This window comes from Carassius carassius, chromosome 1 (genome assembly GCF_963082965.1).
Source record: "Carassius carassius chromosome 1, fCarCar2.1, whole genome shotgun sequence".
NCBI classification, from domain to species: domain Eukaryota; kingdom Metazoa; phylum Chordata; class Actinopteri; order Cypriniformes; family Cyprinidae; genus Carassius; species Carassius carassius.
Window position 1 is genome coordinate 48,440,802 of NC_081755.1, and position 129,751 is coordinate 48,570,552.

Sequence of the window (129,751 nt, forward strand, 5' to 3'; positions counted from 1 at the left end):
CAGCCTAATACCTTGCCATCACAAACTTGTCCCTCCACTCAGCCCAGGCAGCACACATGGAGAAGGCAGAAAGCTGCCCAAGAGGATGAGGAGCGAGTGGCTAGAGGTGAACCACCACGGAAACGACTAGCAAAGGATATATATCACTATATCTGCAAGCAGTGTGGGCTGGCAAAAAATAAGACAACTGGCCACACTCAGCTGAAGGGCCGGTGGTATTGTCCAGCCTCAGACCTCTCTGTTGCACAGTGGAGGGAGAATGTACAGGGAGTTCTTTGATTTTTTTTTTCATTGGTGTATATAGTAATGTATATAGTTAGGTTTTTATATAGTTGCATATGTTGTGCTGTGTGTGTGTTGTGCTGTGAACATTTTGTTTTTAGTTGCTGTTTCCAGTGTTTAATTTGCAGTGTTTGTAAAAAAAAAGGAAAGACACAACTCTTGTGGTGTAATAGTAACACATCCACCCTTTGGGTGGAAGATTCCAGGTGCAAGTCCTGGCAAGAGTTTGTGGTGTGTCTGTCAGATTATTATTATTAATTTTTTTTATTAAAAATATAGTCAAAAACCAATCAAACACTTTACTTAAATCCTTTGTGAGTGTTCATGAAGTTTGATGGATAATTTTTTTTCTTTTTCTTGCTTTCCCTCCTTTCTCCTTCTCTTTTCCCTTTCTTTCCCCCTTGTAGCAGTCCCTTTTGCCCTGTTTTTGGCCGATAAACACTAGTCCTGGACTTCATTTTGTAGTTGCAAATCTGCTAAAATCCTTAATCAAGCAATTCAGATCATATATTTATATAGAAAGACTTTAGAAATATATAGAAATTATAAACTATAAACGAAAAACTATAAACACAATTTTCTTACACTAGTAAGTAAAAATGTGAGTGGAGTGGAGTGACTTATGTGAAATATGAAACTAACATAAACTAATAATTATCATAGTACTACTTATCAAAGTATTATATATTTTGTCTCATGGAAATGCACAACTGAATGTTGTCACGGTTCACACGGACAGGAAACGAGGGGCAGAACACACTGTTCAGTTAAATACACATTAACTAATTATCCCAGCTGGAACCAATGTAACTAAATATGGACAGCAACAGGAAAAACCAAATATGGGCATAATAATAATATTATAGTAAACTGTGTTTCCCCACGGACCATTATTACTGACGCACAACCTGATAATTGGAACTGGAAAACTGGAACACGTGGGGGAGGAAAACAACATGAGAGATGAAACAGAGTATGACATTACTCCCTCTGCATCCTCGCAGTACACAATATCCAATGGGGAGGGGAGGTGGGTGGTCTGGAGGTCCCTCAGGACAGACACAGGATGGCAGGCCTCCAGAGCGGTACCCGTTCAGGGTGCCATGGCAGATCAGGGAGCTTGGGGAGACATGGCGGAGCAAGATGCTTGGGCAGCCATGGCGGATCCGGGGACTCGGGAGACCATGGCGGATCAGACAGTTCAGGGACATAAAAAATACTTGAGAAAAGTTACAGGCTCCTAGGCCTTCCATGGGTCAGACATAGGTAACGCAGCCCTTTGTGGGCTAAACACAGGAACAGGAGCCCTCCGTGGGCTAAATAATATGTATCTCTTAAATTGTGAGTGCAGTTGGATCTGATCAAATGCGCAATCTTATTCTTTAGCTTGGGTTAAACTAATTAATTTTACTTCGTTGGAACAGCAGCTATGCTAATGATGTCTCTATTTGTTTCTATGTTTTGCCATGGGATTTACACGAGCTCCAGTCTGGATCCAGAACACCTGAGAAGAGATGATGCTGACCCTCAGAGGACCCCAGATGATGCTAACCCTGAATCAACAACAGAACTAACAAATATTGCTACAAGTGTGACTGCATCATATAGTAATTGCTGTTAATAATGTTCATCATCTGGCTGACTACGTCTTGTATTAATTTTTCAGAAAAATCCTGTCATACGTGCACAAACTGACAGTCAGCTACTACTAAATATTGTAGAAACAAAATTTTCTGTAAAGTTACTTTGTAACGATTTGTATCGTAAAAAGCGCTTTTTAAATAAACTTGAAATTAAACTCTGGAACAGGAGCCCTAAATGGGCTAGACTCGGGAACAGGAGCCCTCACTGGAGTGAGCTCTTGGGCTAGAGCTGACTCTGGAGTAAGCTCTGGGGTTGGAGCTGACTTTGGAGCGAGGTTTGGGGTGGTCGGCAGGCCTGACTTCATAGCAGCCAGCAAACTTGACTCATGAGTGGCCTGCTGGCTTGTGGGAGCTGCGGCCGACGGACTTGACAATGGTGCAGCCGTTGGACTTGACAAGAGTGCAGCAAATTATTTGACTCAAGGCTTCATTTAGTCCATTTACTGTAACTACACATGGAACTGTGTTTCTGAACTGCGTTTCCCCACAGACCATTATTACTGACGCACAACCCGATAATTGGCTATAGACTGTAAAAAAAAGTAATGGACATATTTTAGACCATACATCAATATGGTGGCTAGTTATGATGTCCCCAAGTAACCTATGTTTTGTGTAAGACTAAGCGCCATTCATGTTGATTGTCTCAAGCCGCGTTTCCACCGCAGGAACTTTACCCAGGAACTAGGGACTTTGGGCTGGTACTCAGAAAGTCCCTGCTGGCGAGGTGGTACTTTTTCAAAGTTCCGGAACTTTCAGGGGTGGGACTTGAGCGCTAAACATCCTGGTTGAGTGCGGTTCACGTAGCATTAGGATTTCAACCACCATTTATTCTGATCATTTTCTAAATATTACTGTTATTGTGGCATGAAATGTAATTTTAAAAGTATTTCAGGCAAGAATGTAGTTGTTTAAAACTCAAATATGCGGTTTATTTATAAAAACAGTGCCTATTTAAAAATGTGTTTCGCCGATTTCGGAGACGGTGAGCTCCACGCGATCAGCGTATATTTAGTATTGCTCTTAAAATACTTAAAATTACTTCTTATCCAATTAGTCGATTACTCGATGTAATAATTGGTAAAATAACAATTACTAAAATAATTGATAGCTGCTGCCCTACATGGCTCCTAGCTTCCTCGTCTCCACTGAGTCCCATCAGTACACCAGCTCCACCAGACTCCCTCGTCTCTCCGTCTCTACTTTGGTCAGTCATCGACCTGCCCTTGCCTCGGGACTACTCTCCTCCGGCTTCATCTCATCCCTCTGTCCCTCTGGCTCCGTCGGGCTCCTCCCTCCCTCCAAATTCACCTTGGTCCTCTGTCGCTCTGGCTCCCCAGCTGGCCCTTGGCCACCTTGGCCCTCCAGATCTTCTGCATCACCCTGGATCCATGGCTTTCCAACTACATTCTGGGCTCCACCTCTGTCAGTCGGCCCCCTGGACTCTTCAGCACTTCCTCTACCATGGCTTCTCCCTCCATTGGCTCCACCATGGGCAGCCTTCTGGGTTGTGGCTTGGGTTCCGCTTGGTTCCTCCTGCTCCTGGCTCCTTCCTCCTTCAGCTCCTCCCTTGCTCCTTCCTTCATGAGCTCTGTCCTGGCTCCTCCCTCTATCCTTCCTCCCTGGTCATCTCCTCCACCTGCACCTCCCTGAATATTGTATGTTGTCCTCCTCAGGTTGTCCATCCATCTTCTGCAGTTTTCCACCGGGAGTGTCATCCCTTCTCAATCTCTTTTTCATCCCGTCGCCATCTCCTATCTCAGCACAATGTTGCACCATCCGGGAGGGTAACTTCTGTCACAGTTCCTGTCTTTGGACTTTTCCTTGTGTGCCGTGTCCCTTTTGTTGATTGTGTCATTCTGTTCAGGTATGTCTAGTTACAGTAATTATCCTAGTGTGGATCATGTATTTAAGTTGCTCCCTTCTGTTCATTGATGTCAGGTCTTGTAATTCAATACCTCACATGTCACCAACCTGCCCTTGTCTTGATTATTCCTGTTTGTGAATTATTAAAGCCTATATTCTCACGATCTCATCTATGTGTCCATCCCTTAACACAGAGTGTGACAAACTCATTGTTGCCTGGTCGAGATCAGTTTGTGAGTAAACACACATGCTCTGAGCTTACATGGTGCTGTCTATTAAACATTCCACAATGTGCAGTTCAAATGACTAGCACTGTTTTGTTGCATTTTCGGAGAGTTTATTATTCTGTGTTTCTCATACTCAACAGAAAACAAAGTGCATAATCAGAGTGTTAGAGAACTTTGTAATGGCACCAGTGCAACCTCTAAGAAATATTAGCTGCACCAGCCAGATGTAGCAGCAAAATGTGTCCATTTAATCGCAGCCTGGTGCCTTGTCACTGGTCTTTTTTTTTGTGTTTATTTATATAAAAATATAATTGCACTACTGTTATTTTGCATAGAATACATTGTTTAACAATACTTTTGCACACTCATCCAACTGTATTTATTACCACTTTTCTTTCGTTGCTGCTGTTCATAATGTGTATATAATTCTACATTGCTTTGTTCATAATGTACATACAATCCCTTCATCGCATTTGTGGCGAGTGGGGCGGGGCCGAGGGACATGGGAACAAGGAGTGAGGCCGGCAATGATTGGGCAAATCAGTGACACCTGCGACCCACCGCCGGTCTCGAGTCCCACGTAGGAGATGGAAGGATATAAAACTGGAGCGACGACAGTGAAGGACGAGAGAGGACCAGGCCTGGGCTTTTAGTTGTGTTTTGGTTTTTATTTGAGCGCACCAGTCGTCCGTGAGGGGCTGGTGCGCTGTTTTGTGTTTATTTTTGTAATTAAAATGTTATTTGATTGTCCGCCGGTCCCCGCCTCCTTCTTCCCGATGACTAGGAAGTTTTAATTCGTTACAGCATTCCTATTTATATTCTGTATATACTCTGCTCAATACTGTATATAGCAACTCCACTGTACATTCTGTATATCATAGCTTCACTTACTCTGCACTTTTATGTATATAAAACACTATATTCTTGAACTTCTGGTTAGATGCTAACTGCATTTCATTAGCTGTGTACTTGTACTCTCCATAATGACAATACAGTTGAATCTAATCTAATCATCACCTGTAGACTCTGGCATCGTAGTAAAATAATTTAACAGCCTTCTTAGCCTTCTCAGATGATTACAAAACCTGCTTCTTTTTTGGTTATCTAAATTGCAGAATTTCATTCATATACATTTATCACAATTTTGTTCATGTTTTATGTTGTCTTTATATTCAGATCTTTGAAGCATTTGAGTCCAGTAACACATTTACCATGAAAACTGCATTGATAAATTATGAAAAAAGGCAGTAGCTGGTTTAATTACTCACCCCATGTTTTTCTTCAGTCGCTGATGCTGTTATATTCTTCATTCTTTCTTTGATTTTGGGTTCATTTTCTTAAAGGTAGCACAAAGAAAATTTGTAATTTGAAAGAATGTCTTTAACAGCTTAGGAAATTAATATTGTAAAAAGTATGTTATGTTACATAGCTGTTTGTTTAAATTAATTGTTTTTCCAATATATTTTAGTTTAGGGGGAAATTCTCACTATTAACTAGGTAGTTATTAGCATGCATACTTTTAGCATACTGGCTGTTTATTAGTATTTAAAGCACATATTAATACCTTATTCTGCACGATCATATTTTAGATCCCTTTGAGGTGTATGTGTGGCTGTCAGTCACCGCACCGGTGTGGATATGCACTGTACTTCAGAATCACAAATTCTGCGTCTTGGAAGTATGACCCAAATAAGAATTTTCACTAGAAAATGTCATCTGAACAAGTAAATAACATGTCTGTCAATTTTGTTCTTACGAACTGAGAGAAAAAAAGCATTACAATACATTGTGCTACCAATGGTGATTAAATCTAACGATCACTTCATCTCACGCTCATATCACATTAAACAATGCAAATTATTATTATTGTTATGCTTTGTTCTCAAAACATTAACAACATCAGCACTGCATGACTTTATGACTGTGTATATATTGCGTTCCCTGTATACTACTGGTGAATCTCCAGTTGTCACTAAATATTACCATATTGTCAATGCCAGAGTCCTCTCTCCCAGCATTGCTTTTTACAGAGTGTAAATATATCAGTAAATTAGGAAGCAGTAATTTTGTGTTGAGAAATTCTTAGAAGATTTTGAATTCATAATTCAATTTAATTCAGATAAATACATTTAATAAATTATCAAAAGTCTCAATCAGTACACCAATGTGATGTAATCTTTCGTTTGAGCCTTCTCGGATTGATGGTACTTTTTCAGGATGGAGGAGAAAAGGTTAATGCTGTATAGGAGATCTCTATATAAAGGATACATTTGCATCCTTTTCACAGCTTAAAAGTAAATTTACACTCCCACAGCCTCACTTTTTCTGTTATTTGCAAATTAGAAATTATGTAAAGAAAAATATTCCACAGTTTATAAATAAACCTGAAAATCATATTATTGTTGATCTCTTATTTTCTAATCCTGAAACCAGATATTTGGTATTTAGCTTTATTCATGCTTTTGCAACATCTGTATGGACTAAGCACCCTAAGGCAGTCTGGTCTACTGAACTGAATGATGAAGTGACTGATGAGATCTGGAAAGAAGCCTTGGGGAAAATGAAGAGGTGTTCGATAAATTCACGCTTATCGTTGTGGATCTGGCTAAGGTAAGGAGATAGTTTTGTACAATGGCTGGTTATGTACTGTACTTTTATTTTGGATAATTTCTTATCAAAAAAAAAAAAGTTACGGATTGCAGCTTTAAATATAATTTTAATATTAGTATTTAGTAACTGATTATTAAAGGGATAATGAAAATTCTGATATTAATTACTCACCCTCATGTTGTTCCAAACCTGTGAGACCTTTGTTCTTCTTTGAAACACCAATTAAGATATTTTTTATGAAAACCAAGAGCCATCTGACCCTCCAAATTGAGCAATGCAGCTGAAATATTCCCAGACCCAGAAACATAGTAAGGTAAAATAGTAACAGAGTAAAATAGTCCATGTGACATCAGTGGTTCAACTGTAATTTTCCGAAGATGTGAGAATACTAAACAAGGTTTAGTGTGCGTGTTCTACTTCAGCAGCTGGAACATACATCGTTTGTGGTTCTCTCAATAATAGCTGAGGATGGTGACATGGAAGAACTCTTGAATAAAGTCTTAATTTTTGTTATCTTTGCAAACAGTATTCTAGTAGCTTTGTAAAATTACGGTTGAACCTGATGTCACATGGACTATTTTAATGATGTCCTTACTACCTTTCTGGGTCTGGGAACATTTCAGTTGGATTGCTCTCTATGGAGGGTCAGAGAGCTCTCAGATTTAACAAAAATATAGAACAAAGATGAACAAAGGTCTTATGGGTTTAGAACAACATAAGGGTGAGTAATTCATGACAGAAATCATTTTTGGGTGAACTAACCCTTTAAGTCTTCGTTGAATATTAAAGATCTCAACATATTTTTCAGTAAACTAACATATAAATGTATCAACATTAGGTGTCAGTCGCAGCTCATTAAAACTATAAAAATATATCACACTATTAATTTACTTACTGTAAGGGAAATCCAAATCTGGACTACGGTCCACTGCAAAACACAACAAAACACACACACACACACATATGAAAAAGAAGTACATGCAGTTTAAATCTATAAACTGTTGTGTGTCATTCAAATACTTACTTTTGGGGCGTCCATCCATACTCCTATTGCGTCTGTCCATAGTCTTCCTCTCACTCGCTGCAGAGAGAAAAGCATTACAACAAAGCTAATTAAATAGCCAATTATTATATAATTATTTACTGATTTTGGCTCAAAATTTTAAAAGAGCTGGAAATCTCACAGGAGTTTGGTGTGTTAGTTTTGTATATACTATTCAGTGTGTCATGGCAAGGGTACATCTTAAGAGAGAGAGAGAGAGAGAGAGAGGAGAGGTTGTGTGGAAAGGCCTTTATGAAGATTAACATACGCCATCTGTTGTAAGGTAATGTTTAATATTTAAACATTGACTACAGTCATTCAACATTACTGTATAATTGACAGCTATCAATTTGAACATTTATTAGACTTAAAAAAATATCAACTTCTAGTTTAAGTGGACTTAAATCAATCTTCACATTATTCACACTCATTATAATAAATGTCATGTTTACCAGTGCCCTTCAGCAAGTGGGGAATATACAGAAATTGAATATTAAATATTTGCTCATTAAATATTTTTCACACTGTTAAACTGGAAAAAAATGGCTTGCATTAACACCCTAATTTTGACAGCTTTACGCATGCAGAGATGAATGAGCTTAAGCATGCAGTTGACTGAGTTTTAATTTGTTGAGTGCATGCCCCCTTCTCATAGACATCGTGGGAAAGTTTCTAGTTCAGTCAGATATGTCAACACCAAAAATATCTTTGTTGTTGTTTTTCTGCAGTTTAAACACTGATTGTTCGCTGGCACGAGTGATGATTCATTTCAGTCAGTTGTTATGAATGAGATGATTACTAATTTCTGATTGGTTGCTAAATATCATAAGCACGTTTAAATAAAAACAGAGGCAACAAATGAAATATAATAATTTTGTTTACAATAAATGCTGTTGTTTAGCATATAGTGCATGGTTCAGTTATGGGGACACCCATGCAAAACCCAATCACACTCAATAAACGTATGCAATGTTAATGCTGTTAAAAAAGAAATAATTAATCTCTAAGAGTGGTTTGCACCAATAAGGATCAAATAAAGCTAAGTTTAGAGCTCATCGCAGATTTTTTGATCTGGTCAGATGCCTTTATAAACTGCCTCATAGAGAGATTGTTAGAATAAACAGCTGATTCAGCAGGCAATGATTTCATAAGCCTGAAAAAAATATATATATATATCAATTAATGGAGTAATCTGGCAATTTATGACAAAATAACATGGTGACTACCTCCGCTCTTGAAAGCACCGCCCTGTCTGTTTTATATTTTCAATTATTTTCTAAAAACTTCAATTAATTAGGATTTTTTCATTTACCCTCCATGGACACTACTGTTACTACAAAAACAATAAACCACAAAGAGTACATCTATTTCCAGCTTAATATTTTTAGAGTGTGTGTTGGAGGAGTTGCATCCCTCACTCAAAACAAAATTATGCATATTGCGATTAAAGAAGCTACATAATTTAACATTTTTCTCAATAAAATATACCAACAATAGCAACAATTTAGTCATAGGTTTACAAGCCAATAAAAGATTACCAGCAAGTTCACATTTTCCAAATATTAAGGGGTTAATTAGGAAGGATTTGTTTTTTTAGATAAAAATTGATAATAATAATAATAATAAATGCAAAAATATTGAGCAAGCACATTAAAGTATTCTGTGGACCCCTGAAGCTCACATCTACCATCTCCCCCGCTACCATACCCCTGATCATTTGGTTATAAAACACAGTTGTCACTCTCATTAATAACCATCCAGCAGTTTTTAGCTGTTTAAAATTAGACTGTTTATATTCTGATACTGAATATGGCCAAGATCACATTAAGAGGACTGATCATGAAAGTTTAACTCACATCTGCCTTCTCTGTCGGCCATTGTGTCTTCCACTGATGTTGTAAGTGTCTGTATGCAGTGCTTCAGCTCATCTGAACGTCTTTCAGGTCTGTCTCACTGTTCATCACCCTGTGGGCATTTACATGCATTCACATTCATTTCAGGTTGTTTCAATATATGTATTGATTATACAAAAAAAAATACCTTTAAAGGCAGGGTAGGTAATACATGTATAAACAACTTTCTTCCAAATTTGTTTAAACTTTCTATATATATCAATGCATAATTAAAATGTAAGTACTCTGATAAAAAGAGTATAAAAATCGAGTGACTCTAGACCGTTTAATCTGTATTAAACACAGCTCATTATTTCCATTTCGGGACGAAACATAGGATTGGCTTAGGCGACTGTCACTCTCTCGCAATCATGGAAACCACCCTTTTGCCACACATGACCTGCCCACTTGCGCGCGCACGTTTGATTTGAGGAATTCAACAGGCACGGATCCTAGGAATACCAAAACAATGGCAGAGAAACAGCAAGCAAAATTCACAGTACCAGCCTATGCAGTTATTGAAGGCAAACCAGGCAAAAAAGGAAGACAGTAACAGTACAAGAAAAGGCAATGAACAAAAAGTCTTTGGATAAACAAAGAAATAAAACGCGAGTTAATATCGGCGTGGCTTTCCAGCGATGGCGAGAACTGAGGGAACTCAAGGGGCTGAAAAGTGACTCCTTGATGGCTTTATTTCTGCTGGACAGGTAAATCTTTCTTTTTGTATTTTGATCATACATATTTTTTTCATGAAGCATGTGTCATTAGCACACGTAGCTGCGTAATATAGCTAACATAACATTACTTAGCGAGCAGTAGTAGAGGCTTTGGAAGGAGCCCAGAAGGGAGGGGGTGGAGTGAATGGAAATAATGAGCTGTCTTTAAAACAGTCGTGAGAGGTCTACAGACACTCGATTTTTATACTTTCTTTTTCAGAGTACTTACATTTTAATTATGTATTGATATATAAATAAAGTTTAAACAAATTTGGAAAAAAAGTTTTTTATACATTTTTTTACCTACCCTGCCTTTAAGAAGTGATAAAGAAAAGAGATAACTGTGTTACTAATGTTGCATACATGTTTGTTTTATGCTCTGATGAGAGGTTACAATTCACCTCTGGGTAATTTTTAGATTGTTGTCTATGAGAAGCAGCATTCCCAGGTAAAAAAGTAGTATACTTTAGTGTATTTGAAATATGAATGAAGTACATGAATTATAAAACAAGTATGCTTCTACTTGTTGTACTTTATTTAAAGAGTATTTGATTTGTACTTTTTAAAAGTATACTTCAAAAAAGATGTAGTTAAGTTCAACTTAATAGTCCAAACAGTAAGTCTACTAAATTATAAGTAATCAAATTATTTTTTAAATGTACTTTTTGAAAGTGTACTTTGTTGTTAATGTATTTTAAATTGTATTGAAGATTTTTTTTTTAAGTATATTAAATTTGACATACTTAGAGTGGCTATTCAGTGTACTTATGGGAAGTATATTTTTTGAAAATTAATTGTTAGTATACTTTTTTAAAGTGTACTATGTTCTCACTTCATTGGAAGTGTGACTTCTGTACACTTTATACAGTACACACTAAAATAAGTGTATTTCTAGTGGCATATCAGAGTACTCTCATAAAATATGTTAAAATACAAAAATGTATAGTGGTAATTTAGTGTACTTTTAGTAAGTACGTTTATTTGTAATACAAAGTATAATTTATTAAAGTGTACAATGATTTCCCTTCATCTGTAGTGTAATCTTAGTACACTGTAAACAAAGTGCACTAAAATTGTAAAGAAGACAAGTCACATGTAAAACTGGTTTAGGTGTATGGTTTCTCTTATTAAGAAACCAAAACTAGATCCTAGTGTACTGGCAAATTATAGGCCTATTTCAAATCTTCCATTTATGTCTAAAATATTAGAAAAAGTTGTGTCTGCTCAATTGAGCACTATGCTAAATAGATGCTATATTAGTCTATCCTGGTCATTACCAATACTCGCAATTCCAGCTCCCGACTCACTACAGTGATTTTGATGGTTTTATACTGCCAAGGGCGTGGTAGCTCATACCAAGGGGCGTGGTGAGTTGGAAACCGCTTACGTCACTTGCCACCGCAACATCCAATAGGAAAAATCAACTGCAGTAGCCACCGTTCAACCTGAAGAAGGCAGCACTCACACGTTTTTACCCCATATATTGTAGAACTAAAACACTTTATACTCAAATGTCAAAACAGGTACTCAAATTCAAAAAAGAGAAATGTGAGAGAAAATTAGGCCACATTCAGCATGGTTCATTAAATAATCAATTAATTATCCATCCCACTAATTCATGCTAAAAAAAGGTCTCCTCCTCTTTCCAAATTTAAATCTGACTAAATATTTTTACACATGTACTACATGTTGAGTTTGTTACAGGTAATAAAAATGTATACACTTAAATATTGAAATTGTATTTTATGTGCTCTCTTCTCACTGTTTTTACACCAGTGGGCTCAATTTTTTTTTTTATCTCGCCTAGGGCCCCACAACCCTTCGGGCCGGCACTGTGTATAAATCACTATATTGAAGTAAACCTTACTACATCTGCAATATAACAGCCTACACCATGTTTACACACTTATTTACACTGAACTAGCAGAACAGGTATTTATGCATCCGGGTGCTTTAGTTCTGTTCACACAAACTTCAGTAATTGTTAAATACATGTTTTATTCTGTGAAAGATCCAAAAACAACATAGTAATATAAGCTGAATAATAATTAAATTAAATAAAAATTTATTTAGCTTTTGTTTGGCAATTTGCACATTGTTACAACATGTCATTGGGCATAGGGTGATGTAGGACTTCAGGGAACAAACACACAAATACACTGCACAATCAGCTGATGGAATTAGAATAGTCTCCTTTCTCCCATCTGTGGTCTTAAAGCTATAAGGGTCAACAATGCTCAAACTGTCTGGACCCGTTTCCTGTCAAGGAGGAGAGTTGCTAAAAACCTAATGATGTCAGCATAACGTGATTCAAGAACAGAGAACTCTGTTCTGAAGTACCCCCGCTTATCAGAAAACCTAATCATAAATGTAATGTTGATATTTGGTTTGGTTTATTTTCAGCAGTGTTGTTATTCACTCAAAATATATTCAATTAAACTTGGAGCAAATAAAATGTCCAAATTCTGTATTGTACGACACTATGGAATTTATTAAACAAAACCCACAATGCAGGCTAACTGTCACTAATTAAAAGTATATGTTCAGCTAATTGGCAGCATCCTACACATTGTTACAGTACATAGGGACCGGCGACAGAGAATGACAGGGAATGATGTTTATTCGACACAGAGGTATAACGGTGAACAATGGTGAGTCAAACTGAAGGTGAAGAGGTGCAAAGTGAGTAATGGGTGCGGATACTGTCTTGATGTCTTGGTGGAGTGATGATCTGAGAGACAATGGAGGACGATGACACACATACACACACACACACACACACACACATAGAATAATCATGGCTGATATACGTAAGGCATGCAAACGTAAAAGAAAACCAAACTGGACACAAGCACAGCTGTTACTTCTTGCCCAGCAGGTTAATAAAAAAAGAACATAACCAAAGGAAAATTTGGAGTTGGGAAAACATATAAAACAAGGGTAACACCTTTTCAAAAGCTCATTATTTTCAAATGTTTCTAAAATGTTTATATTCTGAGGCAGATTGCCGGCAACAGCCCTTTTAGGATAGTTTTGGCTTGGTCTTAGTGACGTAGTCCTCTTCACTAGACTCCTAATGTTTCACAGATACAAATACTCTAAGAACAAAAATTTAAGAGTCCTACATTTAGGACTGACATGCCCATTATATTTAAGATTTTCTCCTAAGTTAGGAGCAACTTTAAGCCTTAAGATGTTTTTTTTTAATATGGGCTCGATCTTAGCTCTTTTTGATGATGATTCTGGCCTTACATTTTTAACACAAAACAACACTGTAAACTGTTTGAGAACGGAAATCTTATAGGTACTAAAACCAGGAAGGAGATTAAAGTTTATAGGAAGTAAATGCTGATTGATTTGAATCATTTAACGATCACGCCAAGAGCGCCAAATATGACGTCTTAGTATTTGTTTTTTTAATCATTTTATTTTTTTACATTCTCCAATTAGGTTTTTTAACATGCTCTTTTATTCTTTAAGTAAAATACAAAATCATGTTCCTGAAAATATTTTTTATTTTATTTTAACAGTTAATAGTTATATACATTTTTTTTACTACAGATAGAAATCTCACGTATATTCAATACATACATGAACATTTAATTAAGTTTAAATTACGTTCACTCAGAAATACATATTTCTGCCAGCTCCAAGCATGAAACTGGACAAATTATTCTGTTAAATGTATCTGTTATTTTTTGTATAAAAATATTAATGTTATAATACAAAAAATAATACAGATAATATGAACATCTGGCTGGCTTTAGCAGAGAGATCTACTGTAGATCTGTGTTTAATTAAGATTTAATTAAAGGTTTAATTAAGCTACAAATCCCGGTCATTGTCTTTTGGTTTTGTAAATGCATATGCACATATAAACAACATAAAAATATAAATGTGCTTGTGAAAATATGTACAAGACAGATTCATTTGATTCCAAGTTTAATCGACAAACAAAGAAATTTACAGCTGAATGTTTGCTCATCTGAATGATGTTCATTTATAAAGAAAGACTTCAGATGACTTTAGTGTGCATAGCAGGTCTCTTTCAGGTCCTGGATTCTTATTTCCAAAACTTCCATAAACTGTCTTTTAAATTTCATAACTGCCCTTATCAGAGTGGCAAAGAAAAATTATTCTGAAAAGATCCAGTTGTCTTCCAGTGACACAGCTTCAGTGTGGAAAGGTCTGAAAGAGATCAACTACGAGACTCCATCCCCCAGCACTGTGGAGAATCAACAACTAGCAGATGAATGAAAGAGTTTGATTGCGGGTTTAAAAAAGCACCATTAAAACCTGCAGAAATTAATTAAGCCCCTGTGAGTGGGGACCATCTCGTCTGGTTGACGCTACAGAGCTCTGAGCACCAGAATGGCCAGGCACAGGAACAGTTTCTTCCCTCAGGCAATCACTCTTATTAACACTTGATAATAAACCTGGAACACACAACACTATTTGCTCTGCTGTTCATACTTTAATTTCTTCCTCTGTCTCAGTGAAGCTGTACGTTGTCCTGGTGTGTCTCTTCAGGTCTTCCTCCTCCAAAGTTACGTGCTAGCATGCTAGCAGCCTGCTTGAAACTCCTGGGCTCGGTAGTGACGTCTGGTCCAATTGGACGCCTGACTGAAGCATCTCTTGTCTGAAATGTATGATCTGTCTCAAAGACAGAGCTCTGCTGTTCTTCTTCCTCAATCTCCGGATCTTGATGGCTTTTAATGAGACAGCAGGAGCTGTCAATCAACTCCAGAACCTCGCTCATGAGGGAGGGGCCAAGGTCCACCGTGAAGGACGAGAGCGAATCAGATCGCGTCATCAAGACCTCGCTGTTCTCCGGTAAAGAACTCCGTCGACTGTCTTCACTGAGCAATTCAGACGTTTCTGCAAAGCTTTGGTCAAGTCGGGATAAACGAGGCAGTGTGAGGAAACCAGAATGAAGACCTGCAGGAGAAGAGAGGAAAAATAATGTGTTTCTGAAGTCACTATAGATAAGAGTGCCGGCCAAATGCATAAATGTAATGAATGTCTGCATGTGTCTGTTTTAATTACAGGAACTACATGAGCAAAACCCGAACTGGCCATCAAAGTCACATAATCTGACACTTTTTCACATGTATCTGCTGTACTTACAGGACATTTAGATTGACTCCTGTATTGTGCTCACTGTCCAATAGGTGGCAGGATGAGACTTATGTGCAGTGTGTGCGGGTTATATTTAGTCTTTATGTCAGTCTTTCAGAGTTGGTTTGGGGTTTCTCAGAATAAGGGAAATTCCAGAATTCCAGAGTCATTAAACACACATACCACTGAAAACATCGCAGCTCTTTTCTTCTGAGCCTCCCTCATATACTCAACCGTGTGAGTCTTCTGCAGGTGTGTGTGTGTGTGTTTGTGCAGGTGTTTGTGCTCAAACTGATCAAAGGTCATTCAGTCTGTGTGTGTCTTTGGTCATTCCAGATCACTGTATCACTGCTTTCTCAGCGTCTCATTTTCAAGTGAGAAGTTTTTTTAAATACTGTGTAAAGTTAAAAATAGCTCAACTTAAGATTACATAAGCAGATCAACAACAGTTTTATAGTCTATACTTCTATATCTACATAGTTTATATTTCTATGTGTGTGTGATAGTGATAACTAAGAAGAGAATTATACAGATAACTATAATGATAATTATAACAATAACTATAAAGATATCTATGGTGATGACAATAATTATACATTTAACTTTAATGTTTATACAATAACTATAATGAAAACTATAATAGCTTTATGCATATAACTATAGCAATAATTATAAAGATAATTAGTGATTACTTAACCAAAAAATATAACAATAGCTATAACAATAACTAGAAAGACAACAAGTGATAATAACAAAATTATAATAACAGCCATAACAATAAGTATAACGATAACTATTATAAAAACGAATAAAATACCAATAATCCCATTTATAAGAATATCTACAGAAATAACTACACACTACATGTGTAAAGTGTCTCAAACTCCATCTCTGCATATTGCTGTGAGTTTGGATCAGGCGGGAAGGAAGTCGACCGGAAGTTGAAGTCAGCCGCGTGCCGCCATCTCGTAGCAGAACTTCACTTGCGTTAGCATCCCATTGACTCCCATTCATTTTGGCATCACTTTGACAGCGAATAACTTTACATCTGAGGCGTATAAAGACTCCATTTGTCCATTATTTATTTCTAAAGATACACGACAATGTATAAAGGGCTCCATTACCTTCTATGTTACATTATGGCCCCGTAGAAACAGTTTTTGTAAAAATAGGCTAACGATTGCGTCATAACCAGTGTTTGGAATAATGGCGTTTAAAAGAACGGCGTTAGGTAACGGCATTATTTTTTCAGTAACGGGGAATTCTAACTAATTACTTTTCCCGTCGTTACAACGCCGTTAACGTTACTGACCATTAAATGCGGTGCGTTACTATGCATTGATTTAATATGCAATCCGAACGCGCACCCCTGGCTCACACAGCGAGTGAGCAGGTGGGTTAATAACGAGATAAGCGATTATGATTGGCTAAGGCAGAGTCATGTGTTTCATGGTAGCCAATCAGAGCCAGTGTTTTTACACACACGTACCAGCGGCGCCAAACACACACAGTCACACACACGCAACAGCTACACAGAGATTCGCAGCAGCAGGAGAAATGGCGAGTCAGGAGCAATCCAATGAAAAGTTGGCATTTTCAAGGTCGAGACATAAGCACTACTTCAAATTCATTGTAGTCAAAGGCAAGAACGTGCATGTAATGTGTGACACACGCATCTACAAAGCTAGTGGCCAAAAACACTTTTCTTACAAAGAGTGCAGGATAAAACTCTTGCTGTCTGTTGACTTGCAATAAATCTCGAAAGTTATGTACAAACACCTGTCTGTTTAACTTATTTCAACTGACTTGTGAAAACTGCAAAAAAAAAACAAATTCTTTGACATATAGCAACTTTTTTTTTTTTTTTTTTTTTTACAGTAACGCAAATAGTTACTTTCCCTGGTAACGATTTACTTTTATTATAGAGTAATTCAGTTACTAACTCAGTTACTTTTTGGAACAAGTAGTGAGTAACTATAACTAATTACTTTTTTAAAGTAACGTTCCCAACACTGGTCATAACCAGTCGACTCTCTGTCGCACAGTAGAGAAATTACCTTACAGACAGGAGGAGAAGCTCGCAGGCAATTAACTTAATATGGCGTACTGGCGTTACATTTTAAAATACTATACAAAATAATTAATCAGAATACTTACTCCTGCTCACTCACGCCAAAGAACTCCCCGCTCAAGCTTGCTGTCTCTGCAAGATTAACGATGGCAGTTTGCACGCACAGCCACTAGAAGATTTACATCTGTCAGACAGGTTGCTGACGTCATCAAGCTTAGTTTGAGTCTGCGCGTCAGAAACGGAAGTGCTAAAATAGCTAAAAATGGTCTTCAATTGTCTCAATTGAGTTCCAATGGGGTTGCTGTGTCCATTTCTTTTACTGTCTATGGTTTGGATTTATAACGTTCATCTGGGAATGCAATGAGCGCCATCACTAGCGTATGCATACAAAAACGGCTTAACAATTAATTAGCAATTTCAAAATAAAAGCTCAAACCCTCACTCTGAGTTTACTCATTTTGATGTCTTTGATTCAAGAAATTAGAGTGGCTGTAGCAATTATGTCATAAGGAAATTGCCAAATATTAAAGATTAAGTGGAAATTAAATATTGTTTAGTCAATATTAAGGGACTACATCATGCTGAGTGTAAAAACAATCGTCAAGCCGTTGGCGCACTCTGCAGGCCTTTGATATAATGCATAATGTGTGTTAGTTCTATTGCATTTAATTAATACATTATGTATTTTTTACGATTACTCTGTAAACGGTCAGGACAATCGATTGAGTACTCGATTATTAAAATAATTGTTAGTGACAGCCCTAAATATAATAGATGTAGTAGATGGTGTCTGTGTTTGTACCGTAGGAGCAGAGCAGCTCGTCCGTTGAGCTGGTGGAGGAGGGCATCAGCGCCCTCATCAGGCCATCGTTCCTCATGTTGAGTTGAGGCAGAGAGATGGCGTTTTTAACGATGGGCGGCGGAGGGGACGAGAAGTCATGTGACCCTCCTCTGAACCGGGGCAGCGGAGTCTTTCGTATGTGCTGTAACGTTCTCGACAAAAAACGTGTCGGTTTGGAGCCAGAGAGTGAATCCGGGAACCATAGGCCATCGCTGTTACTTGATCCGCCGTAGTTGCTCAGAAACGAAGTGTCACCGAACACATCCCCACCGCGGCCTACGTGCATCGTGTGGTGGACGTCACCGAGTGGTGAACTGATCATGTCCACCGACAGGTCACTCTTAAACCGATGTTTGCCGTGAGACGTGGATCCCAGGCCTCTGATCGCTGGTAGCTTTTCCAGACTCATGACGAGAAATATCACTTAGATGATCCTTAAACCAAATCCAAAAGGTTTGTCCCTAAATATCAAGTTGATGATGTGCTCCTCAAATATAAACAGATGCCAGATGTAAATGCAACAATAAATAGTAAATTAAGGTCAAATAATCATTAAAAAGATAACAAAAAAAGTAACTGATGGAAAAATTGAGGTGTCAAAAAAGCGTAAAAAATTAAATACCCAGCTAAATAAAACACAATAAATGCCAAATAAATGTCAAAGAATCCTGAAAACAAATCCAGAGAGATGGTGGAATACCATGTCTATATTAACAATGGGAATAACAAAAATCAACTGGAATCCACTTGAATAGATGTTGTGGAAAATACCAAAAATAGTGGAGAGATGTTTCTGAATGTAAATATAAAGGCATTAATTAAACAGAACCGCACTTTTAACTAATTTCTGATAAGCTTCTGTGATCTGATCAGATTCAAACTTTAGTTTATAATTCAAAATTATAATATCCTGCAAAAATGTCACTGTTTTAAAAAGAGTGTCGTTATGACAAACTCTCAGGCGAAAGATATGAATGCCGTCAAATCTACTAATAAATACTGACTACAAGTGCACATTCGTTTTTAAATGTTCAAACGTCTGTAATATACACATATGAGCTCCTCTGGTTTGTGAGTTTCAAAATAACCTGTTAAAGAAGTCTTATAGGACTTATATATATATTACATAAAGCCTGCACGCTCTCTTCTAGTAGAAATAATATGTTTCATACGCAAAATGTCTTCAAAAAATATCTGCATGTCACCATCGTTTTAAAAGAATCACTGAATCCCACTGTTAACTTAGTGACTTCTTCGGATTTACATGATGCAGAAATTCTTCCAAACAGCCCGTCTTAAGCACATCAGATTGTGATCCGCCGTGTTTTGTGTGTGGCTCCAGAGGAGTCTGAACGGCTGGGATTGGCCTGGATTAGCTGGATTATTCGTCCTCTATCTCTCTCTCCTCTTATTCTTTCTCTCGACGGACCGTCTCAATCCATTTAGCCGCCCATCAGTCAGGATTGTCCTTTCACACCGTGACATGTGTCCTGAGAAAGAGAGAGTCAAACACCAGACTGAAGTATACCATGTAATCTTTATATATATGCATACACACATATACATGTATGTGTGGATATGGTAGGTATGCATATGGTAGTATTTCTTTTACCTATATGGTGATTTAATTTTCAAAATGATTAAGAACAACATCAAATTAAATAATATAAAATTGTATAAATATACAGAGATATTATAATAATGAGAATTCTGTGGGGAAACATGGTTAATCTTTATGAAACTACAGAATAAATTTTCTCCTCACAAACACTTTAAGACACTTCACAAACACGTATGAATGAAGCATGTCAGAATAACGTGTCAGTTTCTTTTTAACCGTTCCCTCAGTCTTCAGTTTAGCGTCAAACCTTCAGTTTGTTTACAATAACCGAATAAAATAACGAAACTTTCACATGTCTCTACTCTAAACCGTCTGATAATTTGTCCACACAAGCCAGTTTCTATTTTTCTTGGACGTTTTAAACATTTAAACTTACCTTAAACCCCGAATAATTCTAAAGATGTAGTGCGTTGATGAATAAACAGACCTCCGCTAAGCGCGCAGAGAGACGAGGACGCGCAGGTGCACGCGCACGCGCACGCACGGAATCATTAGATTCACAGGCACGCGCCTACATCTGAAAAACAGAGTTTTTGTTAACTAATGAGTCGGAGAAACATAAAAAAATACAGATGTTTTGCAGTATGTTTGTGAACATGTAAAATGATCTAACTTGAAATGTTAACACACGTTCTTGAATGTAATTCCAGGAGATTCACTCTCAAAAGTGACGAGTGTTTACAGTGACAATATATATATATATATATATATATATATATATATACAGTGTTGGGAAGGTTACTTTGGAAATGTAATAGGTTACAGATTACAAGTTACCCTGTTTAAAATGTAATAGTAGTGTAACTTTTTCAATTACTTTATTAAAGTAATGTAACTAATTACTTTTGAGTACTTTTTGATTACTTTTCTAAATTTGTGAAAATTAAAGAATAATAAATAAAAGCATATACATCAACTTAAATACAGTTATCTAATAAGCATGTGACGTATTCTGTGTAATAAACTCCTGAAACATTGGTGTTTTTTTAAACTGCTGTCTCTTTGTATATGATGATAGTTTTCTCAAAATAAGTAAAATGCACATGAAGTGACACAGAGCAGTTCTAGAAATTGTGTTTATGTGCTCGTGTACTCCTATATTGAGGCGGCAGAGGTTGAAAACACTGCAAGCTTCAGTAGGCCTATGTGTAGTAAATGAAACCATGTCTTTGCCATTAATTTACAGGAGGGGCGGACTGGGAAAAAAAAATCAGACTGGAAAATTCAAACTCATACAAACAAATTCATGGACAAAACTATTTTTTTGTATGGACCTGACATAAAAAAGGTTTAAATCTTTAATTTGGGGACATGCAAAATAATTAAAAGTTTTCTCCTTAGCACCTTCACTTCCATTTTTCTCTTCAGTCTCTTTATTTTGCTCTGTTATCCATCTCTCTCATGACTTTAATACTCAAGATTGAACAAAACTATACTTTACAATACAATACTCTACAATACTACAATACCTTTATAGAAAAATCCTAATACTGTACATGAGTCATGTTTTTCCCTTACAAAAGTTAAACATGCTTTTATTAGCCTATATAAAAGTAAAATAACCTTGTTTTTTTTTTTTTTTGCAAATGGATTTGTATTTATTTTTAAATAAATACATTTGTAAAATAATTTTACATTTTTGGTTACCACAGTTAAACAATAGTAACCATTTTCTCTGGATTTATAGTTAAATATTAAAACGTTAATTTTCGTAAGGGTTGTGTTGTTGTCTGTCGTAGCTCCCCCTAAACCTATGAAAAAATCTGATTTTTTTTCAGCTAAATTCCTACTGTAACATTACAACTGATAATAATGATGGCCTTTATATAGTATTTTGAGTGATGACTGATGAGCAACGTGCTGCTGTTTGATTAAATAAATAAAAAAACTAAGACAAAAAAGCATCTTTACAGATGAAACTGACCTGAAACCCTGAACAGTAGTTCTGCTTCTCTGCTCCAGCTGTGCGCTTCCACACTCCACTCTATTCTCTCTCTCTATTCTCTTTCTCTCGCATTGATTACTCTGAGTCTGATCCAGACTGAACCTTTTGGCGGAGGCGCGGAGAGCACGCGAGTCACGACTAACACTTCATGACTTATTAGAGATTTCATTATCAAATGGCGGATTCGCAAATGATCGCTTTAGTAGTACATTCGGCAGGCAATTATACAATAATGATATTAAATAGTGGGGCAAAATCGGCTGCCAGGCCACCGGGAATTGTCCTGGTTCTCCCGGTGTCCAGTCCGCGCCTGATTTCCACAGACAGGCAGAATGTGCAAGTCATATATTGCATTTTTGGGGCTTAATATTCACAGACACCAGTCCATGTCATGTTTTGATTCAAGTGTAGGCTACTGACCTACTTTTGATTTAGTCATCCAAAATGTGGGATATTCCGTCCGCGTTAGGCATTCCGTTTTTATGAATGACTGTTTTTCAGCATCCCGGAAATTATTAGGGCGGTATGTCTCAGAATAGTCATTGCAATTTGGGAAAGAAATCAGTTAAATCTGTATGTGGATGTGTGTAAATATTCAAATGTAATCCCCTTTGTAATCGTTAAAAATTTCATAAGTAACTGTAATTTAATTACTCATTTTTTCGTAGTAACTGTAACTAATTACAGTTACAATAATTTTGTAATTAAATTACGTAACGCCGTTACATGTAACTAGTTACTCCCCAACACTGTATATATATATATATATATATATATATATATATATATATATATTCGAGAACATTATTAGAGAACATATAAATTTACCAAAATAATGCTTGTTCATAACTTTGAGAGAACCTTGCAAGCCAAAGTTCTGAGAACGTTCCTCGTTTCCTGGGATGCACAAACCTCCACATAGGACTTTTAAAAGTAACATTTCCATAATGTTTAAAATATGCTCAAATGGAACCCTAATGTTTTTTTGTCTAATATTCACAGAAAATAAAATAATGTTTTCATAACATAAACATTAGCAAAACTTTTTATTTTTTATTTGGGAAGAATGTGTTTGTCTGAGTATTGGTAAAGGTTTATTAGGGTAACAAACTTACTCCTCAAACTCATGTCTCTTTTTTTATTCTACCCCTTTTTCCTCTTTTCCCTCTGATTCTCATTCTCATTCCATTCATCTCCAAGTAAAACATTCTCCGACTGAGGGACTGAAGTCAAAAAAGGTTTTTTGGACTTGGACGCCGGACAAATGCTCCCACTGCACGGACAAAATGACATCCTGTACCTTCTCAGTTTCTTTGATGCCTTCTGCATTTCTTTTTTCTCTTTCTCTCAAATATCACTAGACGTTTGATCTTGTTTCTGTTCCTTTGTTTTCCACCTCCAGCTCCTTCAGCTCTTTTTCTCTCCTCCAGTTGCTGTTTCTTCTCAAAGTCCATGAGCACAGACACACCCAGATCCTTGAGCCAAATGCTCTTACTGCCCACAATGGCTTCCCACAACACTTTTACAAACTTCTCACAGGGTTTATGCGACTTTTAATAGTGTCTGTGTACTGCCACTCAGGGTTTCTGAAGCCTCAAGCTCTACAGATGTTACATGAGTCCAGTTATGCTTAGAATTTTTCTGCTGTGGGTTAATGGTTTTGACGATCCCATCTTCCCATGCAACATAGACTGATAAAATATAAATCACATGTTGTGCCAGATGCATAAATGTAAATCAGGAGTCACTCAATCTTGACAGCTTTTAAAATGTGTTGATTTCTTGAATATGAAAAGTCTGTCAAATGATTAATTGTGATTAATCGCATCCAAAATGCCCCAAATTCCAAATTTTTTGTTTACACACTATATGTATGTGTGCTGTGCATATTTATTATGTATATATAAATACACACACATGAATGTTTATATTTCAGAAAAATAGCTTGTTTATTATATAAATTATAGGAATATAAATACAGACATGTATATGTAAATATTTTCAAAATATATACTGTATATATTATGCAAACAAAAACTTTTATTTTGTATCTGATTAATCATGATTAATATTTTGACAGCACTAAAAAAACAATAGGCTAATTTTAAAATAAAAAAATTAATACAAATAAAAAATAAAATGAATGCATTTTCAATTACTTTCCCCCCTAGTTTATGTATTATATTTTTGGTTTTGTTTCATAGTATTTTTTATTAAATTTGGATATTACGTTACACTGAAAATAATTAGTATACATTTAATTCAAAAATGCCTAATTTAACAAAACATTATAAAGAAACAGCAAATAACACTGTATATTACTTTTATTGTCTTAATAATTATAAAGAAGATTTAATTTTTAATTTTGTTACATTAATTATAGTATTTGGTTGGTTTACATAATATGTGTGTATATAGTGTAAAAAATATATAGAGAAATTTTTGTATAAAAAAAATCATCTTATGAACAGCTGATAATAACTGTGGGACACACTACACTATTTATATTTATATACACTACACTTTTTATCCAACACACATACTTAGCGTACACGTAAATCTTTTGCACATAATATACATGTACATACATGGAACACACTATACTACTTATATTTATATTTATATACACATACACTTATTTATCCAACACACATACTTAGCGTACAGTTAAAATTTTTCCACATAATATACATGTACATACATAAATGCTCATTTTAATATACCTGCCATACATTGTCAATTTGTATATTGTCAATCCTTACCCACCTATTTGTATTTTTTTGTATTTTTTATTCCTTATTGTGTTTTTTGTTCTGTCGCTGTTATGTTGCACTGCGGAGCTCTGTCACGAAAACAAATTCCTCGTATGTCTGAACATACCTGGCAATAAAGCTCATTCTGATTCTGATTCTGATTCTAAAATAGTGTTCCTAGCTCAAACATACAACAATATCGAAGTGTGTTTCTGATGGTTTACAAGAGATCTGTGACTGTCCAGTAGCCTACACGCTTAAGAGTCTAAAACCATTGCCACAATTACATGAAATTTTAAAGGGGTCCTATTATGCTCTTTTACAAAGTCTTGATTTTGTTTTGGGGGTGTACTAAAAACAGGATCTCATACTAGGTTGTTCGAAAAACCAATTATTTTCCACATATCTTACAGTATTACAACACCTCTCTACCCAGTCTGGTATGAACGGCTGGAATAGTTCTTGTATCAAACGAAGGCCAGTCTGTCCTGTGACTGGTTAGCTGGGCTAGTCTGTCCTGTGATTGGTTAGCTGGGCCAGTCTGTGCTGTGATTGGTTAGCTGGGCCAGTCTGTGCTGTGATTGGTTAGCTGGGCCAGTCTGTGCTGTGATTGGTTAGCTGGGCCAGTCTGAGCTGTGATTGGTTAGCTGGACCAGTGTGTGCTGTGATTTGTTAGCTGGGCCAGTATCTGCTGTGATTGGTTAGCTGGGCCAGTGTCTGCTGTGATTGGTTAGCTGGGCCAGTGTCTGCTGTGATTGGTTAGCTGGGCCAGTGTCTGCTGTGATTGGTTAGCTGGGCCAGTGTGTGCTGTGATTTGTTAGTTGGGCCAGTCTGTGCTGTGATTGGTTAGTTGGGCCAGTGTGTGCTGTGATTGGTTAGCTGGGCCAGTGTGTGCTGTGATTGGTTAGCTGGGCCAGTGTCTGCTGTGATTGGTTAGCTGGGCCAGTGTGTGTGCTGTGATTGGTTAGTTGGGCCAGTATGTGCTGTGATTGGTTAGTTGGGCCAGTGTGTGTTGTGATTGGTTAGCTGGGACAGTGTGTGTTGTGATTGGTTAGCTGGGACAGTGTGTGCTGGGCCAGTGTGTGTGCGTGATTGGTTAGCTGGGACAGTGTGTGCTGTGATTGGTTAGCTGGGCCAGTGTGTGCTGTGATTGGTTAGCTGGGACAGTGTTTGCTGTGATTGGTTAGCTGGGCCAGTGTGTGCTGTGATTGGTTAGCTGGGCCAGTGTGTGCTGTGATTGGTTAGCTGGGCCAGTCTGTGCTGTGATTGGTTAGTTGGGCCAGTGTGTGCTGTGATTGGTTAGCTGGGCCAGTGTGTGTGCGTGATTGGTTAGCTGGGACAGTGTCTGCTGTGATTGGTTAGTTGGGCCAGTCTGTGCTGTGATTGGTTAGTTGGGCCAGTGTGTGTTGTGATTGGTTAGCTGGGCCAGCGTGTGTTGTGATTGGTTAGCTGGGACAGTGTGTGCTGGGCCAGTGTGTGTGCATGATTGGTTAGCTGGGCCAGTGTGTGCTGTGATTGGTTAGCTGGGCCAGTCTGAGCTGTGATTGGTTAGCTGGACCAGTGTGTGCTGTGATTTGTTAGCTGGGCCAGTATCTGCTGTGATTGGTTAGCTGGGCCAGTGTCTGCTGTGATTGGTTAGCTGGGCCAGTGTCTGCTGTGATTGGTTAGCTGGGCCAGTGTCTGCTGTGATTGGTTAGCTGGGCCAGTGTGTGCTGTGATTTGTTAGTTGGGCCAGTCTGTGCTGTGATTGGTTAGTTGGGCCAGTGTGTGCTGTGATTGGTTAGCTGGGCCAGTGTGTGCTGTGATTGGTTAGCTGGGACAGTGTCTGCTGTGATTGGTTAGCTGGGCCAGTGTGTGTGCTGTGATTGGTTAGTTGGGCCAGTATGTGCTGTGATTGGTTAGTTGGGCCAGTGTGTGTTGTGATTGGTTAGCTGGGACAGTGTGTGTTGTGATTGGTTAGCTGGGACAGTGTGTGCTGGGCCAGTGTGTGTGCGTGATTGGTTAGCTGGGACAGTGTGTGCTGTGATTGGTTAGCTGGGCCAGTGTGTGCTGTGATTGGTTAGCTGGGACAGTGTTTGCTGTGATTGGTTAGCTGGGCCAGTGTGTGCTGTGATTGGTTAGCTGGGCCAGTGTGTGCTGTGATTGGTTAGCTGGGCCAGTGTGTGCTGTGATTGGTTAGTTGGGCCAGTGTGTGCTGTGATTGGTTAGCTGGGCCAGTGTGTGTGCGTGATTGGTTAGCTGGGACAGTGTCTGCTGTGATTGGTTAGTTGGGCCAGTCTGTGCTGTGATTGGTTAGTTGGGCCAGTGTGTGTTGTGATTGGTTAGCTGGGCCAGCGTGTGTTGTGATTGGTTAGCTGGGACAGTGTGTGCTGGGCCAGTGTGTGTGCATGATTGGTTAGCTGGGCCAGTGTGTGCTGTGATTGGTTAGCTGGGCCAGTGTGTGCTGTGATTGGTTAGCTGGGCCAGTGTGTGCTGTGATTGGTTAGCTGGGAAAGTGTGAGCTGTGAGCTCAACCAGGTCTCATCCCATTCGTCACTATTTGTGATATCACAAATCCTGGAAAATATGTGTTGTTTCCAAACGAGTCTTTCGTTGACGTTTTTGAAAATAGATTTATGTTAAATAAAATACCTCCTTTTGAAGTAGACTTTAAACTTTGTACCTTTGCAGATCTTTTTTTTATGCTCAAACAGCAACAACATAGACTAACTAAAGTAGAAAAAAGTGAAAAAGCATCTTAGGACCCCTTTAAATAAAACATTCATTATGTGCTTAAATCACTTATACATGAGGAATTTGTGTGAGAGTATTTGAAGAGTTTGATTTGTCTGCACAGGTTTCAGGTTTTCCCGCCCACTCATCCATGAAGATGAAGTCATGCAGAGATGGATAGAATGATTCTAATGACGATGATTGTGGTTTGGGGAATTTTAGTCATGGATGATTCAGGAGCAATCCCAGGATTCCCACACAAAAGTATTTTACTGGAAATTCATTTTGGATAAGTGTCTGCTAAAGGAATGCATGTTATCTGTGTAAACTCTCTTAAAAAAGCATCACATATAGACATTTGGTAGACCTTGTGTAAATCATGATAATTTGAAATTTATCTCTATGGTTCATGGTTATTTAGCTATAGTCCAGGAATCTGTTGTACCTCAGACTGACTGCAGCTGGTGTCGGGACAACCGGGGAGCTTGAGGAAGCAGTTCTCATGTTTTTGACAATCAATCACTATAGAAGGAAGCTCACGGTCAAAGCACATTTCAATATAAATGGCGCTTTATTTTAGCCTCCGCAGCAGAATTCTTCAGCTTCCTGAGCGCTGTCTGTTTAGTTTTTCAACAGTTCAGTCCTCAGCTAACACTCACTGTACAGTTTACATGTGTGCTGACTGGAAAACTGCACATATACTAGCTTAAAGGTATACTCCACCTCAAAATGAAAATGTTGTCATTAATCACTTGTCAGCATCAATCAACATGTCATTCCAAACCCGTAAAAGTCTGTGCAGCTCCGTTGCAGCAGCAGCACGTCTTTTAACGGGCACACGTAAACATGAGCACATTTCCCCTATTTTAGCTTCATTACACTGGCTGCCTATTCAATTTAGGATCCATTTTAAAATTCTGTTATTTGCTTTTAAATCACTAAATGGTCTTGCTCCGCCATACCTCTCTGAGCTTCTACACTCTTATAAACCCGTCCGCTCTCTCAGATCAGATGATCAGCTGCTCCTGACTGTGCCTAAAACTAAGCGTAAGCTCAGAGGGGACCGTAAGCTCACAGCCTTTGCTGTGTCTGCCCTTAAACTATGGAATGATCTGCCTTTGCATGTTAAGCAGGCCTCTTCTTTATCTGTTTTTAAAACCCTTCTTAAAACCCATCTTTTCTCTTTGGCTTTTGACACCTAGTAAGATGTCGACTTTATTTACTTGATTCAATTTGTTACTTTGAATGCTTTTATTGTGTGGTTATAAATGGTACATATATTTATTTTATTTTATCTGTTTTATTTTTATTTTGTTAATTTTTTTCTGTACAGCACTTTGGTCAACTTTGGTTGTTGTAAAGTGCTTAACATATAAAGTTGGTATGGTATGGTATGATATGGTATGTAGTTTCTCATGGTTTGTGTGTCTGAATCACACTAAATGTGCATCAGTCGGCCACAAAACCTCTGGAGTTTTATGCCTTTGATGTATTTATTTGTATCGTAGTTGTAGTGAAAGTATGAGGTTGATGACTGAATCAGAGATTCAAGGCTTATGTTCAGACGTGATCACCTAACACAGGTGATCATCATGTAATCTGTTTGTGAAGTTATCAACTGTTTAAGCCCCTCATCATTTTTAAATCACAGATGTCAATATGAACTCCAACATTTATCATCACATCATTTTTTAGCTCTATACTCTTACTGTATGACAACTATTGATTCATGCTTAATACAGTTTAGCAGAAACATCTGAAAAACATGCTCTTTTCTGTTTCTTCTAAACAGTGAAATGGTCATGTTCCTCTGGCCGGAGCAGCTCTGATGATGTCAGATCCTATTCAGCTGTCTATCAATGGCACAACACAGTTTAATGTGTCTGAAAGGAGTCATAAAGCACCATTCTTCTGCAGAACAAAGCTCTGATTATGTTTCAGATCAGACAGAAAGAAGCTGCTTGATGCTCGGCTGCCCTTCATTGGATTCCTCCTTCATAGAACCGCTGGATGTCTCTTGATCTTCTGCTTCTGGTGGAGCATTCGGTTTTGTGGCTTGGTGGCACAGAGAGATGACTGAGCACAAGACAGACGAAAGAACAGAAGAAGCAGGATGAGACACTATTGTGACGAGTGGGGCGGGGCCGAGGGATGTGGGAACACGAGCGAGGCCGGTGGAGTGATTGGGAAATCAGTGACACCTGCGACCCACCACCGGTCTCGAGTCCCACAGAGGAGATGGAAGGATATAAAACTTTATTTTATGTTTTGCTTTTACTTTGTGCGCATCAGTCGTCCGTGAGGGACTGATGCGCTGTTGTGTGTTTATTTTGTAATTAAAGTTTCATTTTGATTGTCCGCCGGTTCCCGCCTCCTTCTTCCCGATGATTATGGAGTTTTTATTATTACAGTGGTGCCGAAACCCGGGAGAAGGAGGGATGCGCTGCTGAAGATCCCTCGCCGCTGTGGTGAATCCGCGGTGCCATCGAGCAGGCGACGAGGGTGCCGCCATGGACGCTCGAGGCGGTGGGCTGGAGTGAGTTGCCGGGGACGGGCGAGCTCGCTGCCGGCCGCCCGCGATGTGGAGGGGCGGCTGCCGTCCGTGAGGGAGCGGAGGAGTCGGCACCGTTCGCCAGAGGGCCGGAGCCTGCTGCCGTCCGCCTGAACGGGGAGGAGCAGGGAACGGGGGACTCCTGCCGGCTGCCCAAAACCGGAGGAGCCGTCGCCGTCCACCGGGCGGCGGAGGAGTGTCGTGCCGTCTGCCGAGGGCTGTCCAGTGCCACCGCCAGGCACCGCGGAGGAGATCACCCAGTTGGTGGAGGGCCGAGCAGCAGTGCGTCTGGGAACCGGAATTTTTTTTTTTTCTCTCTCCCCTGTCTCGTCTCTGTCGCTCCTCCTTCCATCTCCTTTTCTCTTGCCTTGTCTGTCCTACCCCCAGGTTCCCGCAGGTCCCCGTGAGTGGTCCCCCACCGGAGGGAGGGGGGGGAGTAGTAGAGCGCAGTCTCGAGGGTACCCCCCGGCCTGCGAGGGGCGATGGGGGTATGTGACGAGTGGGGTGGGGCTGAGGGACGTGGGAACGATGAGTGAGGCCGGTGGAGTGATTGGAGATGAGCTACACCTGCGACCCACCACCGGTCTCGAGTCCCACGTAGGAGATGGAAGGATATAAAACTGGAGCGACCATAGTGAAGGACGAGAGAGGACCAGGCCTGGGCTTTAGTTTATGTTTGCTTTTTATTTGTGCGCATTAGTCGTCCGTGAGGGGCTGATGTGCTGTTTTGTGTTTATTTTGTTATTAAAGTCTTTATTTGATTGTCCGCCGGTTCCCGCCTCCTTCTTCCGGATGAATATGAAGGGTTTTATTATTACAACTATACACTGTCAAACACTGAGCTGAACATCTGAAACATAACAGACCTTCGACAAAGTGGCAGCGTAGTTAATATTTGTCTGGGCTGGCAGGTCCAGCTTTCTTTTCTTGTTTTCAAAATGTTTCTTTGAGGGAACTCTGTGATTTGGTCAATAAGATGAAGAAAACTGCCTCTTCACTTGATGTCATTACTTCTGAGATTATTAAGGCCTCTTTTTCTGAAATCAGGACTTCCATTCAGTCATTGATTAACTCGTCTCTAAGTGCTGGGGTAGTCCCGAAATGTTTTAAGCATGCTGTAGTTCAACCTTTGCTTTAGAAACAGGGTTTGGAGGAAAATTGCCTTGATAATTATCGGCCTGTTTCTAAGCTTTCATTTTTATCAAAACTTTTAGAAAAAGTTGTATATTCACAATTGATTTCCTTTTTAAATGCAGCTAAATTAACAGAACCTCTCCAATCTGGTTTCTCTGCCCATCATAGCACTGAGTCTGCTTTGCTTAAAGTATTCAATGACATTTTGCTTGCAGTGAATAGTGGTAAAAATTCAGTTATGCTGCTTCTTGATCTTACAGCTGCTTTTGATATAGTTGATCATGATATTCTTCTCTGCCGGTTAGAAAATTTGTTTGGTATTGGGGGTATTGCTATGCAGTGGTTTAATTCATATCTTAGAGACAGGTCTTTTTCTGTTGAGTTAGGTAAGTTTTCTTCATCTGTTGCTCCTATTATCTGTGGAGTGCCTCAAGGATCCATTTTAGGGCCACTCCTTTTTAATTTAAATATGCGACCTTTAGGAGACATTATTAGGAGACACAATGTTTCATTTCATTTATATGCTGATGATACCCAGTTGTACATACCATTGAAAGCTGGTGATACCATTCAACCCTTATTGGCCTGCCTAGGCGATATCAAGAAATGGCTTTCCAATAGCTTCCTTAGACTTAATGAAAATAAAATGGAAGTAATCGTCTTTGGCCCCCCTAAGTTGAGAAGTGGTCTCATAAATGAGCTTGGCAAGCATTTCCCCTCAGTCTCCTCCCAGGTCAGAAATCTTGGTGTCATTCTGGACTCTGAACTTTGTTTAACTAAACAAATTAATACAGTTAAGGAACAGTTTTTATCAGTTACGGATCATCTCGAGACTGAAATCATTTTTAACTTTTAATGACCTGGAGAAAGTCATTCATGCTTTTATTACCTCCCACCTTGACTACTGTAATTCATTATATTTGGGTCTTCCATTGCACGCTTGCAGATGGTACACAATGCTGCTGCAAGGCTGTTGACCGGGGCAAAGAAAACAGATCACATTACACCAGTTTTAGCCTCTCTTCATTGGCTTCCTGTCTATTTTAGACTTCAATTAAAAATTTTGTTGTTTGTTTTTAAAGCTCTTAATGGTCAAGCCCTATCTTATCTCTCAGATCATCTTACTTCTTTTTCATCCTCCAGATCTCTAAGATCTCTTGATAGAGCCCTTTTAGTTGTCCCTCGTTCACGCTTAACAATGAAGGGTGATAGGGCTTTTTCTATTGCGGCCCCTCGTCTCTGGAACCAACTTCGACTGGACATTCGCCTTGCACCTTCTATCACAACTTTTAAAATGAAGTTGAAAACATATCTTTATTCCCAGGCATTTTAAATTGGATTTTATCTATGTTCCATTGTTTTACTGTATAATCTGTTTTGCTTTGCTGTGATAAATGTGCTATATAAATAAACTTTACTTATTTACTTACTTACAATATGGCATCTACAGAAGACTTTACAGACAGTACAGTTAGCTAATATAAAATTTGTAAATTTATTTTATTGAGAATCAAGCATATTGTACAAACAAAAAGATTTAACCCAACATTCCAGGGGTATTACAGTTTTTCTCAGTCGCTTTGGTGCATTTCTCAACTCAGAAATGAAATTCTCAAAACTACTTGTACAACCTCCACATCATCTAGTCATTTATACACATCACAAAACCAGTTTCTCATTCTTTTGAACAAGTTGCGATTGCTTTTGTACATTCATGCAATTGATTACGCACATTTATCTGTGTTTTCCTACATTATCAGTTGCTAATGTCATGCTGCTCAAAATGTATTATATAGTTTTCTGTGCAATAGTCTTAAACCTCAAAACATCTAGTCTTTAGTTCATCGTATAAGTCATTCAATGCAAAATGGTTAATCCAGTTGTCATAAACTGCCAAGCACACTTTTTATTTTATTTTTGCAAATTATTATTAGACGTTTTGTCAATTTGGCATAAATTGCGCAAGTGAATCCTGACTAGTGAAGAGAATGTAGATGATAAACCAATGATTTCTCTGAAAAAGCTCAAAGGTTCATCTCATGAATCTTCAGTTGGAAAGCTTATACTGTATAGACAGAGGACAACACAAGAATTACACATTCTGACAATTTACTTATTTCCATCTTTGTGCCCATATTTCTTTTTCCTTTTCTATATCACAATGACATTGCAAAGGTTTTTTTTTATTATTATTTTTTTGGGACAGACCATTAGTAAAAGTGTAACTGGGAATTCTATCCAGTCTCTTTCAATCAATATCCCACATACAGTAATATGTAAATTTGTATTTTTGAAATGGATATATGGCATACATAAGCATATGGCATACTGTTCAATACAGTAACTGTCATCCAAAATGTTGCCATAGTTTACATCAGAACATCCCTCCAGAGTACTCTGTTATATTGACAACATGACTAAGTGATTTGACTGTCTTATCCGTAAACTCTATGACACAAAGACTTGTCATTCGATGGCACTGACATGTTCATTGACACAGATATTTATTTTTGAGAGATGAAATAAGGATTTTGAGCAGGAGACTGTCTTTTGCAGGTAATCCATGGTGATTTGCTATTTGTACGAGTTCTTTTGAGAAATGCACTTACTGTTTTGCAAATCTCAAGGATGATTCGAAAAATGTACCAAAGCGACTGAGAAAAACTGTAAAAAGGAAAAAAGACAATCAAACAGTCAATAAAATTCATTAATTATTAAACCATATGCATGTTAAATGACTTTGTTCATATTTCTTTCATGCTCTCACTTTTAGATTAGATTAGCCTACTGTTACTGATATATTAATGTCAGGTCTAAATTGTTCAAAACAAACATATTGCTCACACCTTTGCACTTCATGAATAAAACAATGTGCAAATATAAAAATCAAATAAAAAGATAAATACTAGCTATTTGTCACCATTCCATTATAAACACCTTAACTTCACATCAGCTTCTACAAAATTAATCTGTTTGTAAAATAAATGATCTCAAAAAGTACCAGCACATTTAAAAATAGACAGAGATAGATAGATAGATAGATAGATAGATAGATAGATAGATAGATAGATAGATAGATAGATAGACACACAGACAGACAGATAGACACACAGACAGACAGACAGACAGACAGATAGACGGATAGACAGATAGACGGATAGACAGATAGATAGATAGATAGATAGATAGATAGATAGATAGATAGATAGATAGATAGACAGACAGGCAGATAGATAGACAGACAGACAGACAGACAGACAGACAGATAGATGGATAGATAGTTACTCTCTGACCCGTCTGTAATGTGACTAATCGCCAAATACTAGTTACAAATTAACACGAGATTGCCACACCAAGTCCTCTATGGAACCCCGTCGTTTTTCACCGTGACTTTCATATTTTATTGCGTGACTCAGGCATTTTGTGTTTCCCCCTATTTTTTTAACACTGCCTGGACTGACTGTTATTTTTCTAAAACAATTAGGCCTACCTTAAATCGATTCGTGAAATTAAACAGTGTGGGTGTCGAGACAGAAAGGCTGACGAATGTTAACGATCATGTCAATGTAGCTTCGACTCCTGAGAGAGAGAGAGAGAGAGAGAGAGAGAGAGAGAGAGGGGGGGGGAGAGTTCGCCTCGCTCCTTCACATCTGGTTTTGTCTGTCTGAAGTGTCGCTGTTGTTTTCATTTCTCTCATCTCATTCGTTCATCAGCTGAATTATGACCGGTAAGACCTTTAACTTTTCTAAATCAACGAATGAATCAAATGTTTGATTCAGTGATACCACGGCGTTATGTGACAGTATGGGGAAAACACTTATGTTTTTCAGTGTCCTTGAAACACAGGTGGTCTCCTCATACTTGTGTTGTGTTGTTTTGTGTGTGTGTGTGTGTGTGTGTTTATAACGAAGCCTATATCAGTACATGTATGTACTGGGAAAAAAATTATGTAGGATTTAAGTTGAAACTAATTTAACTCATAAATTGGTAGTTGTTTTCACAAGCAGCCTAATTATGAAGATAAGGCACGTTACACTAAATTAAACTTGATGATTTTTCGTGCAAAATACTTTTTTTTGTACGATGTAGGCTACTTAATTTATGTTTTATTTATATCTTTGGATTAGGGTATTATTAGTTTTATGTTAGCTTTGTCTTAATATCACTGTATTATTAACAGATGTTTGTAATGCCGCCTATCATGTGTGTAGTATATGTGCTTGTGTTAGTGTACAATGATCTGTTGTCATTCCCAGAAATGGATTCCTTCACTATGAGACATTCATTGAGATTCCTGCATGTGTTTGGACCTGCCTGGCCTGAACTAAGACACACACACACACACACACACACACACACACGAACCCCTCACACACACCCCTAATCTTCAGCATCTCTCAAGAGCAAGATAGCTTGTTTGGAAACAGTATACTCAGTGTATTTGTTGTGCTTCTACACAAGAAGAATCACAAATGAGATCTTGTTTAATGCCTCAAACCGGGTTCAGGTTTGCAGTTCAGAGTTAGAGATCTCTACATGAATTATTTTATAGCCTGGCACTCTTACTGGATGATGGTTGTTTGGGTGTGTTACATTCATGCGGAGGAATTTTAGAAATACATATACAAAGGTGATGATTAAATGAATCGTAACTGATATCTACGCCAAGTCTCCCGAGAAACCATTTTGGTGTGCAGGTACACGCAGGCCTGGATGAAAACGCAGTTTTTGTTTTCCTCCAGCTGTGTTATCGGTCTGTTTCTCTGATTATCTCTCAAGTTCAGTGAGAGGTCTGCATGGTACTGTCTGCATTCCCCAGCAGTGAGATGTTGTGCTTTTCATGATTGAATTTACAATCTCATCTGTGTTTTATGATCATGTGGATTTAGGATATCACCTTCATCACATGCGTTCACCCAAAATCTCATGAGAAAACATGAGATTGGTGTGAATGCAACAAAGTTATTTTTATTTCTTATTAATTATTTTTTATGATGTGATTTTTTTTTTAAAGTAAGCATGAAGATTCACCTCTGAACATACCCATCAGTGGAGCATAAATATTATACAAAACATACAAATAGTTAATAAGATTGTACAATATACACAAGTTCACCAAAACACACTGAAAAAAAAAAGAAAGAAAGAGAAAAAAACGCAGAAATTGCTAATTTCGTAATTACAAAGAAACAGCAAGTAACACATTGTAAACTAAAGCAACTAAAAAACAGAAATCAGGCTCAGTTTCTTGGCTCCCACACCACCTGCTTGCCATTGAGGAGCAGCTGCTTCGTGTCATGATCATGAGGCTCATAAACGTCGTCTGTTGTCTCGCAGGTGAATGGCCGCTGGGAGACGAGAGCTCGCTCATGTCTCCGTCAGAGGAGGAGAAGTACGAGGAGCTGTGGGAGCGAGTGGAAGGAGTGCGACACAAACTGACCCGCATTTTAAACCCGGCGAAGCTGACGCCGTACCTGCGGCAATGCAAGGTGATCGACGAGCAGGACGAGGACGAGGTGCTGAACTCCAGTCAGTATCCACTGAGAATCAGCAGAGCCGGTGAGATGCACAACATCACACACGGAGAAGTGATGGACACAAGCCAAGGGACAATAACAAGACATATACAATAATAAAGAAAGAAAGAAAGAAAGCAAAAACCAAAAGCCAGAGAAAAAATATATACAAGGTTAAAAAAAAATTCTTCTGAAGTTTTTTTTTTATGACTATCGAAGAATGATTTTAACCCCCAAATAGTCAATTTATGTATACAAAAAAAAGAATTATAATAAATAAAATTCAGATCTGCTGAGTGTGAAAATTTGAGTCATGAATTTAATGAACCAGTGTCTAATATGGTTTTAAATAATTTTGAGTCAGCTTTGTAATTTAATGGCAAATGTGGGTATAAATGGAAAACAAATGGACTAAAGTATCCAAATCCTGCCAAAAACACACACAACACAAGCAGTAGAAATTAATGAAAGAAAACAAATTGCAGCCTACATGTACTTTTCAATCCAATTGAAGTTTATTTCTATAGTGCTTTTTACGATACAAATCATTGCAAAGCAACTTTACCGAAAATGCAGTAAGCATTGCTGTAAGTACTTCATATTTAATGATTTGTTGAATTTTTTAGCTGATGGTTTACACTTTCATAAAAATATTTTCCATTGCTTTATAAAAGTTTGCGAGTTCTTACAGCATTTTCACCATTTCCATTCGAGAATCAGAAGAAAACTATTTTGCATTTGTACACTGCATTTACTAGACTACACTTTTTGGAAAGATTTCCCGTTGGTTTGTCAAAGGTGTTTAGATTCCATTTAATAGATGAATCTTTTATTCAAACATTTGCAATTGCAAATTTATTAATATGTCCATTAAACATGTCTTTTCGACATGTTTCGGTTGAGTTCTGATTGCATTTCCACCGGTTTGACCAGCCGGCGTCGTCAGCATGTTTTCTGAGATCTTCATAAGATCTTCATTAAAATTTCTCCCATTGGTAATGGAAAGTAAATATTTCACAGCTTGTAGTAAGAAAGTACAGCCGCATTGGGAAATTCTGCCATGTCATAACATTGCGTTCAATTTCGTTCCTTGAAAAAGCTTCAGCTTCATTTCCCTTACATTTTAGTATCTGGATAAGTCAATAAGGAACCAGATAAGCTTTTCCTCATGTGTAGTGCAAAGAGTTGTAGGTAATATTTAACCCTTTTACCAATGTAATGATCTAGGACGTACTAAACTAGTATAATATTTATAGTATGTGAATCTGGATGCAAATGTTGACATTAAAAGAGAATCAGAGGAGGAATCAATGTGGAGTGGAATGTGATTAGTGGGCGGGTGTACCTCTGTCAGTGTGCAGTGATTTGATTGGCTGTTGTGCTCAGGGCGTTTATTGGATATCCTGAGGGGGCGTGGCGAGCGCGGTCTTCAGGCCTTCATGGAGTCACTGGAGTTTTACCATCCAGAGCAGTTCACTCAGCTGACCGGACAACAGCCGACACAGCGCTGCTCCATCATGCTGGGTGACTACAACCGAATTCACAATCCTACACTAGCATACTACTCATACTATTCCTTAAATGTTTGTGAAATTGCCTCATTTCACTTGTTATTACATCACTTGGAGTGAATATCGACTTATTGCTTTCTGAATTGAACACAGTAATTGTATATGAAATGGAATATATCATAAATTTCTTCTTCTTCTTTAACTTTTGTATATTTAATATGTCATCCAGGCATTATTTGCATACTATGCACTGCGTGCATTCTATATAATTCAGAGGTACAGTATGGCAGCGTAATAAATGAACAGATTAAAATTAAGCAAGTTTATGCTTAAACCAAAAACATTTCCTCAACATTAAGTGGGTTTATATTGAGTTTATGCTAGAAACAAACAAATGTTGCACAATTATGTGGATTTATGCTAGAAGAATAAGAAATGTATGAAAATGATTTAAAATTTTGCATAACACAGCAAAAATGTTTTTTTAATTCAGTAGGTTTATACGGTACGAAACCCCACACATGACATGCAAGAAAAAATAAATAAATTGTGCGCACAATTTACTAATTCGTTCCCTCAGTGTACTTAAACGTGCACACATTACTATTGCGTTCCCTCGATTGGCTAAATCGTATGCACAATTTATAAATTGAGTGAACCAAGTAGTAAATCGAGGGAACGCAATAGTAATGTGTGCACGTTTAAGTACACTGAGGGAACGAATTAGTAAATTGTGCACACAATTTATTTATTTTTTCCTGCATGTCATGTGTGGGGCTCCGCAGGTTTATGCTAAAACAATTTTCTATTTATTTATTTATTTTTTTTTTTTCATTCTTAAAACAAGAATAATGTAATCAAAATTATGGTAATCTATGCATGAAAAAGGAAAAGAATTACCAAAACGAAGTGAGTTTATGTTAAAATGAACAAATTGGATAAAAAGTGAGTTTATAAGATTTTTCTTTTTAAAAAAACACTAATTAATTAATTTTGATATATTTATTAGGAAACAAGACTTATTACTAGTTTTGCTTCTTGTGTAACTCTATTTGAGAATATTTTAAATTTGCCCAGGAAAACAAGACAAATAATGAGTATTTAAGTGAATAAAGTAAATTATTTTTTTTCAATATAGAGCCAAATAAAAAATAAAAATAACAAATGAATCATCTTGCAGCAGCTCTAGTATGGCGGTTTGCTGATGTTGTTTGTGGGATGTTGTGTGTGTGTAGATGAGGAGGGTCCCGAGGGTCTGACTCAGTTTCTGTTGCTGGAGGTTCGTAAGCTGCGAGAGCAGTTGCACAGCAGCCGTGTGTGTGAGCGGCGTCTGTCTCAGCGCTGTCGTGTGGCCGAGGACGAGCGCGGTCGAGCTGAACGCAAAGCACAGGAGCTGCGTCAGGACCGCATACAACTGGAGAGGTGAAGAAAACACACATATCCAATTCTTCTCAAACCTAGTGTATTTAAAGTGCATTTACACTTTTACACATTTCTTATTTTCACTTAAACCAAAATAGATGTACTAAAATAACTAAAATAAAAACTGTATAGACAGTTTAAAAAATGAAAAAGTATATATTTAAAATAAAATAAAATTCTAAATATTAAGAAAATACAAAATAATGGTCTATATATAGGACATATAAATGATCACGTCACACTGATTGGTTCTCTCCTGTATTGCTAGCCAATGAGCTTGCTGCTCAACATTCAATATTTGGCTACTGTTTGCTTTAGCAGTAGCAGCGCACTTTAGAAACCCTCCACCTTCCTCAGCTCCACCTGAATAGATCTGCTATGGGTGAACATGTATGCTATGGGGATGTACATACAGTATAAGTTATAAGTGAAGCAGCAGCAGTATTTCTTCCATGCTCACAGCAGCAGCAGCGTAGCAGATCTATTCCTCCAAGACTGAGCACATTAACATTGTCATGTACTTTACCAAGCCAATCCTATATATACATGAAGAGTTTGGTTCCTAAACACGATAAACTCTTTTTTTTTTGAGTTTCTGTATTGTATCTGGTCGTCAATTTTAATTCTATGCAAAATACGATATTCGCAGAGTTATAAGGTCATGTTTTCTCCCTCTTGCGACAAAGCCATTCTCCCTTTTTTGCAGAATGCGATATATTCTCTCAACCAATCACGGCACACCATTCCATGCAAACTAGACAGTAACGGCACTTTGAATACACCTGGCATCCTAGTTTTCCTCATCTACTTTGTACTTTTTGATCAACAAACAAGGGCTACACGATAAATCGCATGTGATTGTCATGCAAATCATATATATATATATAATCTGCCAAATGCATAAATGTAGATCTGTTTGGATGTGTGTGTTTATGGGTCAGGTTGAGGCAGGACTGGGAGTCTGGCAGTCGTGAGTTGGGTTTGCTGAAGGAGAGACATTTGGAACAGGCTGTGAAATACTCGCGGGCATTAGAGGAACAACGCAGAGCTACAGCGCGTGAGAGAGAACTGCTCACAGAGGTAGTCAACATTAATCAATATTTCACACTCCAGATAAACACAGTTCATGTTAGGCTCAAAGTGGGCGTGTCCATGCGGTGATGTCACTGACAGGTGGAGCAGCTCAGGAAGAGATTACAGGAGGTGGAGAAACGAGTTCACGATGGCCCCGCCCCCGTGCTGACCCATCACACAAGCAATGGGGTGTATGACGCCGCCCCCACAGTACCAGTGGAGAAGCCACCGCTCCCTGTGAGAAACAGAGAGCTTAACTCTGGAAATCAGGTCAGAGTCATGTGAGGGACCCTGCTGACACTTACCGGAGTGTGTGTCGGTCGTCTGATGTATCGTGTGTTTTAGGCTCTGTTGGACATCCTGAAGCAGGACCGGCGGGAGGCGGCGGAGCAGAGGCAGGAGCTGAGCAGCACCATCGCCCGACTGCAGGCCGAGCTGGAGAGCTCCGAGACTCAGAGAGAGAAAGTAAGAGCAAACCTCTGTGTGTCTGTGCTGTTTATAGGCTCAGTGGGAAATCACATACTAGCATCTCATCACTCATTTTTTGCATTTTTTGAAACAGATAGAATGAGAATGCCATTCTGAACTCAGCCTTTGTTTTGTGTGCGCTGTAAAGTTGGATTTAATGTGCAAATAAAGCGTAGTTGGAAAATTAACTCATTAAAGCTCATTACAAAATGATTTGTATAGTGTTTAATACAAAAGAAATGCTTCCATCAGCTTTACAGTAATAAACAGGAACAGCAATCAGTTCATTCACATCTTCAATTTCAACTATTAACCAGCTCTAAAGTAGATTATATAGTGTCATAAAGTTAAATTATATAAAACATTATAAAATTATATAATATAAAACTATAATACTATATCAGTGATACAAAAATAATAATATAAATGAACAGATTTTATGGGTGTTGGATTTAATATCTCGGAGTCTGTGAGTCATTCTTACTAATATAAACTAATTTAATAATTCTAATAAGTCTTAAACTTTTTCAGTAATACTGTATGTTTTTGTAACTTTTTGTAACTGGATAAGCTATTCTGAAAGTTGGCAGTCTATTTTCTAAATCCATGTTATTAATCATATTGTTATCAATCTATGCATGCATGTTTCTCACCTTATTTATCTATACATACATAAATGCAAGCGTACATGTATAATATGTTTGTGTAGTTGGCGTCTCAGTGTGAGCAGCTGCAGCTGCGTCTCAGGACTCTGCAGCTGGACTGGGACACGGAGCAGAGCAGGAGTGTGTCCTACTTCAACCAGATCATGGAGCTGGAGAGAGAGAGAGACCAGGTACCAAACACACACTCTCTCTCACACACACACACACACACAAACATGTGCTTAAACACTTGTGTGTGTGTGTGTGTGTGTGTGTGTGTGTTTAAGGCGCTGCGCAGTCGTGACAGTCTCCAGCTGGAGTTCACAGACTGCCTCCTGGACAAGAACCGTCTGCGCAAACGTATCGCGGAGCTGCAGACCAGCCTGGAGCAGCTGCAGAGAGAGACCGAGAGAAGCAGAGAGCTGAGAGAGCAGAGCAACACCTGCATGCACTGCGTACGTCTGCATCACTACACGCTACATACCACAGACTACACATGGCATGCTTCTGTTTCTCAATTATCTGAAAAACCTCTTCTAAACTCCCAGCATATACTATACTAAAGCATATTATATGCTATATTGAAGTATAGACTATAATTCATAGTGCATTGCACTGCAACAAACTATCTTTGTACCTTTCTATACTGAATAGAACTATACTGTAAATTATAATTTACTGTACTGTACTATACTGCACTATTTACTACACTACATTGTACCATAATGTACTATTCAATACTGAACTGTACTACACTTCACTCTACTATGCAATACTACACTGTACTACTTCGTACAATACTACACTATACTGTATTGTACTACACTGTACTGCATTGTATTGTACTAAAATGTACTATAGTAAGCTACACTGCTCTATACTATACTACACTACACTATACTGGACTGTATTATACTGTACTGTTCTACAACAATACTATACTATTTTATACTTTACTATACGTTCACGAACATGTGTGTATGTGTGTGTTTCTGTAGTCTCACCTGTCGTTGTTCAGTGAGGATCAGTGTTTCGGCCCGTGTTGTTCAGTTGATTTGAGTCCCAGTCCACTCACACTCAGAGCTCATCTGAAGGTCAGAGTTCACACACACATAAACACACAGTTGTGTTCTGAGTGCACATGTGTGTGTTGTTCTCTCATGCTGTTCCTGTGTTTTTACAGTCAACCTCTCGAGCTCAGATCTGTGAGCAGTCTGAAGGTGAGTGTTACTGTGTGAATAGTAATAGTATGTATTTAACTGACACGAATGAGAACAGAATTTGATCTGAATTGAACTGGAAAACAACATTGCTTTCTTCTGTAGAGCTGCTGTACTGCTGAGATTGATTCATAATTGAAGAATTGTACAACATTAACACTGTTATTGTGTTATTTTGGTACTGTGAAGTGGCTTTGAAACAGTCTGTATTGTGTAAAGCTTGTTAATGTTAATTTTTTGACGCTGTTATGTGTTTGTGTCACAGACTCCTGCTGCTCTAATTCAGAGGAGAATCTGTTCACGCCGGTAAAAACATATATTATTTTACCGGATGATGCAGTGATGATCACGTCCTGTGTTTGAATCTCACTGTGTGTTTTTGTGATTGTGCAGGAGTGTAACACTGAGAAGGACATCAACAGACTCTCCACATTTCCCTTTCCTCCCTGTATGAACTCCATCAACCGCAGAGCAAACGTAGAGTAAGACAAAGCAAACACTGCACACTGAGTTAAATACATGAATCTACAGCTGAAGCTTTAGTTTACAGACATCACTAAACTAGTGAAGGACGACGCCTGACTCATGATTCACTGGCGTCTCACTGTCTGTGTGTTTGCAGGTTTGATCTGAAATCCTGGGGGAGCGACGAGAACGAGCCACATACAGGTGTGTCAAACAGCTCTCTGTCTGTCTGTGCATCTCAGTCCAAACCTGTCTAACTGTTAGAGGTGTTAGAAAATCAACAGCATGATTCTCTGATGTGTCACCATTCTTTGTTCAATGATTCTGAATTGATTCTAAAGAACTGCAGAACTGATTCATTTTTGACCACATTTTATAATTGCAACTTTTTATTCTTGCTTTCGTATCTCACAATTCTAAACGTTTTTTTCTCAAGATTTAAGCTCAGAGTTATGCAAACAATGTCAAAATTGTGAGATCTAAACTGAAAAGTCAGAATTCAGATTTTCTCACAGATTTTCTCAGAGTTTATATATCGCAATTCAGTCAAAATAAGTATGAATTCTTGATTTAGCAGGTAAGCCAATGAATAGTGCATTACAGTATTCAATCCTGGAAGTGACAAATGCATGAATAAGCCTTTCAGCATCAGGTGGAGTGAGGAAAGGTCTAATTCTTGCAATGTTTATGAGGTGATGGAAAGGAGATTTGGTAATACACTTAATGTGAGAGTCTAGTGTCAGATGAGTGTCAAAAATAACTCCAAGGTTACAAGCCTGAGCAGATGGAAGTACTACAGTCATCCATAATCAAATTCAGACTGCTACCCTTGAGAATAGCCACTGGTGTGCCAATGAGTAGAACCTCTGTTTTAGAACAATTCAGTTTTAAAAAGTTATGGTGAATCCACGTTTTTATTTCCAGCACACACTCTGAAAGAACTGTTGAGGTGAAAATAGGATGAGACTTGGAGCTGATGTAATTTTGGGTGTCATCAGCATAAAAGAGATACCCCGAACCATATTTCCTAATAATTTTTCCCAAAGGAAGCATATACACACTAAACAATATAGGACCCATTACAGAACCCTGAGGAACACCATGACAGACCTGTCCAAAGTGCTATACAATAGATACATGATAAAAAAACATCACAAGATCAATAGATATTACAATACTAAATCCGCAAAAAAACAACAGACACAAAAAAGCATACACATATAAACATAAAAATTAAGAGTTTTATGTAAATGTGCTTTAGAAATAAAATTATTAATTTCATTATTATTAAAAAAGATAATAAAGTTACAAATAAGTGTTCAATAGTAGTTTTTGTGTTATCTTTGATATTAAATTGGTTTTGAGAATCATTGCAGCTGAAATGTTGTTGTCTTGTCAAAACTGACCCCTGTTTTGTATTGTAATGTAAAAATGTCAGATCTTCACCTTTAGAAGTAAATTGAATCATGGGACTGGTGAAGATTAACATCTCCACTGTTTTTCTGTCGGTGTTCAGTTTGTATTTAGATTGTTAGCAATGGTGTCTGTGTGTGTGTGTGTGTGTGTGTTGTAGAGGACTCAGACTCGTGTCTGTTGAGTTCGTGGAGCTCTCTGCCATCTCAGCTCTTTCCTCCTGACTTGATCAACATGACTCCAACTCTCCCGATCAAACCTTCATCATCCTCCCCACGGTACAAACCCTTCATCAGCATTAACATGACCTTCATCATGTTTGTTTTGTCTCATGTTCCTCTCATTTGTTTCTCAGCTTGTCTCTGGCGTTCTCCTTGCCCAAAAGCGTCAGTCTGGCCAATGACATCACTATCATTGGAGGAAACCGGACAGGTGTGTTTGTGCAGACAGTCAGGGAGGGTTCACCTGCGCAGATCTGCGGCCTGAGGGAAGGCAGTGAACTCCTGGAGGTGAGAGAGACAGAAAACTGTTTCCTGTCAGAAAGGAAGTTCCTCCTTCTCTGAAACATATTCAGATCATGTGCTCTGTTGTCAGATGAATCAGGGGTTGTTCGGCGAGGGTCATGTTCGTCTCAGTCAGTGTACGGCTGAAGTGGCTCATTTCTCACTGCAGTGGTGGACAGAACCAAACGCGCTAAAACACACACACAATCCCGACGGTGAGACGCAAACATTTGCTCCATCAGAGTTTCTAAGAACCTTCTCAAATCAAGTGTGTGTGCATAAATTGATCATTTGAAATTGTATCATGCTCAGATGAAAATCCTGAGACTGTGAATGTTTCATTGTATTTTCTATAATGATTCAGTCTTTTCCTCTCTCGTCTCAGGTTATTCTCGTTTACTCGCTGAGCTCTCTTCTCCGTCTTTCACCGGCGCCGACTCCTTCTACGTGCGCGTGAACCTTGACCTCTCTCACCATGGCGACCCACCATGTCTCCAGGTTTGCTGTGACGACGTGCTGCACGTCACTGACACGCGTTACAATGGTAAATACCAGTGGCGCTGCATCCGCGTGGACAAACACACGGGGGCGCCGCTGCAGGCCGGAGCCGTGCCCAACTACAACAGGTACATGATGCACGCAATACATGAGAAATACATGAACACTGAAATATCACCAAGTATTTAAATAGCATCCCTTTAACTCTAGTGACTAAAAATCTATGAAAATGCACATAATTGGTGCTTTTTTGTCATGCTATTCTATATCCTATCCTATATTTTGTCATATATATATATATAGATTTTAATTCTATAATTAAATGTTTGTTGTCATCATCTCTAGTCACATAGTTTGCTCTAATAAGACAACAACTGCTGACAATATTGAATGAATATTAATTATTAAATAACCACATCACAATTCAGCATACAAAAACATTGGGATGAAGAGCAATCACAAATTCATATTCAGAAGATGTGGATATTTGATGTTAACCATCTGTCTGGTGTCATATCAACACGTCAATGTTTTCTCTTCAGGGCTCAGCAGCTGCTGTTGGTGAGGCTTCGAACGATGGCGCTGGAACAGAATCACTCCAGGAGGAAGGTGTCGGTCTCTCTGTCTTTCTGTCTGTTTGTCTGTCTCTGTCTCTCTCATAGACACTAAGCTGTTTGTTTCGTGTCTGTTTGTAGTTCTTTAAGAAAACCTCTGAGCGCCTTCGGCTCATTAAAGCGGTCGCAGCGAACTATCGCAAGAGTGGCTCATCCAGTCCGCTGCTCTACACACTCAGTAACCGTAAGCCCCGCCCACTCTAACCTTCAACCAATCAGAGTGAATATTGTGAGTTCTGAGTGTGTGTGTGTGTGTAGGTCATGAGGAGCAGCTGATCCCGTTCAGTCTGGTTCAGATGGTTGGGGTCTTCAGCAAACGTCCGGTGGTTTTCTCCCCATCTATTCTGTCCCGCGGGATCATCGAGCGTCTGCTGCAGCCGGCAGAATCCGGTCTGGACTTCAACACCTGCCATCCAGGTACAGCAGCAGACTTTCACTGATGATACAAAAAATAACAGCCAGGAGTTACTTTGTCTATTTCAAAATAGTTTGTTTTTAACATGTCATTCAATTTATTTGTTAAAAATCCTGATACCTTTCAGTTCACAATTTCAGTAATTTATTATACATTTCATGGATTATTTTCCCCATTGTTATCATCGTGTACAGAGCCAGTTGAAAGTTGTGTGGATAAGAGTGTGTTCCTCATAGACTCCACAGATCAACCACTGGGAATCAAACTACAGAGTATTCAAGAGGTCATTAACCAGGTAAACATTAACAAACGCACACACACACACTCAGATTCACAGCTGTGTTAAAACTGTGTGTGTGTGTGTTCAGGACAAACACTGTCTGCTTCAGCTGGGCTTGAATCATGTGGAGAATCTCCTGAAGCACAGCATCTATCCCATCATCATCTACATCAAACCCAAAGACAAGAAGGGACGCAAGTTCAGGTTTGGATCCATATCAGTCACAAAATCAGCCCAACATTTAGCTCTTGATGTCACACAAACCTTAAACCCCGGTGAAACCTGTGTGTGTTTCAGGAAGCTGTTATCGGGCCAGCGAGAGGAGGACCTGATGGAGGCCTGTCAGATGGAGGAGCTACAGCTGGAGACTCTCCCTGTGATGTTCAGCACGGTGGAGCCGAACGCATGGAGCAGCACGGATGAGCTTCTGGCTGTCATACGCAGCAGCATCCTGAGCCAGCAGAGCGCCATGGTGTGGCTGGAGCAGGAGCGACTCCAGTAGAGACACATCCTGACATATTACACACTGTTACGGGACAGATGGTTAATGACCATACCTCTCATATAGTGGTTATATCTCATTATACTCCATAATGTGAATCAACTAACTTGAATACATTTTTTTTAATAAAATAAAAAATAATGATATATACATATAGCCTATTAGTGGTTTCAAAATTTAAATGAGTTAAATGTAGGCAATTATTTTTTTCAGTTTAATGCGTTAAAAATATTGTAGCTTGTATCCTTTCATATCAAAGCACAAAATAAACTATGTGCATGCAATGTCTTGGTCAGGTAAGTCATGAAGTTACCAAAAAGCAGATTAAAGCTGCCTTAAAACTGTGCATGCATGTCATTTATTTTATATGAGTCACATTTAAGAACATGTCTCTGAAATGTTTTTTAAAACTGTCCTGGAGCAGCCCAGCACTCTCCCTCATCTAACACACCCGATTTAACTCGTCAGCTCATTAATACAGACTTTAAGACCCGAAGTGGTCAGAAGAGGTAAAAAGAGTTGAGTGGAAATATCATTCGTCTGATCCACGTCACGTTCAGCAGCAGCAGCTCTTAAAGAAACAGCAGCCAAAACAACCTAATAACCAGCTGCTGTGATGTCTATTAATCAAAGGAAAAGGAAAAAACTTTTATAACTTTAAGCATTCATCTTTATTTAATTTAGAACTTAGTGTTTGATCATTTCAATTTCTTTATATTTCTGCTGTTTATTATAATGGGTTTACGTGAAGATTGTTTAAGGTTAACTTAAATGTTCAAATTGATAGTTCTCAATGATACTGTAATGTTGAATAGCTATAGTCAGTGGTTAAATATTGGGGGGGGGGGGGGGTACAGAAAAGTCAGTATCAGTATCATTGATACTGGCCATCAATCATTAAAGAAGTACTATTAAACAAATATATATACTGTCTTTGTTGATTGTACATTAATGTGAAATGTGAAATTATTTCAATATGAAATCATGAAAAAGCGTGTGAGATGAATACATTTTTATTGACTGCAGTAATTATATATATTTATATATATATATAAAACAACAAACAATATACAACAAACTGATGCTGGAGACTGTGTTTTCTAATGTTTTATGTACATGTTATATATTATCTTTTTACTACGCACTTTGTTAAAGTAGTTTTTCTTTTTTTTTTTTATCTGTATCTGTATTTATTATGATCTCCAACCAGGAGAACAGCATGACTACATTCATACAGTGTTTAGGATCGACTACCATCAGGTGTTGTTACCATAGAAAACATTTCTGATATTGATCAAATCTGTGAACCATCTGTTAAGTGTATATCTATCTATCTATCTGCTTGTGTTACTCTTATTCAATTCAATAATTTCCGGGGCCTATAAAATAGTTTGTGATGACTGTAAAGCAGCTCATGTTCAGATCTTCTCGCAGATATCACAGTCATTTCCAGCATCAACCAGCTCCATTCGTGGGACCTTTGCATTGGCTGAGAGGAAAAGACCATCTTTTAGATGAACACTTACATCTGAAGGAGCTTCCAGCACCTTGGGATTTTACGTCATCTTAAAACACATTCAAACTAGGGACATATCTGCTGTGAAGCCTGACCCATGAGAGGCTCCTTTGCATCTCTTGTTTTAAACAAGTCCTCTATAAAACAACCAAATAACACTTTTTACAGACTCATTCATATTTAATATTGGTATTTGATGATGTGTAAATTGTATTTTAACAATATACTTTTAATAAAACATTTGCAATTCGTTGTAAAAGCATTTTCATGTGTGTTTGGGCTGAGTTTTGTTGTACATTTAAAGTACTGTAAAATTTTGACCAGCAGTTGTCAGCGGCGCATCAATGAGTCGTTTTGCCAAGCAAAGGTTCTTATTCTCTTACACTCTTAAAAAAAATGAAGCGCAAAGCTGCTTTTCAATTTAGTTTGCAATTCCATTAACATTAAACAAACACTCACTTCAAAACCTTGCTGCCCTGATCTCTGTAGAGCAAAAATGAATAAGCTAAAAGAACCCAACCAAACACAAGTCTCCCTCAAGCGTGAAACTAAACACGAATCAGCTTCTCTCTCAGAAACCCCACACAAGATTTTTCTGATCCATCATCCAGTGCTTTATGTAAGCTTCTAGCAATCGTTATCAGAAACATTCATTTTCATGCAATGGAAACGTCTTGCGGAGGGATAGGATAAAAGATTTAAAATCATTGTTTGAAAATGTATTATTTAACAGTAGCAGTATTTAAATCCCATTAAGTGATTTTGTGCCTCTTTGCAGGGATGGACTAGGACCAAAAATTGGCCCTGGCATGTTGGCCCAGACTGGCCCACCAGCAAATCAGATCACAAAAACCACCCTTCCTTGCGCTCTCCTGCCCTGAATGTATACCAACTCCTACTCTTTAAAACTACTAATGCCATGTAATGTGTAAGCTAGAATCAGTGACAGTTGACATTAAATACTCTATTTAAAAAAAGTGACACATTTTGACACATTTGGTAGCGCCTGACTGAAGAGCTGTTTTTTTTCTCTCACGCAGCTTCTCTGCACCTCCTTTGCATTTCTTCACCATGATTACAGCAGCCACTTTACCACTGTCGGGGCCAGTGCTTTAAAAAGGTCAGGCAGGGCTAATAGCGGAGGCCAAAATAGCACTGTGTTTCCACCGTCAAACCAGAAGCTCTGCTGCTCTTCTTTTATCCTGCAAACTTGTCAATTGACTGTTAAGCTTTGAAATCTTTTCTTGGAGCTAATAGAGAGAAGGTTTGATTACTAGATCTTGACACTGAGAGCTTTTTGGGGACATGTTTTGCGTTGGAGTGGATCACGTATCCAAACAAATAGTTATTTTTTTTATTTTTTTTTTAAACAGACCTAAATTCTCTGTAATGTGTGGTCTTTTTGGTTCTTGTTCAAAGTGGTTTGTTGCTCCTTTTCCTGCTACTTTTATTTTATGAAACATTAATCTCTTTATTCATTTCATTGGATTTTTAAAAGGATTGCACACTCTGGTGGTTTGGCATACAGGGTTACTTTAAGGAAATCTCATCCTGTGCAGAATTAATTGGGCCATCTCCTGGTCGACCATCTGTTTCCTTGTGTGGTGGAATTCTCAAATCGGTTTGGAACCGGGAATTATCTGGCCTCAATTTATCCGTTGACTTGGGAGAAAGTGTGGTCTAACCACAGTTTAATGTCTAAAAACTTGGCTCGTCATCTTATATATCCTCCTAGATATCAAAAGTTATTCATAGAGCATGTATAATAACTCCTTGCAAAATATAAAAAACAAAACAAATGTAGCTACAACCATATTACAACGGCCATTTCTGTAAAACTGTGCAAGGTATTTTTCTTCATATGTTTGGGAGTGTCCCATTCTGTTAATCTATGGACATGTAAAATTTATCCTCGTTATTACACATGGATTATAAGGTTAAGCCAAGTTTGTCTCAAATGTACAGTGGCACAGATTAATGGGGCCGAGCTGGTGCTGTTGATGGTTGGTACTGTTCTTTTTCTAAAGCACTGGATTTTATAGAGGATGTCTGTTTTTGTGTTTTTAAATGAATGGAACATTGTTGCATGTATTAAAAAAAAAAAAAAAAAAAAAAAAAGCCACATACAAGCAAAGTGCATCTCAGTTTAAAAAAAACGTTAAGTAAGTAAGCCTTTAGGAAGAAATGTATAGTTACTGGTCCAAAACAAAACTGTAGTGGATACATCAAAAGAAAAAAAAAAAAAAAAAAAAAAAAAAGAAAAGTCACCAAAAAAAAAATTACATTGTACAAAAGCAGCTTTATTGGAGTCATTTTATAACTGGTACCAAGTCAAATCATGGACAGGGACTTCTGTAGGTGGTCTCAAATGAATCACCTAAAAGATGAACATAATGAGTTGGATCAGGTTCAAGAAATTCAGCCGAAGCAAGGCATGACCAGTGGCGTGTTTCCCAAAAGCATCATTAGCCAACTATGGTCCTAAGCTCAACTGCACTATTGCTAACGAATAATTATGACCATATTTGCTTTCTGGAAACACCCCAGGATGATGAATACATACTTGGCTGATAGTAGTCATAAACACTGATAACCCCTGGCTTGAGATTTTTCACTGCAAGAACCTGTTTCAGCTGCAGATTGTAACTCATGGGGAAGCATTTGGAAACCTGCAAAACAGAGGATGAACAGCAATACACACCGCACATGAGGAGATGTCAGTTTGTGAATATGTCCAGTGTACACAGTCTCACCTCTTTCAGATACACCAGGACATGATCATCTCTGGCATCAACCCGCTCCACAAGTGGGGCAAATGAATTAGGTGGAGATCCAAGCTGAGAAGAAGATAATAGTTACCTACAATATTACATAAAGCCTCAAACATCTCATGACTTTGGGAATCTTAACACATACGAACCGGCGATGTATCTGCCGTGAAACCCGACAGGAGCTTAACGTCCACTATAACCATGTTAGTGCTTGACTTTGGGCCATTGTATCTGTAGGGTGTGGAGATAAAGAGGTTTAGTCATCAAGAAAGCAGCTTCCCTTTGTAGGAGTCAAACAAGGTTTCAAGACAAAGTCAAAGCTATTCTTACTTCACCATGAAGTTCAACATAAGATTGGCTCCAATTGGTTGGCAGTCTCCAGTCATCTTTGCTTCGACACTCAATGTCCTGGCTACTTTCATGGGTGTTGGGATGTTGTAGAAACATGCAACCTATAGTATGCAGAAGGCAGAGCAAAGAGAACACAGAATTAGGCCATGCACCACAGAAGCAGAGAGGGTAAAGATACAGACCTGCACAGACACACAAGTGGATCCCGTTGCTTCAATCCTATATATGCCTGGAATGGTCTTCAGTTGTTTTTCCTGATACAGCAGCCTGTTGTCCAGAGTCACGTCAAAGTTATGAACATCTCCTCCTACCACGGAGGACTGTACAGTAACGGTGCTGGAACCATCCAAGCTGAATACTTGAGTGGCATACATCGACAGAGCCTGAAGAGCCACCACTGTGTCCTATATACAATAACGAGCACCAGAATAAAACCTCCACTCAGACATAAATGATTGTAGTCATGTTAGCTGGTCAGTCACCTGGGTGGAAGTAAAGCCTCCATAGGGATTCTGCTGGGCCACAAGCCAGTTGACAATGCGGTTAGCATATCCCAGATTAGCCGTCGTGAGAGGCTGTACAGCAAGAACCGCTAGCAGCACATATGAGCTGATCTCCACGGCCAGAGTATCACCAGATGAAGTCTGAGACCAATGGAGCTTAGGGCCTTAGTAAAAGACAAAGGAGAGAAAGTTGATGCCAAAGAGCCTCAAACAACAACAACAACAGGCTGGTGAATATTACCTTCAGAAATGGCAAGGTTGTTCAGGATGTTTAAAAGCTGTGCTCGAGTGCTGGTCTCTCCTGCCAAACTGAAGGTGTAAGTGAGGAGTGCGGTGGCATAAGTGTTTGCCAGGTCGCCAACAACAGGCCTCAAGCATGACAGAGCATTGGTAATGACAAGATCCTGGAGAGAAAAATAAATAAACACCTGTCAGACCAGGAGGATCATTTACAAGGAGCTCATACAACTACTGAAGATGTTTTTACCGTGACAGGGACACCGAGTTCAAGCAGTGATGCAGTGATGTAGGCGGTCATGGTCACATTATCATCAACTCCACCCTAAAGCACAACAGCACATGGATTAAAACCACTCTGACAGACTCTGGCAGTGAACCTCAAATCGGTCTCACGAGATCCACTCTCATGCAGAGTTAAGCTCTAACCCTAATCACACTCTGGAGTTTGCTAGTCAGTGTCTTCAGGATCAGAGAAAGGAAAAAAAAAAAAAAAAACTTCACAGGGAAGTTTGTTTGATTAAGGTTGGAGCTAAACTCCTCTGGAAAGTGGATCACAAGACAGAGTTGAAGATCACTGCTCTATGGGGTACATGCCAACATGCATACCTTCATGTCATTGTGGTACAAAGTCCCCCGTTGCATGAAACAGCCATTTGAACCTTGCTGGCTTATCAGCCAGTCCTTTGCACTCTGAAGGACATTTGGATCGATGAATACAAAGCGTTTTGCTAGACCAAAAGACCTCAGGACAAAGGCAGTCAACCTGGCCATGAAAGTTTCATGACAAACTGAATTTCGAAACAAAAGGTGACAGAGGATACTCAAAGAACAGTGTGATATTCACCATGTGTTTGATTCATCATAACCAAATGTGCTGTATGAACCATCAGGGTGCCTGTAGTTCAGTTGTCCTTGGTATCCTGTTCAGGTCAAATGTTGCATGCATGGTAGCTTATCAGAGTCTGATAGATTCAATAGTAAGTGCAGGACAGAACGTCCTTAGGATTTGGTCTCCCTAATACACAAAATGCATCTCATCCATACCGCTTTGAAGGTAACCTGTGGCAGTCTGTCGGATGGCTGCAGTGAGTTGACCTGTGACTTCCAGATACTGCAGGATGTAAATATTGGGAGCAAGAACAATCATATTTTGTTCTCCACAGCCATATGGCATCTGTAATAACCTATCCAGATTCTTCAGTGCACGGCCCATTATGTCCCCTATGAGAAGTAAAGTAAAACGGACATCAGAAATAGTTGTCCTACAAAAAAAAAAAAAAAAAAAAAAGTCAGATTCTACTGCGTGAAATTCTTTACCAAGGACTGAAACGGAGCATCTGGCTGATCCCAGGATCACATTTGTTGGAAATGTCAGAATCACATCTTCAGAAAGAACACTTTCTGTGGTCCAAACAGAATAGATTAGCTTTGAGCGCTAGGCTAGTGTTTGGGAGAAAATGTTTGGGAATCATTGAGTGCAAACAAACCCTTTGGACACAGTAACCAGCTCTGGGCATTTGTCCTCTCAACTCCTTCAGGCTAAAAAAAAATAAGCACCACATCAGAAAAGAGGCATGGGCTCAAGGATCAAACTGGTTAACACTTACTAGAACAAGTAGACTTCGAGTGACTACATCAATGCGTCCTCTCTCTGGCACAGACACAATCTCAGTGCCACATCGAGTCTGGGATTCTTCAGCCAAAGCACTGACCGTCACATTGACAGGTCCTGCAGTGACAGATAGGTAGTGAGCAACACCTCACATATTTTTATATGCTTCAAATTTTAGAAACAAATGGACCAAAACTGACCAAGAACAGAGGCTAAGAGAACCCACTTAAAGGTCTTTCTCCCATTGGCACAGAGACAGGATGAATACGGCTCTTTAAATGGTCTAAGTGTGAAGGCTGAGCATGTAGCTGGAGTTACTTTAACCTGCCAATGAAAACCAGTAACTTGGAGCAAAGACACAGGACCAACATGGACCGATCTATATCCATCTATGAAAAACATGACAGACCATGATGCAATTGGACAGATAGTTGAAGACAGTGGCCTTCAGCTCAAAATACTCTCCACGTATGATGGAATAAGGCAGGGAGAGCTCCAGGAAGAAGGGCTGGAAGACCGTCAGCTGAACAGGAGGCGCCAAACCGAAACCTTTGGAGGACAAGCAAAATGCTTCGGTCTCCCATGTCGTGATAGTGTCAGGAACCGTGAGAGGAACTTGTGTGGATCCAGTGTCTCTGAAGGTTAGCCGAAGACCGAAATAAGAGGGGACAGGAGAGAGTTAAATTATTTGGTAAATGGCATCAAGTGTCAACTACTGATTTAACGCAAGTTGTTTCACCAACCCCACTTGAGCAAGTTGCCAGATCCAAGTTTCTGGAAAGTAAGTCCTGATGGTCATGATAAAAGAGGAACCGCTCTGGTCTCCACTAACTGCTACTGCAGCAAAAGCCACTTCAGGTTTTAGAAAGGCAACAGGACGACCACCTTGTATAAAATGGAGAGATAAGCTATTAATACGAATACTGACAACCAATTGAGGTTTATCCATTTTCTATGTTGAAGAATGCCCAAAATTAGGAGGCGAATCAGTGTGCGTTCATGCAGGTGACAGTAGCGCAAACAATGGCGACTTTGAAAATTGTGCAGTGTGAAATCGACATAAGTAAATTTAGTGGTTCATGAATTGGATTCACAAATCTTGGATTATAAAAGTCCATTTAGGCATTAGTCGTGTATGCGCATACACAAATATGTATATATTAAAGGGTCACATTAAACTTCATTTTCAGTAAAGAAAAAAAAGCCTTAGATAGAAACTTACAGTACAATAAATGTATATCTCAAACCCTTGCCTTGTATAATCATGGGGATTGCTTCCTTATCTTGTAGGATTACTAAATCATATGGCTAATTTTAGCTAGCTGAAGAACCTAATGGGCATACCATAGAAGAAGTTGCGATAGTAATTCATGTCTCTGTACGTGAGGCACTGAGGGTCTCGGACGGGCAGATTTGTTGCAATCTTCAGTCCCACACTCTGTCAAAGCAACAGTTGAAACTACAAGTCACATTCAAAATAGAGTACTGACTGATATGTGCAGAACATTTTCTACCTTGAAAGCGTCGTAAGCTTGGTCTGTGGGAACAGCTCGACGGGGTCGAACATTCAGGCATTCCTGTTCATCCTCGACACCAAATGGATAATCTGATACCCCTTGCACTGGAAGTAAGCTGAACACCTGAGAACATTTTGGGGGGTGGACACGTCAACAAATCAAGTAGTTTTAAGTCATCCATCTGCAGAATTCTACCCTTTTTTCTTTAAGTTATGCATGTTAATCAAAATAACTGAATCATGGACAAATGGGCACAGGATAAGAGGAATAAAACTTAAAAACCCCACACAAACAAGACCAACTGGTACCATGTGTCGGCAATTGATTCAAATCTTCATTGTTTAGTAGGAAATCTGATCAATGGAACATGGATACCGCTTCAGCACTCAGACGTCTTCCTGGCTCCATGATCAAGACACTCCGATCAACAGCACTGAGGCCACACAGGGATCCTGGTTGAGCAGAGACCGTCATAACATTTTCCTCACCAGGAACAGCTGTAGCTGGAGAAAACTGCAGAGAAACCTGGAACAAGAACCAACACAAGCTGAAGGACAAGTCAAGGCATGCAAGGTGGGTGGGGGGGGGCTACATCATACCTGGTTTTGGAAACACTTTTCTGTGTCAAAGGATCCACTAGTAGCAACTACGTTTTCACTGGGTAGAATGCAGAAGGCCAGAATCTGCACTGCTGGAGGCATATCTACACTGACAGACAGCTGGAATGACACCGTACCACTCATGATGCCATTAGAAGCCCAGGCTTGAACCCTGTGAAATCCATGAAGGATAATAACTCCTTTGGACAAGACCTGACAAGATATGCAGAGACATGAAGTGTCAGACAAATATACTAGCATAGCAATCAAAAGGCAAGGAACACTACAAAACCAGTGTCTACTCACCATATAAATGATATCAGTGTTGAAGTCACCAGTCTCACCAACAAATGAATATTTGATGGTTACTGGATAGTTGGTGCCGCATTTCAGCGGCTGCTCAAGCTTCACTATTGTCAGTTCACTAAACGTTGGGCTGTAGGGGCTGGCAGGTTGAAAAAGCTTTACTATTCTTCTATCTGAAGAGAAGTATGGCGATCTGTAGCCATTAACAGCCTCTGTAGTCGCACTGGCCTGAGGAACAATGAATGGAATTGGTTCCTGTGACAGGTCTTCATTTAAAATAAATGAATACATAAAACTTACCAACAGACTAAGATCAGCTTTAGGGACATCAGCTGTGTTGAGGGAAAAATCGGCAAGTCCATTCTGGTTTGTCGTCAAATTCAAAAGCAGTTTGTTGGGCCATTGGCCATAATCCAGGAGATAGACTGCCTTGCTTGCAATTGGTTCCCCACTAAAATAAGATGCGGAGACCTTTTGGGGGAAAAATAAAATGTTGGGAAAAATAAAATGTTGGGAAAAAGAACCAATATGAAGGCTTCTGTAACAAGTGATGAACTTTTACTTGCCTTTCCGTTAATCAGTGATCCATGGTCAAAGAACTCTGGGAGCTCCAAAAATGTGACCTTACCAACTTCAAACGTAATGGACACGGTTGCAGATTTTGACATCAGTATATCTGGAAAAATGAAACCACAAACATGAGCACACCAAATAAACACCAACATCTTCCAAACACATGCAACTGGTTCAGATCAGCCAATAGCTCACCTGTTCCCTCCTCAGTGACGTTGGCAGTAATAAGAAACACATCTTGCAGATTATTTTCAAATCTAGTGGTGAAAAACACTGACATACTGAAGGACAGGGAGGCACAGCCAGTGTCCTTCATCTGGCAGCAGAACATATATAGTCATTCAAGTCAGCCGCATGCAGAGGGAGAGAAAAAAACCTGTATGGCATAAGTTATACCTCAGCAGTTTTATTGATGCACAGGCGAGTCACCCCAGGAACCTCAACGTATGGATATGGCTCACGGCACACTTCCACCAATGCTTGACCAGGAACAGGCTGCCCATACGTGTATCTGAGAAGTATTTTAAAGGGGGTTACAGAGACTATTTTAAAAAATTATTTGGATGTAGAACAGATTATTTCTATGTCAAATAAATTTTCCAGATTTGCATGCATTTCAGAAAGTTTTTTTTTCCTAGCATGGTTCTTCATGACAGAAGGGTGGACTCCTTATACAAGCACTTCTCCCGGAAGAGAGCGTGAGCATGGTTTTATTCAGCATCGCTGCACTGGACAAGAGCTTGTCACTCTTTAGCTTCCCCCACAGCACCCCTTCAGGAGCAAAGCGGTTTTCGGAGGGAATTGTAAAGTTGCACCTTTCTTTGAAAAATATGATATAACTAAAGACTCTTTGGAGATATGAAGGATGCAATACTACTCAATAGGTACTCAAGATTAACATAAAGGGGATATAATGCAGAGTTTCACCAAATATTAAGTAAATACATCAAGAACAGACCAACAACAAGAGTAGAAATCTGGGATCAAGTAAATAGAAGAGTTACTCACTTGCTGCAAACCTCAATTTTCAGCCACAGATCTCCAACGCTGTATATCTGTGGTGTGTTTACGGTGACATCAAACTTGGGTAAAACTAAATCAGAAACAAAAGCACTTTAAATTAAGACCTCACAACTGCTGGTGTACCGCTGCAGAATGCACATTAAAAACTTACCATATTTTTTCACCTCGAAAACCTGGGAGGTCATCCGGTCACCAATAAAAGCCCTCAGTGTGTATATCCCGACCTGAGCCTCAGGGTTTAAACTGTGAGAAAGTTGCAATATCCACTGCGTTGAGGAAACATTTGTCCACTGACCGATTCGGTTCTTCTGATTGTCCTAGTAAAACAATTAACAGGTCAGAAGAGAAAATTGCAATCCTAATGGGAAAAAGTACTAAGAGAACATCCAGAAATAAAGCAGACCCATCTAATCAAATACTTGCACTGGAGCAATTTCTCACCTCCACAACTACCAGACTGTACTGTAAGAGACAATATTATTAGACATTAACATACAATTATGACAGACTAATGTTGGGCATCTAAAAATGACATGCATTATTTTGCAATTTGTCTGCAGCAAAGAGGTTAGGCCTCACCATTTGATCAAGAGGCACAAACTTGGCATCCAGGGTTACAACTCGGAAATTCACTGCAAAAATAAGACCTCAATCAATGCGCTCGCATTACACCAGGCACTTGAATATGAACTTGCAGCACAACAGAACTTCTAAACTCCTGATATTCATCCAAGGGTCATCTGCAGCTCACCAGATTGTCCAGGATTGTAGATGGGCTTGTCTGTTTGGATGAAGGTCAAAGGCAGGGAAGGTCTGAACATAACTTTCCTCTCTTCGGTCATTTTGAAGCACTTCCCTTTAACTACCACACTCATTTTCCACACGGTCTCCACATCTACACAAGGAGCCTGAGGAGAAACGTTAAATATACATCAAACTGGACAAATGCTTCATGTTTACCATGATAAGGTTCAGACCTGGAAACGAAAGCAGCGGTAAATTGCTGCAGAAGCATATCTCTGCTGCACAAGAGTTGTTGTCCTGTTTTGATCATCAAGCAGAGAAACGGTCATTGTGAGAGACTCATTGGGTTTCAGAAGAATTGCACACAATTTGGCATTAGAGCCAGCCTCAATCACTGCAGGAAAAGTCACCAAGAACCACCTGTGGAAATATACAGAAATAGAAATTCAGAAGGCATAAACAGCCGGGTCAGAGCATTATTTGCCATAGCCAAGACTAAGAGCATAAGACAAATCAATATAATGGTTTACTTTAAAAGCTAATTGTACTTACGGCCCTGATCTCTGTCCATCAACAGCAAACGGCTCCAATCTTGGTCTATCAAAAGCAATCGGTCTTAAGCTGTTTCCATCAACAGCAAAGAAGAAAAGGGCTAAAAGAAGACCTTTCCGAACACAAATCTCCATGATAGCCATGAAAGCAATCAGCCAAGTCCAGGTGTCAAGTGAGTGTCTCTTTCAGAAACCCAGCTGAACTTCTGCCACAGTCTACCGCTGTTCACTGCTCTACAGCTTCTCACAATCCGTCTCAGTTCTAGTTCAAGGTTCTAGTCTGTAGAGCTTGATTAACTGGTTCAGGTGTGCTTAATTAGGGACGAAACTTATAAGCAAGCATGCAACATATTTTACCATGTTTTATTTCCCTTGAGTAGTGTTTAACTCTCTATAACTAGGAAATTTACAATGTTTTATATAATCAACTTTATATTTTAACTATTAAAAATAGTCATTTCTTAATCACTCTTTGATGATTGCATATAAACATGTCAGCTCTGTGCAATCTAAGGGTGTGTTCACAACATCTATTTTAACCCTTTGATGCACAACATGGGTCTAAATTGACCCAGTTAATTTTTTTTCTTTATCTTTGCAAGAAATTAAATCCATCATTCAGAATTCCAGGAATTCCTCAATTAAATTGTTTTTGATCATCATCACAAGTTCTTATTTATATTTATTTTCTTACTTTTTGAATAAAAGTCTTATGCATGGACTTCCGGTGTGACGATGTAGGAGAACGCAGCAAAACGGATGGTCTCCCAATTTTTTTCCTTTTCATACACACCTTTTGCAGTGAATTTCACTTTAAAGGCCGTTTAAAGCCGATTAAACAACTAAGGAAGAGTTTACAAGCTAACCGTTGCACAATGAGTAATAATCCTAAACAGAGAAGTGCAGCGTCGCAGTCGAAAAAGGCTAGCGTAGCTAGCAAACTAGCGAGCATGGTAACTGCGTCATCTCAAGATGAAAACCAAGATTCGGAAGGGAAACATGGACGACTCTCTGTCCATGACACAACTTATTGCCGAACTAGCTAAACAACGGGAAGTTCTCAAAGAAGACATGGCTGCCCTGATACTAAACTCTGTAAAACCACTCCAAACCTCGGTGGATGCGTTACGCGAGACCGTAAACTCCTTTCAAAGTCGATTGACATCAACCGAAACCATCGCAGGAGAAAACTTTGAGCGTCTCGTGGCAGCGGAATCTACAATCAGCTCCCTTAAGGCTCAAAACACTCTGCTACTAGATCGTCTGGACGACCTGGAGAATAGATCGCGCCGATCTATCCTGCGCATCCTTAATGTACCTGAGGGGAGCGAGGATGGCAAAGATCCTACCGTATTCGTTTCAGAACTGCTGGCGGAAGCCATGGCTGAGGTATTCACGAGCCCACCACCGCTGGACAGAGTGCACCGTTCGCTCGGACTCAAGCCTATAGCGGGTAAACCCGCGCGTGCCTTTGTGCTGTGTTTTCACCGCTATAGTGACCGGGAACTTGCCTTCAGATGGGCCAGACAACACGAGGTGAAGTTCAGAGGGAATACGCTGAGGGTCTATCCTGATTTGAGCGCGGCCCTCGCTAAAAAGCGTGCCACGTTTAACCCGGTGAAACGAGATCTGTATCAGCAGGGCATCCGATTTCGGCTGCTATACCCCGCACGCCTCAAAGTCATGTTCAAGGGAGATAACCTCATTTTCGAGTCTCCGGACGAAGCAAATGACTTTTATGAGAAACAGGTGCTTGCTCAGAAAGGAAAGTGAGATTGCATTCGTTTAAAATTAGACTTCTTCATAAAGTAACGTTGGGCACGTAACATTTACCATCACCAGGGGAGTGTTCATGACAAAAACTATTCAGGAGTTTTTGGAGTTCGTTGTTTTCCCCCCCTATTTGCATGGCTTGTTTGCGATGTGCAGATACTTTGGACAGAACTTATCCCAGAGGTACTACTCTATTTATTTTATTTTCATCTCGTATACATTTATCACCAGATTGTTAATGGGTTCTTGTAGTACCAATAGTTCAAATGCTCTGAGATATACCTTTGGAGTTTTTGTTACTTATTTTATATTAGCCTTCTAAGTTCACTGTTATAATTTGATAATCGGGAGACTTCCACAGGAAAATAGTCTATCCTGAGACCAACGTAATGAGGGAGTCAACATATCGGAAGCATAATGGTACAGGGATTCAACCTTCTTGTATAGGGAAGGGTTTGGTTGGGGAAGGGTGGTTTTTTATCTTTTGTTTCTTTTTTTTACTTTTTTGGCTTGATACTTTGTTAGTCCTATCTTGCCTTACTTACTGGGTGCTTATTGCAGATATTGGTTTAGACTTTACAACTGTATACAATATACATAACTATGTTGACGGAGACAACACACTGTTTAAGATTTATATATACTCTTATGTGATTAATAATCTATAAACAAGAGACATATTATGGGATTCACAAAAATTATTTCATGGAACATATCGGGATGTAACCATGTAATAAAGCGTAAGAAAATCCTCACCTATCTCAAGCAAAACAAATCAGACATAGCTATGCTGCAAGAAACTCATCTAAGTGCTGAGGAATCTGAGAAATTTAAAAGGGGGTGGAATGATCAGGTATACTCAAGTACATTCAACACTAGGAGTAGGGGTGTTGCTATTTTGATTAGAAAAGGCTTAGACTTTAAAGTCCATAAAGCATATAATGACCAGGGAGGCAGGTGGATAGCCTTGGATTCTAGCTTAGAAGGACAGAAAGTTACAGTTATGAATATTTATGCCCCCAATGTGTTATCTCCTGATTTCTTTAGCGAAATTTGCAATATTATTAGAAATATTGGTAATCATAATATAATACTTGGTGGTGATTTCAACCAAGTTAGGAATGCGCAGCTAGATAAGTCAAGCCACAAACAGGCCATACCTTTAATGTACACAGCCATTGATACTATGATAGATCAATGTGGCCTAATAGATATATGGCGTACACTTCATCCTCTAGAGAAAGACTTTACATTCTTCTCCCATCCTCATGGGTCATACTCAAGAATTGACTATATTCTAATCTCAAAACAGTTGGTGAGTCAGGTTCAATCTGCTTCAATAGGGAATATTGTTCTCTCTGATCATGCCCCAGTAGATGTGGTCTTTACCACATCGAACTATAAAAAAAACACAAGATGGCGCTTTAACAATTCACTATTGCAAAATGAGACCTCATGTTCCTTTATTCAAGTGGCAATAGACGAATACTGGCTTTTCAATGACGGCTCGGTCCCTGATCCTGGTATAACATGGGATGCTTTTAAGGCTTTCCTGAGGGGATGACTTATTCAACACTGCTCGCTACGTAAACGCCTGGAACGTGAAAAATTAGTTAAATTAGAAGAAAAGATCAGTACCCTGAAAAAACAACATATTAATCATCCAGACCCAGTAACCCTTAATAATTTAAACAGTTTGAAATTGGAACTAAATGACATAATAAAGAAAAAAGCGGAATTTGCTCTATTTTGCACAAAACTAAATTATTATGAAAAAGGTGAGAAAGCAGGTAAATACTTAGCCCATAGAGTGAAACAGCTTAGTACTCAAAACTTAATTCCTTCTATTTTTGATGATAAAAATAAACTGACTACAGAAGCCGGGGAAATTAATAAGGCTTTTAAATCTTTTTACCAAGATTTATATACATCGCAAGGGGAAGTAACTACAGAACAGTATGACCGATTTTTCTCTTCCCTACAGATTCCATGTCTATCCACACAAGATAGCGACTCGTTAGAAAATGACATCACATTAGAAGAGATTAAGGGTGCCATACAGGACCTCAAACCAGGTCGTGCCCCCGGGGAAGATGGCTTTCCCTCTGATTTCTATAAAAAGTTTTCAGAGGTGTTAGCTCCTAAATTGCTTTACGTCTTTCAGAATGCTCTGGTAAAGGGAAAGCTTCCAGAGAGTATGAGAACTAACATAATCACTCTCATTCATAAAAAAGGGAAAGACCCTCAACAATGTGCAAGCTACAGACCCATTTCACTTGGTAATGTTGATGGGAAGATATTAGCCAAAATACTTGCAAAAAGATTAGATCAACGACTACCTACTATTATACATCCTGACCAAGTTGGTTTCATCAGAGCTAGGTGTTCAGCAGACAATATGAGACGATTATTACACCTTATGTGGAGCTCTAGAAATAATACTGACCCAGTCATGGCCTTCTCTCTAGACGCAGAGAAGGCCTTTGACAGAGTTGAATGGGGCTTCTTATTTCAAACACTTAAAAGATTTGGTTTTGGACCTCTATATACTAAATGGGTAAACTTACTGTACCATGAACCAGTGGCATCGGTACTATGCAAGGGTATAATGTCTTTGCGGTTTGAGCTACATAGGGGCACAAAACAAGGGTGTCCCCTTTCCCCTCTTATTTTTGCACTGGTCTTAGAGCCATTAGCTATTGCAATACGCAATAATCCAAATATTAGAGGCATCATAGCGGGCCAGCAGGAACATAAGGTACTTCTATATGCTGATGATATCTTACTTGTTTCCAGCAATCCACAAATGACAGTGCCTACAATGTGTTCTTTAATTGACAATTTTTCCCAGATCTCGGGCTATAAAATCAATTGGACTAAATCAGAAGTCATGCCCTTGTCTAAAAATTGCCATGGGATAACAGGGGACCAGTGGCCATTTAGATGGGTCTCATCAGGCATGGTTTATTTGGGAATTAAACTTATACCAGGATTGGAGAAAATAATGCAGATTAACTTTCAACCGATTATTCAGGATATTCAAAATTTGTTACAGAACTGGAGTAAACTTACAATGTCCACTCTGGGTCGAATTAATTTAGTTAAAATGATAATTGTACCTAAAATTAATTATCTATCATACATGCTTCCCCTTGTGCTACCACCATCCCTTCTGAAAGAATACAACAAATATGTAGAATCCTTCATCTGGCAGGGGAAGAGACCCCTTTTTAATCGTACTAAATTGTATTCTGCTAAAGGTTCAGGTGGGCTCTCTCTTCGCAGAATTGACTGGTATCATTGGTCCTTCTCGCTCTCGCAGCTGGCTAAAAACAATATGGCATCCAATGAAGCCCCTGCATGGGTACATATTGAAAAAGAACTAATTGCCCCCTTTCCAGCAGAGGCCTTTTGACACAGCTTGCCCGATCAATACCAGACCAAAATCCAGTTCTTAAATTTTCTAGGGAAAGCTGGAAATTGTATCACCAACATTCAAAACAAACCCCATGGCTAACAACTAGAGCCTCGGTGTGGCACAACACCAAATTACGAATAGATAAGAGGGCTTTCTGCTGGATACAATGGGCTAATAAGGGAATATGGTATTTAGATCACCTGTATGAGGGTGAACATGTGGTCTCATTTAATCACCTGAAACAAACTTACAAACTATCGAACACTGACTTTTGGAAATACCTCCAAATAAGACATTGTCTCCATGCAACCATAAAAAATGGTCCTGAGCCACCAACGGATGTACAGGTTCTGACTGCTACTAACGGTCACAAAAAGGGGATGGGCTCGGCTTTCTACACCTATATTAGAGATGCTAATGCACCTAACTTAAATGGTCTTAAAGTGCCATGGGAAAGAGATTTAGGGGGGATGATCAAGGAAGAAACGTGGAAACAGGTTGTATCAAAATGGCATACTAATGTCCGTGAAACTTAATCCCAATTGATAAATTATAAAATTCTTAATAGATGTTACTGGACTCCAAGCAGATTGGCCAGAATTAAATACAGGACATATATTTGAATGTTAGGCTAAGGTAACCTTGACCTTAAAATCTATTACTAGTGAGACAGCGAAACTTGTCCAATACTAGCTTGTTGCTGACATATTCTATTTTAGCTAACGAATGTAAGCTAGGTCAACAATATAAAAGTCAAAATAACACTTTATTATATAAAAACATATATCGTTGCTGTCAGACAGAAACCTCATATCTTAACGTATTTTATCATTTGTTTTTGGTCATAAATCAGTGCTATCGGTCACCATTTATATCTGTCAGTGTTTCTGAAAAGTATTGGTTTTGGAGAAGGTTTCTGTCTGACAGTGACAATATATAATCAGTATAAATATGATCGACTGCTTGTTGTGCACTCTTTATCCAGAGTTAAGAGTGATTCTGTCCTCTTCTGTCTGATCCCAGTCATTCTAGATTAAAGGCTGAAATGTTTGTAGAGATGCTGCATGATGAGGAAGATGAGGCAATTCTTAGTCTTGATTCAAAGTCTGAAATATCTGTAAATATCTATAAATATGCTAATGTGCCACAGGGTCAATCTGGAGCTGTGGGTGTAAATCCAGCTGTCCTATATGAAGAAAACTCATCTGATGAAACTGAAGACTTCCTCTGAAGAGGAAACTCAAACCCAGAGTTTATCGGTTATCAGTGAGAGCTGCATGTGATGTGTGACAAAGTGGCAAATAAACATTTTAAAGTGTTAAATAGGGTGGTCTAAATAACTGCTAAAACATTTATTTGAACAAAATGTCTTTATTTATTCTTTACATTTTTTCATAGATGGGTCATTTATGATAGTATTACATGGTATATTATTAATGTTGAAAACCGTGATGCATTTTTTTTCAAGATACTTTGACGAATATAAGGTTCAGAAGAATAGCATTTGTTGGATTTTGTTTTCACAAATGAAGTACATACTTTAGTGCATACTACGTAGACGTTAGTGCGGAAGTCACAGCGCCCTCTGCTGGTCCGTCAGAAGCGTCCTCATTACATGATCAAATATTTATGATTATATTTATGTATGACAGCCGTATGTGACATGCTTACATCTTTAATGAACATATTAATAATTTCGAAAGAGTCAGTATTTATTATAACACTTGTTTAGCGGTCGGTGAGAGATGTGTGTGTTTATGTGTTTGTGTTTATGTGAGCTGATACCCGGATGTTGATCGGCGCGGCGTCAGTGCGCAGCTGCAGGCCGGATTGACCGAGGTGAGCAAAACAAACCCAAACATTTGCAAACTCACTCAACATATATCACACTAGCAGCAACATACGAATATATACATGTGGAATAGCATGTTAGATTCATGTTTGGAAGTGGTCTGTACTATGTTGCGGACGTATCTGTCGGTACTGAATTTTGTTTTGATCTCTTGATCCGCTTACCATCGAAATCCACTGAATAATTGAATGTATAGAAGCCTTACATAAACTAACGTGGATTGAAATGATACAAGTAACTCTATACTATTTACTTGGAGTGCTATTAAAGCATATTTTCCTGTACGTTTTAATGTTTGTCCGTAAATGCGCCATAATTAGCACGTTAGCTTGGTGAGTTTAAGCAGACAGATTAATAAAAAACACTTTATGGCACATATCAACATAGTTGACATATCAACATAGTTCATTTCAGGTAGTGCATTGGTCTATGAAGTACATTGTACAGTGTAATGCTGTGCAGAGTGTTTGTGTAAGAAAGTTTGTAATCATTAACACAGAAACATTATAGAATAAAATCTTTATTGTTTCATGACTGGGCTGGTGTAAATAGAGCCATTTACAACATCCATTGGACTTTATTGGCATGAATATGTGTCATATAATTAACCGCAGAGGTGCAATGTGATGTGTGTCATGTCATAGGAACAGGAAGGGAGCCGCAGTTCATGGAAGACAGTCACTGTACCACAGGAGACCGCAGTCATCAGGAGGTGGCCTATGCTTTTACTGGATTTAACACTGTACATACTCAAGAAAACATATATTAGCTGTATATGAATGTACAATCATCTGATGAGGATTTATTATTATTCTTTTATTGCAGGGAACTGAAGACAGCACTAAAGGTTGGTATTTTATAATTAGCTTCTGTATACTCAGTTGTGAAATAGTCACACATGTACACTATCATTCAAAGGTTTCATGGTCAGTATGATTTTTAATGTTTTTGAAGTCACTGCTGCTCTCCAAGCCTGCACTGATTTTATAAAAAAAAAATAGTATAGTAACTAATATTGTGAATTGCTGGAGCGGCTCAAAAGGGCCTGTTTTCGTTATACAGTGCGATAGCAGCCTTTAGTGGTTGAAATCACTGAAAGCATTTGCTATTTGTTTGACACGCTATGCTGCACGCTGAGCAGAGCGAGAAACTTCAGACCCAGATTTAGCTGACAGAAAATCCTGCCATGCTACAGAGCGTCATCCACATAATTTTCTGTGAAATTCTTTCAAGCAACCATATTTATTTCTATAAATAAATTTGGATTAATATTTATGGCTACTAAAGTTTTTCAGTCAAGAGCAGTGCGTGATTTTCTGTCTTTCTTTTGTTGCCTGATTAACATCAATGGCTCGGAAAATAGCAACTAAATTAGGCTGCTGTCCCTTTAAAACTAAATGCACTGATGCAATGTACTGATGCATTTTCTTCCTACTGTTTACAATCAGTAAATATGAATACTCATCAAAACAGACAATTCAACAACATTTTGTGTGTAATTCATTTAATGTGAAAGAGTACTTGTGCTGTGTGAGACATGCTTTCTGTTTGTATGCTTCTGTGTCTGCGCTCAGAAAACTGGACCGAATTGAGTTCTCTCTTGCGTCGTCAAATTTATCCATATGTTTGCTCTTCTCTTACTCCAACATACTGAAATTTTTCAGTGAAGCAAGGGTATGTTAGCATATGTCCTGTCGATTGTAGTTCATGTCTAACTTCCTAACCAAGCATCAGATTCGTTCTGAATGAATCTCTTCCCAAATCGTCCTTCCTTAACCTTTTCGTACACCATGCCGCTTGCATCCGGTGTAGAGTACCACAGTGTTAGGAATCGTTAGTATTTTCCCTTATAATGATTCACACTTTGGGCACACCCCCTAACTCAAATAAAACTGTTTATTTTTTTCTATTATGTTTACCTGAATATTTTTGGTTGCCAATAGTTTGGTGCATCATTAGTTTTAATCTCTCTTCTGACTTTCAAATATGTTAGTTCAAGGTTTGAAACAAAAAAAATTTCCGTAGGTTTGAAAACATGAATGAAGTTGTAGAAGTCATTTTAAGAAATGCTGTCCATTGCTATGTATAATTGACTGCATTTCTTTTCAACTGCTGTCCTCTTGTCAGATTCGGGCTCATCTCTGTCTGCCGCATCCATTTACACCCTTACCTGTGCTTCATCTCAACTGGGTCTCGCCGAAACAACCTCTCCCTGTCCTTTTGTTGGGGGTTTGCCGGACCCCCCTGAGGGAGGGAACAATGCAAAGTGGACCGCTGTGGCCAACGGACAGCCCCCCTCCGCGGTGTCCCAGCGCTACATGCCCCGTGAGGTGCCCCCGCGCTTCCACAACCAACAGGAACCAAAAGTGCTACTGAAAAGGGGCCAGCCACCATTGTCCTGCATGCTGCTGGGGGGTGGAAGCGGAGGGGACCCTGTGCCCCAAATTCCTCTGCAGGAGCAAGCTGATGCCTCAGGTGGGTGAATTAAAATATGATTGGACACAGTTTTATTGGGTGGCTTTTATTCTTTTCTAATGGCATGTATTTTTCCCTTCCAGATCCAACAGTAGATTCTGTATCTCTGCACTTATCGTCAGACGCCTCTGCCACTCCCACTTATGCAAATTACACATGGGGGTTGAGCTCAGGACGTCAACCCTCCACTCAGGGAATGGACAAGGACAATTCTGATGTAGAGAAATGGCCTAGACCCGAAGACTCATGGACTAGCGATCGGAGCCAACATTCGGCCAGGTCAAAGATGGATGAGTCTGATGGCCAAAGAATGGACAGTTCTTCTCAACTCCTTGAATATGCAGAAGCCACCTTGGTAGGAGGTGCATCTTCTCAGTCTGAGAATAAAGAATCCATTAAAGGAGTCAATCAGCAGTTCAATTACAAGGTTTCAATGCTTTCTGGAAAACAGGAGGACACTCAATGTCTAAAACCAAATTCGAACCCTGATGACCCTAACGGAGCAAGCCACATTGCTTCTGAGGAATCTACTCATACACCCTTGAGTCCTGCCAGTGCAGTGTACCAGACACTCTGCAAGAACGAAGAGCGCATTACAGGGGATTGGTTGGAGCTTCAGGCTGGACCAAATCGTGGTGGAGATGTTGGAGTCTCCAGTTCTGTATTATGGGATACAGAAGAAGACCCTGTTGGGAAGAGAATTGATGCAGTAGGTGGAAGTTCAAGTGAAGGCATTGGCATCTCTCAGGGAGTGTGGGGCAGAGACACGGTAGGTTCAAACAAACAGGCAGCTTCAGGGTGGACCTCAGACTTAGCAGTTGGAGCATCAAAAGAATATGTGAGAGCGATCTCTGAAGTAAGCACAGATAGTTTACAGGACTCTTCAAAGTTTGCAAACAGCGTGACATCAAGAGATGACAATCAGAAAGCAGTTGATGATTCAGATGGTTCTGAGGAAAAATCGACTGGCAGAGAAAGCAATGAGGATGGGATGCATGCCTCAAATCTGGTCCAAAGCCCCTCCAGTAGTCAGACCCTCCACCCAGAAGAAGCCTTACAGAGCATCATCAATCACAATAACCTGGATCCTAAAGTGCTGTGCAACACAGGATGGGGAAAGACTCAGATCAAGCAGAGTGTCGCCTGGGATTTTGAGGCAGACAGTGGGAATGTTGGCTGGGGTGGAGAAGTGCACACCGACCGCAGTAAGGAGGGCTGGCAGGACTCTCGGGATCTTTCCAGCTCCAAAATGCAGAAGCAGGAGGTTGGCCAGGTGGGTGGAGCTCAAGGATGGCCCGGGCATGGAGACAAGAGCATTGGGATTGGTTGCAAAGGGAGTGGTTGGGGAGAAGACCAGGAGGTTGATGATACTTGCAGGAAGGAGGAAACGGGGTGGAACCAGGGTGGTGGAAGTGAGTGGACTCCATTACCTGAGGGTGGAGGCTGGAATGAAGAGAGAGACCGTGACTGCAAGAATCAGGATGAAGGGTTATGGGGCAGCCCGGAAGAGTCGGGACAGCGGAGTGGTGGCTGGGGAGGCAGCAGTGTCAAAACACAACAGGGATGGGGCGAGAAGCTTCTTCCATCACAGATACCAAACAAACAACCAGCTCTTAAAACCCAAAATCAAAAACCACAGCAGCAAATGCCGGGATATCCAAAGGACTTGCAGGAACAGGGTCGTCCAGGAGACACCAATGATCAAAGTAAAGGGTCTGGCTGGACATGTGGGCCCATTCCTCAGGTGCCCTCAGTTGAAGAGCCAAGTGGGTGGGAGGAACCCTCGCCACAGTCCATCAGACGGATAATGGAAATTGACGATGGCACAGCTGCATGGGGTGATCCGTCATGCTACAACAGCAGGAACGTCAATCTGTGGGATAAGAAGACCAACAGCTCACAAGACCAAAATCAGTTGTCTGGAAGACAAGCTGGAGCTCTATCTAAAAAGTCTAGTAAGAAGGCAGCAGTGCATATTAAAGTAGTTAAACGGTTTCAAACCAGAAACATCATATTCATTAACACACATTCACATTGCAGCTCCTGCAACATGGGCACGCAGCAGTGGTCCCGCCGATCCTTCTGTAGACAGCGATGCATCTACCTGGGGGAAATCGTTTGATGGTTGGGGTGAGTCCAGTGAACAAGGCAAAGGAGGAGAATGGAGAAACTCGCATTCCCATTCTACTAAATCTGGTAAGAGCCTACCTAATTGTACATTCTCAAGGGTTGCCAAGACTGCAGTTTTTACAAGGAATTAGGCTGCTTTTAAACTATTGCCTGTGAGTTGAGGGTTTGATACATTGCACCAATTATGCTTGTTTTGAAACATTTTACATTACCAAATTTATACTCTATAAATGTTAAAACTGTACCAAATGAAAAATAATATGGAGAATTATGTGAAACCTTTCATGAAAACACATAATTTGTTCATTATCACCATGCATTGTTTATGGTTAAGGCTAGAAGGGATAGGTATGGCGCTACTGGTCCTGAGTGTAAACAAAGCACAGCGCTTGTATTCAATGTCATCTTGCTGGATCTGAGTCAGCGCCGGCGCTGTGACACGCTTGCGTCATGGCACTGTTGATGCAGTGAAGACGAAATGTGAAAATAAAGTCTTTATTTTTTGTTTTCTTTACACAAAACATATTATGTAATGTTTACTATTATAGTAGTAACCTTGCTGTCTATGGGAGGATCAGAGAGCCTTCAGATTTCATCAAAAATATTATATATTTGGGTGAACGAACCCTTTAATGTACTATAACTTCCAAGAAACACAGTATACATGGCCGTTCTCAAGAATAAAGTGCTTTCCTTGGTTTTAATGCTTGGATAATTTACCCTGCACATGTCTGCGGTGCATTATGGATCCGACATGGCCACTCTAGTAAATGCTTGTGTTTATATCATCTGCACTGCAGCACGTTTTAGAAGCGGCTCAGAAGTGGCTTTCCATACTGCTTTGCTAAAGATACACGTATCTGTGTCCTTTGGATAAAAGTAATGGCTAATGCAGTGGCTCCTACAAGTATCCGCTACATTTACTTCTCGCGAGAGAAAAAAAATTACGTTTTATTCACATAACATTGGTTAATAGAAAAGCCCTCATTTTGCAATAGTTTTTTTTATTTTTTATTGACATTGATGAAATATCGCAAAAGTTTTGCATAAGTCTGTAATGGGAATGCAACTTGTGATTGGTTACAATGTTGAACAGAAACGTTAATGGCAACGTTTGATGCAATTAAGTAAAATATAGGCCTAATGCTGTGTAAGACTTTTTACAATTAGTTACCTGACAAAATAATCACGATTATGGCAGCCATGATTACATAAACTCTTCAAGTGTGCCACTTGAGCTGATCTTTTATATTTACTCTTAAGGCTCAAAGTCTATGCAAGAGGGGTGGGGTGACGAAGGCTCCAATGTATCGCGACACTCCAGCTGGGAGGACGAGGACAGTGGCACTGGTGTTTGGGGCAGTCGGGGATCTCAAAGCAACACATACAACTCTGGGGGCTGGGGCCAAGGCCAGGGGGCCAGGAGACTCAACACTAAGGTATACTGGGGGCTTTTTTGACCTCGCCAAGACTTTATGACTTGGGGAAACGATCAACTCCTAAGTAACCCTTTGGTTTGTCCCTTAGAGCCCTCTTAAAGGAAACAGTGGGGACTCATGGGTGTCTCCTGTGAATCGGCAGTTCTCAAACATGAACGTTACGGTAAGCTAGTTGTTACCACTGTGCTGATCTGCTCTTGTGTGTTGCTGCAGATCTGTAGAAATATGCTGTATATTTTTGTCAGGATGAAGACTCCAGTATGGGTCACGACAGTAGGCAAGACAGGAGAGGAATGAATGATGCTGAGATGCGGAGAGGCGGCAGGACTGGGGGAGCTTTCCGCTCACAGCCTTCCAAAGAGATGCCATGTGGGGAGACCGGACCTTACCTGGACAAGGTACTGAGACACATCCAATCCCATCTTCCTTGGAGGGCAAGGAGAGTCACCTCTTATAACAAAGATTCAATGACATATAGGCTAAACGTAGTAAACCTCTCGAGAGCTAAATGCAGCTGGACTTATTGAGGTCCTGAGTGACCCTGGAGCAACCTGAGGTTATGAGATCTGATTTATCTGATGCTACTCACTATTTACAAGGGATATTATCAATTACTGTTCTATTTTTTGTCTTATTTAATAAGCAGTTTCACTTGAAAGTGCTTTACCTTATGGAATCCCATTGCATCTTCCATTTTATGCTGGTTAAGTACTTTGTACTCTGGTTAAGTAACTGTTGCATCCTCTTTTCTGTTGTTTTGCAGGTTGGAGGTCATAGTATGTTTGGTGGTGGTGGGATTCCTCCAATGAGAGGTATGCATCAGGCTGGTGTGCACCCCTTAAACCCTTCTCCTGGGATAAGAGCACAAGTGCCTCACCAGTTCCTGCCTCCTCAGGTCAGTTTGTGTTCTTGGATTTAACACTGGGATAAATGGATGTTTATTAGTGCATAGTCATATCATGGATCCTCTGTCGTTCTTCAGGTTCCTGGGCCGATGTTAAAGCCAATGGCACCACCTAGTGGAGGCATGTTCCCTCCACAGCTTTCCCCCCAACACCTCGCCATGCTTGGTGGCATTCATCCACACATGCAACAGTTTCAACTAGTACGTATCACATTAATGGTCAGATTTACTAAACAAGGCAAAGTAGCATTAGAGCGCAATTCCATAAATCCACTGATGGGAGGGGAAAATTCTGCAAGTGATTTACTAACAATGTGCACATAAAAAACACAGACACAGCCAGATAATTTCCATAATGACCAGTGCAGTCTACCAAGAGCAGTGCAAATAATGCTTGCTTTAAGACATGCTTTTTTTTTGTGCATTAAATGATGGCGCAAATACCAGTGATTTTGCAAACGTTAGTAAATCTTGTTGCATGATTAATTTTTAAGGGTTATTTCACCTCAAAATGAAAATTGTCATTACTTACTCAGCCTCATGTCATTCCAAACCCGTAAGACCTTTGTTCATCTTCCGAACCCAAATTAAGATATATTTGATGAAATCTGACCCTCCATAGACAGCAATGCAACTGAAATGTTCCCAGGTCCAGAATAGGAGTAAATACATCTGTAAAACAGTCTATGTGACATCAGTGGCTCAATTTCAGTTTTGTGATGCTACAAAAATACTTTTTATAAATCTATATTGTAATGTGTGTGTGTGTGTGTGTGTATATATATATAAAAATATATATATATATATTAAAGCCACAGCTTCACTGTTAATAGAGTTAATAGGGAACCACGGCCCAATGGTGGTAATTTATACATACACAGTCTCTCTCTCTCTATCTCGCGTAAATAAACACTTGATAAATGTAACTTTTCTGAAAATAGAATATTGTAGATGAGATCGCCAAACTGCAAGTTTACTGGTGTTTTCAGAAAGCAAGCGCCTTTATCCACAGTGGAGAGAGAGCGTGTGCACATGGTTGCGAGGTTGACAAAAATAAGTAACATACTTGACAGATATTTCCTTGTTGCACAAGTGTTAAGTGCAGTCTGCTGCACACAAGCCAAAATATAGATACAGGGCTGGCATCATCAAATCTCTGCGTTTCTGGACCTGGGAACATTTCAGTTGCGTTGCTGTCTATGGAGGGTCAGAGAGCTCTTCGATTTCATCAAAGATATCTTAATTTGTGTTCTGAAGATGAACAAAGGTCTAATAGGTTTGGAATGACATGAGGGTGAGTAATTAATTCAATAATTTTCATTTAGGGGTAAACTAACCCTTTAATACTCTTCTTCCATAATTTTTGTGTCTAAAAGGGCAACTCCTACAATTGTGTATTCGATAGCGTCAGGTTAAAAAATAATGGTCCATGTCTATTCAGGACTGATTATTATAAAGCCAAAAGACGGTTTGTGCTGGTAACAGCTGTTAGTAAATCTGGCCCTTAGCAAATATAACAAGGCATTTAAAAAGTTTCATTTTAATGTTTTATATACATTCTCTATCTCAGGCCTGTCAGCTCCTATTGCAACAACAACAACAACAACAGCAGCAGCAGTTTCTGAATCAGAGGAAGTTTCCTCCTGTAAGACAACAGCACGACCCGCAACAGGTACAGCATAACCACTCAACCAACTAACACCACAGTGCCCCCTACTGACTCAACCCTGTAAAGCCTAATGAATCAATTTGATAAAGAGATTTCTATGGCTTTTAAATAGGGCTTCCCCCTCATATTCAACTAACCATTAGTAGACCAAAAGAGGTCTCACTGCAGCCGGGACAGATGCGCCGGTGCAGTCACGGTCTCTTAAAATATTCCCTCATTTTTGGTCATACAGATAAGAGTAATACACATTTCGAAACCGTAAAGAATCTACGTTTATTTGTGAGCACTCACAATAACAACAAAACATTGTGCTTTTGTAAAATAATGAATGCAAACACGATGTGCTTTCTGCCGTCTCGCTCTCTTTGAACTTGAGCGCGAAACTCCAAAACTCTGTGTACACGTGCCTTACACAGACATTAAAAATATATATCTATAGAGAATGAAATGTCTACTTTCAAATTTACCAATTTAAATGCAAAACAAATATTCTCAAATTATGTCATTTGTATGAAACATTCATACAGGCGGATCAACTGCTGCAGAAATGACGAGTCGTCAAGTTCATCTCTTAAACCGAAAAACAATGAAAGCAATAGTTTATCAATTTATTATTTAAATGATAATGCAGCCTTGCTGTTTTCCCTGATACTTTCATATTCATTTCTTCTGCCGGTGTGCCGTGGCAAGCCTTATGCATGTGCTTAGGTGCTTATTAGGCAATGTACGCAATTAAAGGCTTATTATAATTTAAATGATTTATTAATAAACGTGCAATTAGTCCTGTAAGACAATTTCTTCTTTGTAGCTGGCGCGGATCATGGCAATCCTACAGCAGCAGCAGGGTGCTGGCGGTCCTAAACTCTCACCACCACCCATGGGAGTACAGGTCCCCAAACACCCAGATGCACATCTCCATCCGCTTGGCATGAATGCCCACAAACCAGCCATGGGAGGATCTGAGCTGCACAGCAAAGCCCCTGCTGCTTTCACAGGTGAGTAATTATTAAAAAAGGAAAAACCGGAATTTGGGAAAAATAAAAGGTGATTTCATAGGGTCCTGTGAGTAGGTGTTAAAGTCTCTGTTTGTGTGTTCAGGGCCGGTCAGGCAGGCCGGTGGCTCCTCGTTCTCCCAGTATGATGTGTTGGGCGGCAGCTGGCACAGAAGCGCAGGTGGGAAAGTCGATGCATCTCCTGCCAACCCCACCTGGCCTCCAGGTAACATTGAAACCTTTTTAATTAGTGATTTGAAATTAATGAAATTGTCTTGATTCGTAGGCATAGCCACACTACTGATCAAAAACAGATTTCTGGTTTTTACACACACACACACACACACACAAATATGCACATATACAAAGTCTGGGAAGTCGTGGCCTAATGGTTAGAGAAATGGACTCGTAACCCAAAGGTTGAGTCTCGGTACCAGACTCTACTTTGTTGTAGGTGGAGGGAGTGAATGCACAGCGCTGTCTCTCACCTTCAATACCGTGACTGAGGTGCCCTTGAGCAAGGCAACAAACCCTCAACTGCTCATTAGGATTAATTACCTGCTCCTGATCGAGACAAGAGCATCCCAAAACTCTAATCGTATCAAGCATGTTTGATATTTAACGACTCTTGATCGGGCTGCCTGTGATGTGATTAGCCAATGAGAGCGAGCAAGAGTCACCTACCGGATGTTGCATGCTTCTATAGCTGAAACTTGGCAGCTACAAAAGCAGAGTATTGAGAAAGAAAGTATTGTTTTCACGTGGGCTGGGAGAGCCAGCTGATGATGTTGATTGTCCTCTATTTGCTTTTTCTTCTCTAGTCTTGTTTGATCTTGCGAATGTCCGGAGATCTCGTCACTGTGAAATCGTAAATCTATTTATGGAATTATTTTTGACAGAAGAATGATGGCACTTGGGCGGGCTGCTTCTGTTTGCCAGATTTGATAAAAACAGCAGCCCTTAAGTCATTGATTTAATGCTCTCATCACATTCAGTCCAGCTCAGCATCTGATGAAAGTCACCCAACATCAGCAGCCCCACAGTGTGCAGGTGTTTGACTTTCACATGTATTTTGTATGTTGTCTCGCTCAGAGTTTCAGCCGGGCGTCCCATGGAAGGGCATCCAGAGCCCTGAGCCCGAGCCAGACCCCTACATGAGCCCTGTGGGACTGATGGGATCCTCCATGCTCAGTCACACCGAACATCATCTGCTGCAAGACAACACAGGTACTGAGACAGTGAGCCTTCACGGTAACCTCGTCTCGTCTTCAGACAGAAAGACCCATGAAGACCGCATGATGTGTTTTTAAGTTATACAAGTAAAGTATTTTATATACAATTTTACCTGGCAAAGCTTGACATGAAATGATGGTTAGAACAATAAAATTTGTTTTATTTATTGAACCTTTAGACAAATTATTATAGTTTGTATAAGTGTTTTTATTTTATTTATACATTAGCCTTTTATGGCTTGTGTAGTCTGATATAGTGAGAATATGGAGGGGAAAAAACAGCTCTGTTTCATTCAGACACAAATGAAGCAAATATGGGCTGATATTTATATGATGAAACTCGTGCATTGTAAATCGGTGCGATCTTTATAACAGTATAGCAGATACTTAAATATAAATAAATACATATAAATCATCACTCTGTATGTCTCTAGTAATATGTCAGTAAGATGAGCTTTAAATGACCCAGGCATATAATGCAATGATGATTGAGAGATGAAGAAATAAAGGTTCCTCAGAAGATGTGAGATCAGTCCTCCACTGAGGAACAGTGAAAGTAAAGCTTCCGGAAAACAAACGTTCCTCAAAAGATCCCGATGATCAGTTTTGAGACTCACTGATTTTTTTTCCAGAAAATGATTGGAGGATCAAGTAAAGCCGAGATGCTTCATTCCAGTCCAGATATTTACTTGAGAAAAATCAGTAAAGATTTCACAGCAAAGAAACATGAAGCACCAGCTGAAGGTGTACATTTGTACAATTACTCTAAAAGAGTATTTACTTGATTAAAATAAAAGCATTAACCACCATTTAGGGGATAGAAGGCATGTAGTAGATTGTGAACAAGGTTTTTTTTTTTTTTTTTTATTCTCTCCAGAAGCCTTCGAAATTGGTTTTGCTATGCATACTTGTAAAATGTAACCATGTTTGACAGTCTTTCTGTCTGTGACCAGGGTCAAACTCTCTGAACACCTGTATGCCTTCACCTGGTGCCTGGCCATACAGTGCCTCAGAAACGCCCCTCAGTGCACACAGCACCGGTAATGCTGACTTAAGGTTTCAGTGAAAATGCACTAAGGTCATTTGAATTGCAAGGACAGTTGGTAACATTTCGCATGTTTCCAGCTAAATACTCCGAGCTGAAGTCCAGTTGGCCGCCGGAGCCCATTGGACATGGCAAATCATGGCGGACCAATCGGAACCCTTCTCACCTGCCCCGCCCCCCTCCGGGTCTCTCCAGTCAGAAGCAGCCGTGGTCGGGGGAGGGGCCTTGGATGCCCAGGACTTGGGGGGGCGGAGCCAGCCCAGTGGAGTCACCCTTCAAAACCGGTACTGCAAACACACACGGTCACATTCAGATGTGAGGAACATATGTTTGTGAAGATCAACCTGTCCATGTCTTGTGATCATCAGAGTGGAGCGATGGAGGTGCTTCCGCAGGAAAATCATGGCTGTTGCTGCGAAACCTCACGGCACAGGTGTGTACAAAGACACACACACACTTCTGTTCGAAGATCCTGATGTTTTCAAAACAAGTCTCATGTAAAAAGTAATACTATTTCACTATTTTTTCATTCATATTTTAATTGTGGTTTTGATCAAATAACTACAATGATGGTGTGTATCACCATCATGCTCATATTTTAGGGGGTTTACGGTATTTGTCAGTGTATTTAGTATAGCAAAGCATCAGATGTTTGTGATTTCTTGTGGTTTGTGTGCAGATCGACGGCTCGACCCTGAGGACGATCTGTCTGCAGCACGGCCCTCTGCTGACCTTTCACCTCGGCCTGACACAGGGCAGTGCTCTGATCCGCTACTGCACCCCTCATGAAGCCGCCAAAGCCCAGAGCGCTCTGCATATGTGAGTCACACTTACACTAACACTTGTTTACTGATTATATATGTGATGAGATATGTATAACCTATAGATGTCGCCAGATATTTATATCAGATTTTCCAAAATATGCATTGATTGTTTTCCAATTTTTACTGATACTCTTAATGTCAAAATCAGTAACTGTTTTAAATAGATTTACTGCTGTTAAATGACTGGTTGATGAGAAACATGCCTGTAGTTGTAGATTGATTTCAGAATGTCACAACACACGTCACATAAACATTTCAAAGCTGTTAATATGTTAATACATTTCATTAATCTCAAACATGAATGCATGAACTTTATAAAAAAAATATATAATTTTTTTTTTAGTAAATTTTGTCTCTGTGGTGTCTGCTGATTAGGTGTGTTCTGGGAAACACTACCATCCTGGCCGAGTTCATGAGTGAGGAGGACGTCGCCCGTTACTTCACACATTCCCAGGCCGCAGGGGTCGCGGTGTCACCCGAGGGCTCGCCCATCTCTGACCTAATCACGAGAGAGGGCGAGCGGCCCTTGAGCACCGGGGCGGATGGAGACGTGGCAGTGGGCTGGCAGGGGCTGGACGTGACTGCTGGCTCCACGGTGGAAGCCCCGGGACTCGCCCTCCTCAGCCAATGGAGCAACAGCGCAGGGGAGGGGGCGGGGAAAGGGGTCTGGGGGGGCGTGGCTCTCGGTTACCACGGTGGCAGCCTATGGGGCACTCCTCAGTTAGAGGACGCCACAGCCGGGTTGTTGCCAGGCAACCTGCTTGGAGGTGGGACAGACAGTTTGTGATTGACAGCAGCCAGTTCTTGAGACGCTGGTACGTGGAGTAAAAAGTGTCAACCTGCAAAAATAATGATTGTTTCCAAACATGTGGAAGCCCATGCATTGTTACAGTCTAGTTTTCGTGAACATTAAATTTGTTTTAACCCCAAATTATATATATATATATATATATATATATATATATATATATATATATATATACATTTATAAAAAAATAGACATACATTTATTTTAGGGCCATTAAAAAAATTGCGTTGACATTATTTTTAGGGACAGTTAATCATGTTCTCAGCTAGTACTCATTACTGTATGTCATATCTCATTTTCATTCTCATATATGTATATGTATGATATAGTGTGTGTGTGTGTGTACAAGGTTTTATTCTTTTCGATATAAAGGCATTACAACAAATATAATGAAAAATTATTGAATTGGCATGAAAAAATGTCTATTTTAGTAGAAATAAGTTACCAAAAACAAAGCATAATGCATGGCCTCTGTATGTTTTCATTGTTTTTGCAGTTGTTTCTGGTGACACTAAGCAGCTTTAAGACACTCACATGCAGAGAGCTACATTTCCACTCAAACAATGGACGTGTTGACAGGCTTTTGTATCTGTCCAGTGAGATATTAAACACACACAGGTGCAGTGTGAGCGTCGTAGGGATTTGCTTACAGACATTCTCATCATTGCCAGAGTTAAGCTATCATGTATTTGAATGCAGGGACTGTTCCTTAAGGCCTTCTTAAACACACACACACTGCTCAACTTGAATGACTGACTTCAATTTGATGTTACGCTGGCACATGCAGACACTGTTTGATGCTTCGACAGCAGATTTATTGATTTGATTAATAGAGCAAGAACATTTGAAGCAGGTAGATGCGTTAAACTCGCCAAAAACAAAACAAACACACCCATCTAAGTTTTATTTCACTCCAGAATTAAAATCATGATTGATGACAAACGCACATTTACTCACACATTCTCAATATTGTAGTGTGGAAAGTGTTCAATTTCTCAGTACCGTAACAGTAATATTTCCTATATTACTGCAATACAATTAGCTTTTAATTTTAATAATGTAATATCATGATAGATAAACACTTTATATTTTAAATAACGTCATTTTTCTGCATGAAAGTAATGAGAATTTGGAGAGAAAATGTTTAAAGTTTGGAAGGCTACATTGCTACTTTAGGATTCAGGAGTGAAATTGCTTCCCTGTGTTTTGGGAGGTTCACGCAGATGGTGTTTCGGCTTTTCTGTCGCTCCGTTCCTTATCCAGCGCGGCGTTCCTGTGGATTGGTGTATCTTAAACACATCTGATCTCTCATTCAGACCTTCCACTGTTCCCTTCTTGATCTGTTCGTCAGGTTTGCTGTTACATTTATATGATTCGTATGTTGTTGTTTTTTGCTAAGGCATATACAAGTTATCTTTAAAGACTTTCAAGTAATCAGACGGACGTCTGTAACGTGTGTATGTGTGCACTTTACTGTTTTGGCCTGTGTTTGTGTGCAGCTGTACATTGTTAATTGTGCACTATACACTGCTGGTTGTGTTTCACAAATGTTGGCATTAGCGGGTTTCTGCTATTGGTGTTTTTCTTGTGTTTTTTAAGCGGACTCATGTAGCCTTTTGTATCGGCTGAATTGCAATAATGATTCTACAAGCATTTTTAAGACATGAACGTGTGACGGCGTTTCTGCCAAACTTATCCGCCTGTCCAGAGTTTACAAACAGCTGAAAGACGTGTGTGTTTTTATGTGTCTGTGCTGTTGTTTTTGTTTTAAATTAAGACTTTAACACTCCTTTCAGTGTTTTGTTTTTTGAGCTTTTACAGAGAAAAAGAAGTGAAGAGTTTATTTAAATAAAAGTGACATGCAGCTGTTATAAACACTGAAGTATCAGACCCCTGAATATTTTTTCCTTCTTTTTTTTTTTTTTTTTTTTTTTTGTGGTTTCTGGATTATTTTTGTCATATATGTTACTAACCATAAACAGATTTTGTCTCTTGTCAGTGTCAGTGCATTTTCTGGTTTTCTTTCAATAATTGAGTTTCACTCACTTGTGTATTATATATAATTATACAGATTAGTGGTGCTTACTTTTTTTATTATGTTTTGCTTTGTATGATTATAGATGCTCTCTAATCTTTATCATTGATTACATTATCTTTACTGTAAGTTTTACTAAACAGTTAACATTAGATATAAGTTGTAATCGTGCATGAGTTATAAATGTCAAGTTTGGTGTATTTTCAGGTTGTTGACATTTTGTATAATGGAAAATTATTTAAACAAGCCTGGAATTAATGCAATAATCAAAGCATGCGACACAAATGAAAGCTACGCTTTTATTTAATCGCTCTCTCTCTTTTGTACAATATTTTAAAGAATCTAATGTCAAATTGAGTAGTTTAGAATTGGACGACAATAGTTCATATTTAAAGAAGATAAAACATGAACCAGATAAAATGTGCTGTTCGTATTTGTCTCTCGTTAGTACAAAAGCGGTAAAGTTGCTGTAAAATGCGTAGCTACTGTATTTATCTAACAATTTGTTTTGCGTTTACACTGAGGGATTATAAAAATAGTTTCGGTTTCAGTTTGTTTTGTAATGCACAAGAACATGAGATGCACAACAACATGAGGAGGATAGATGCTAAAAAAAGAATGCTTTTACTTGACTCTCTTGTAAAACTTAAAAAGACAAGTTCCATTTTTCATGTATTGAAAACATACAGTGGCTTAGTCTTAAATAGTTCAACCAGGCGTCCAAACTGCTACCGTGTTCATATTCGCAGTAACACCTAATCTATTCAGCACCATCTATTGTGTGCTAAAGACTCATCAGTGCATGTGATGATGAGGCGTCGCCTGGCTGGCTTGGTGACGTCACCGGGAGAGAACGCTCGCTCGCGGACGGAACGCATCGCGGAGCAGAGCATCATGCGACGGGGTTTCACGTCCTGAGAGGAGACCTGCCGATGAGCGGGATCCACTGAGAACCGTGAGTACTGGGTTCTGATAACGTACATGTGTAGCTTCAGGAGATCTGTTTGAAGTCCACATCAGCTGGACAGAGGCAGCATCAGCATCAGCGCATCCGCTCGCGAGGTTATCATCCGCCGTCATTTATAAGCCTTATCGTTTCTATCGACAAAGAGTGCACGTTTTTGATTTATAAAGTAGCCGGTTTATGATTTCTTTGTTTGTGTGATCATAACTGGAGTTCTTTATAAAACCACAAACATCAATGACACTGAAATAACGCGTTGTTTTATTAGTTTGTGACCCGATCACTGTATCTTCATAAATGTCGACATCTCCAGACGTGATGATTCTCATCCTGCGGTTAAAAAAAAAGGTGCTAATATGTAGGTTTTCTTTGATAGGCTACTGCGTTTTTAAACATGGTTCCCTGTGGGACTTATTCTATAATAAAGCCTAGGTATATTTTTAGTATTTTGCGGTGGTACATTGTGTACCTTGTGGATATCACAGTTTTAAGGCACTGCGTATTGTTTTGACGACATTAACCCTCAGTTCACCTCATCAAACCTTATTGTGTTAATTTAAAGGGATAGTTCACTTCAAATAGTCTCTTTTACGACAGAGCCACTATGTGAGATGTATGTTTGAGATGAGCTCAGATGCTGTCAGTGTTTCGGTCAGTTGTGATGTGAAGATGCTGCCGTCACTGAGACCATCCACTTCCTGTAATCACACACTGACTCCTCATCATCACTGCAGGAGGAAGATCTCCGCTTATTCATATCAATAAATACTATTGTACCACGTGTGAAATCCACAGATTTTACAAGCTTTGTATGACTGACGTTTCACTACTAGTGAAACCTCTATGGATTGTGACCTTTTCTGGGTTTCTCAGCAGCAGAAGTCGTGATAGTTGGTTTCACTTGAAGAGCAGTGAAAGGGAGAGTATATTTTTAAGATACTGATGACCATTCAACGCATCATTACAGTCTTGTGAAAAGAGTAGATTTGTTATGGCTCGTATTAGCTCCTCCCCCTGGTGTGTTTGCTGTTCTGATTGGTCCTCGTCCACAGATGACTCTGCGATGGAGAAGGGGTGTGTCACTATCGGAGCGTTCATGGAATGACTCTCTGGCTGCCATGGCGCCGGGGCCAGGGGTCGTTACTGTGGCCCCTGGGGGTCACAACGGGTCGTGGGAGACACCCATCTTCCTCATGACCCCTGCCGCTCAGACCATCTCTGGGATCTTCACCTGGACGGCTCTGCTGCTCACCTGCCAACAGGTGCATTCACAATCAGAAACGTATTCCTTACACCTGAGAAACTCCTTCTAGACTGAACTATGAAGTTGAATTACATTTGACATTGCAGTTTTTATTTTTTAAATCACTTTTACAAGACTTGAGAAATGTAGAAAAAGGGCTGTGGTGCTCTGTTTTCCTAGAAAAGCAGAGAGACTTCAACACCCATAATGCACTGGGTTCAATCCGACTGTCTGTGAGTGGGGATACACAAAGAGAGAAGAACAATCTGTAGTTTTTACAAAAGACGATTGCAGATTTCTGTAGATGATAAATAAATGTGAACATCTCAGGGCAGGCAACACGTTTATTTGTATATTTCTGTGTAATATTTAGCAAATCTGCAAGCTTATCCATTTTAGGCAGTTATTTATTATATTATGTATTTATTCATGTTTCATAAGGTCAAAGTATGTTTTCTTATGTTTAAATAAAACAAATATTGTAATACATTTTATATTTAAATGCATAATACTGTTAATACTGTTCTTAATACTAAAATAATTTATTATTACTTGTTTTTTATGTTTTAATATAAAATATATATTGTGTACAATATATAATATATTACAGTAAATTCTAATTCATATAATGTATTACATGACTATAGTGTAAACAGTATGTGCGATATATATATTTACAGTTTGTGTGTATATATACAATTATTATTTTATATAAACATGTAAAATGCACAAGGCAGTTTTTGCATTAACTTCAAAATCTATCATATATATAAATCACAATATTTATTGTAAGCTTCACATTACATAATATTATCTGTGCTATAGAGGTTCAGCTGGCTTATAATGATGATGAGCAGTTGCTCTGGCAACAGGTGGCATGACATCAGAGAGCAGAGGTGGCTGCATAGCAACAGCATTCAGAGCTGTGTGTGTGGAGTGATAGTTCAGCTTTTATGAACATGTAAAAAAAACATACATACACAGAGAGTTGTGCTGACAGAAGAGACAGCTGCTCCACTGACACACAGACATGCATTTTTGTTTGACAAACATACAGGAAGTTCTGTTTCTGCTCAGTTTCCATGTTTCATTCATTGGCATGATTGTTGTATGTACAATACAGCATCAATAAGTGCTGCATGCATATTAATAAAGAATAGCATGGTAGTAAACATGAAAGTATTAATATCATCTATTGTGTGTGTATGTGTCAGATCTACATGCACTTGCGCTACTATAACACTCCTAACGAGCAGAGGCACATCGTCCGCATCCTCTTCATCGTGCCCATCTACGCCTTCGACTCGTGGCTCAGTCTGCTGTTCTTCACTAACGAGGAGTATTACGTTTACTTCGACACCGTCCGAGACTGCTATGAAGGTCAGACACGCACATCTGCACTGTTTACATTACTAATGTTTTTGAATCACCTGAAGTCTGCTTCTGTAAATTCACTGTATAGATTAGCTCATGTTATGCTTTTTTATTTCCTCTGCAGTGTCAGTGATGCCTAACCATTCACCTTTACATTGTATACATTGTAAATCAGTGCGCCAGTAACACGTTAACACAGTTTCCATGTAGAAACCGTAGCTGTAACGATAATTAAACAATATTGTCCTAGTGGTTTAAGTCTGTTTAATAACTACATATGACCCTCAAATCACCAGTAGGTGTCTATATGAGTGATTCATTGAACCATTCATTTGTACGATTCATTTAGAATTGAACAAGTGACTGAACATGCTGATTTTCGGGAAAACTGCATTTTTGCTAGTGGGATATTGTTCAAACAGCGATTACGAAATGATCATAGATGATAAATATCGCACACCCCCTAACTATGCTAATTCCTGCAGAAACTGTGGTTTATAGTAATTGTTATAAGGCATGCAGGAATATTATCAGGATGTCTGATATTCAGTGTCGTGTGATGAATCGCTGTGAGGAATGTGATGTTGAGATTTCCTTCACGTCTGGACACGTTCAGTAGAAACAACTGCTGAAGCATCTTACAGCTCACGAGATCTGTTATGTCTGGTTAGATATGAGCCATGTCTCAGATGTTTCCGCTAATATCCAGTGAACAGACTCAAATAAGTCAGTAGTCATCATCCAGTAACAGTCTAGTTCATATAGAGACTCTAGTATCTTAAGGTCTTCAGTTGTGCTGTGTAAGATGATTCACTGTGATGTAACATAGATTTCACCGGTGTGTTTCTGCAGCGTTTGTCATCTATAACTTCTTGAGTTTGTGTTACGAGTATTTGGGTGGCGAGAGCGCCATCATGGCCGAGATCAGAGGAAAACCCATCCAGTGAGTTCAGCGTTTACTGCTCCTCTCTGTTTCTCTGGCACATGACACATCAGCTGATCTGAGGTGTGTGTGTTCATTCAGGTCCAGCTGTGTTTATGGCACTTGTTGTCTGTGGGGAAGAACGTACTCCATCGGCTTTCTGCGCTTCTGCAAACAGGTGCCTCACACACACACACACACACAGGCACACACACACACACACACACACACACACACACACACACACACACACACACACACACACACACAGACACGCACACGCACACACACACACACAGACACACACACACACAGACACACACACACACACACACAGACACACACACACAGACACAGACACACACACACACACACAGACACACACACACACACAGACACACACACACACACACACACACACACACACATACACAGACACACACACACACACACACACACACACACACAGACACACACACAGAGACACACACACACACACACACACACACACACACACACACACACACAGACACACACACACACAGACACAGACACACACACACACACACACACACACACACACACACACACAGACACAGACACACACACACACACACACACACACACAGACACACACACACAGAGACACACACACACACACACACACACAGACACACACACACACACACACACAGACACACACACACAGAGACACACACACACACACACACACACACACACACACACACACACACAGACACAGACACACACACACACACACACAGAGTAGTGGAAAAACACTTTTAATGCATATGCAAAGTGCTTAATAATGACTAATGAATAATGATCTGAGAAGTAATAATAAATAATTATCAGTAGAAATAAAAAGCAAACAGAATGCTTTTGGAAAAAAATAATTAATTAAAAAATGTATTGGGGTTTCACCATCCATTTTAAAACCTTAACATTTCTGTGTTATACATGGTTCAAATTTTATGATATTTGTAAAAGATGAGGGTCTTAATGTTTAAGGGGATTGTTTATCACACAACATTTCTAGATTTTTTTTGTACCTTAATTTGGCAACAAATGTCTTTTTTGTTGTTGTTAAAGCTACACTATCTATTATTATTATTATTTATTTATTTATTTTGTGGAAATAACAATACTAGATTACTCCAGGCTACTTCATAAAGCAGGAATAAAAGATAAAATATAGTTTATTGAGTCATCTGAAATTAGTCTTAATATTTATGAAGTGTATTTTTTTTTCTTTATTAATAACTGGATGTGTGTGTGTGTCTCAGGCGACGCTGCAGTTCTGTGTGGTGAAGCCTCTGATGGCCGTGATTACCGTCATCCTGCAGGCCTTCGGCAAATACAGAGATGGAGACTTCAAGTGTGTCTGTTCAGCTCACTAATCAAACACACAGAGACTGATAGATAGTAAATCACACATCTCTCTCTCTCTCTCTGTGTCTGTGTTTCAGCGCGGCCAGCGGTTATTTATACGTGACCATCATCTATAACGTCTCGGTCAGTCTCTCGCTCTACGCTCTCTTCCTCTTCTACTTCGCCGCTCGGGATCTGCTGGAGCCGTACGGCCCCATGCTGAAGTTCCTCATGGTCAAATCCGTCATCTTCCTCTCCTTCTGGCAGGGTGAGTCTTCATCACCTCGTCTGATAATCTGCACATCCTCTGACCTGACATCTGATTTTCCCAAATAAACACGTTAAAGAACATGTCAATATAACATCACTTTTAGGTGATGACAGAAAAATATATTTCCTTTTTGTTTTGTTGGGATGTTGTTGTCATTGAACTACATAGTATTGTTAAATAATGAATATAATCCTGTAATAAAACTGCAGTTGTTTTGTAACATGCATTACAGTTTTATTTATATCTGTAAACATTAGAAATGCTTGGGAATCATTATGTTTGCTGTAGGGATGCTGCTGGCGATTCTGGAGAAATGTGGCACGATTCCTCGCATAAACTCTCCTGATGTCAGCGTGGGGGAGGGGACTGTTGCCGCCGGTTACCAGAACTTCATCATCTGCATCGAGATGTTCTTCGCCGCTCTGGCGCTCAGACACGCGTTCACTTACAAGGTCTACATGGACAAGAGACTCGACATCCAGGGTGACTGCATTTGACACTGTTTTCATGATTAGTTTAGACCAGATTCGGATTCACACACTCAATTCAACTCGATTCGGATTCTGTTGGGTATTTTCACACTTGCGAGATGCTTTCAGTTTTCACTAGCGTGCCGCCGAGAGCCTGTGACAGAGACATATTTCAGTGAATTCTTCAATGTTTCTAACTGATCTTTCTCTTTTTTTTTTCTTTGTTTGTTTCCATTCTCAAAAATTAATTTCAATGTGGATGTGCTTGTTGTTTTTCTGTATTTTGTGTCCATCTCTGTCTCTCTCAGGTTGTGTTCCTGTCTATGGCCAGTACGGTAGGTTTACTCCATTTTATGTTTTCACGGTCTTCATTTAAAGGTGCTGCATGTAAGTTTTTGACTCTACTAAAGCATAAAAATGCAATGTTTGCAGATATTTAAGAAACATGCTAAGTTAACATACTTGTTTATCTGAAAAACAATGCTGTAAAACCCGCCCACTGCCAGTTTACTCAATTGTATTTTACCAGGTTGCCAGTTTACGGAAAACAGTGTATTTAATTTCGTTCGTTGTCTAGTGTGATCATTCCTGTTGGTGTCATCAATCTGGAAACCTGCAGGTCTCAAGTCTGAGGAAGAGGGTCTGCGTGAAAAAAAACCCTCAATATTTTGAATTTGGACTGCAATACCTAGCTCAACCACTCGGTGTCATCCTACATACAGCACCTTTAATGCATAATTCATTTTAATACAAATTCTATGAGTCTGTATAAGGAACCTTTCATTTTATTTAACTCATTATTTATTTAATTCACTCCTCACAAACTTTATTTGAATAGGGAAAGAAAATTGCCCTGCAAGTGGTTTGAAGTTTTTGTGTGCTCAGTAAACCTGTGTTTCAGGTCGCTGTGCTCCCATGAGCATCTCCAGCAGTCTGAAGGAGACGATAAATCCGGGCGACATGCTTCAGGACGCTATCCATAACTTCTCTCCGGCGTATCAGCAGTACACCCAGCAGAGCCGCTCCAAGCCGCTGAGCCGCTCCAACAGCTGCAGCAACGAGAAAACTCTGCTGCTCAGCTCCGACGACGAGTTCTGACACGTTCACTTACAAACAGTGAGATGATGATCGCGATGCCTACATAGACAGCATGTTTAGGCAGCATCAGTGCTTCCAGACAGAACGCAGCAAAACTACTCTATGCTACCTTGTGTTAGATCATTGTGGCCAAAATATTGAGAGAGAATACTTTAACCCAGTGGTTCTCAAACCTTTCAAATGAACTTAACCACCACTGATCAAATCAGAGCACAAATCATTCTACTAACAGAAGAGGAAGAATGTTCTCAAAGTTACAAACTTATCTTCTCAAAGTGTTAGCACAAAAGCATTTGTTCATCATTCATTGTTCACAGAACATGAAATGATTTAATTGGAAGTTTGTGTAACAGTTTTAAATGTTACAACTTGTTCCGGAATGTTCAGAGAACGTTCTTATAATGTTTCTACATTGGAAGTTTGTGTAACAGTTTTAAATGTTACAACTTGTTCCGGAATGTTCACAGAACGTTCTTATAATGTTTCTACAACGATAAAGCGTAATATTTCCCAAAGTCACATAACCAAGAGAAAATATTTTTTAAAAACTAGGCATTCATGACATACTCATAACTTAAGAAAAGTAGCGAAACATATTCAAAAGTACAGCCGATTTTGATTAATATCATATTTTGATCAATATCAATAACACAGTAGTTCAGATAAATCATGAAATCCAATCTTTTTTCCCCTCATTCTTCTATAAGCAAATCGTTGTTTCAAGTAATATCTGCATACATTCGAAAGCGACTCAAAACAATTTAGTATTCATGCCAGACCAGCGTGTGGCGCTGTAATTCTGCCACAAAGATACACTCAAATTGGAGAAGAAGCACATAAACCTTGGGTGCTGTATACAAACCAAACACAACGACAAGACGAACATGGAACAATACTCTCATTACATTATTTATTAACCCTACTACATTATTTATATTGGTTAGCTAATAAAAATACAGTCGTTTATTGTTCATGTTGTTGTTGCTGTCATGTGACATAGTGTCTGACTAGGGAGACATCATCGTTCAACAAAATATACGGATTGGCTGGAACCCGGTTTATAAAAATAGCTCAGGCTCCCCAAACTGCTGCCTGTGTAGAGCGTCTCAAATCACTCACTAATGAGGGTGTATTAGCTGTAGTAGATGTGAAAGAGTGAGACAGACTGGAGGATGATTAGGAATCATAATGAAGTGCCATATAAACACAAACGCTCCTCTCGGCACTTTCTACATGTATATGAGGGTAACGTTAAGATTTATTTACATGAAGTATCTAGATTATAAACTGCTGCATCATAAACTCCAGGAGGATCTAGTTCATGACTGAAATGCCTTATTAAACATCTGTTCCTCTCATGTGGTTCACACTGGATTGAGAACTTTACCATAGTCAATAGCTGCAGATTTTGAATGAATCAGTTTGATGTCTCTCAGTTTTCTCTTCGCTCTTGAATGTTTTCCTGCTGTTTTATTCCGACTGAAATCTCTGATGTAAAGATGAGTGAAATACAGATGGGACTCAGATTAAACCTCGCAGATGTTTGAAAGCAGCTGTGTGAAGCTCCTTCAGATAATTGTCCTCTTTCATTTGAGCGTCTTTTGTTATTTTTTTTAACAATTTTTTGTAATCTCTCTATCTAGCTTTACATCTAATTATCATAAGGTTTGTAGACAGAAATTCTCGAAGCATTTTTAATGTACCTGCTAAGAAAACTAAATGATATTCTTTTAACATAATCCACTCTGCTTGGTGAAGCTTCTGTTTTCACAGTTTATAACATGACATATATATTATTACTCTACCAGACTAAAGTTTTTCAACAGTAAGATGTTTTATAAAGACGTCTGCTCACCAAGCCTGCATTTATTTGATCCAACGTAGTCTACAGCAAAAACAGTAATGTTGTGAAATAGTTTTTCTATTTAAAACAATGGATTTCTTTTTTATATATTGTAAAATGTAATGTATTTCTGTGATTTCAAAGCTGAATTTTTAGCATCATTACTCCAGTCACACGATCCTTCAGAAATCATTCAAATATTCTGATTAGAATGTTCTAATATGATTTATTATTATTATTATTATTATTATGTTGAAAACATCAGAGTATATATTTTTCAGGTTTCTTTGATGAATAGGAAGTTTAGAAGTTTGGCTTTTTTATATATATATATATTCTTTTATAGAAAAAAGACCACTTTATCTTTATCACTTGTATCTTTTACTTGCTTTATCATCACTTTTGATTAATTTAAAGCATACTTGCTAATATATATATATATATATATATATATATAAATTTGTATTTCTTCCCAAAACACACACACACACACACACACACACAAAAGTTTACATAATATATGTTTGTGTCCTGTGTATATCTATTATTTCTATAGTAAACACACAAACACATGTATATATTTCAGAAAAAATAGGCTATGTCTATATATTAAATATATTTATTTATTATCTAAATTATATTATTATAAATAAAGAGTAAATATTTTCTAAATATATACTGTATGTGTGTGTATTTATATATGCACATAATAAATATACACAGAACACATTATGCAAACAAAAGTAAAATATAAAGCAGTTATTTGATGCCGGCAGAGTTTCTGATAAAACCTGACTTTAAAAAAGAGATTAAGATTAAGCATGTGTGTTTTTGTGTTACATTAAGTGATCCCCTGAGGATTGTTCTGCTGGGGAAATGTGTGAGAAAATAAACTTCATATTAGGACGAGCAGTGTTTGACACTGGAGCTCCTCCAGATGTTATAGAGAGAGTCAAGATTGAGCATAAGAAAATAGTTACTGTTTTCTTTAGCTTGATCATAAAAACAAGGTATGGGGCTCTATAGTATTGCTACTATTAGAGAACATCCTTAGAGAAAACAGTGAAGAATATACAGATGATACAGAGGGATCATCATTTGAGGAAGATTGGAGCAGATCTTTTACTTCACTCAGAATAAGGGAGGAAAAGGACGATTTGGATGCAGACGGTGATTGTAAATTTTCCTGCTATTGTATCACCAGGCATGGTTCATGAATTCGCTGTCTCTCTCTCTTGTCTGTGTTTGTGTTGATGTGGGTGGAGCCGCCGATCACTGGGCTCATCAGCTCTGCAATCAGGACTAATCAGTACGCCAGCTGCAGAGGATCTGCACTGACTATTTAGTCTCTCTGTTTTCCCATTGTCTTTTGTCAGATCGTTGTTTGGATGTCGGTTCTGTTTCCCGCCTGTTCAGTTTCCTCGCTGTTAGTCCTGCACGTCTGCCCTCTCGTCTTCACCATCTCCCGGATTATCACCGCCGTCAACTTCCTGATTGTCGTTTGTCTTCACTCACCTCCCAGGATCTTCCCACTGGACTGGGCTGTACCACAGCGTCCCTGTGTCACTGAGTGTTGGCCTCCTCGGACTTTGTTTTCATCATCATCATCATCATCATCATCCCTGTTTCACATTTATTTATAAAACTCTCTTACTTGCTGTTGAATCCATCTCATCATTTCATCACAACTCCCCTTACGATAAAGACGTTTATTCAAGTGTGCTATTACTATGCTTCTTTTAAACTAAAAATAGGAAAGTATGCTTTTAGTTTACTTTTTATGTACAGAAATGGCCTTTATGTACTTCTCGGAAATATACTTAAAATTACATTTAAGTATACTTGACTTATACTTAGAAAAAGTCAAAATATGTTAGAGCTATACTTGTGCTCCTAGAATCTGTGTTTTCATTATTATACTGTAGAGGGCGCTAGTACACATTTTCTGTACAGAATTTACAAAACAACACAAGTGAAGAAGAAAAAGAAACAAATACTAACACATGTAACACTAACACGATCATCTGACATGAAACTGAAAACATCAAAACTGTAACATTTTGGAATAAAATGTTGACTGATGAAGAGGTAATAATTACAGTCAAGTTTTGGGGAGTTGATCGACTCCATCTTTGTTTTGATCATCATTCTGAATCCAATTTATAGACTATGTTTAAAGTAATGGCTCGCACTGGACTGAAAGTGGAAAAGCGGCTACTGACCAGACTCAACCCTGCTTAGCTTCAGTGGCGACCAGTCTTGTGCTGCAGGGTGATATGGCTGTGGTCTAAAACAACAACAAAAACATGTATTACATAATGAAGTAAAACAGAACTGCTGCTCACATAGACGAGTTTTGACATGCTCAGATACAACTTCAGCACATCATTTTCCATTCCTCTCATGTATGTACTTCTGTATGTCTATCTTATCTAAGAGATCCTTCTGAGATCACAAACACATAGGCAGAGATTCCTTGCTGAAAGAGGTTTTTTTTACATTATTAAGTTTCCAAGCAATGGGGGAGAGAAAAAATATATCTGAAGAAGATATATCTGAAGATGAAAAGCATGTCTTAAAAAAAGCCATGAAAACAAAATAATATGTTGAAATTTTTTTATACGTATGGAACTGACAAAAGATTTGAGTAATTTAAAGAATAGAAGAATTCGGTCAGATAAAGGCTCAGTAAGCAAGGTTTTTGTCGAACAATATAGTTTTATAAAAAGGCCAGCTATAAAGAAAGATCCACTGTTGAGCAGCAATAAGTTATTTGAAGCATAGCATAGAGTGAGTGACACAAGGATCAATGTGTTTTCAATGTGGATACATGTTCTTCTCATGAATAAGACACACAAAGAACCTCTGACTGCAAACGGAGAAGCTTCAGTCCTGCTTATCTGATGATGATTACTGAACACTAACTATATCCCACGAAAAATACAAATAAATGATTTAAAGAAAATAAGAAATAAACACTTTATTATGGTTATAGGACATTTAATGACGTGTAATTGACCAATGACTTTCATGTGTGCAAGTTCCCTCCTAAACGGGAGGAGTTTATCTGAACACACATAAAGAGAGAGTCTGAATCTGACCGGTTAGAGAAAGCTGCTCAGTAGTAATTATGATGCTGCTTATGTCATGATGATTTATGACTTTGACCTTTGACCTTTTGACAGGTTGAACTTCCGGTGACCTTATGATGGATGGGTTGAACTTCCGAAATGAGTTCAGGGGCTAACCTATGACCGTTTCCCACGCATCGATCATGCGGTTTTGACAGAAAGTTTTACCCTATTGACCTAGTTAGTACTAAATTATAGTTTTTGACGGCTAGTTTAAACGGTAAAGGAAACACTCCCCACGCATCGATCAAGTGGTTTTGACAGAAAGTTTTACCCTATTGACCTAGTTAGTTCTAAATCATGGTTTTAGGAAACCCTCCCGATGCATCGATCATGTGGTTTTGACAGAAGCTGTTTGAACTTTGTGTCAGTTAGCTTGTTTGAAGTTTGTGCCAGCTAACTTGTTTGAACTTTATCCCAGTTATACGGTTATGTGTGTGTGTGTGTGTGTGTGATTATATGGCTTCTCCACCCTCCCATTACATTCCTGAGCAGTGTATAAATGGGATCGGTGTGTTCTACGTTTATATATAAAACATTATATAATTTATATAATATAATAATTATGCTAAAGTTGGAAACATTTTAGTTATTTCATATATGTGACATTCAGTTATTTCACATTTATATATAAAACATTCTATAATTTATATAATATTTATATAATTTATATAATATAATAATTATCATGCTAAAGTTGAAAACATTTTAGTTATTTCACATTTATATATATATATATATATATATATATATATATATATATATATATATATATATATATATAAAACATTATATAATTTATATATAAAACATTATATAAATTACTAAAACAATTAAAGGTTTAAAACACATTTTAGTTATTTCATATATGAGACATTCAGTTATTTCACATTTATATATATAACATTCTATAATTTATATAATATAATTAATTAAAGGTTTAAAAAACATTTTAGTTATTTCATATATGTGACATTCAGTTATCTCACATTTATATATAAAACATTCTATAATTTATATATTAGAATTATCATGCTAAAGTTGAAAAAGAAAAACATTTAAGTTATTTCACATTTATATATAAAACATTCTATAATTTATATAATATAATAATTATCATGCTAAAGTTGAAAACATTTTAGTTATTTCATATATGTGACATTGTTATTTCACATATATATATATAAAACATTATATAATTTATATGATATAATTAATTATGCTAAGGTTGAAAAACATTTCAGTTATTTAACATTTATATATAAAACAGCCTATAATTTATATAATATAATAATTATCATGCTAAAGTTGAAAACATTTTAGTTATTTCACATTTATATATAAAACATTCTATAATTTATATAATATTTATATAATTTATATAATATAATTATCATGCTAAAGTTGAAAAACATGCCGTTCTTTATATTCTATCTTTTATATAATATACATAATCTGAAAGCAATTTAAATAAGGTTGAAAAACATTGTGTTCTTTTAAAAAGGTTATACATGAAACGTTTATAAAAAATATACTGAAACCGACTGTTTCAGATAAAACAAGATCCATTTTTAGGGGGCAGAAGAAGCTGTTTTCATATCAGCTTTGATCCTGACCCTCTGTGTCCCACTGTCTACGTCTGCACGCTACAGTGCACACTCGTCCGAATTTACTACAAAATCACAATATCTTCAAAGCCATTGCTAATTAAAACTAACGTATCTCACGCAGGAGTACCGTGTTTTGACAGTTTTCTGACGGTTCACCTATGAATTACGGTTGGTGCGCGGCTAGCATCTCTTGTACCCCTCTCTCTCTCCCTCTCATACATTCATTCGTCTCCAAGTCTTATTTTCTTCTTTTAATGAATATAAACACATTATACATTCGCAAACAATATAAAACAAAACATTTACATTAGTTTTAGTCATCACTAAAAATATACATTTTACCAGGATCAGGGAAAAAATATATAATTAAACAGAACAAAGAATATGGTCTATTGAGGAACCCGGATGTGTCGTTGACACAATTCAGTTAAATTCATTTCACATTAATCGTTGCAAAACATTTTCTATATTATATTTAAAACCTTTTATATCCATCTTTATATCATATCTTTTTCAAAAAGCTGTTTAATTATTTATTTTAACCGTACACCTACAGTAGCACCACACACTAAAATGCTGCATGCACGTACATTTTTTTTATTAAATTTAGTTTTTAAGCGATCTGAATTATGACTACCCTATACATTTAATCATAAACCACACGTACCGTGTTATATCACTATAATATCCATTCCACTATACAATTTTGTATTCTGATAAACCAAATAAACAAGCGGACATACGCATGAACATATCAAGTTAAAAAGAGACTTATCTCTATTTTAAAAAATATGAAAAAATAAATAAATAAAATTATATATGACAACGTGTTACTAAACCAGAACACACGTTTTAAACAAGTATTCATCATGTTTATAAAACACATCGCAGTAACAGACATGTTACTAAACCAAACCAAATCATTTATCATACATTTTTAATCATGTATTCAACATATACTTATAACACCAATGTCTGGGGGAGGGCAAAATACCTCCAGTCACCCCAAAACCCACTCAGACTCCAGGGGTTAAAGAATATGGAAATAAATAATTATATAATGACATCATCATCCTAAAGCAATTCATTAAACAAAAAAAGTATAACTTAAAAAAAAGATCACTTATTTTAAATGTGATAGCATAGTATATAAAATAAACATTTCTGATGATACATATAAAAAATATCCCTTACATATCCCTTACATAGACCGGGGAGAGATGTCCAAACATGAATGAAATATCCCAAAATAAAATAATACGACTTAAAAAAATAAAAGTAAAATGTTTAAATCATAAACAGAATCTCACAGGTCCAAGTTGGGGTATTCTCCTGTATGTGAGACCTGAGGGGGGTGCTTCCCACACCCCGCGCGTGGCGAGGGTGGAGTTCCAGACCGCATGATCTAAGCCAGAGGGGTACATTATTTCAAAGTTAACATTAATGTAATGTTTGAATAATCAGTACCCTCACTACATCTGATGTAATTCATTACATCTGTTTAAATGTTTCTTAATTCAACAAAATGATGATATATATTACCTAAAATATTTAGATTTTTATATATTATATAATAATTATTTATATCATATCATATATATATAATTATATTATATTAGATGCGTTATGCATTAATCACTTTAGATTCTTTAAAGTTCTTATTTTTTGCATGATCTTCAAAGTTTTTAATACCATCTTTCTGTCTCCCTCTCCCTCTCTCACACGGACACACTGACACACACACACACACACACACACACACACACACACACACACACACACACACACACACACACACACACACACACACACACACAGACAATGAAACATGATGCCAAAGTCTTTCTGTATGTTTTAAAAATAAAGCTAAAAATATTGATTTTGCTTTAAATGTATGCTACATTTGTTTGTCGCAGCATAGACTGTGAAGTTTAGATGAAGTTGATTGATCTTTTAGAAGAATTCTTTCAGAGAAAGACCCTCGATCGTATTCACCCATTAAAGATGGTTCAGGAGAGATGGGTTTCTGGACCCACGCATCCTAGAGATGTAATTTATGTGCGTTGCTACGGTCGTAAACCTTTCACATATCTACGGTACTTTCAGACACAGAGCAGGAAAGACATTTGCAGGGCCTCTGTTTAACCGTTCCAAAATACCTCCATTTAAAAGCAAAATTAAAATATAAAAATGACCGCCTGTACAGCTGTAGTTCTATTTTATATTAAAAGTATCCTTACTATCCATATTATATTCTTTATTTAAAACGATATATTTAACCGGCAGTATCCCCCCAACGTGTTTTCCATCAGTTGTTTGGCCTTCGGGCTTTTTACGTAGTGCTTTTCAGTTACTGTAAGATCGCTTTACACTAGTGTAATGAAAGTTAACTTTTCTTAAAGTTTATAGTTGTATTTTACTGTATCCGCATCCTTCTATCCTGTAGATTGTATGCGTACTGTAAAATAACAAATATACATTTTGCTTAAAGTCAGTAAAATAATTACACCTACGATTTGAAACGTGTTTAAACACATTGTGTGTCACTAAAGCAAGGCACGCCGTCTATCGTCTTATTTTTTTAAATAACCTGATGACCAGCATTGTTTCTTCATATAATTTATGCCCCCGAGTGCTTTTCTCACACGAGTAGAAAACTCTTTCTCTTTGGATGTGTTTGGCAGAAACATAATTTCTACATCAGAAAATTTTTTAAATGTACGACTGAACTTTTCTCATTCGACAGAAATACTATTTTCAAATTATTTACCCGGCCTATGACACTAGGTGTAAATGTTCTTACCTAGAACAGAAAACATACGCTTTGATTATTTTGTAGGCATCGTGTAATGTTAAATGGTTTACTAAAAAAATTAAAGCACCGGCAGCTGTGATTTTCAAAATGAAAGACATGTACGAGCTAAGGATGTGTCAACTATTATCATCATTTCCTTTTGACCCGGATAATACGGTAATTAATTTTCTATGCGAGTGACACAATATACAGTTCTCATACTATTGGTGTAAATAGCCGTGCTAAAACATTTATGACTATTTTTGCAGGCCAGCAGATCATGTCAAGGGTGTTTCACATCTAAGAATCACAATGTTTTGTAAATGACATTTTTCTTACACCTCGAGATTTAACCGTATCAAGATTTTGGGCGACCGTTCGCAATTTCATCATTTCGTCATCGTAATAGGAATAAATGAAAATTAAGAAATTAAGTTACAGTTTTTCTCTTCGAGATATTTCTTTTAGCGCAACTTTGTGTCTGTCCAAAAAGTGTGATCGCATGAAGCATCGACGCAAAAATGAAGTCTAGCTGTTTTACACTTAAAACTATTACAACATCAAACGTTACACTCGTTTAAGTTTCCACACTCTTGTTGAGATACATTTTTTTATCCATAACCTTTCGTGTATTCGAGCGACCAAATCACTAAGAAAGACAGTATAGCAAGAAAACTAACGTTTACAACGCATATAGAATTTAGGTTTTTTTTTTATTTGTAAATTATATTTTTATTACTCCGTTAGATTTAGTCATCGTGTTCGGATAGCCGATGACACAATTCACATTCTGTTTTAAGACTCCTGTAAGTTCATGCTAACTCTCGCGTGGGAAAGAGAGCGGGGTGAGCGCATTCTATTCATTTAAGAACAATTATTAAACATTTGCCCAAACTTTTTTATTATTTTGACAAAACACAACACGACGACATTAAAGATTGTTATCAGTTCCTACGGCCACCTTCTTTGATTCAAATAAAGCAACATCTCTGGTGTACGTGTGTATGTGCTAAACATCTTTGCTTCTCCACTTCTGACAGATTTGTTAGATGGGCTACCGTTGTAATACAAACACATTTGAGAACTACGATGTTCTCACTTTTGTAACGGTTATAGAAAAATGCCATACACACTTTTGCATTTCATAATTCAGTGATTTTAGCTGTAATGAGCACATGAGACAAAAATTGTCAATGTGTGACTCGTAAACATGAATAATTTTATTTATTTATTTATTTTTACCAGAGATAGTCGACCGATCTGTTGACACGTTGTTTTGCAGTTTTCTGATGAAGAGTTTTCTCTGACCGCGGTCAAACATACACTGCCTGTTCATAGGAATTTTACAGCATAAAAATATCACCCCTACATCTAGAGCTCTTGTTCATATAGCCGATGACGACGTTCACATTTTACTCGTCGTACTCGTTTCAACATTTCCGCTTGACATTAAAGAGTAGACCTATGCGTACGCCCCTTCGGTCGTAAGCATTATCATCTACCGCGTGCTGAGATTTTTCTGCTTTGTCCACTTTTGACGGATTTGCTAGAGGGACTATGTCACCTCGTTGTAACGTGATTACGTTTAAGATCCATAAGATTGCACTACATTCACCTGAAAAGGTTATAGACTTACTCTTTTATACAGGAAAACGCGTATCAGAATAACAAATACCTAATAGTGAAATCCAGTATTCTAAACTATTGTGAAAGTTTTAATGCAACTCTGTAAATAGCTTTTTTTTTCTACTACTGTATACATTATTGTTTGGTTGTCTTTGTACGGTACTTCAATCAATAAACCACTGTTGATAAGTCGTTCATTTAAGTGAGAGACGGGATGATTTTGACTGTTTCAGTCATTCATCGTGTTTAAGGTCTGATCCGGAAACTGCGCTACGACTGGAACTGCGCTCTGTCACGTCTAAATAACCCGTTGTTCTTTAAGAAAACACGAGGCGACCAGTTTCTGACATCTATTAATTCACTTCATTTTTTCACAACCGCAAATGTTTTGTTTAGCATACATATTAGTTTTAGTCAGTTACATAGGCCTCACGCATGAAGTTTATAGTTATTTTAAATAATTATGATAGAGTTACAGGTTTAGGTTAGTGTGGCGCCTGTAAGCGGTGAAAACTTCAAGCATCATCGACGACGGTGTTACTCAAACAGCCCATAGCGTTATCTTTTAACAAACTATTGTATTGCGCGTTACTAAGACAAAATCTGTAACAGCGTTCATTAATATGTTGAAATGAAAATAAACATACAAAACTTTATAATGACCGCGAGTTTAGTATAGCCTAACACCGCATAGACAAATGTTTGTTCTAACTCTTTCGCCCTAAAATTGCGAGATTTCTTGACTTTGCCGTGTTTAACGGACTCTAGATCTCATCGCGCCGTAGCGAACTGTAAACCACACACTTTCTCATCGCATTACGCTAAGAAAACAGCACATGGTTAAAGCTATTACACCATAAACTGTCTAAAGTTGTTAATGTACAAGCACAGTAAACTATTTCTACAAAAAATATCATCGCACCAGTTTTTTTTGTTTTTTTTTGCGTATGATACATCGTTCAACAATACTTTTGCACACTCATTCGACTGTATTTATTACCGCCGTTCTCACGTTCCTGCTGTTCATAATGTATATATAATCCTTCATTGCATTCATATTTATATTCTGTATATACTCCGATCGATATTGTACGTATATAGCAACTACACTGTACTTTCTGTATGTCATAGCTTTACTTACTCTGCACTTTTATGAATATAAAACACTATATTCTCGCGCTTCTGGTTAGATGCTAACTGCATTTCATTAGCTCTGGACTTGTACTCTGCATAATGACAATAAAGTCGAATCTAATCTAAACAAGTACAATCGTACGCTTCCAGGACTTTGCTCATTCTTTCTGTTTAAATTTGTTTAAACGGACTTTCACATTCTTATTTTCACCAACTAAGTGTAATTTCCTAGGCCTCGCGGATTGTTTTTCTAGTTTTGCCGTCAATCCCTTTGTTCATACGCAGCGATATCTCTGTGAATCTGCTTGATTTCATAAAATATTTTATCTCTTACGTTATATCATTATACTATCCTAGTTTATATCAGATACAAGTTTGTTTCTTCATATTTCTCGCGAGTCAAACCGTAACCAAGCCCCCTTCACCCTCCTCCGCTTTTGTGTGCAACACCCCCATTTCAACAATCAACCAAGCAACATTTGATACGTAGAAACAAGACCGCTCATTTTTATTTTTTGTTCGAATGTACAGAAGATCCGCCACTACTTCCTCGTGACTACGGCTAGTCTTTATCCCCTGTGAGCGGCTGGCCTCATAAACTCTGCAGTTATCGCAGGTTTTCTTATGATCCGCGAACATCTTGTCAATCAAACTTCAACATCTTGTCAATCAAAACATTATCTACGTGGACTGACAGAATCGGCTTCAGCGATCAAAACGATCAAAAAATTGCACAAGGCCCGGATAGTCGTGGATTTTAAAAACACTCGGTTTACGTCTTGGAATAAATTCTGAAAAGGATGTCTGCCACTACCAGCGCTGGTGCGGATGAGCGAGTGGAGTGCGGCTGTGCCGAAGGAAAGATGTGTCCTGTAAAAGCCAACATAGACTCTATGTTTAAACAATGTTACAGAGAGCAAATGATCGATCTGATGCGTAAAATCATAGACGATGCGTCTGATCCGAATCATGATTGTACGACGGATTCCAAGCGCGTAACAAATCTCAAGAAAGAAATGGACGTTGTAAGAAGCCTGAAAAATAATCCATGGCCCGATTTGTCGAGCTTGTATACGACCAGCAAGGCACCGATTTGTGTAACGACCAGAAAGATTCTGTATGTGACGGCCGAATGTAGTGACGAGATGTACATTAACGAGACTCTCTGTCTGTGTACGTGCATAACGGATTTGTGTGTGATGTTAGTCGCTAAACATTATGGGTTCGCGATACATGAAATTATTGAAACCGTCGTCAATTTCATAATAGAACAAAACTTGAGGGCCTGCCGAGATTTTCTTTTCTGGCTAGATAACTTGTGATGTCATCACTATTATTTGTAATAACAATTTGATCACTTTCTTCATTACTTCATTGTATGCATGTAAATTCAACACTGTATTGTTGAAATAAAAGTTTGAATCCCTTCACTGTATATTCTTTCACCGAGTTCATTTTTTGGATTTTAATGATTTAGCATACGTTCGAAGAGACTTACAAATGAGTATACAGTCATGGATACTCTAACGGGGTAGAATGGACGGGAGTAGATGTAAGAGAAATATGAAGAAACAAACTTGTATCTGATATAAACTAGGATAGTATAATGATATAACGTAAGAGATAAAATATTTTATGAAATCAAGCAGATTCACAGAGATATCGCTGCGTATGAACAAAGGGATTGACGGCAAAACTAGAAAAACAATCCGCGAGGCCTAGGAAATTACACTTAGTTGGTGAAAATAAGAATGTGAAAGTCCGTTTAAACAAATTTAAACAGAAAGAATGAGCAAAGTCCTGGAAGCGTACGATTGTACTTGTTTAGATTAGATTCGACTTTATTGTCATTATGCAGAGTACAAGTCCAGAGCTAATGAAATGCAGTTAGCATCTAACCAGAAGCGCGAGAATATAGTGTTTTATATTCATAAAAGTGCAGAGTAAGTAAAGCTATGACATACAGAAAGTACAGTGTAGTTGCTATATACGTACAATATCGATCGGAGTATATACAGAATATAAATATGAATGCAATGAAGGATTATATATACATTATGAACAGCAGGAACGTGAGAACGGCGGTAATAAATACAGTCGAATGAGTGTGCAAAAGTATTGTTGAACGATGTATCATACGCAAAAAAAAAAAAAAAAAAACTGGTGCGATGATATTTTTTGTAGAAATAGTTTACTGTGCTTGTACATTAACAACTTTAGACAGTTTATGGTGTAATAGCTTTAACCATGTGCTGTTTTCTTAGCGTAATGCGATGAGAAAGTGTGTGGTTTACAGTTCGCTACGGCGCGATGAGATCTAGAGTCCGTTAAACACGGCAAAGTCAAGAAATCTCGCAATTTTAGGGCGAAAGAGTTAGAACAAACATTTGTCTATGCGGTGTTAGGCTATACTAAACTCGCGGTCATTATAAAGTTTTGTATGTTTATTTTCATTTCAACATATTAATGAACGCTGTTACAGATTTTGTCTTAGTAACGCGCAATACAATAGTTTGTTAAAAGATAACGCTATGGGCTGTTTGAGTAACACCGTCGTCGATGATGCTTGAAGTTTTCACCGCTTACAGGCGCCACACTAACCTAAACCTGTAACTCTATCATAATTATTTAAAATAACTATAAACTTCATGCGTGAGGCCTATGTAACTGACTAAAACTAATATGTATGCTAAACAAAACATTTGCGGTTGTGAAAAAATGAAGTGAATTAATAGATGTCAGAAACTGGTCGCCTCGTGTTTTCTTAAAGAACAACGGGTTATTTAGACGTGACAGAGCGCAGTTCCAGTCGTAGCGCAGTTTCCGGATCAGACCTTAAACACGATGAATGACTGAAACAGTCAAAATCATCCCGTCTCTCACTTAAATGAACGACTTATCAACAGTGGTTTATTGATTGAAATACCGTACAAAGACAACCAAACAATAATGTATACAGTAGTAGAAAAAAAAAGCTATTTACAGAGTTGCATTAAAACTTTCACAATAGTTTAGAATACTGGATTTCACTATTAGGTATTTGTTATTCTGATACGCCTTTTTCCTGTATATAAGAGTATGTCTATAACCTTTTCAGGTGAATGTAGTGCAATCTTATGGATCTTAAACGTAATCACGTTACAACGAGGTGACATAGTCCCTCTAGCAAATCCGTCAAAAGTGGACAAAGCAGAAAAATCTCAGCACGCGGTAGATGATAATGCTTACGACCGAAGGGGCGTACGCATAGGTCTACTCTTTAATGTCAAGCGGAAATGTTGAAACGAGTACGACGAGTAAAATGTGAACGTCGTCATCGGCTATATGAACAAGAGCTCTAGATGTAGGGGTGATATTTTTATGCTGTAAAATTCCTATGAACAGGCAGTGTATGTTTGACCGCGGTCAGAGAAAACTCTTCATCAGAAAACTGCAAAACAACGTGTCAACAGATCGGTCGACTATCTCTGGTAAAAATAAATAAATAAATAAAATTATTCATGTTTACGAGTCACACATTGACAATTTTTGTCTCATGTGCTCATTACAGCTAAAATCACTGAATTATGAAATGCAAAAGTGTGTATGGCATTTTTCTATAACCGTTACAAAAGTGAGAACATCGTAGTTCTCAAATGTGTTTGTATTACAACGGTAGCCCATCTAACAAATCTGTCAGAAGTGGAGAAGCAAAGATGTTTAGCACATACACACGTACACCAGAGATGTTGCTTTATTTGAATCAAAGAAGATGGCCGTATGAACTGATAACAATCTTTAATGTCGTCGTGTTGTGTTTTGTCAAAATAATAAAAAAGTTTGGGCAAATGTTTAATAATTGTTCTTAAATGAATAGAATGCGCTCACCCCGCTCTCTTTCCCACGCGAGAGTTAGCATGAACTTACAGGAGTCTTAAAACAGAATGTGAATTGTGTCATCGGCTATCCGAACACGATGACTAAATCTAACGGAGTAATAAAAATATAATTTACAAATAAAAAAAAAACCTAAATTCTATATGCGTTGTAAACGTTAGTTTTCTTGCTATACTGTCTTTCTTAGTGATTTGGTCGCTCGAATACACGAAAGGTTATGGATAAAAAAATGTATCTCAACAAGAGTGTGGAAACTTAAACGAGTGTAACGTTTGATGTTGTAATAGTTTTAAGTGTAAAACAGCTAGACTTCATTTTTGCGTCGATGCTTCATGCGATCACACTTTTTGGACAGACACAAAGTTGCGCTAAAAGAAATATCTCGAAGAGAAAAACTGTAACTTAATTTCTTAATTTTCATTTATTCCTATTACGATGACGAAATGATGAAATTGCGAACGGTCGCCCAAAATCTTGATACGGTTAAATCTCGAGGTGTAAGAAAAATGTCATTTACAAAACATTGTGATTCTTAGATGTGAAACACCCTTGACATGATCTGCTGGCCTGCAAAAATAGTCATAAATGTTTTAGCACGGCTATTTACACCAATAGTATGAGAACTGTATATTGTGTCACTCGCATAGAAAATTAATTACCGTATTATCCGGGTCAAAAGGAAATGATGATAATAGTTGACACATCCTTAGCTCGTACATGTCTTTCATTTTGAAAATCACAGCTGCCGGTGCTTTAATTTTTTTAGTAAACCATTTAACATTACACGATGCCTACAAAATAATCAAAGCGTATGTTTTCTGTTCTAGGTAAGAACATTTACACCTAGTGTCATAGGCCGGGTAAATAATTTGAAAATAGTATTTCTGTCGAATGAGAAAAGTTCAGTCGTACATTTAAAAAATTTTCTGATGTAGAAATTATGTTTCTGCCAAACACATCCAAAGAGAAAGAGTTTTCTACTCGTGTGAGAAAAGCACTCGGGGGCATAAATTATATGAAGAAACAATGCTGGTCATCAGGTTATTTAAAAAAATAAGACGATAGACGGCGTGCCTTGCTTTAGTGACACACAATGTGTTTAAACACGTTTCAAATCGTAGGTGTAATTATTTTACTGACTTTAAGCAAAATGTATATTTGTTATTTTACAGTACGCATACAATCTACAGGATAGAAGGATGCGGATACAGTAAAATACAACTATAAACTTTAAGAAAAGTTAACTTTCATTACACTAGTGTAAAGCGATCTTACAGTAACTGAAAAGCACTACGTAAAAAGCCCGAAGGCCAAACAACTGATGGAAAACACGTTGGGGGGATACTGCCGGTTAAATATATCGTTTTAAATAAAGAATATAATATGGATAGTAAGGATACTTTTAATATAAAATAGAACTACAGCTGTACAGGCGGTCATTTTTATATTTTAATTTTGCTTTTAAATGGAGGTATTTTGGAACGGTTAAACAGAGGCCCTGCAAATGTCTTTCCTGCTCTGTGTCTGAAAGTACCGTAGATATGTGAAAGGTTTACGACCGTAGCAACGCACATAAATTACATCTCTAGGATGCGTGGGTCCAGAAACCCATCTCTCCTGAACCATCTTTAATGGGTGAATACGATCGAGGGTCTTTCTCTGAAAGAATTCTTCTAAAAGATCAATCAACTTCATCTAAACTTCACAGTCTATGCTGCGACAAACAAATGTAGCATACATTTAAAGCAAAATCAATATTTTTAGCTTTATTTTTAAAACATACAGAAAGACTTTGGCATCATGTTTCATTGTCTGTGTGTGTGTGTGTGTGTGTGTGTGTGTGTGTGTGTGTGTGTGTGTGTGTGTGTGTGTGTGTGTGTGTGTGTGTCAGTGTGTCCGTGTGAGAGAGGGAGAGGGAGACAGAAAGATGGTATTAAAAACTTTGAAGATCATGCAAAAAATAAGAACTTTAAAGAATCTAAAGTGATTAATGCATAACGCATCTAATATAATATAATTATATATATATGATATGATATAAATAATTATTATATAATATATAAAAATCTAAATATTTTAGGTAATATATATCATCATTTTGTTGAATTAAGAAACATTTAAACAGATGTAATGAATTACATCAGATGTAGTGAGGGTACTGATTATTCAAACATTACATTAATGTTAACTTTGAAATAATGTACCCCTCTGGCTTAGATCATGCGGTCTGGAACTCCACCCTCGCCACGCGCGGGGTGTGGGAAGCACCCCCCTCAGGTCTCACATACAGGAGAATACCCCAACTTGGACCTGTGAGATTCTGTTTATGATTTAAACATTTTACTTTTATTTTTTTAAGTCGTATTATTTTATTTTGGGATATTTCATTCATGTTTGGACATCTCTCCCCGGTCTATGTAAGGGATATGTAAGGGATATTTTTTATATGTATCATCAGAAATGTTTATTTTATATACTATGCTATCACATTTAAAATAAGTGATCTTTTTTTTAAGTTATACTTTTTTTGTTTAATGAATTGCTTTAGGATGATGATGTCATTATATAATTATTTATTTCCATATTCTTTAACCCCTGGAGTCTGAGTGGGTTTTGGGGTGACTGGAGGTATTTTGCCCTCCCCCAGACATTGGTGTTATAAGTATATGTTGAATACATGATTAAAAATGTATGATAAATGATTTGGTTTGGTTTAGTAACATGTCTGTTACTGCGATGTGTTTTATAAACATGATGAATACTTGTTTAAAACGTGTGTTCTGGTTTAGTAACACGTTGTCATATATAATTTTATTTATTTATTTTTTCATATTTTTTAAAATAGAGATAAGTCTCTTTTTAACTTGATATGTTCATGCGTATGTCCGCTTGTTTATTTGGTTTATCAGAATACAAAATTGTATAGTGGAATGGATATTATAGTGATATAACACGGTACGTGTGGTTTATGATTAAATGTATAGGGTAGTCATAATTCAGATCGCTTAAAAACTAAATTTAATAAAAAAAATGTACGTGCATGCAGCATTTTAGTGTGTGGTGCTACTGTAGGTGTACGGTTAAAATAAATAATTAAACAGCTTTTTGAAAAAGATATGATATAAAGATGGATATAAAAGGTTTTAAATATAATATAGAAAATGTTTTGCAACGATTAATGTGAAATGAATTTAACTGAATTGTGTCAACGACACATCCGGGTTCCTCAATAGACCATATTCTTTGTTCTGTTTAATTATATATTTTTTCCCTGATCCTGGTAAAATGTATATTTTTAGTGATGACTAAAACTAATGTAAATGTTTTGTTTTATATTGTTTGCGAATGTATAATGTGTTTATATTCATTAAAAGAAGAAAATAAGACTTGGAGACGAATGAATGTATGAGAGGGAGAGAGAGAGGGGTACAAGAGATGCTAGCCGCGCACCAACCGTAATTCATAGGTGAACCGTCAGAAAACTGTCAAAACACGGTACTCCTGCGTGAGATACGTTAGTTTTAATTAGCAATGGCTTTGAAGATATTGTGATTTTGTAGTAAATTCGGACGAGTGTGCACTGTAGCGTGCAGACGTAGACAGTGGGACACAGAGGGTCAGGATCAAAGCTGATATGAAAACAGCTTCTTCTGCCCCCTAAAAATGGATCTTGTTTTATCTGAAACAGTCGGTTTCAGTATATTTTTTATAAACGTTTCATGTATAACCTTTTTAAAAGAACACAATGTTTTTCAACCTTATTTAAATTGCTTTCAGATTATGTATATTATATAAAAGATAGAATATAAAGAACGGCATGTTTTTCAACTTTAGCATGATAATTATATTATATAAATTATATAAATATTATATAAATTATAGAATGTTTTATATATAAATGTGAAATAACTAAAATGTTTTCAACTTTAGCATGATAATTATTATATTATATAAATTATAGGCTGTTTTATATATAAATGTTAAATAACTGAAATGTTTTTCAACCTTAGCATAATTAATTATATCATATAAATTATATAATGTTTTATATATATATATGTGAAATAACAATGTCACATATATGAAATAACTAAAATGTTTTCAACTTTAGCATGATAATTATTATATTATATAAATTATAGAATGTTTTATATATAAATGTGAAATAACTTAAATGTTTTTCTTTTTCAACTTTAGCATGATAATTCTAATATATAAATTATAGAATGTTTTATATATAAATGTGAGATAACTGAATGTCACATATATGAAATAACTAAAATGTGTTTTAAACCTTTAATTGTTTTAGTAATTTATATAATGTTTTATATATAAATTATATAATGTTTTATATATATATATATATATATATAAATGTGAAATAACTAAAATGTTTTCAACTTTAGCATGATAATTATTATATTATATAAATTATATAAATATTATATAAATTATAGAATGTTTTATATATAAATGTGAAATAACTGAATGTCACATATATGAAATAACTAAAATGTTTCCAACTTTAGCATAATTATTATATTATATAAATTATATAATGTTTTATATATAAACGTAGAACACACCGATCCCATTTATACACTGCTCAGGAATGTAATGGGAGGGTGGAGAAGCCATATAATCACACACACACACACACACACATAACCGTATAACTGGGATAAAGTTCAAACAAGTTAGCTGGCACAAACTTCAAACAAGCTAACTGACACAAAGTTCAAACAGCTTCTGTCAAAACCACATGATCGATGCATCGGGAGGGTTTCCTAAAACCATGATTTAGAACTAACTAGGTCAATAGGGTAAAACTTTCTGTCAAAACCACTTGATCGATGCGTGGGGAGTGTTTCCTTTACCGTTTAAACTAGCCGTCAAAAACTATAATTTAGTACTAACTAGGTCAATAGGGTAAAACTTTCTGTCAAAACCGCATGATCGATGCGTGGGAAACGGTCATAGGTTAGCCCCTGAACTCATTCCGGAAGTTCAACCCATCCATCATAAGGTCACCGGAAGTTCAACCTGTCAAAAGGTCAAAGGTCAAAGTCATAAATCATCATGACATAAGCAGCATCATAATTACTACTCTGCTCACATCTCAGCGCAGAACGAACTCAACTCACCAGTAAGCTAAACTGAAGGTATAACAGAAAAAGGTAAGTGAAGAATCACGCTAGAATGCATTTACAAATGGACTTTCTAAGACTAAAATATAAATCATTAGCTAGCTATTTTTCAGCCTGTGCATTTAAGACATTTAGTGCAAAGTTATTTTCATTCTTTTTGTTTTGTCGGCCTGTCAGCAGCTTTTAATATGTGGGACTTCACAAACAGTAACTGTAACCTCTCTGACTGGTTCCCCCCTCATCTGATTGTTTTTAGTATGGATCCAGTGGGAGTGAATGTGATAGAAACGGCAGCTCTTGGAAGACCCTTCCAGCTGGGCATGTTATATGACTGGAGAAAGGATGCACTAATACCAGGTACCACAAAATAAACTTCTAATGGTCTAATGTCATGCCAAAAAAGAGGTGTATATTGTTGTGTTATAAGGCACAAGAAACAATGCAAATCAGATTAGTGTAGAGTGTGTTGAAATTAAATTAAAATTAAAATTAAAGATAAAATGTATGCATTTAGCAGACGCTTTTATCCAAAGCGACTTACAGTGCATTCAGGCTAACAATTTCTACCTATCATGTGTTCCCGGGGAATCGAACCCCCAACCTTGCATTTGCTTGCTAACGCAATGCTCTACCACTTGAGCTACAGGAACACTTAAATTTAAATTGTTTAAATTAGTAATCATAATGTCTCTCATATGTTATTGTTGGGGGGGGGGGGGGGTTCTTTTGTGTTATTCTGTTTGGGGAAACTTACAAATATACATTGCTCTACATGCTCTAAGTGTGCAATGATTTGTTCCTCATTTCTCTCTATTTATTTTTTCTGTTTTATGCAACTTTTGTTAGAAGTTGCATTTTCTGAAAATGCTTTTATATTATGTAGTTTCTCAGAAGCAGAAACATTTTCACTTCCATGATCTTTACATTTACATTTAATAAAGCGACTTACAATGAGAACAATAGGGAGTCACGTGATGCGCTCGAGGTAGTTGGACGTACCCAGGAGAGCTATCTAGAAACCACCTAATATATGTTAAAATAAACACTGAAACATTGCCCAAATAGTCTACCTGATACCTGTGTGCAACGCGGAATTATGGAGCATCGACAATGTTAAATATATATGCTCCAAATATTGATGATCACTTGTTTATACAAAATGTTTTCCTTCAAATTGCACAATCATCAGGCTCACTCTTGGTAGGTGGGGACTTTAACTTTTGTCTTGACAATGTACTTGATAGATCTTCAACCAGACAATTGAAGATCCCATTCGTCTTAGACAATCGCAATTCCAAAAATGTATTAAAGTACAAATCGATATTTTTACGCCTACGAATAAACCTTCTTGTTCCAATAGCTTCATTTTATGGGACACTTTAAAGGCTTATCTTAGGGGCCATTGTATTGCATATACTAAGGAGTTAATCTAATTTAAAAAATCCAAATTGACTGAGCTAGAGTCCGAAATCTTAGCACTTGGAAAAATATACCATAAGGATCAAAATAAGGTTGCTTATAGGGAATTACTTAATAAAAAATGGAGTATAATAAAATGAACACCTACCAGGCAGAGAGGGTTATTATTAGTTCTAATCAGCATTATTATGAGCTTGGCGAGAAAGCTCATAAAGTTTTGGCCTGGCAATCAAAACGTGATGAACAGAAATGAACGATAAATGCTATAAATACAGGTAACGCGGAAACATACATTCCTGTAGAGATTCATGATGCATTTAAGCAATATACTTCTACAATATAAGTTGTATACTTCTCAGGGAAGTACAGATAGTACACAAATGGATTATTTCTTATCCTCAATTCACTTACCATGTCTTTCAGAGGAAGACATGCTTAATTTGGATCAACCTTTTTCTGCCTCTGAGTTGACCGAAGCCATCCTTTTAATGCCCAATAATAAATCTCCGGGTGAAGATGGCTTCCCATCTGAATTATATAAAGTATTTAAAGATTTGCTTGCGCCATACTTAATGGAAGTACTTCACCAGTCTAGGACGGACAAGTGTTTTCCTGACTTTTTCTCCAATGCAATAATTTCGGTAATATACAAAAAGATCCGCTGAAATGTGCATCCTATAGGCCAATTTCACTCCTTAATGTGGATTATAAATTAGTTACTAAAATGATAACTCTCTCTCTTGATGAATTTATTCACATTATAAATACCCTAAAGCAAAAATAGTTACTAATGGAATCACTTCTGCTACATTTCCCTTGTACAGAGGATGTAGGCAAGGATGCCCCCTAAGCCCAGCTCTCTTTGCACTGGCTATCGAACCTCTAGCTGAGGCTATTAGATGCAACCCTGATATAAAGGGCTTTGGAATCGGTCCTGAAATGCAGAAAATATCATTATTTGCAGCTGATATTCTTTTATTTCTAACTGACCCTATAGACTCTTTGTCGAATCCACAGAATGTGTAACAATTATATAGCACTTTCTCTGGATATTAAGTTAATATTGACAAGAGTGTCATTTTGCCATTATCAGGGTTCGACTATACTGCACTGGACGGCTTTTCCTTTAAGTGCTCTCCTACTGAATTAATTATTTAGGTATTCAGGTAGATGCTAACTTAAAGAATCTCTACAAACTTTTAAGATGTATTATAGGGCAGCCCAATCCAGGTACTTAGCTCAGATGTTTGCTAACACCCCCTTTCCCTCTTGGCTTAATATGGAAAAATCTGAGATAAAAGAAGAATGTCTATATTTTATATACATGGGATAACAAACTGATTAAAAAAAGAACTAATAATCCCATGATTATACATTCAGTTCAGACTTGGTATAAACTGCGGTCTCTGATGGGACAGGATAGTTTTCTTTCCCCTAAAACACCTTTATCGGGGAATAGATTGCTACCTGTGTGTCATCAAAACAAAAATGTTAAGATATGTGCAGAGAAAGCAATTACACTGTTGGAGCATTGCTTTGATGGCAATGTTTTAATGTCACTTGAACAGTTAAAAAATGGATATAATTTGAATAATAAAGAATTCTTTAGTTATCTACTATTACAAGATTGTTTAAGAGTCAAAGCAAAAACTTTTCCTAAACTACCGGTTTTGACATTTATTGAGCAACTCTGTTACTCTGATAAAACACTATATAAAACAATTTCTAGAATATATGAAGCTCTGATCTCAAATCAGCTTTTAGATGACCAAGATAAATCCAGAAAGAGATGGGAGCAGGATTTGGGGGTAAGAATAGATGCAGACCTGTGGGGTCAATTATGTAAAGATGGGGTCAACTCAAACTTGAATTCTAGGTATAGATTAATTCAGTTTAATTTTTTACACCAGCTTTACTACACTCCATTTAGATTACATACATTTAACAACAGTATTTCAGGGGGCAGATGGGGTGGTGCGTGCTGGTCTAGACGACAGTGGGCAAAAATTGTCCAAGCAAGAGGTTAGAGTGGAGCAAAGAGTGTCCGTAGCTCTTTTCGTGTCCAGAGCTGAAAACTGAGAGAGTGAAGGAAGTGAGGATGAAACCACAGAAGATAGGCGAGATGGAGAGAGTGAGCGTAGGTTCCGTCGAAAGTGAACTGCATTGGAGTGTGTGCCACTTCAGGAGTAACTGCTAGGTTAGCGCTAATGAGGAAGTGATCTGAGGTGTGTAGTGGAGCAACTGAAGAGTTGTCCACAGAGCAACAGCGCGTGTAGTTGAAGTCCAGTTGCCTGATTTGTGAGTCGCTGTAGTAGACACTCGCTTGAGATCAAATGAGGCGAGCAGAGTGTTGAAGTTAGCAGCCTGGGGTTTATCTAGGTGGATGTTGAAGTCACCAAGCAGTACCAGAGGAGTACCATCTTCAGGAAAGTTTGATAGCAGCACAGCACATTCCCAATTGACCTGGGGGACGATAAATGACCACAAAGTGGATTTTAACAGGGTGGGTTACAGTAATGGCATGTGATTAAAATGAACCGTTACCTGTAGGTGATGGTTGAAGATCAAATTTCCATTCTTTTGATATAAGGAGACCAGTACCTACAACCCTCCCAGTCATACAAGGAGTGTGGGAACAAGTGAAATTAGTGGAGAGGGCTGCAGGGGTGGCAGTGTCTTCAGGTTTGATCCAAGTCTCAGTCAGTGCCATGAGGTTGAGACTGGAATTAGTAGCAATAGAAGAAATGAAGTCTGCTTTGTTAACAGCAGACTGGCAGTTCCAAAGACCAACTGGAACAGAGAGCGTAGTAGTAGAGGTCCGAGGGACAGACCACAGATTTGTCGGAAAGGCCTTCCTTCGACGTACATTGCATGCTCACCGAGTGTTAGTAGTGATAATAGAGATCTGAAAGCACATAGTGACTACAAGTGACTTAAATAAGTATTTGAGAACAAGCTATACCAAAAGTAAAGAAAGGGGAGAAAAAAAACTCAAGAGCCTTGTCGGTGTCCTTGCTCAGTGGAGTCACGCAGGTAGAGTCGATGGTCTTTACACTTGTCGGTCTTCACACGAAGGCTGCTGCGACCGCTGCCGCGGTGAAAACTACCTGATTACTTGTGATTGAAGTCAGCTGGCCACGCCTCACTATTTAGCAGACCGAAACTGGGCAGTCCCATGATAGGCAAATACAAAACCAAGGGCCACTTCAGCACGTATTTACCAGGGTAAGACACACAGTAATTAAACCAAACTTTCCTAGCAACGACGATCACACGGTAGTCTAATGAGAAAACGAGGCAAAACACTTACAAGCTGCTGTCCTTATCTGTTGCTCGACTGTTTCTTCTGACAAGGGCTTCAAAACAGCTAATTAAGTACTTTCACTGGCTTTCTTTAACTTCACTGAATCATTAACTTCAGTAACCTGTGCATCACAGTCAGCAAACTGCAGTCAAAAAATTCACATGTACATTTTATGGCGACTTTCAGCTGCAGTCTAACCCAGCGTCTTTTGAAGATGCTTTGAAAGTTTTCACTGATCTTCCAGAACTGCTGAAAGATAATCAAGAGCAGACGATTGCACTGAGAGTTTGGCTTTTTCCTCTTAACAAGCTTCACAAAAGAGCTTCAAAACTTCATAAAGACATCCGCATGGATCTTATCATTAAGATAGAATCAGTGATTGAGAGTTTAAATACAACTGAGATGAAATGCAGTGATCTTCTGAAAGACTCGCCTGCTCAGACATTTGCTGCATTTCATGATACAATTCTAAATATGAAGCAAAACTGCTGCATGTACAAGTTGAGACTCATGAAGAATCTCGGCTCTTTGCTGCCAAACATCCGTGGAGACGTGATGAAGGAAACTGCACTGATTGATCTTCTACAAGAACATGCCGCATCTCCATTCAGAAGACGTGATCTTTCACATTGGCTGAAAGAGAGAGAAAGAGAGTCTGAGATCATAAAAACAGTCCTCAGACAGCTGAAGGATTATGGTGCACAGGTGGAAGTCAAAATAGATGCCATCTTGATGGATCTGGAGGTTGGGAATCTGGTCAGTTACACATTCACATCACTGAACCACTCAGATGTGCTTTTTCTTCAACAAACTGCCTTTCTGAGTCCATCAGCACAAGGAGAAACTGAAGAGAAGAGCCTTGATTTCAAGCAAACACATTGGCTCACTCCTGAGATCAAAAAGTCTATGAGGAGTTATTTGGAGATATTTAAGAACTTAATTGATTCAAAAGACTGTAAACCAGCCAAGTTTATTGTGTCCTCAAAGGAAATGGAGGACAATCCTGGATCCTGCATTCTTCTGTATGAAAATGGATGTGATGAAGCTCTCTGCTTTATTCCTCCATCCAAACCAGCCTGTCCAGTCACTGAAGAGGTCAAAGGTCAGAGTATGGTTCTGAAGGTGGTTCCTTCATCATGTCGTAGTACAGTGGAGCTCAGATTACTGTATTAACTGAAGCAGGACACAGTCTGGAGATCTGAACCTGTGCTGAAGGATCAACACACAGTTACTCTGACTGATCTGAGAGAAGGAACTGTGTTTGAGATCAAGTGTGCAGCAGTGGGGAAACTCAACTACACCGTATACAGTGATGTGATCAGCGTCACCACAGAGGTAAGATGATCATTCATCAAATATCAGCTGACAATAAGATGTTAGGTAAGAAATATGTCAGGTAATTGAACAGAAATATTATAACTTACCACCTCAACGGCAATCTCATGATTTAATCAGTTGTTCATTAGAATCAAGTGTATGTTTTTTTTTAGCAAATTACAAAGAACCTAGTAGTTATGTAATAATTTTATTTTTTTGTTGAGCAGAGAAAAAGCAAGAACACTGGAACAACAGGAATCAAAGTTGAAAAGATAGATAATCTATTTCACAGACTTCATCTTGGAGACAGGCACCACAATAAACTGAGAGCTGCTGATGTTCTTCAGATCCCCAAACATTCATTACAGTCTCAAGGGTCTTGTGCCGAAGAGAATCCGGTTCAGATTTTCGTACAAAAGCTACTGATGATGGACTACAGAGCAAGATACTTTAAAGCTAAAGAAAACAACGAAAAAGACAACACGCAGCAACAAAACTATGACCCATCTAAAGATGAGGGTGATATTTTTATTGAAATGTCTTTGTCTAGCGATAGAAAAAGTCAGTCTGAACAAATTCACCCAATGGATGTTCAGATGGCGGTGTTTCATTGTGCTGATGGTTTCCTGAAGCAGCTGATGGTGACTAAACTGTCCCAGTGTCAGTACGCTCTGCCTCTGCTTGTTCCTGATCCAGTCACAAAACAGATTGAGTTTCCTCTCTGGACATTCAGACAAATCAACAAGAGCTGGAAGATGAGAAACACCAACAATGAGACCATCAGTCAATCCCATCCGATCTACAAGGCACAAACTCCAATGGTGTTTTTTTTCAGGTTTGGCTCTGTGTCTTCATCCAAGTCTCAGCTGATGAACAGTTTGATCAATGAGAAACACAACACGTTCTTCCACAGGAACTGTCCAGGCAGCAGCAGAACCAGAGTCCTGATGGATGGAGTGGTGGAGATCGCCTGGTTCTGCCCCTCTGGAACAAATGATGATAAATTCAGTGACTGTGTTGCATTCTGTAATCTACACGGTGATGCAGGAGACCATGAGAAACAGCTGCAGATCCTCACTGAAATGGCCTCAGTCATTGTTGTTCTTCTACCACGACTGGACAGGAATGACAGAAACATGAAACAACTTGATGAACTCCATAAGGGCTCAAAGCCACTAATTTGTCTTTTTACTGAGGATGAAACTGCTGTAACTGTGTTGAAGGAAAAATACCAGATTGGTCTGAAAAACAGAAATCCGTCAGATGTTTCTGAAGAGCTCAGAAGAGCCATAAAGAATTGTCTCTCAGAATCATCTTCCACTTTCAGACTTTCAGACTTGTCCAAAGACTCAGACATCAGAGTAGATGAGGAAGATGATGATGACTGCAGAAGAGAAAGAGCAGCAGCACAGCAGATGATGAGTTTACTGGAGAAGAAAGATCTGTCAGAAATCAAAGAAACATTTCTGCCTCATCAGGGGAAACTGTGGCAACAGTGGAGTCAGAAGAACAAAGAAATACATCGACCTCGAGGAGATGAGATAGAAATGGACATTAGTAGAAAAAAAAGAGACTTGAAGAAGATCCGTCAACAGCAGCATGCATCTGATATAAGTGAGTTTGTGAAGCTCTTCATTAAAAAAATGAACACAGGTGCTGAACATGAAATTATATTTTTTGTTAAATGGATTGGAATCCTCCTGGATGAATATATCTCAGCTGACCTTTCTGCTCTACATCACAAGTATAATGAAAAGTGGTCAACAGTCTTAACAATGAATGATAGCAAAAATACAACTGTACAAATTGATCTTGAGAGAATATCTGAGGAGCTTCAAGCTGCAACCTTTGGTTTGGAGCACATCATGAGGGAGATCGGTCAGATCTATGAATCATGTTCATCTGTGAAGAAGAACAAGAAAGACCTGCAGGTTCACTTCTCTTCTCTCCCGAGTCTCGCAGCAGAGATGATGATCTCTGGATTTCCTCTGGAGCTGATGGATGGAGATGCTGCTCATGTTCCTGTGATCTGGATCTCTGCTGTTCTAGATTAACTCGTCCAGAAACTGGGAGACCAGAGAGTCTTTGTGCTGTCAGTTTTAGGGATTCAGAGCTCTGGGAAATCCACCATGCTGAACGCTATGTTTGGACTTGAGTTTGCCGTCAGTGCAGGCAGGTGCACCAGAGGAGCTTTCATGCAGCTGGTCAGAGTCTCAGACGCGATGAAAACACAGAAGAACTTTGACTACATTCTGGTTGTTGATACTGAGGGTCTTTGTGCTCCAGAACTGGCTGGAAGATCAACAAGAGATCATGACAATGAATTGGCCACATTTGTTGTAGGTCTTGCAAATCTGACCTTGATCAACTTCTTAGAAGAAAATCCTTCTGAGATGCAGGACATTGTCCAGATTATTGTTCAAGCCATCATGAGGATGAAGAAGGTCAGACTGAATCCCAGCTGTGTGTTTGTGCATCAGAACGTTTCAGATGTCACAGCTGGAGAGAAAAATATGGAGGGAAGGAGAAGACTTCAGGAGAAACTGGATGAAATGACAAAACTCGCTGCTAAAGAGGAAGAATTTGATGCAGATTGTTTCAGTCATGTAACTAAATTTGATATACAAAATGATGTGAAGTATTTTGCTCATTTCTGGGAGGGCAGACCACCAATGGCACCACCAAACCCAAAGTACTGTGATAATATTCAAGAGCTGAAGGAAACTATTGTGGATTTTGCCTCAAAATCACATGGAATGAGGCTGATAGACTTAAAAGTTCATATTAAAGATCTCTGGGAGGCTTTACAGAAGGAACAATTTATCTTCAGCTCCAGTTTCAATGCTTTGGAGATTGCAGCCTACAGGATATTGGAGCCTGAATACAATAAGTGGTCCTGGACTCTTTGCAGTGCCATGATGGAAACTGAGGACAATCTACACAACAAAATAGAAAATCAAGCAATTCATCAGGTTGATGAAACTGATCTTAAAAGAGAACTGAAAAAGACAAATGAAGAAGTGAAAAAATCAATGTCTGAGTTCTTTGAGAAAGTCAGAGATAAAGATAAACTGATTCAGTGGAAAGCATCATTTGACCTCAGAATTAAAGAACTTCAGGAAAACATTGTGAGAAAATTAAATGAGATTCTTCAGCAGCGAGACCTGAAGAAAAAGATTGATTCCCAGAGGACACATTATGAAAATACTCTCTATGAAAAGAGCAAAGAACTTGCCTTAAAATTTAAAGACAAAGCAAATGATGAGGAAAAACTGAAGAAAGAGTTTGATTCATTTTGGGAACAGAGACTGAATAAGATCATCACAGTAATTCCTCCAATCAAAGACATTGACATAATAACAGATTTGAAACAAATCCTCACTGACATCTACAAAAGTGCTCACCATTACAGTGAAAGATGTGATATTTTTACCATGTTGACTTATTCTGAATATGTTCTTTTCAGAAAGTCTTCAAAAAGAGTTAAAGAAACACATGGATTTACTCAAATTCTGTCTCCAGCGGATGAAGCCCAGATCAGATCATTAGTCACAGATGTTGTTCAGCAGACAGACAAAATGATTCAGTCATTTAACATTTCAAAGATGGGCTACAACATCAGCTGAACATGTTCAAGAGAAGAGAGGAGATGAATCTACTGAATATGTTCAAGAGAAGAGAGGAGATGAATCTACTGAATATGTTCAAGTTAACAGTGGGGATGTTAGTTTGTGGTTGAAGAGTTTCAAACAGCAGCTCTCAGATGAGCTGATCTTCTCTGAAAAAGATCTCAGTGGAGTCAAACATGATGATGTTGATGTGAAACTTCTAGAAGATGTGATGGAGAAAGAACTTCCTGTTATGTCTGAAATCAGTGAGAACTTCAACACAAAGACATTTCCAGTTAAGCTGGACTATAAATTCAGACCAGATGAGCTTCTGATTGATCACTTCTGTTGGTGCTGTTGGGCACAGTGTCCATTCTGCACCAACACTGTAGAAAACCATGATGGAGATCACAATGTTGCTTTCCACAGTGTGAGAGGAACTAAAGGGTGGCATTTCTCTAAATCTCAGTATCTCTGTGCTGTTATTTGCACCGAATTAGTGGCAGGTGATCAGGATTTCTATGAACCAGATGGAACGTTCCCTTTGAGAGAACATAGAAGAGCAGGAGGAGTTTATGCAGATTGGAGCATCACCCCTGACCTCTCTGAACTGCCCTACTGGAAGTGGTTTCTGTACAGATTTCAGAAAGATCTGGAAAAATACTATAATAAAACATTTGATGGATATGGTAGGATCCCAGATGGATGGAAAAAATATTCAAAACAAGATGCTATTGAGAGTTTGGGTCAGTGCATATAATAGAGAAGATGAACAATGTAAATCTTCTGTCTCCTCTCAGATTTTCCTCAAGTCACACCAAGAAATTAGTTTATATTAACACCAGCCAACACCTCAATCAACACCACATAGAGGACAATATTCAATCTAAATGTTCTTTTCTACGGAGCAGGAAGTATCCTAAAACGATTTACATTTTATACATTTTAATTGTAGACATTTATATATATATATATATATATATATATATATATTTAAAATTTACTCAGAGTAAAAATTACTTAGTTACATTTTAACAGTGGGAGGGAGTCAAAAATGGGACAGGCCAAGGGTGTCAAACTCAGTTCCTGGAGGGCCACAGTCCTGCACAGTTTAGATATAACCCTAATTAAACACACCTGATCCAGCTAATCTAATCATTTAGGTTTATTTGAAAACTACATGATGTGTGTGCTGGAGCAGGGTTAGAACTAAACTCTGCAGGGCTACGGCCCTCCAGGAACTGAGTTTGACACCCCTGGTATAGGTCTATTAATCTCAAACTAGTTGTTTTTAATTAAAGGAATCAGTTATTTATAATAATAAGACATTTGGGCTGTTACCAGGCAAATCAGTATCAACAAACTCATCTTTTAATGCAGAGGAAATGCAGAAGATTCATTGGAAGTGGCATTTAGATGTATTACACTAGTGCAGGACAAGAATGCATTTAACCTGCAGTTACAAATGCATGAATAATGTTTTGATATACAAAACATAAAATGTTGAATACTCATTTGAAATTATAAGAAATTAATTATTTAAAAAAATCAAAAGATACTTTAAATGTGATATTAAAATGGCCAGTATGTGTCAGCAAGTCACTGTTAATAAGTGAGTCATTGCGATTGAACCGAATCATTTAAACGGTTGATTCATTCAGGAACGAAACACTGTCTCGTTGCTCAGAGACGCAAAACTGTGCTTTGGTGGCTGTGTTTGGAATTATTTTCTGTTGTAGAAATAGAGCTAAAAAAGGCAATATGGTGTCTAAAACGCAAGTCTCTTAATTAACTTGTTTACTGAACTGTTATATATATATGTATGTATGTATATATTCATGATGATTTTTGGAGGAAAAGACGGCATTCTTTGTGTGATTTTGATTTAATGTATGAAATTATATAAATATGTGAATTTTCTGCCCCATATCTTCAATTTTGTGATCATTCTAAACATAGGCGCCGATTTATGTTTTTCTCCGTGGGTGCTCAAGGGCGCAAGCCATTTAAAAAATTAAAAAATAGACTAGGCTATTAAAAAAATATTGCATTTCAGAACCTTAGGCTAATGGACAGCGGCCGATACAAACAAACACAACAGCGTCACTTCTCAAAAATACAAACAGGATTGGAGATGAAAAGTTTAACTGACACGTAATCGCTAATGCGTTCAGCTTCTTGGGAAATTAATGTTTTGTAAATATTGATTAAAAGACTATTGCGAAAGGACAGCGTTTCCATTAACCGATTGTTGCGACTAAAATAATGAGTTTCTGGGAATGTCTACCTCATTTATGTTTCGAGGTTTCTTTTGATAGTGGCATGGCTTTTCTTTGAGGTTTCGAATCCATTATTCATATAGGCTATTTTATGTATTTTATGTATTTAACAAAGAACTTGTATTCTGTCCAAAAGTAGGCTACTTTTGTGTCCATTAGTTTTTCCTCTTTTAAACCGTATATAGGCCTATACTTGAGCAGAAAAATGTTCCCATTTAAACCCTGTTACGAACTTTAAGGAGTCTAGGGAATGTACCGTAACATTTACATATTAACGTACTGCTGGGTATGAAATGAGGTGGAAGAACATGACAGACAAAACTTTGAAAGAGAAAAAATACTGGACGTTTATTCACAAAAAGCCAAAGCCACTAGATCCAGTAAAATAATGTCGATATATCAATATTAATAGGTTTGGCTTTTTTTTATAACAAATCTGTCCATTTTAGTCTGATTAATGATTAGTGATTACGGAAAGCATTAAATGATTACATACTCGCACGGCACTGTATAGTGGGGGATGGGACGTTTTCAGAAACGCTGTGATTGGTGGATAGGATATGGAACATGCATGCGACTGGTTATGTCACTGTCACTGACAACAACATACAGCAGACGCTTCATAGCGCCAACTGCAATGTTTAATTTTAAATAAATGTAGCCTACTGGCAGTCTGGCACTGGCACACGTGGGTGCTCATTTTCCGTGGGTGCTCGGTATTTTCCGTGGGTGCTCCACGGTATCGGCGCCTATGATTCTAAATGCATTTTAGGAGACTGAATCACACAGTGAAAGAACGCACTATAAGCGCGCACATCATTAAAACAAAAAATATGATATTATCGCAGATGATATATATAGCACGCTCCTCACCACTGTCTTTTTGGCTAATTTGTGCAAAACCTCTTGCTAAAATGTCAAAGCTTCATTTTAACCACCAATGCAACGATGCAATTATTTAGCTTACCTCTACATTCTTGCGAAGGGTTGATGTCTTGTCGAGATTTTATAAGCTGCTAGTTTGGTCTTCCTAGGCAAGTACAGCTTACACTGCATAATAGAGCATACATATGGCCAGGGGTTCACTTCATTTCCTTCGAGTTCAACTTCAGAATATGACGGGGTTTCGTTTTCAGCGGTGTCTGCACCACTAACGCCTGTTTTGACCGTCTGCATCTTTCTTGTGATTTTAGCGCCAGTTTGCCCTCCTGCCCATTATTTACTGACGTAGTTTCCAGGGAGCGACTTTTTTGTTTTGTTTTTTTTTTTACTCAGTAATTAATGTGTTTTAAAATGTAGCGAAGTACAATACTTTAAACAAAATATACTTAAGTAAAAGTAAAATTACAGATTTAAAAAAATACTTTAAAAAGTATTAGTACACAAAAAAGCTACTCAATTACAGTAACGCGAGTAAATGTAATTCGTTACTTTCCACCTCTGGTTGTTGTATGTTTAGAGGTTAAATTAACTGTAGATGCTAACATGATTCAATGAGTATAAGAAATACGTTTTAACTAAGTTACAAATATTAAGATTATACATTTTTACAGTTTTAAAAAGGATATGTGATGTGTAATGTTATTGGAACCCATATTTCAAGTTAAATAACAAAGCCAGTTATCCACACCAGCGAATCCCAGTGGCTTTAGAACATCTCCGCGGAGCCACTGTAGACTTCTGCAGCGCATATAACCTCATCCGGATACGTGAAGGGGGCGAGTGAAAAAACGCTTTCGCAAAACCTACTAGTGACTATGAATACTGCATTATGCCATATGGATTGGTCAATGCCCCCAACGTATTCTAGGATTTTATTAGATTAGATTCAACTTTATTGTCATTGAACATGTAAGACACAGGGCAACGAAATGCAGTTAGCATCTAACCAGAAGTGCAATAAGCAGTAAGTACAGAATACACAAGGTCTACAATATGTTACAAATGTACAATAAATTTACAGATAAGGGAGTCCCTCCACAAGTTTGTACTCATCTACATTGATGACATCCTTGTCTATTCCCGAAGCATTGCCGAAAATCGCCACCACATTGTGAGGTGAGTGGGAGAATACTATCTGTTCCTCAAAGCCGAAAAAGTGCTCACTCAGAACTCAGTGCAGTTCCTTGGATACAACATCAACCGTAGTGGAATCCAGATGGACGAGGGGAAGGTAGCAGCTATTAAGCACTGGCCGATCCCCACAATCATAAAAGACATTCGTACAGTGATGTCCAGACTGTGCCATCTCAAAGAGCCTTCGCCATCTACCATCTGGCAAGCTCCACCCGCTGCCTGTTCCCAACTGACCTTGGTCACATGTAGGAGTGGATTTCATCACAGATCTTCCTTCCTCCGATGCAGAGCCATATAGAGAGAGAGTTGCGACTACGGAAGTTCAAAATGTTTGGTTGTCACGTGATTCGTGTCGACTTCAGATAGTTCCAGGAAGTACGTTGGCGGCCATTCAAACTGATAGAGTGACAGAACTGCGATTTCTGGTAATAAGGAGTTACCAGAAATCGCAGGGTAGGTAAAAAAATGTATAAAAACTTTTTTTCCAAATTTGTTTAAACTTTATTTATACATTAATACATAATTAAAATGTAAGTACTCTGAAAAAAAAAGTATAAAAATCGAGTGTCTGTAGACCTCTCACGACTGTTTTAAAGACAGCTCATTATTTCCATTCACTCCACCCCCTCCCTTCTGGGCTCCTATAGATTATTTATCGTCTCTATTACGGCTTTCTAAGTAATGTTATGTTAGCTATATTACGCAGCTACGTGTGCTAATGACACATGCTTCATGAAAAAAATATGTATGATCAAAATACAAAAAGAAAGATTTACCTGTCCAGCAGAAATAAAGCCATCAAGGAGTCACTTTTCAGCCCCTTGAGTTCCCTCAGTTCTCGCCATCGCTGGAAAGCCACGCCGATATTAACTCGCGTTTTATTTCTTTGTTTATCCAAAGACTTTTTGTTCATTGCCTTTTCTTGTACTGTTACTGTCTTCCTTTTTTTGCCTGGTTTGCCTTCAATAACTGCATAGGCTGGTACTGTGAATTTTGCTTGCTGTTTCTCTGCCATTGTTTTGGTATTCCTAGGATCCGTGCCTCTTGAATTCCTCAAATCAAACGTGCGCGCGCAAGTGGGCAGGTCATGTGTGGCAAAAGGGTGGTTGCCATGGTTGCGAGAGAGTGACAGTCGCCTAAGCCAATCCTATGTTTCGTCCCGAAATGGAAATAATGAGCTGTGTTTAATACAGATTAAACGGTCTAGAGTCACTCGATTTTTATACTCTTTTTATCAGAGTACTTACATTTTAATTATGCATTGATATATAGAAAGTTTAAACAAATTTGGAAGAAAGTTGTTTATACATTTATTACCTACCCTGCCTTTAACTAATGTCATATTGAGGACTTTCAGGCAGTAGAGACAGGCTGGTGACCGGTGATTTTCAGCTCGCAACGCACAATGGGTCAATTAACTGTTAGCAGCAGTAATTAGCATGTTAAAGAAATGTAAAATGAAGCTTACTGTTTATAATTATTACAATTACATATAGTAATATAATTATGTATTATAAATATATCTATTATATCTAGTATAATTCTTACAATACTTATTCATGTACACAATATATTTAGGTTTAAAACAACTTAAGCATACTCATATATAAACATGTGCACTGCCATTCAAAAGTAATGATGCTGAAAATTCAGCTTGGCATCACGAGTATATTACATTTTAAAATAGAAAACAGTTATTTTAAATTGTAATTATATATTACGAGATTACTTTTTGTATTTTTATTGAAATAAATGCAATTAACTATTTACAGCAATTCATTAATACATTTCTAATAAATGTAATAGCATGCCAAGCATTTTGTATGTGTCCTTTCTTTCATGTTGTCCTTGCATAGTCTCCAGCATGGTTTGCTGTGCTGCATGGGGATGCTCCACTCGGTCAGAGGAAGGTGTGCGAATGTATGGCTTCCCCGCTGACATGGAGAAGAGAAAATAATGGTTGGATCAAGTCAGCAGCAGCAGTCTAAATATAAATAAAAATTACAACAACAAAAAATTGTTAGGTAATTATTTAAATTTAAAATTACTTAAATTTATTTGCACTGTTTTACATTGAAAATTATTTACTAGAAATAACAAGAAAAGCCTTGCAAAACCCAGGGAGCTGAGACTCATGGTGAGACATTGCAGGTGAGACTGAATCACAATGACTAAAAACACTCTACCCATGGTTTTGCAAACTCAATTCACTCTAAATTTATATCAATAGGGTGCATTTTATTATTAAGGAATTTAATACGTGTGATAAGGAACAAACGTTATAACCTCATTTTTACCACTTCCACTCACCGCTGTCACACGTGATCAAACGTTGTATTGAACTAACGTATAATAGGGCTATGTAACGTTAGCTAACTTTCCCCACCCTGCAAAAAAAAAATGTGTTTAGACTCCTTTTTTTCTAATTCCAAACACGATGGATGAAACAGAATTAAGAGAACAGATTTTACAATTAATAGGGTGTTTGTTACTAACTTTATTCAGCTCCAATCCTAGCCTAATCTGTTAGTTATCTGATAACATCGCTTAAATCTACTCATTTAATGAGTGATAATCTACTAGAAGGTTTTAATTTGCAATTTATTGTTGTTAAGATGTACTGATCATATACAATCTTATTATTTAAACGTCTTACCTTTTAAAAGTGCGTCGCAAACGGTTTGTTCTGCTGCATCTCTACGGCGCGGCATCGATTTGCTGCTGCTTCCGGGAACTATTGAGAGGCTCCACGAGCCGCCATTGCTGTAAAAAAAAGCGTTCCATTGGAGTCAATGGAGTTGTCGCAACTCTCTCTCTATATGGCTGTGCTCCGATGGTAACACTTGCATCCTGGTGATTATCGATTGTTTCTCAAAATCATGTCGTCTTCTTCCCCTCAAGGGACTTCCCATGGCCATGGATACAGCCAAACTCGAGAACGAGTCAATCTTTTGTTCATTATCTGGCTCGGCTCGGTGTTCATCTTCAGTTCTCTCTTCACAGCAGTTCAGTCAGTGTACTGCTTGAGTAAATGAATTACTCCGGGATATTGGTTTGTTTTAACTCAGAGGGAGTGTGAGCCACATTTAAAAAGTTAACAGCTTAAGTAATTTGTGGATTAATGTGTATTGGAGACGCGATCCGTTTAAAACGATTCAGTTCGATTTGGTGAACTGGTTCAAGAAGATCCGGTTACATCGAATGATTCGTTCTCGAACCGGATATCACTACACTGCAGTGTTGTGAACGTGCTAACAACAGACACGGAAAAGAGGACAATGATGAATAAAGTCGTAGTTCTTGCTATTTTTGGACCAAAATGTATTTTCGATGCTTCAAAAAAATCTAACTGACCCTGATGTCACATGGACTACTTTGATGATGTTTTTCTTACCTTTCTGGACATGGACAGTAGACCGTACACACAGCTTCAATGGAGGGACTGAGAGCTCTCGGACTAAATCTAAAATATCTTAAACTGTGTTCAGAAGATAAAGAACAGAACAAGAGGGACATGTATTACATTATATTGTTTGGTATGTTTTATTTTATTATATATATATATATATATATATATTTTTTTTTTTTTTTTTTTTTTTTTTAGGGAAACAGGTCAATTTAGCTCAAAGGGAATCATTTAAGATTTTAAAGGGAATTTGAACAGAATCACTGTTTCACGGCTGATCACTGAGACGCCCTGTGATTCACTGAACGAGCCGTTTAACATCAAATCTGCGCTGGATATTAATATCCGAACTATAGTGAAAACACTATCAATTAGCACAGTAACAAGATCAGCAGTTTAAGACATTAACTTGTAAGCATAAAACACAATATACTTCTCTTTTCAATATGAATAAGGCTTTATTAGATAAATCTAAGACATATAAACCAATCTAACACATGAACGCACGCACGCACACATTCACACAAGTTGCAGGAAGATCGAAAGTTAGGCAAAGATGAGTTTAAGAGAATGGAAATTTGGAATCCCAAGTTTACAGCAATACCTTAAATTGCATAGACATGAACAACCATCAATCACTTAATTAACCCTCGCATTGAGTTCCTCAATGAGGTTTAAATTATATTAGATACACCAGCACAAATGTCTGAAGGTACATTGCCTGAGTAAAGGTGTCCCTTTGTTGTCGCTGATTGGCTGGAAGTTCAGTAGTCGTTGAAGTGACGTCTTGGGAAGCCCGTGGTTGGGCGTTGGCTGAAGATGCAGATTTGTGTGTAGCTGGTTGAAGTTGAACTCGACATTTCAAAACTTAATTCAGAACACAAAACTCTCAAATGGAAAAGAAAAGAAATAAAGTTTGGTGAGATTAGGTGTTGTTTCTTCTCATCGTGGCTAAGTAGCAGCAGGCGTGCAGGCT

General features: G+C 38.2%; 5 protein-coding genes, 2 long non-coding RNA genes and 1 pseudogene across 9 annotated transcripts; 4 read left to right on the forward strand and 4 right to left on the reverse strand.

Moving 5' to 3' along the window:
- Window positions 1–5,167: 5,167 nt before the first annotated feature.
- On the reverse strand, window positions 5,168–9,638 carry LOC132127473 (uncharacterized). Its single transcript, XR_009427534.1, has 4 exons — window positions 9,527–9,638; window positions 7,653–7,709; window positions 7,524–7,556; window positions 5,168–5,354 (listed from the first exon to the last, which is right to left on the reverse strand). It is a non-coding gene; the product is annotated as an uncharacterized LOC132127473 (long non-coding RNA).
- Window positions 9,639–14,611: 4,973 nt separating this feature from the next.
- Window positions 14,612–18,823, reverse strand: LOC132127537 (cdc42 effector protein 1-like). Its single transcript, XM_059539482.1, has 2 exons — window positions 18,270–18,823; window positions 14,612–15,216 (listed from the first exon to the last, which is right to left on the reverse strand). Exons 1-2 carry the CDS (start codon window positions 18,715–18,717, stop codon window positions 14,771–14,773), a joined length of 894 nt encoding a protein of 297 aa, XP_059395465.1. The 5' UTR covers window positions 18,718–18,823; the 3' UTR covers window positions 14,612–14,770.
- Window positions 18,824–19,494: 671 nt separating this feature from the next.
- Window positions 19,495–20,385, reverse strand: LOC132127615 (uncharacterized). Its single transcript, XR_009427557.1, has 2 exons — window positions 20,306–20,385; window positions 19,495–19,798 (listed from the first exon to the last, which is right to left on the reverse strand). It is a non-coding gene; the product is annotated as an uncharacterized LOC132127615 (long non-coding RNA).
- Window positions 20,386–34,655: 14,270 nt separating this feature from the next.
- On the forward strand, window positions 34,656–47,592 carry zmp:0000000896 (caspase recruitment domain-containing protein 10). The gene is made up of 24 exons (XM_059562687.1): window positions 34,656–34,751; window positions 36,362–36,583; window positions 37,927–38,064; window positions 39,287–39,473; window positions 40,415–40,553; window positions 40,647–40,817; window positions 40,893–41,012; window positions 41,725–41,850; window positions 41,947–42,114; window positions 42,658–42,753; window positions 42,843–42,879; window positions 43,145–43,185; window positions 43,273–43,361; window positions 43,502–43,548; window positions 44,918–45,035; window positions 45,113–45,266; window positions 45,352–45,475; window positions 45,646–45,886; window positions 46,301–46,367; window positions 46,454–46,556; window positions 46,631–46,789; window positions 46,982–47,082; window positions 47,156–47,271; window positions 47,365–47,592. The coding sequence occupies exons 1-24, from the start codon at window positions 34,745–34,747 to the stop codon at window positions 47,567–47,569; spliced, it is 2,976 nt and encodes a 991-aa protein (XP_059418670.1). The 5' UTR covers window positions 34,656–34,744; the 3' UTR covers window positions 47,570–47,592.
- Window positions 47,593–51,386: 3,794 nt separating this feature from the next.
- Window positions 51,387–60,141, reverse strand: LOC132153505 (alpha-2-macroglobulin-like). The gene is made up of 34 exons (XM_059562688.1): window positions 59,877–60,141; window positions 59,558–59,744; window positions 59,332–59,488; window positions 59,160–59,212; window positions 59,022–59,042; window positions 58,732–58,897; window positions 58,566–58,650; window positions 57,954–58,068; window positions 57,753–57,873; window positions 57,551–57,660; window positions 57,285–57,455; window positions 56,985–57,212; window positions 56,679–56,891; window positions 56,455–56,604; window positions 56,077–56,202; window positions 55,907–56,000; window positions 55,306–55,447; window positions 54,972–55,197; window positions 54,763–54,886; window positions 54,558–54,679; window positions 54,438–54,489; window positions 54,268–54,351; window positions 53,995–54,171; window positions 53,795–53,870; window positions 53,557–53,713; window positions 53,198–53,272; window positions 52,952–53,114; window positions 52,690–52,874; window positions 52,390–52,611; window positions 52,187–52,308; window positions 52,006–52,087; window positions 51,839–51,922; window positions 51,649–51,754; window positions 51,387–51,462 (listed from the first exon to the last, which is right to left on the reverse strand). Exons 1-34 carry the CDS (start codon window positions 60,017–60,019, stop codon window positions 51,422–51,424), a joined length of 4,380 nt encoding a protein of 1,459 aa, XP_059418671.1. The 5' UTR covers window positions 60,020–60,141; the 3' UTR covers window positions 51,387–51,421.
- Window positions 60,142–66,752: 6,611 nt separating this feature from the next.
- LOC132153521 (trinucleotide repeat-containing gene 6B protein-like) lies at window positions 66,753–82,434 on the forward strand. 3 transcript variants are annotated; one of them, XM_059562689.1, is made up of 20 exons: window positions 66,757–66,905; window positions 67,563–67,660; window positions 67,744–67,765; window positions 69,046–69,393; window positions 69,477–71,348; window positions 71,434–71,589; window positions 72,787–72,962; window positions 73,051–73,125; window positions 73,208–73,360; window positions 73,726–73,857; window positions 73,945–74,067; window positions 75,437–75,538; window positions 76,344–76,530; window positions 76,634–76,753; window positions 77,620–77,754; window positions 78,713–78,799; window positions 78,885–79,088; window positions 79,173–79,237; window positions 79,484–79,623; window positions 80,004–82,434. In XM_059562689.1, the coding sequence occupies exons 2-20, from the start codon at window positions 67,586–67,588 to the stop codon at window positions 80,413–80,415; spliced, it is 4,584 nt and encodes a 1,527-aa protein (XP_059418672.1). In that variant the 5' UTR covers window positions 66,757–66,905; window positions 67,563–67,585; the 3' UTR covers window positions 80,416–82,434. The 3 variants fall into 3 exon arrangements, with proteins under 3 accessions (XP_059418674.1, XP_059418672.1, XP_059418673.1); XM_059562690.1 differs by having other exon boundaries at window positions 66,759–66,905; window positions 67,563–67,630; XM_059562691.1 differs by lacking the exon at window positions 78,713–78,799 and having other exon boundaries at window positions 66,753–66,905.
- An 846-nt stretch (window positions 82,435–83,280) lies between these two features.
- LOC132153558 (transmembrane protein 184B-like) lies at window positions 83,281–90,614 on the forward strand. The gene is made up of 10 exons (XM_059562692.1): window positions 83,281–83,426; window positions 84,488–84,697; window positions 85,893–86,058; window positions 86,905–86,995; window positions 87,077–87,152; window positions 88,282–88,373; window positions 88,465–88,634; window positions 88,926–89,120; window positions 89,416–89,442; window positions 90,009–90,614. The coding sequence occupies exons 2-10, from the start codon at window positions 84,488–84,490 to the stop codon at window positions 90,203–90,205; spliced, it is 1,224 nt and encodes a 407-aa protein (XP_059418675.1). The 5' UTR covers window positions 83,281–83,426; the 3' UTR covers window positions 90,206–90,614.
- A 21,009-nt stretch (window positions 90,615–111,623) lies between these two features.
- LOC132142747 (interferon-induced very large GTPase 1-like) lies at window positions 111,624–121,958 on the forward strand (annotated as a pseudogene).
- Window positions 121,959–129,751: the final 7,793 nt, after the last annotated feature.

Bases quoted from the DNA above. Each gene is read 5' to 3' on its own strand.
- LOC132127537 (XM_059539482.1), bottom strand. From the start codon at position 18,717: ATGAGTCTGGAAAAGCTACCAGCGATCAGAGGCCTGGGATCCACGTCT. The intron at 15,217-18,269 runs GTACAAACACAG...CTTCTCCTGCAG, and splicing joins CGAGCTGCTCTGCTCCTACG to GTCTTCATTCTGGTTTCCTC.
- zmp:0000000896 (XM_059562687.1), top strand. The intron at 41,013-41,724 runs GTAAGAGCAAAC...ATGTTTGTGTAG, and splicing joins CCGAGACTCAGAGAGAGAAA to TTGGCGTCTCAGTGTGAGCA. The intron at 43,186-43,272 runs GTAAAAACATAT...GTGATTGTGCAG, and splicing joins AGGAGAATCTGTTCACGCCG to GAGTGTAACACTGAGAAGGA.
- LOC132153505 (XM_059562688.1), bottom strand. From the start codon at position 60,019: ATGGCTATCATGGAGATTTGTGTTCGGAAAGGTCTTCTTTTAGCCCTT. The intron at 55,198-55,305 runs GTTGGTGAAACA...GCTAACCTTCAG, and splicing joins TGGCAACTTGCTCAAGTGGG to AGACACTGGATCCACACAAG. The intron at 52,612-52,689 runs GTGACTGACCAG...TATTGTATATAG, and splicing joins GAGGCTTTACTTCCACCCAG to GACACAGTGGTGGCTCTTCA.
- LOC132153521 (XM_059562689.1), top strand. From the start codon at position 67,586: ATGGAAGACAGTCACTGTACCACAGGAGACCGCAGTCATCAGGAGGTG. The intron at 75,539-76,343 runs GTACAGCATAAC...TCTTCTTTGTAG, and splicing joins AACAGCACGACCCGCAACAG to CTGGCGCGGATCATGGCAAT. The intron at 76,531-76,633 runs GTGAGTAATTAT...TTGTGTGTTCAG, and splicing joins AGCCCCTGCTGCTTTCACAG to GGCCGGTCAGGCAGGCCGGT.
- LOC132153558 (XM_059562692.1), top strand. From the start codon at position 84,488: ATGACTCTGCGATGGAGAAGGGGTGTGTCACTATCGGAGCGTTCATGG. The intron at 86,996-87,076 runs GTGAGTTCAGCG...GTGTTCATTCAG, and splicing joins ATCAGAGGAAAACCCATCCA to GTCCAGCTGTGTTTATGGCA. The intron at 89,121-89,415 runs GTGACTGCATTT...TGTCTCTCTCAG, and splicing joins CAAGAGACTCGACATCCAGG to GTTGTGTTCCTGTCTATGGC.